The sequence below is a fragment of the Rhinopithecus roxellana genome, chromosome 12 (assembly GCF_007565055.1).
Source record: "Rhinopithecus roxellana isolate Shanxi Qingling chromosome 12, ASM756505v1, whole genome shotgun sequence".
NCBI classification, from domain to species: Eukaryota; Metazoa; Chordata; class Mammalia; order Primates; family Cercopithecidae; genus Rhinopithecus; species Rhinopithecus roxellana.
Window position 1 is genome coordinate 136,323,830 of NC_044560.1, and position 130,132 is coordinate 136,453,961.

The 130,132-nt window shown below is 39.9% G+C and overlaps 4 protein-coding genes and 1 pseudogene across 9 annotated transcripts in view; 2 read left to right on the forward strand and 3 right to left on the reverse strand.

Moving 5' to 3' along the window:
* Window positions 1-5,829, forward strand: part of ZNF233 (zinc finger protein 233) — a 10,561-nt gene extending 4,732 nt beyond the window's left edge. Inside the window, 2 exon segments of the mRNA XM_030942534.1 lie at window positions 3,408-5,150; window positions 5,153-5,829. Of these exon segments, the coding sequence (XP_030798394.1) occupies window positions 3,408-5,150; window positions 5,153-5,181 (1,772 nt within the window). The 3' untranslated portion in view covers window positions 5,182-5,829.
* An 11,765-nt stretch (window positions 5,830-17,594) lies between these two features.
* ZNF235 (zinc finger protein 235) lies at window positions 17,595-39,458 on the reverse strand. 2 transcript variants are annotated; one of them, XM_010372475.2, is made up of 5 exons: window positions 39,386-39,458; window positions 37,787-37,847; window positions 34,345-34,471; window positions 33,567-33,650; window positions 17,595-20,441 (listed from the first exon to the last, which is right to left on the reverse strand). In XM_010372475.2, the coding sequence occupies exons 2-5, from the start codon at window positions 37,799-37,801 to the stop codon at window positions 18,463-18,465; spliced, it is 2,205 nt and encodes a 734-aa protein (XP_010370777.2). In that variant the 5' UTR covers window positions 37,802-37,847; window positions 39,386-39,458; the 3' UTR covers window positions 17,595-18,462. The 2 variants fall into 2 exon arrangements, with proteins under 2 accessions (XP_010370777.2, XP_010370776.2); XM_010372474.2 differs by having other exon boundaries at window positions 33,555-33,650.
* LOC115900778 lies at window positions 28,278-28,559 on the forward strand (annotated as a pseudogene).
* Window positions 39,459-50,048: 10,590 nt separating the features above from the next.
* On the reverse strand, window positions 50,049-88,533 carry ZNF112 (zinc finger protein 112). Of its 2 annotated transcripts, XM_030913268.1 has the most exons (4): window positions 88,479-88,533; window positions 63,918-64,044; window positions 60,335-60,430; window positions 50,049-53,438 (listed from the first exon to the last, which is right to left on the reverse strand). In XM_030913268.1, the coding sequence occupies exons 2-4, from the start codon at window positions 64,039-64,041 to the stop codon at window positions 50,935-50,937; spliced, it is 2,724 nt and encodes a 907-aa protein (XP_030769128.1). In that variant the 5' UTR covers window positions 64,042-64,044; window positions 88,479-88,533; the 3' UTR covers window positions 50,049-50,934. The 2 variants fall into 2 exon arrangements, with proteins under 2 accessions (XP_030769128.1, XP_010370779.1); XM_010372477.2 differs by lacking the exon at window positions 88,479-88,533 and having other exon boundaries at window positions 63,918-64,046.
* Window positions 88,534-97,765: 9,232 nt separating this feature from the next.
* ZNF285 (zinc finger protein 285) lies at window positions 97,766-112,499 on the reverse strand. Of its 4 annotated transcripts, none has more exons than XM_010377544.2 (4): window positions 112,366-112,499; window positions 107,879-107,936; window positions 104,334-104,460; window positions 97,766-100,194 (listed from the first exon to the last, which is right to left on the reverse strand). In XM_010377544.2, exons 2-4 carry the CDS (start codon window positions 107,891-107,893, stop codon window positions 98,564-98,566), a joined length of 1,773 nt encoding a protein of 590 aa, XP_010375846.1. In that variant the 5' UTR covers window positions 107,894-107,936; window positions 112,366-112,499; the 3' UTR covers window positions 97,766-98,563. The 4 variants fall into 4 exon arrangements, with proteins under 4 accessions (XP_010375846.1, XP_010375844.1, XP_030769130.1 ...); XM_010377542.2 differs by having other exon boundaries at window positions 112,459-112,493; XM_030913270.1 differs by lacking the exon at window positions 112,366-112,499 and adding an exon at window positions 110,001-110,043 and having other exon boundaries at window positions 97,766-100,191.
* Window positions 112,500-130,132: the final 17,633 nt, after the last annotated feature.

Here is a 130,132-nt window from a genome sequence, read left to right on the forward strand (position 1 = left end):
TTGGATTTTGTAAGTAGCTGGGGTAGTAAAATCTTTCCAATCTTCTTAATCTTTTATTTTCTTGTATCTCTATGCTGCATGCAAGTTTATGCATTGCAATCAGGAATGTTGGATGCTGACTTCTTTGACTGCCTCATTTTTGTGCACAAACCTAAACTTGGGAATTATGATCCCAGTTATTGCCATTGTCCTTTTGTTTTTTTTCTTAATAGGTAGCTTCCCAACTTCTTCTTTGCCTCCTTGAGCGAATCTTTACTTTTTTTTCTTTTCTTTTTTTTTTTTGAGATGGAGTCTTGCTCTGTCGCCAGGCTAGAGTGCAGTGGCACAATCTCGGCTTACTGCAACCTCTGCCTCTCAGGTTCAAGCGATTCTCCTACCCCAACCTCCCAAGTAGTGGGGACTATAGATGCATGGCCACCACACCTAGCTAATTTTTGTATTTTTAGTAGAGATGGGGTTTCACCATGTTGGCCAGGATGGTCTCAAACTCCTGACCTCAAGTGATCTGCCTGCTTTGGCCTCCCAAAGTGCTGGGATTACAGGCATGAGCCACCATGCCCAGCCACAAATCTTTCTTTTTTTAAATTTTTGGCCAAATTTTTATTGAAATATATACAGAAAACTGTACAAATTGTAAGTGTATAGCTCCCTAAATTTTCAGAAAGTAAAATGGCTTATTTGTTTTACAGTTTTTATTGAGTTAAAATTTACATGTGCACACCTTAAGTGTGCAATTGGATGAGTTTTGACAAAAGGATATAACCATGTAACTCACAGCCCTTGGAAAACTGAACAAATCTGACAGCGTATTTTACCCTCACTGCTCTTTAAACATCAGAATTTTTCAGGGTTTCACAGTCTGCCTGTCCATCTAGGTACCCAGCTCCACCTACACAAAATATTCCTGAGGTCTATTTTCACTGGACAGAAGTACAAATTAAAGGGCATCTCCCTCAAGGATCAATAAAACAAAACCTCACAGAGAAGGGTGCTAAGTGGATCTCACTGTCTTTACTTCTCCTGGAGAAAGTTCACAGGCAGGGAATAAAGAGGTGTCATTAAAGGACTATTTCAGCACATACTCTTCTGATGTATGTTCAGCCTAGTTATAATTTTTATGACACCTATGTTATCAATTATTGTATAACAAATTACTGTAAAACTTAGCACCTTGGCCAGATGTGGTGGCTCACGCCTGTAATCCCAGCACTTTGGGAGGCTGAGGCAGGCAGATCACCTGAGGTCAGGAGTTCCAGACCAGCCTGGCCAACATGGTGAAACCCCATCTCTACTAAAAATACAAAAAAAAAAAAAAAAATTAGCCAGGTGTGGTGGCGGCTGCCTGTAATCCCAACTACTGGGGAGGCTGAGGCAGGAGAATCACTTGAACCCCGAAGGCAGAGGTTGCATTGAGCTGGTATCATACCATTGCACTCCAGCCTTGGGAACACGAGCGAAACTTCGTCTCAAAACAAAACAAAAACCTTAGCACCTTAAAACAACAAACACTGGTTTACAGTTTCTGTGGGTTAGGCATACACGAGCAGCTTAGCTGAGGGGTTCTCGCTCAGGATCTCAAAAAGCTGTTGTCAAAGAGTGATGAAGCTGCAGTCCCTGGAAGGCTTGACTGGGACTGAAGGACCTGCTTCCAAGGTGGGCTCGTTCACATGGCTGTGGCAGGAGGCCTCGCTTCCTTGCTAAGTGAGCCGTTCCCTAGGGCTGCTGAAGTGTCCTCAAAACATGGCAGCTGGTTTCTCCCAGACCCAGTGATTCAGGAGAGTGGAAGATAGAAGCCACAGTGTTTTTATGACCTAGCATCAGAAGTGACAGATCATCACTTCTGCCATATTCTATTGGTTTCACAGACCAAGCTTGATACAGTGTGGGAGGGGACTTCAAAAGGGAGTGGAATCCAACAGGGAGTGATCACTGGGGACCATCTTGTATTAGTCATTTATGTTTATCAGAAAATTCAGTCAAACCAAGTGGCAACAATTTTCAATGCCTTTACTCTCCTATAGGGTGTGTCAGCTATGGGAATACGTTTTCTAATTTTTTTTCATTTATCATGTTCACTAATTGAATATTATATACTTAGAACCTCATTGAAAAGAAGGAGAATTCTCCGAAATCTAGCTCATCAAATGTATATGTTTAAGGACTAAATTAAGGAAATAATGGTACCATCTTATGGGTTCATTCTCAAGACAGAGAAGGTATTTTTCTATATTCTCTTCACTTTTGCCAAGGATGTCCCCTCTTCCTCTGAGAGTTCTTGGCATCACTTAATAATCCACTTGTAAATGCTGAAGGAGAGATTTAGGCTTTTCTAACCATTTTGGACTTTTTATCATATACAGATGCAGGCTGTACAATGTAACCATGATTCTGAGGCTCACATATAGCCAGGATTTTGTAGATTTTATACATCCACCATGGAAAAGAGGAGAGGATTTTTAAGTGATTATTCTTATGGACAAGGAGGCAAAGTTACTCTTCTATAATGTCTTTCTAGGACATCTTTTTGTTGCTCTGTACGTGTATTTGACCACATACATAAGTCTTGGTATTGGCCAGGCATGGTGGCTCACACCTGTAATCCCAGCACTTTGGGAGGCCAAGGCAGGCAGATGACTTGAGGTCAGGAGTTCAAGACCAGCCTGGCCAACATGGTGAAACCCTGTCTCTACTAAAAATACAGAAAAATTAACGGGGTGTGGTGGCGTGCACTTGTAGTCCCAGCTCCTCCAGAGGCTGAGGCAGGAGAATCACTTGAACCCCAGAGGTGGAGGTTTCAGTAAGCCGAGATCATGCCATCACACTCCAGCCTGGGTGACAAACAAAACAAAACAGTCTTGGTATAGCTCTAAATGAGTCTCATTAACATTTTGTATATAGAAATCAGCCTTTTTTGTTCCCATAGGCATGAAAAAAACCAATGATAGGCCGGGCGCGGTGGCTTGTAATCCCAGCACTTTGGGAGGCCGAGGCGGGCAGATCATGAGGTCAGGAGATCGAGACCATCCTGGCTAACACAGTGAAACCCCATCTCTACTAAAAATACAAAAAAAAGAGCTGAGCATGGTGGCGGTTGCCTGTAGTCCCAGCCACTCGGGAGGCTGAGGCAGGAGAATGGCGTGAACCCAGGAGGCAGAGCTTGCAGTGAGCTGAGATCACACCATTGCACTCCAGCCTGGGCGACAGAGCATGACTCCGTCTCAAAAACAAACAAACAAACAAACAAAAAAAACCCAATGATAAAGTCAAGCTGAATGATAAAGTCAAGCTGAATTCTCCACTGGTTTATTAAGGTTTCCCAATGTGGTCAACCTGTGAAATGTTTTTTATTTCTGAACAAATATTCACTTGTCTTCATTTTCATTTCTGAGTTCTCTTTATCATTCCAGGACACAGGAATCAAAATGAGATAGATACCCCTCAAGAAGTAAGATTAAGATTCCTTTCATATGAAGAACTTATATGCTGGCAAATATGGCAACAATTTACAAGTAAATTAACCAGTAATCAAGACTTCATAATAAATCTTCAAGGCCAGAGGTCCAAGTTGCTAAAACAAGGTGATTCCCCCTGTCAGGTGTGGACAGGAGAATCTATTCAGGTCTCTGAAGATGAGAACTATAAAATAAAGGGGCAAGGGGAGAGTTCAAATAGCATCAAAAATCAAGAGCTTCCAATGAGGACCACCTGGGATTTCTGGAGGAAAATGTATCTGAGAGAACCACAGAATTATCAGAGTAGGTGTCAGCAAATTGATGTAAAAAATAATCTCTGTAAATGTGATCACTGTGTTAGGCAAAGGATTACTCATCAACATGATGGTCATGGAGTACACAAAAGAGAGAAAGCTTTTAACCACAATAATTGTGGAAAAGACTGTGTGAAGGAATCATCCCAGCAGAGCATAATCCAATCAGGAGAGCAAACCTCTAATGAGAATGGAAAAGGCTTCAGTGTTGGCTCTAATCTTGAACTTCACCAGCAACTACACTTAGAAGACAAGCCTCATGTAAGTGTCGAGTATGGGAAGGGCATAGGTTACAGCTCAGGGCTTCCCAGGCATCAATGTGTCCACATAGGAGAAAAATGCTATCAGAATGGTAACAGTGGTGAGGGCTTCAGTCAGGGCTCACATATGCAACCTCATCAGAGAGTCAGCACAGGAGAGAACCTCTACAGATGTCAAGTATGTGCCCAGAGCTTCAACCAGAACTCCTGTCTTCCCTCTCATGAGCTTACTCACCCAGGAGAGAAGTTGTGTACATGTGGCAGGTGTGGGAAGGGCTTCCATCATAGCTTAGATTTTGACATTCACTGTGTAGATAGTGCTGGAGAGAGAGCCTGTAAGTGTGATGTATATGATAAAGGCTTCAGTCAGACATCACAACTTCAAGCCCATCAGAGAGGTCACTCTAGAGAGAAGACATACAAATGGGAAGTAAGTGACAGGATATTTAATAGGAATTCTGGTCTTTATCAGAGAGTTTACACTGGAGAGAAACCATATAAATGTGAGGTATGTGATAAGGGCTTCAGTAAGGCCTCGAATCTTCAAGCCCATCAGAGAATCCACACTGGAGAGAAACCCTACAAATGTGATGTGTGTGATAAGAACTTCAGCCGTAATTCCCACCTTCAGGCCCATCAGAGAGTCCATACAGGAGAGAAACCCTACAAATGTGACACATGTGGGAAGGACTTCAGTCAGATCTCTCACCTGCAGGCCCATCAGAGAGTTCACACAGGAGAGAAGCCATACAAATGTGAGACATGTGGGAAGGGCTTTAGTCAGAGTTCGCATCTCCAGGACCATCAGCGAGTCCATACTAGAGAGAAACCCTACAAATGTGATGTGTGTGGGAAAGGCTTCAGTTGGAGTTCACATCTTCAAGCCCATCAGAGAGTCCACACAGGAGAGAAACCATACAAATGTGAAGAATGTGGGAAAGGCTTCATCTGGAACTCATATCTTCACGTTCATCAGAGGATCCACACGGGAGAGAAACCCTATAAATGTGGCATGTGTGGTAAGAGCTTCAGTCAGACCTCACATCTTCAAGCCCATCAGAGAGTCCATACTGGAGAGAAACCCTACAAATGTTTTGTGTGTGGTAAGGGCTTTAGTAAGAGTTCATGTCTTCAGATTCATCAGAGAGTCCATGATGGTGATAAATCCATTAATTATGATGAGTGTGATAGAGGTGCTCTTCAAGACTTAGACTTCTCATTTTCCTAGAAAATCCGCACAGCAGAGAATATTTATAAAATGTCATGTTTTAAGAATTCATGAGTGAGCTAAGTTTTTATAGTCATCTGAATTTCATTGAAGACAATCTATTTTTTGTATGAATATGACCAGTTTCAAGCAGAGCTCAAAATGTCACAGTTGTCAAGAGAACACAAAACAGAGAAACCTTATAAAGAATGATACAATACATTTCAATCAGAACCTTCACATTCAATAAGCAATATGCAGGAATGAAGACTTCAAAATGATAAGTAAGGTCAGAACTTTAGCAAAAGTATAATGAGGCACATGACAAAATCTGTGTCCACTAGAATCTAAGCTCCATGCAGGAACATTGTTTGCTGCTGTATGATCGTGACCTTGAACCAGTACCTAACAAATAGTGGCTTCCCTGGAATTGTTTAACTTGATAGGAAAAATCTATCATATATAGGACATATATTTGAACATTTTAGTGAGCTCAGCCCCAATTCGTCATTATAATTGTACTGGGAAAAGGATTCTTGCAAGAAGCCTTAAAATAAATTCAAGGAAATGACATTTAATTAAAAAACAGAAAACCATGCAGTCTACAATTTGAGTAATATTTTAGCAGTTGGCTTCTGTCCTCAGTTCAGCTTCATTTTTCAAGCAGTAACAGGCCAAAATTTCTATCTGATCATTTAAGACTTTTTCCATACAGTGTACAGCTGTGCTGTGTTTCTTTGGTGGGGCCTTTTGCTATCTTTCTTTCTGGGAGCTTTTGTGATAGAAACAGACTGAATGAAGAAAAAAATCCCAACTGGTTTTTAGTTCCATAAAGCTTCATGAGAAAGGTTTTGCAAAAAAGGGGAACATCATATGGCATGCATTTTAGATGTTAGACTAACCTGTTAAGGACACAGCATTTTGGACAACACCCCACACTTCTCAGACATCATTACACGTTATGCAGTGTGTGATGATCAAATCATACTAATTGGATGAAGGGTTTACTCAGGTGTATATTTAGTGGAGGTGGGAGAAAGTTTCCCACTGTTTTTTTTTGTCCTGAACCTTACCTTCCAGGACAATGAGTACTTAAGTTCCATCATATCTTGTTTCATGCTACCATCAGAAATACAGGGCCAATAAATGAAAAAGAAAAAATAAATAAAAAAGATAAAAACAAAAAAAGAAATACAGGGCCAATAATGCTCTGCTTTGTCACCACCAGATTACTAGAGTGGGCTGCTGGAGCTCATGGTTGTTTAAATCAAGATGTTTTCAATTGTGAGAAATAGAAAATCACACTCCAACTAGCTGGAACAAAATTTATTGGCATGCATAATTAAAAAGAAGAGGCTGGGCACGGTAGCTTATGCCTGTAATCCCAGCGCTTTGGGAGGCTGAGGCGGGTGGATCACGAGGTCAGGAGTTCGAGACCAGCCTGATCAACATGGTGAAACCCCGTCTCTACTAAAAATACAAAAATTAGTCGAGTGTGATGGCCGGTGCCTGTAATCCCAGCTACTCAAGAGTCTGAGGCAGGAGAATCGCTTGAACCCGGGAGGCGGAGGTTGCCATGAGCCGAGATGGCACCATTGCACTCCAGCCCAGGGGGCCGGTGTGAGACTCCATCTCAAACAAAACAAACATCAAAAAGAATACAGGTAGGACAGGACTAGGTCTGGTTGAAATAGGGCTCTGGGTCAATTCTTCTGTGATTCCCTCACCTCTGCCCTTCTGGTTGAGTTGATTCCCATATCTGTTCATTTCAACCTACTGAGGAAATTTACTTAAAGAATAGATGCTCAGTTAACATTCTCATATCATACTCCCTTTTCTGTGCACTTCTAAAGCAGCTATTTTATGAACCTCTTTTTGCTCTTAGTCATGTAGAGACTTTTCATTTTCCTAAATATATCATATCTAAACAAATATTCATAGAGGTACTGTGGGTTATGGTTTGCCATTTGAACCATGCATCAACCTTCTGGAGAATCTTTTAAAGTATATATATTTTTCCAGAGTGAAATTAATTTTTTTCTAAAAATAAACACTTGAAATAGTTTTTATTAATATATTAATAGTTGTATATATTTATGGGATGCATTGATATTTTGATTTGTGCACATACAATGTGTAATGATCAAATCATGGTAATTGGGATAACCATCACCTCAAACATTTATCATTTCTTTGTATTGGGAACATTCTAAATCTTCTATTTATTTTGAAATACACAATAAATTATTGTTAACTGTAGTTGCCCTACTGTGTTATTGATTAGATAGAATAAATAAGTTCTAGTGTTACTGACACTGTTCTATCTAATCATATTTTTGTACCCATTAACCAACCTCTCCATCTTTCCCTCACCCCTGTCCATCCCAACCTCTGATAACCACCATTCTAAATCACTTCCTCCTTGGGATCAATATTTTTAGTTCCCATATAGGAATGAGAATATGCAAAATGTGTCTTTCTATGCCTGGATGATTCCACTTAACATAATATCCTCTGGTTCCATCCATGTTGCTACAAATGACAGGAGAAAGAAAATGTGGTATATACACACACAATGGAATATTGTCCAGCCATTAAAATAATAGAATCCTGTCATTTGTGGCAAGAGATTGTCTGGTTTTTTTTTTTTTTTTTTTTTTTTTTTTTTTTGAGACAGGTCTCAGTTGACCAGGCTGGAGTGCAGTGGTGCAATCCTAGTTCACTATAGTCCCAACCTGCCGGACTCAACCAATCCACCTCAGCTTCCTGAGTACCAGGGACTACAGGCATGCACCAACATGCCCAGCCAATTTTTTTTGTAAAGACGGTCTCACCATGTTGCCCAGATTAGTCTGAAACTCCTGAGCTCAAGTGAGTCTCCTGCCTTGGCCTCTCAAAGTGCTGGGATTACAGGCATGAGCCACTGCGCTTGGCCTGAATAAAGAATTTTATCTATATATACTTGGTCTAAAGAGAAAAAGACCTGCAAACAAATCATGAACACTAACTAAGTTTGTTATGTGCATTCATGTTATTTGGCAACTCCAAAACTACTTGCCATGTACTGGAGAACTGAACAGATGAGTAAACATACTGATGATGCTGGGGGCCAATTTCTGACTCTTAGAGAAAGAAGTAAATTTGGAATGGGAAAATACCTTAGCAAGAATCCTGCAATACTTATTTAAAATGAGAGAGATCATTATTTTGCACAGACACACACACACACGACTATTATCCCAATAATGATTAGTATGCACAGCACCCAGATCTTGGTTTCTAAGTATCATTCCCCACTAAAAGCAATCAGAGCTCTACAGAATCTGTGGCTGGGACAGGGAATATACAAGATAAACCTAATATATTATTGTATCAGAAAACAAAGGTTCATATGGACGACAGACAGGTAGAGAGATATGGGGGTAGGGGAAGGAAAAGCTCTTCTAACAAACAGTAGGATGCCAATTCCTAAAAATAGAAGGAACGACGGAGTCAGAAAGTCATCATTTTGCAGTCATCACAGTAATAATTAATTCAGACAAGAATCATCAATGAACACTAAAACCAGTGGGTGAAAGATGAGATCTTCCACACAAATTGCTCAAAGATCTTCCTGCAAATTGCTTATCAATTTCAAAGCCAAAATAGCCATTTTTTAGTGGAAAAACCTGGGAGACACCAGTTTATACAAGTTATCAATGCTAACACCAACAAAACGCATCATGTGTTTCCTGATGTGATGCACTGAGAAGTATGCATTATTCATGCAATACTCAATCTACAAACATTTAACTTGAATCTAATGAGGACTCAAACTCAGATTTAGGGTTGTTCTACAAAATAGCTTGTTGTCTTCAAAAAGGCTCATTTCATGAAAGAAAAAATGGCTATGGAACTGATCTAGGTTAAAAACTAAAGAAACATGACAATGAAATGCAGGGCATGACACATTTTAGATTGGACCCTGAAATACAAAATGCTATAAACATTATAGGATGACTGTGGAAATTGAATAAATTCTGTAGGTTAGGAAACATTACTGTATCAACCTACAATGGTCTTAAAATATGTTTACAGATTATTTTCCTACCCCCTTGATTGTGGATAGGCTTTTCACTGTCTCAATGAACTGAGGCAGAAGTGATGTTGGAACTTCCAACGCTAGATTAGAAAAGGCCATAGTACTTGCGCTGGCTTTTATCTGGATACTAGCTTTGAGCCACCATGTAATGTCCAGTTTCTGTGAAGTCACCATGCTGAAGAGGTCACATGCCTGAGGAACCAAAGCTGTGTCGTTCTCTCAGTTCAGGCAGTAGACGTGGAAATGCACAGGTTTAACTGCAATCACATTAGAGACCCCAAGAATATGTGGGATTCTTTTGTATTATTCTTGCATCTTTTCTTAATGTTTAGAATTAATTCAAAATAAAAGTTTTAGAACATTTAAAAAACATTACAAAAATGTTAAAAATTACTACACTCGCCCCCTTAAAGTAACAAGATCATATGTATACATACATATATACACACATCACATATACATATATACACATTCATACAAAATCCTGTCTCTGCCCACTTTCCTAAACATATTCTGAGTAACTACCAATGTCAATAATTATAAATTTACCTCCTCTCATTTCACTCTATATTCCACTGAATGGATAAGTCATCAAATATTTTGTCAGTCCAACTGATAAATGCAAATTTTGCTATTATCAACAATGCAACTGTGAACATCCATTTACATACATCTGTAACCGAGTGTCTCAGTCTTCAAATGCATCTTAAAACTTTTTTCCCTTTCCTTCCTGATATGGTTTGGCTATGTGTTGTGGGAGGGACCTGGTAGGAGGTAATTGAATCAAGGGGTCAGGTCTTTCCTGTGCTGTTCTCATGATAGTGAATAAGTCTCACAAGATCTGATGGTTTTAAAAAGGGGAGTTTGGCTGGGCGCTGTGGCTCATGCCTGTAATCCCAGCACTTTGGGAGGCCATAGCAGGCGGATCACGAGTTCAGGAGTTCGAGACAAGCCTGACCAACATGGTGAAACCCTGTCTCTATTAAAAATACAAAAATTGGCCGGGCGCGGTGGCTCAAGCCTGTAATCCCAGCACTTTGGGAGGCCGAGACGGGCGGATCATGAGGTCAGGAGATCGAGACCATCCTGGCTAATACGGTGAAACCCCGTCTCTACTAAAAAATACAAAAAACTAGCTGGGCGACGAGGCGGGCGCCTGTAGTCCCAGCTACTCGGGAGGCTGAGACAGGAGAATGGCGTGAACCCGGGAGGCGGAGCTTGCAGTGAGCTGAGATCTGGCCACTGCACTCCAGCCTGGGCGGCAGAGCAAGACTCCGTCTCAAAAAAAAAAAAAAAAAAAAAAAAAAAAAAAAAAAAAAAAAAAAAAAAAAAATTAGCCAGGAGCGGTGGCACGTGCCTGTAATCCTGGCTATTCAGGAGGCTGAGGCAGGAGAATTGCTTGAACTTGGGGGGGGGGGGGGGGGTTGCAGTGAGCCGAGATCACACACTATATTCCAGCCTGGGTGACAGAGTGAGACCTCATCTCAAAAAAAAAAAAAAAAATAGGTGGGGGGTTCTGCACAAGCTCTCTCTTTGCCTGCTGCAATCCAGAGACTCCGTCTCAAAAAGAAAAAAAAGGGGGAGTATCCCTCCACAAGCTCTCTCTTTGCCTGTCATCCATGTAAGATGTGACTTGCTCCTCCTTGCCTTCCACCATGATTGTGAGGCCTCCCAGCCATGTCAAACTGTAAGCCCATTAAACCCTTTTTCCTGTATAAATTACCCAGTCTGGGGTATGTCTTTATCAGTAGCATGAAAACAAGCTAATACACTTCCCAATCTCAGAACGTAGCCTTGTACTTTAAAACTCTTTATATTTCCCTTTCCCACCAGGTAGTTCCACACACAGTGCTTGCTTATCTAATTATGTGTTTGCTTAGAAATTCCGGGGCTAATTATAAAACAGCCCAGACATAGAGACCCAGCTGCACAATCCTCTCACTTAGGGAGAGTTACAGTTAGTTCACCACTAATTGGGCCAAAATCAGGATGACACAAACTATTTCTCTGGATGGGCAATTACTCAAGATATCCATTGGAACAAGACATACAGATCTGCATTTTCCTGTATCACTCCCACACATTATGTCCCACACCAAGTTTTCCTTCTTAAACCCCCTCAGTCAACCCAAAAAGTGAGACTGGACTTTTAAGGCATGAGCTTGGCCATTCCCCAACTACTTGCATTCAATTAATAAAACTGCGTTTCTTTCACTACACCTCACTTGTGTTTTCAGCCTTTGAGTGGCAAGCACTGGATTTTAGCTGGTTACAAATTTCGTGCCCCATGTGAGGAACTGTGTGTTTTGAGCAGCTCAGCCTGTACACCTGGTTTCCAATGAATGGAGCAATTGGGCACAGCAGATGCCAGAACTTACCCATTCATGCTACCAGGCAGTACAGCAGTCACTTGCAAATGCTAGCTGCTTATGGCTAGCTGACCCTGCAGTTGGGACCTTACAGAATTCCCAACAACTGTCAATACTCTTTGTCTTGGGATTTGCCCTTCCCTCTTCTTCATGGCATCAGCTGCTATAATACTCTGTTGGAGTGAGGAAAGCCACATCTGGGGAGCTGATGGGCTTCAAGAACTGGGAAACCAGAGTGCATCCAGAAATCCTCTGTCTTTGCCATCTGGGCTTTCCAGCCATCAGGACCTAATGCAGGTCACTCTATGGTCCCATCTGGGTTTGAGACAAGATCTCAGGACTTTTCTCTAAAATACCCTGAGTACCAGTCTGGAACACTGTCTACACTGGATCCATCTGTGGTTTCTGTCTGTTTAGTGGTACCTATCCTTCTGAGGGTGCTTTGGCAGTTTCCATCCCACCAGCCAAGACCAGGTAGGTCCAACTGATTATCAGAGGGCAGCAAGATAGGCTGCTCCTCTCCTTGCTAGGGGAAAAGCAGGGTTTATCATTTTGGCCACCAATTTTGTAACTCTGAGACTTTAGAATGTTTTAGACACTTGTGTCAAGCTTTGTGGGGAGGAGAATGTGTGAGAATTCTTTTCTAGACTATCTGGGAATCCAGCTGGTTATGTATCTATGGCCGTTTTTGTACACATTTTAAATTGATGGGAAAATTACAGCAATAAAAATTCAGAGCTCAAATGGTTAACCTGCAACTATAAAGTTAAGCAGAATCTTCTAAAGCTCTCTATTTATGTCTCTCTTTTGTTTTCAGCCTGTGTTGACTCTACTGTTAGTAAGCTACTGATGTTGAGATAAAACTCACTGTTTCAAAGTAATGTAGATAATTTTTTATTCTTATACAGTTCAGCTAGTTCTGGCTAAAATATAAACATTGCAAACTCCTTTAAAACTTAATTTAAAAAAAGTAAAAGAGGTTTTTAAAAATTAAAACTGCCATAAAAACTGTTTTACCCAAAATTTTGATCCACCCTTTTTCTTGGATTACCTATCAGGGCAAACAAAGTTTAGCCATGTAAACAGATTCCATTTCATTAAAAAAAAAAAAAAATTTTTTTTGGATACAGCTATCTTTTATAAAATGGTGACTCTGTATTGCTACCTTATGGCTAGAACTCTAAGGTAAAAGCTGTTGGATCTTTGTTTGTATATATGTGTGTACATATTTAGATATGTTTATGTGATTGCATTACATGTATGTAACATGTATTGTTATGTGTTGCTCCAGCATGCCACCAAATGACCTTATAAGTAGATGAGTATTATAAATTAAGTAAGTACAAATGCTTCAAGTTCACACAGATCTTCAGTAAATAAAACTGGTTTTAAAATCATTAGTAAGATTAAAATGTCTTCAGAATTGTCAGCATACATTTTTGTTGGGGTAAATAAGTTTTATAGTTGCCTTGGCTAAATGTTTTAAGGTGTCACAGTTTGGCACAAAGTTTCTGAGACTATAAACCCAACTGAAAACAGAGTAATCTTTGTGCAATTTTTTTTTTTAAAATAAAATTTACAATTGTTAGTTTAACGAAAACAGCTAAATCTTCTGAGTTATTGGCAAAATGCCCAGTGTTTAAGGCTCTTAGTTAGATGTATATCTGATATTCAGACTTTAAAAAATGGTTAACGGGGAAATAACTTTAAATAATGACCAACTTTATGTGATATCTGTTTTCAGTAGTAATCTAGATAAGCTGTTAAAAATGAGAAAATATTGAGTACATATAAATGAGATAAATGCTTATAGACTTTTTGTGTAATTTAAAACCCTACAAATTTTAAATTAAATAATACTCATTCACCCTTTCTACTTTCCCATACATTATGGCATAGAACGGTTGAGGACAGTGTAAATCCAGGTAATGGGTCAAGATCTTTATGAATTGAAAATAAAGTGCTACTAAAATCCTAGAGAAACCAAGGGCCAGACCAACAGCTAGCCAAAAAGTAGACAGTAACTCAACCATCCATTCATCTGTCAGATTGGATGGAATCAGACCATGGATACATCACACTCAGGTGAAGGCAGCTCCTCCTCAACCTGATACCTCAGACAACCAGACTGCTTGGTCATGTAAACCAAGAGGACCTAAAGCTATTTATTAAAGAAAAATCATACAAATAAGTAACACCCTTCTGTTAACATGAATTGTTAATGAATTGTACAGTTATAAGTACATTCTTTATCTTTGCTAAAACTAACCTGTTTGCTGAATGGGCACAGCTGGTGAGTCACCTCTACAATAAAAGACTGTTGGGTCTGCGGGGTGCCACCCCTTTCTTTAATCACAGGCTTGCCATGGTGCATACAAACTGCTAACCTGAGCACTTGAGTATTTTTATACTTAGGGTAAAAATACTCACCTGTTTCCCTTCTATGATTAGAGCAGCACTTACCATGAGTTCCCCACCTCTGAGAAAACACATAAACATATTTTCCTTCTGGTTCATAAACAGGTTAATGCCACCCCCACTACAGGATATGCCATACATGATGGCATAGGATGGTTGAGGGCAGCGTAAATCCAGGTAATGGGTCAAGACTTCTATGCACTGAAAAACACAGTAACAGTACACCCTGCACTATCTCCCACGATATGGGATGATTACCTCTTCAACAATGTGGCCAAACCCTTGGACTGACTAATAACATGTGACCACGATGCACAATCAAAATAGCATCCACCTCCATAACAGAGCCTTATCCTTCCCCCTGGGGTTTGCTATGGGTCTGCAGCACTCATGGTTGGCCTTACTGTTGGGGACCAGCCTTAACACCACCGGTAGGGTACCTGAAGTCCAGTGGCGAAGTGGCGACAAAGGAATGAGAAGAGACAGGTTAAGAGTTCATAAAGGTGGGAGCCGGGGGGCCAGAGCAAATCAGAAGCTGCAAAGGTCCAGAGTTTCAGTCTCTACACTATTTATTGAGTATAATCACTTAGATCTAAGATGTTCAGGGCAAAACAGTGAAAGGGAGGCAGTGCGTTATACGCATGATCTACAGCAGTGGTGGTTTAAGTGAATCTCCTTTGTGCTCAAACAGTGTATCTTTAATTTATCGGAGAGCAGCTGGTGGGAGTGGGCTTAAATAGGAGCCTGCATATCTGTCTACACTTCAGTGCTTTAAAGGAGTGTCTTTTTTCTTGAACACAGTGTTTACAGATAAGAGAGCAGGTCTCACTCTGAGTATGGGAACATGATGGCAATTAGGAGGCTTTCTTCCTCAAAGGCCTCTTGTGGCTTTCCACAAATTATTGTCCCATATTTTTATGGCCAGTTTATGTAGGCACCCCACAAGCCCTTTTCCCAACACTTACAACTGGACTGGTAGACGCACCTGCGGGCGCCCTTCCCTACCAGGATGTATCCTTTCCCATTTAGACTCTCTCCATGCCAACTGGGAAAGTGTAAAGGCTAGACAACCCCATCAAAAATAGGCATCAAGGTGGTTGTACCCACTAGTCTTTTTCTTCCCCCCCCAGGCAGTGGCCATAGATGTAAAATTACAAATAAAAGACCTGGTTAAACATACGGCCGCTACTTTTAATAATATCCAACATGCCATTCCCTTTCTCACTGAAAGACCCTCACAAGATTAGACAAGTGGCCCTGCAGAACTATACAGCCTTAGATACCCTGACTCAGCACAAGGCAGCCCTTCTGCACTGATTAAGACTGAATGTTCTGTCCGGGAGCAACGGACCACAGTGCCTGTAATCCCAGCACTTTGGGAGGCCGAAAAGGGTGGATCACTTGAGGTCAGGAGTTTGAGACTGGCCTGGCCAATATAGTGAAACCCTCTCTACTAAAAATACAAAACTTAGCTGGGCATGGTAGTGTACACCTGTAATCCCACCTACTGGTGAGGCTGAGGCATGAGAATTGATTTTGAGAGGCAGAGGTTGCAGTGGGCCAAGATTGTGCCATGGCACTCCAGCCTGGGTGACACAGCAAGACTGTCTCAGGAAAAAAAAAAAAAAAAAAGACTAAGTATTGTGTATATATACCACATTATTCTCACAATATGACCCAAGCTATGCATGCATTGGACACCCATATTTCTGATACAGATATAGGATCCTCTCCCAGGACCCTTGAACAGTGTGGTCCAGCTGACTTCCTCATAAAAGACTTTCATATACAGTATGGTTGGTATTCTTCTCATTGTCCTCATCAGCTGCTGTGGATTTTACTACTGTTATACACTGAGGACAGACTTTCTCAAAAGTTCCTAGGTCCTTGGTCCTCCCACTGTACGGCTCCAGCAAGTTCCTGCTATAGATCTGGGAATGCGGATATATTTCCAACTCCAAGTGAATACATTCCATTCTGGTACTTCCCAAGTATGCCCCCTTTCAGCAGGAAGCAGCCAGATTAACTGTGTTGCCCACTTTCCATAAAAATAGGATGAAGTTTGACAGTGGGGAATTCTAACAGAGTATTCCAGCTTTGAAATGCATTTAAAAACTTTTCTCCCTTTCCTCCCCAATCTCAGAATGTGGCCTTATATGTTAAAACTCTTCATCTCTCCCTTTCCCACCAGGTACTTCATGCACAGTGCTCCCTTATATAATTGTGCTTGCTTAGAAATTCCAGGGACTAATTTTAAAGCAAAACAGACATAGAGACTAAACAAATCAGCCGCACAATCCTCCCACTTAGGGGCAGTTATGAACAATTCATCCACCACCCCTGGGCCAATATCAAGATGATGCAAATTGGACCTCCAGATGGGCAGATTACTCAAGAAAACCATCAGAAGACATGCAAGACCTGCACCTGACTGCACCGCTCCCACTTATTTCCCACACCAAGTTTTCCCTCTTAAACTCCCTCACTCAGCCCAAAAAGTTGGAATGGTCTTTTAAGGCATGAGCCTGGCCATTTCCCAATTGCTAACATTTGATTAGTAAAACTGCTTTCCTTTCACTACATTTTGCTTTTCATGTTTTCAGACTCTGAGTAGCAAGCAGCTGGACTCAAGCCGGTTATACATCCATAACACAGGATTACATGCCATATAATGAGATAAAGCAAACAAGATTTCGCTGTAAGGGATTATCTGTAATTTTTTGAACAGTTAAAATATCATCCCAACCTTCCATGTCACAGTAAACAATTGTTAGCATATTATTACCCTTCTATTATTTCTATGCATATAATCACATCATTAGGTGGACGGACTTCTATTAATTGGATCCATCCAAGGAAGGATCTAACCTAGTTTTCTCATGAATAATGTTTTCTCTAGTCATTATAGACCTCTGATAATCTTAATGGCTGTATATTATAAGGATTTATCAAGACTTACTCAAATATTTTACTGACATTTTCCTTTTTGAATTCAGGATAAAGATCCTTGTGTACAATCTTTCTCACTTTTGTCACAATCTCCTAAGTGAAATTTCTAGTGCTAGGACAGCCAGGTCAAAGAGTATTTATTGTCCACTAATACCAAGAGGTGTTAAGCATAGAATGCTGTGTAAACGGTAATCCATCTAAATCATTACATTGAATACAATTTCAAGGTTGGGCACAGAGGTTCACATCTGTAATCGCAACACTTTGGGAAGCCAAGGTGGGAGGAATGCTTGAGGCCAGGAGTTTGAGAACAACCTGGACAACATTGCAAGGCTCTGTTAAACAGAATAAATAAACAATAAGATAAAATTCCAATAAAGACCCAACAGGTTTCTTGCCCTGCCACTTCCTTTTAAGGGAATAAATGTGACAAATTAATGTGTTTGAAATCTGCCAAAGCTCCTTCTAAAGTGGTCTAGATGCAGGAAAGACTACACATAGAAAAGCAAGTAGACCTGAACCTGAATGAAAATAATGAAACCAATTATTAACAATTCAAGTTTACTAAGAAACTTTTTGTCATCAGTAACTACTTTTAACACTTTCAGAGTTACAGTAAAGCTTAGTGTCCAAAAATTCTAATCATGTAAATTGCAGAGTCACATTAGATAAAAACAGTATTGTTCAGTCTATAATGACGCTAAAAATCATACTGTACACGACTGATACACTGTACAAAGAACTAAGGCTGAAGGATGGGAGCCAGTCATGTCTTTTTTCCAAATCTGTATTAGTATGGATGGCAGTATTATACACTTCTCAGTACTTACTGAAACTAACGTTATTAAGGCTACTTGCAGGATTCCTTTTGAATATAAATTAATATAAATTTACGGTACAAAACAGACTAGAATTTTCAAGTATTTGTCCTAATTATAGGTATTTTCTTCACTTTCTTCAGTAATTGCTGGGCCCTATTATGAGCTAAGCACAATTCTACATGGTAGAGATACAGTGGTGAAAAACACCTCCTTACATAGAGGTTACATTTTAGTTGACATCAATTTTTTCTGTCAATCATACTTTTGTTAAAGGAAGGCCTCTCTCCTGCACAGACTCTGACAAGACTTTTCTGCTGTGTTACATCTTAAGAACTGGGACACTTGTAACTCTGATATAAACACTGATCATATTTACAGAACAAAGTTTTCTCTCATCTGTGAAATATGACGTTTGTAAAGAATTCATGTCCTGACCAAGTCTAAAACACAGCATTTGAGAGACTTCTTTCCCGTCAAGATTCTTTGAAGCTTCTAGTTTTACAAGAACTTTTCACAATCATCAGCATGGACTTCCCAACGGAGACAAAGATGTGAGCTCTAACTGAAGGCTGAACCACACCTCTCTCATTTCTACAGATTCCCTCCAGTGTGGACTCTCTGATGGTAGACGAGATGTGACCTCTGACTGAAGCCCTTACAACAGACATCACATATGTAAGGCCTCTCTCCAGTGTGGACTCTCTGGTGCGTGTGAAAATGTGAGGCCTGACTGAAGCCCTTCCCACACTGCTGACATGTATAGGGTTTCTCTCCCGTATGGACCCTCTGATGAGCACTGAGACCAGCACTCCAACTGAATTCTTTCCCACATTCCTCACATTTAAATGGTTTCTCTCCAGTGTGAATTATCTGATGGACTTGAAGATTTGACCTCTGGCTGAAGGCCTTACCACAAGTGTCACATTTATATGGTTTCTCTCCGGTGTGGACTCTCTGATGGGCTTGAAGGTGTGAGGCCTGACTGAATCGCTTCTGACATGCATCACACTTGAATGGTTTTTCCCCAGTGTGGACGCTCTGATGGGCTTGGAGATTTGAGGCCTGACTGAAACCCTTACCACACTCTTCACATTTGTAGGGTTTCTCTCCCGTGTGGACTCTCTGATGATTGTGAAGATTCAAGCTCCAATTGAAGCGCTTCCCACACACTTCACATTTGTATGGTTTTTCTCCAGTGTGGACTCTCTGATGTGCTTGAAAATACGAACTCTGACTGAAACCTTTACCACACACGTTGCATCGAAATGGTTTCTCTCCTGTATGGACCCTCTGATGGCTCTGGAAACTTGAGGCTGAACTAAAACCCTTGCCACACTCTTCACATTTATATGGTTTTTCTCCTGTGTGGACTCGTTGATGACTATGAAGATTAAAGCTCAAACTAAAGCACTTACCACACTCATCACATTTGTATGGTTTCTCTTCAGTGTGGACTCTCTGATGGGTATGAAGATTTGAGCTACAACTAAAGCGTTTACCACAATCCCCACATTTATAGGGTTTCTCTCCGGTGTGAATTCTTTCATGGGCCTGAAGATGTGATCTCTGAGTGAAGCCCTTCCCACACACCTCACATTTATAAGGTTTCTCTCCAGTGTGAACTCTGCAATGAATGTTAAGATCTGTGCTACGACTGAAGCCCTTCCCGCAACTGTCACATCTATAGGGCTTCTCTCCTGTGTGAATAGGCAAATGAGCATAAAGATGTGAGCTCTGATTAAAGCTCTTACCACACTCGTGGCATGTATAGGGTTTCTCCCCTGTGTGGACTCTCTGATGAGTTTGCAGATTTGAGCTCTGACTGAAACCTTTACCACATTCATGACACCAGTAGCGTTTTTTTCCAGTACGAACACTTTGTTGAACAGGAATACCTGGGCTATGACTGGTGTCCTTCTCGTGCGTACTATACGCTGGAGACTTCTTTCTCAAGTGTACCTGCTTATGAAATTCGAGACTGGAGCTATCATCGAAGGCTTCTTCACATTCATTACCCTGGTAGGTTTTCTGTCCTGTGTGAACACTACACCGGGTAAGAGGTGATACCTTTAGGGTATCTTTACCACAGTCACTATTGCTATGAGCTTTCTCTCTTTTGTGCAGTATCTTATCATCACGGTGGTGTGAAATGCAACTGAAAATGTCAACATATGGAGCGAATATACATAATTGGTTTTTCATCTGAGTCTGCTTACAACTTCTCTGATAATTCTGTGTCTCATTCAGATATATTTTACTCCAAGAATTCGGAACTTTCTCAGTTGGAAATTCTTGATTTTCAATGATCCTGGAGTTATCCCCTACGTGATTCACTAGACGGCTGTCATCCACAGAAGCTTGAACAGATTCTCCTGCTCCCACCTGACAGGGGGAATCATGGTGCTTGGGGAACTCAGAGCTCTTTCCTTCAATATTTATCATGGAGTCTTGACTTCTGGCTAATTTGCTCACAACATGTCTCTTGATTTGCCAGCATGAAAGCTCTCCCAGTGAAAAGCACCTTAATCCTGCTTTGTGAAGAGTCGCCATCTCATTTAGATTCCTGTCTCCTGAAAGGATAGAGAGAATAAGGAATAAAGGACCAAGAGACTGACATTAGCAAAGTAGAGAAATTAAGAAGATCTAAGCTCTCATTTTCCCCCATGGAAACGTTAAAAAAACAACTAGACTGGCTGAAATAAATTTATAGGAGCTCCGAAAAGCAGCTGCAACCAAGAGAACACTAAATTTTTTAAAAAGCCATATTTAAGAGAGATAATTTGAGATCAGCCCAGGGTGAGTGCTTAAGATTTATCTTGGGTCTTTTCTGAGTGTGTGTCTTGCTGTCTGTGTGTATTCTCCAGTATACACAACTCCAAAATGAATGCTTTGTCCAGATGTTTCCAAATTTTACACATAGTTCCTTCGGTATCGGGCTTTAGTTCGTGATGGAAATTTTCAGCTTATCTTTACCATCATGGATTTTCTTGGATTTTATTGCCTGTGGAAACACAGAACTACAGATCTAAGAATAGGACAGGAGGTAGAAACCAGTCAGCTGCAGAGCAACAAAATGATATCTCAGTAAGTACTTGGAAAGGAAAAAATTGACTTCCTTGCCTATAAGAATGGTAAATTAAAAGTCACCTCTTCTTTGGCTACAGGAACTGAATCATAAGTAGCAACTACATAAATCAGGCAAAATAACATGCCTCAATTCTAGGCTCTCATTATACAACCTGCACATTTAGAAATGTGCTCAAAATAACTGATAGACAAATCCATATTTATAGCTGGAGATTTCAATACCCCTTTCCAACAGCTAGTAAAGCAAGTAGGAAGATGCGTGGTGGCACTCATATAACCCAGTCCATGCTGTGAAAGAGACAGCTGCCCTGGCCCCTTGGGGGTCAGAAGTCACCATGCCAAGGACTGTGTGAAGGGCGCTAAGTTCCATTGGGACCCAAGCTCCAGTTCTTGAGAAGCCAAGAGGAGGAAGCACCAGACTTCCTTCCAAACAGTGGTGCTGGTAGCCTCCAAGTCTCTTCCTCCAGGCCGCCTGTGAATATGCCATCCAGAAACCAGTCCAGCCCAGCCAAGATGATGACCTGTGCCCTTGTATGCTGCTCAAAGACTACCAGAACTTTCCCAGAATTGAGAAGGTTGATGACGTTGTGAAGACACTTGTCTTTGGAGGCGGCCAACCAGTAGAAGCCAAAAATTAAGCCAGAATAGTTTTTAAAAAAGGACATGGCAAGCCCTGAGGACACCAGCTCCCCAGAGACTAGAATTATCGACTTGAACATCAAGGTCCACGGTTGTTTTTTTTTTTTCTTTTGAAATGGAGTTTTGCTCTGCCACTCAGGCTGGAGTACAGTAGCACAATTTCGGCTGACTGCAACCCCTGCCTCCTGGATTCAAGCGATCCTCCCACCTCAGCCTCCCAAAGTGCTGGGATTACAGGCATGAGCCACTGTGCCTGGCCAAGATCTGCAGTTACAAAAAACACATGCCAACACATTGAAAGGACAAAGCCCGCAAATGCTATCTGCTGATGAACATCGACCAGAGGAAAAAGATGCTCAAAACCTCCATAAGACCTATTATGACAACTCTGGGAAGACATGCAGGGAACGGGGGATTGAAGACACCTTTCCCCTCTGAATTATTAAACAGCCCACTGACCGTGGCTTTTGACTAAGAAGGCTCTGTGAATTCAGGTTTTCCAGAATGCACAAAAGCTGAAGAAACAAAAAAGGTCTTAGCTGCAGCAGCAGCAGCAGCAGCCAGAAAACAAAACAAAACAAAAACAATCAATTATGTTAAAAATAAAGCAAACACAACAGAAAACAAGTAGGTAATAAGTGAAGATACAGGCTTGAAGCAATATTATCAACCAAGTTGACTACCTGGCCTTTATAGGACACTCTATCCAATAAGAGCAGAAAATGTTATTTTCAGGTGCACATGGAACATACTCCAAGATAGACCATATTCTAGGCCATAAAACAAGTTCTAACAGAAGCAAAAGGAGTCAAGTCATACAAAGGGTATTCTAACCACAACTGATTTAAATCAGAAATTATGAATAGAAATGTCTCTGCAAAATCTTCAAATATTCAGAGAATAAATAACATACTTCTAAATAAACTGTGGATCAAAAATAATTCAAAACTTTAGAAATTAAGTGAAAATAAAAAAACCAACATATCAAAATTTCTACTTAAGGCAAAATTTATAAAGCAGAAATGTGTCAAAGAAACTAAAAACACAAGAACAAATTAAATGCAAAGTAAGCATAAACAGAAAATAAGAGAAATAAATAGCTAGTTCTTTGAAAAGAACAATAAAATTAATAAACTCTAGCATGCATGATAAAAACAGAAGATACAAATTACAAATATCAGTAATGAAAGGTGACATAATTATAGGTCCTGTATGTATTATTAAAAAGATAAGGGACTTATGAACTTTATGGCAATAAATGTAACAATGCAGATGAAATGGACAAATTTCTTTAAACACACAAATTAAGTTTACTTGAGAACATACAGATAATCTGAATAGCCCTTACCTACCAAAGAAATAGAATTCATACTTACAAACGTTTCCACAAACAAAACTTGAGGCTTATAGAGCTTCATCCATGAATTTTACAAAACATTTAAGGAAGACACAATACCAATGCTAGACAAACTCTTCCAGAAAAATGAAAAGCTGTAAATACTTCTCAACACATTTTAGGAAGCCAGCATTATTCTAACACCAAAATAAGACAAACACATTCCAAGAAAAGACAACTACAGACTAATATTCCTAATAAACATATTTATAAAATTCTTAACAAAATGTTATCAAATCAGATCTAACAATGTATAAAAAGGATAAATCATGACAAAGTAGTGATTATCTCAAGAATGCAAGGCTGATTTAACATTCTAAAATTAGACCTAAATGCTTCCCTCAGAAAATCAGAAACAACGCAAGTATATCCACTCTTGCTACCTTTATTCAACATTACTGAAAGTTCTAGTCAGTGTAGTAAGACAGGAAAAAAACAACATAAAAGAAATACAGATCATAAAGGAAAAAATGAGCCAGATAAATAATCTGAAATACTAATTTTAAGGAAGCTCAATGAGATACAAAAGAAATTTGAAAAGCAATACAAAAAATCAATTCAGGATATCAATGAGAAATTTACCAAAGAGAAAGAGATCGATATCTTTTTTAAAAAGCCGAACAAATAAAAACTTCTGGAAATGAAAAAATCATTGAAGAAATTACAAAATACAGTTGAAAGCATTTACAATAGACTAGACAAGCAGAAGAAAGAATGTCAGTACTTGAAGACAGGTCTTTTGAATTAATCCAGTCAGTCGAAAGTAAAGAAAAAAGAACAAAGAAAAAACAAAGCTTTAAAAAATATGAAACTACATAAAGCAACCAAACCTATGAATCAAAGGTATTCCTGAGGGAGAAGAAAAAGTAAAAAGTTTGGAAACCTAGTTAAGGAAATAATTGAGGAAAACTTCCTAATCTAGCAAGAGCTTTAGACATCCAGATAAAAGAGATCTAATGAACTCCAGGAAAATACATTGCAAGATGGAACTCACCACAGCATACAGTCATCAGACTAAGGTTTATATGAAGGATAAAATCCTAAAATTGGCAAGAGAAAAGTGTCTAGTCACCTGTAAAGGAAGCTCCATCAGACAATTCAACTTGTAGAAACCTTACAAGCCAGAAGAGATTGGGATTCTATTTTCAAGTTACTTCAAAGAACAAAAAAATTTTGTATCCTACTAGAATAAGCTCTATAAATGAAGGAAAAATAAGCCTTCCCCAAATAAACACTGAGGGAGTTTGTCACCACTAGACCCGCTCTACAGGGAATGCTCAAGTGAGTTCTAACCATGAAAACAAAAAGTTGATACTTGCCATCATAAAAGACACAAAAGTATAAAACTCGCAGGCCTTATAAAATAATTACACAAAGAAAGAAGATAAAGAAATCAAATGGCAACATAACTCATCTTACTGATAAAGATACAGACTGAAGGTAAAGAGGTAGAAAAAGATATTCCATGCAAATGGAAACCAGAAACGAGCAGGAGTAGCTATTTTTAGATCAGATAAAAAAAGACTTTAAATCAACAGCAGTAAAAAAAAAAGACAAAGAAAGTTATTACATAATGATAAAGGGATCAATAAACAAATAAAACAATCCTAAATATATACACACCCAACATCAGGGCACCCAAATTCATAAAACAAGTATTATTAGACCTAAAAAAATACACAGCAATACAATAACAGTGGGGGACCTCAACACCCCACAGACACCACTAGATAGATGACTGAGACAGAAAATCAATAAAGAAACACTGGACTTAAATTTTAGGTCAAATGGAGCTAACAGACATTTACAGAACATTCTACCCAACAGCAGAATATACACTTTTCTGATTAGTGCATGGAACATTCTGCAAGATAGAACATATATTAGGTCACAAAACAAGTCTCACCACATTTTTAAAAACCAAAATCATACCAAGTATCTTCTCACACCTCAGAATAAAACTAGAAATCAATTCCAAGAAGAAGTCTAGACACTATACAAATACATGAAAATTAAACATGATCCTAAACAATCTTTGGGTTAATGACAAAATTAAGACAAATTTTAAAATTTCTTGAAATGAATGCAAATGAAAATACAATATACCAAAGCAAAAGCAGTACTAAGAGGGAGGTTTATAGCGTTAAATGTCTACATTAAAAAAAAAAAAGATAAAAAATTAACAAATTAACAACCTTATGTCTCACCTCCAGGAACTAGAAAAACAAGAACAATCCAATCCTAAAGCCAGCAGAAGAAAGATGTAACAAAGACCACACAGAATGAAATAGAGAACCAAGGAACCATACAAAGGATCAATGACATGAAAAGCTTGTTTTTATCTTTGAAAAAATAAAACTGATAAACTGCCAGTAAGACTAGCCAAAAAAAGAGAAGATCCAAATAAACATAATCAGAAATGAATAAGGAGACATTACAACTAATACTATAGAAATACAAAACATGATCAGAGACTATTACGAACAATACACTTGAAAACTAGAAATTCTAGAGAAAATGAACTAATTCCTGGAAACACACAACCTTCCAAGATTGAACCAGAAAGAAACAGAAATCCTGAACAGACCAGTAATGAGCAGTGAGATTGAATCAGCAATGCAAAACCTCCCAAGAACAAAAAAGCCCAGGACTAGACAAATGTACAGTGGAATTCCACAAAAGGAACAAAGAACTAGTATCAATTCTATTAAAACTCTTCCAAAAAATCTAAGAGGAGAGAATCCTCCCTAACTCATTCTACAAAGCCAGTATCGCTCTGACACCAAAGTCAGATAAAGACAAAACAAAAAAAGAAAACTACAGAGCAATATCCCTGATGAACGTAAATGCAAAAATCCTCCAAAAATAAACACAACCCCCCCCAAAATACCCCAAACCAAATCTAATAGCACATCAAAAAGATAAGCCACCATGATCAAGTGGGTTTTATTCCCAGGATGCAAGAATGGTTCAACATACACAAACCAATAAATGTGATTCAGCCTATAAACAGAATTAAAAACAAAAATCACATGATCATCTCAACAGATATGGAAAACCATTTGACAAAATTCAGCATCCTCTCATGATAAAAGCCTTTGACAAATTAGGCACAGAAGAAACATACTTCAAAATAATAAAAGTCATATATGACAACCCATAGGTAACATGCTGAACGGGGGAAAAGCTAAAAGCATTCCGTCTAAGAACTGGAATAAAACAAGAATTGCCCACTTTCACCACTCCTATTCCACATAGCACTGGAAGTCCTAGGAAAAGTAATCAGGCAAGAGAAAGACAGAAAACTAATCTAAATTGGAAAAAAGAGTAAGTCATTTAGTATCTGTTTTCTGACAATCTGATCTTATACCTACAAATCCCTAAAGACTCCTCCAAAAGAATCCTAGATTTGATAAATGACTTCAGTAAAGTTTCACGATTAAAAAAATCAATACACAAAAGTCAGTAGCATTTCTATACAACAATAATGATCAGGTTAAAAACCAAATCAAGAACATAATCCAATTTATAATATCTACAAAAAAAATTAAAATACCTAGGAATGTATTTAACCAAGGAGGGGAAAGAGCTAACCAAGGAAAATTATGAAACAATAATGAAAGAAGTTGCAGATGACATTTAAAAAATGGAAAAATATCCCCTGCTCACGGATCAGCAGAATCGATATTGTTAAAATGACCATATTGCCCAAAGCAATCTACAAATTCAGTGCAATGGCTATCTAAATACTAATGTCATTTTTCACAGAATGAGAAAAAACAATTCTAAAATTCATATGGAAACATAAAAGAGCCTAAATAGACAAAGCAATCCTAAGTAAATAACAAAGCTGGAGGCATTACATTATTTGACTTCAAATTACACTACACAGCTATAGTAACCAAAACAGCATGGTGCTGATATAAAAATAGATACATAGATCAATGGAATAGAAAAGAGAACCCAGAAATAAGTCACATACCTACAGCCAACTGATCTTTGACAAAGTTGACAAAAACATACACTGGGGAAAGGACATCCTATTGAGTAAATGGTACTATTTAATCCATCTTGAGTTCATTATCTGAGATCTCCTGAGATCCATGACAGATTTTAGTAATAGCCATTCTGACGGGTATAAGATGATATCTCACTATTGTTTTAATTTGCATTTCTAGAAATCACTGGTGATTTCAACCACAGGAGGCAACCTGAAAAGGCTCCAAGTGGTCAAAGTAGAAACAACTTGGTAACAAAATAAACAATGCAATACTGGATTATAACACAAAGTATGCAATAAATACATATGAGCCCATACTGATTACACAATGGATATTAAGTGACAATAAGGAGTTACTGTTGTAGATAGACACTGATAAATCTATGGGTGATAAGACATTCTCCAGAAAAAAATATGACATTCTCCAGAAAAAAATAGAAGAGAATAGATAAAACAGGAACAGTGGAAAGTTGATAACTGCTAAGACAGTATGGATATACAGTTTGTGGCATTATTACTTTTCTATGTTTTTTAAGTTTTCAAAATAAAAAGTTTAAAGTCATAGAAAGGAAAACAAATAGGTCATCCGAATTATGTGTATGTTGGGGGAAGGGTGGAGAAGCAGAAATTATCCATTTAAACTATCAAATCAATTTTCATTAACAGAAAAAGATGTAAAATTAATGTTAAAACTGAACTGAATGGTGGCATTACAAATGGTATCCTACTAAGTCATTTTTATCACATATCTCCCTCAGTTTGGTGGATTATATGATATCTTAACAAAGGACATAAGCAATTTTAGAATTAATGAAAGTTCTATGTTTTATAAATTTCTGAAGTATATGGAAATATATACATGTAGACTATGATTCTACAGAACACTCCACCCAATAACAGCAGAATACACATTTTTCTGAAGTACATGCAGAACATTCTCTAGGATACTCCATATGTTAAACTACAAAAAAGCCTTAATAAATATAAAAAGATTAAAATCACACAAAGTATCTCTGCTGATCAAAATGAAATGAAACTAGCAATGAACAGCAGAATAAAACCTGAAAATTCCATAAATATGTGAAAATTAATACACAACCAACCAACAGATCAAAGAAGAAATTACACGGGAAATTACAAAATATCTTGGGATAAATGAAAACAAATCCACTGCAAAAACAGTGCTAAGGGGGAAATTTATAGCTATAAATGCTTATAAAGAAAAGGAAGAAAGGTCTCAAATCAACATCATAACCTTACACCTTAAGGTACTGAAAAAACTAACAAGCCATCGCCATTGCCGAGACCAAGATGGCTGCAAGACTTTCTGCCTTCTTCAAGAATGCCTGGGCCAAAGAGTCAGTGCTGGTTGTGTCCTTCACCATTGCAGGCCATGCTATAATTCTGCCCCCACTCAGCCCCTACACCAAATACGCCATCATGATCAACCAGGCCACACCCTACAATTACCCAATGCCTGTCTGAGATGATGGCAGTGTGCCTTACGTGTCCAGCCAACCCCAGGACTCCTAGGGCCCAAGCCTGGAGTGGCTGAATAAACTGTGAACATCTCCACTGGCGGGGAGGAGGACCCTCCCCAGTGGCTCCCAGTAAAAATGTGAAAACCAAAAAACAAAACCAAATTAAACCCAATGCTGACAGAAGAAAGGAATCTAATTTTTTTTATTTTTTTTTGAGACAGAGTTCCACTTTTGTTGCCCAGGCTGGAGTGCAATGGTGTGATCTCAGCTCACCGCAACCTCTGCCTCCCGGGTTCAAACAATTCTCCTGCCTCAGCCTCCCGAGTAGCTGAGATTACAGGCATGTGCCACCATGCCCAGCTAATTTTGTATTTTTAGTCGAGGCAGTGTTTCTCCATGTTGGTCAGGCTGGTTTCAAACTCCCAACCTCAGGTGATCTGCCTCCCTTGGCCTCCCAAAGTGCTGGGATTACAGGCATGAGCCACCGTGCCTGGCCAGGAATCTAGTCTTATGAAGATAAGAGCAAAAATAAATAAAATTGAGAATAAAGGATAGAGAAAATAAAACAAGAGTTAGTTCCTTGAAAATATCAATAAAATTGACATTTAGCTAGATTGACTATGAAAAAATAAAGACTCAAATTACTAAAATCAGAAATGAAAGTTGGTACATTACTACTGACTTTATAGAAACAAAAGGATAAGACAGTATCATGAACAAGTGTATGCCAACAAATTAGATAACCTAGATGAAATGAACAAATTCTCAGAAACCCACAACCTAACACTGAATCAGGAAGAAACAGAATATATGAATAGATCTATAACTGCAAAGGATATTGAATCAGTGATCAAAAACCTCCTAGAAAAGTCCTGGACTTTCACTAGTGATTTCTATTAGACATCTGAAGAATTATTAGCACCAATCCATTTTGCTCTTCCAAAAAACTGAAGGGGGGAATACTTCCTAGTTCATTCTATGAGACCAGGATTCCCCCAATACCAAATACAAAGATACTATAAGAAAAGGAAACTATAGACCAATGTCCCTTATGAACACTGATATAAATATCCTCAACAAAATCCTAGTAAAGAGAGTTCAGCAGCATATTAAAATAATTATACCATGACCAAATGAGATTTAGTTCTGGAATGCAAGGATGGTGTAACATATGAAAACCAATCAATGTAATATACCACACCAACAGAATGAAGAAGAAAACATATGATCATCTCGATGTAGAAAAAGCATTTTACAAAATTAAAAATCTTTTCATGATAAAAATATTTAAACCAGGAATAGAAAAAATCTAACTCAACATAATAAAGGCCATACATTAAAAACCCACAGTAAACATCATATTCAATGGTGAAAAATGGAAAGCATTTCTTCTAGTACCAGAACAAGGCAAGGTTGCCCACTTTTACCATTCCTATTCAACACAGTAGTACTGCAAGTTCTAGCCAGAGATATTATGCAAGAAAAATAAAGAAAAGGCATCTAAATTGGAAAAGATGTAAAATTATCTTTGTTCACAAAAGATGTATGTAGAAACCCTAAAGATTACAGAAAAATAAGTTACCAATTTAATATTGTTACCAATATCACCCAAAGCAATCTATAGATTTAATGCAATCCCTACTAAAATCCCAATTTCTTCTTTGCAGAAATAGAAAAACTCATCCTAAAACTCACATGTAATTGCAGGAGACCACAAATAGTCAAAACAATCTTGAAAAGAAGAAAAAATACGGAGGAATCTTTTTTCCTTTCTGATTTCAAAACTTATTATAAAGCTACATTAACCAAAACTGTTATAAAGACATATAGACCAAAGGAACAGACTAGAGAACTCAGAAATAAACTCTTGCATGTAGGGCCAAATCATTTTTGATAATGTTGCCAAAACCATTCAATGAGGAAAGGACAGTCTTTTCAACAAATGGGGCTGGGAAAACTGGATATCCACATGCAAAAGAATGAAAGTCAACCCTGACATTATACAAAGATCAACTCAAAATGCATCAAAGACCTAAATGTAAGAGTGAAAACTGGCCGGGTGCGGTGGCTCACGCCTGTAATCCTAGCACTTTGGGAGGCCGAGGTGGGTGGATCATGAGGTCAGGAGTTTGGGACCAGCCTGGTGAAGATGGTGAAACCCCATCTCTACTAAAAGTAAAAAAAAATTAGGCAGGCGTGGTGGCGGGCACCTGTAATCCAAGCTACTCAGGAGGCTGAGGCAGGAGAATGGCCTGAACCCAGGAGGCAGAGGTTGCAGTGAGCCGAGATCACGCCACTGCACTCCAGCCTGGGCGACAGAGTAAGACTCCGTCTCAAAAAAAAAGAAAAAGAAAGAAAAAAAGAACGAAAACTACACAACTTCTAGAAGAAACCATATGGCAAAAGTTTCACGATGCTGAATTTTGTAGTTTCTTGGATGTGACAACAAAAGCACAGGCAATAAAAGAAAAAACAGACAAACTAGACTTCATGAAAACTAAAAACTTATTTTTTTTTTTTGAGATGGAGTCTCACTCTGTAGCCCAGGCTGGAGTGCAGTGGCACGATCTTGGCTCACTGCAACCTCCATCTCCTGGGTTCAAGCGATTCTCCTACCTCAACCTCCCAAGTAGCTGGGATTACAGGTGTCTGCCATCATGCCTGGCTAATTTTCTTTATTTTTAGTAGAGATGGGGTTTCCCCATCTTAGCCAGGCTGGTCTTGAACTCCTGACCTCATGATCCACTCGCCTCAGCCTCCCTAAGTGCTAGGATTACAGGCATGAGCCACCGCGCCCAACCTAAACTTTTTATATCAAAAGACACTGTATCCACAGGGTAAAAAGGGCAACAAACAGAAAGGAGGAAAAGATTTTCAAGTCATACATCTGATAATGAACTAACATCCAGAATATACAGAGAACTTCCAAAACTCAGCAACAAAAAAACCTGATTCAAAAATGGACAATGGACTTGAACAGATATGTCTCCAAAGAGGATATATTAATACAAATGGCCAATAAGCATATGACGAGGTGCTCAACATCACTAATCACTGGGGAAATGCAAATCAAAACCACAATGAGATACCACTTCAAACCCATTCAGACGGATATTATTTAAAAAAAAAAAAAAAAAAAAAAAAACAGAAAATAACAAGTGTTGGTGAGGATGTGGAGAAACTAGAAACCTTGTGTACTGCTAGTAGAAATGTAAAATGGTGCTGCTGTTGTGGAAAACAGTGTTCAAGGGTCAACTGTACTATAATGAAATATTATTCAGCCATAAAAAAGAGGAAAATTCTGACACATGCTACAACACAGATGAACCTCAAAGATATTAGGCTAAGTGAAATAAGCCAGCCACAAGAGGGCAAATATATAATTCCACCTAACTGGAGTACTTGGAATGGTCAAATTCAGAGTCATAAAGTAGAACAATGGTTAACTGGTGCTGGAGGGAGAGGTCGAATGTGGAGTCATTGTTTAATGGGTACTGAGTTTCGTTATGAACAATGAAAACCCTTTGGAGATGGATCGTGGTAATGGCTACACAACAATGTAAATGTACTTAATGTCACTATATACTCAAAAGTGGTTAAAATGTTAAAGTTTTATGTTATGTATATTTTACCACAATTAAAAAATAAATATATGTGAATAAGCCTTGGTGGTACAGTGCTTACACACAAATTCAGGCAAATTAAGGACATGGAGAGTGAAGGGAAGATGGAATTTTTTTTTTTTTTTGAGACGGAGTCTCGCTCTGTTGCCCAGGCTGGAGTGCAGCAGCGTGATCTTGGCTCACTGCAATCTCTGCCTCCCGGGTTCACGCCACTCTCCTGCCTCAGCCTCCCGAGTAGCTGGGACGACAGGCACCAGCCACCACACCCAGCTAATTTTTTTTTGTAGTTTTAGTAGAGATGGGGTTTCACCATGTTAGCCAGGATGGTCTCAATCTCCTGACCTCGTGTTCTGCCCACCTTGGCCTCCCAAAGTGCTGGGATTACAGGCATGAGCCACTGCACCCGGCCAGAAGATGGTATTTTAAGAAAGCCTCTCATGAAATGACTTCTGAGCAGAGGTATGAATGAAATAAGGAAGAGGGGCTGGGTGCAGTGGCTCACGTCGATAATCCTAGCATTTTGGAGGGGCTGAAGTGGGCAGATTGCTTGAGTCCAGGAGTTCAAGAGCAGCCTGGGCAACATGGGGAAACCCTGTCTGTACAAAAAATACAAAAATTAGCAGGGTGTGGTGGTGCACACCTGTAGTTCCAGCTACTCAGAAGGTTGAGGTGGGAGGATCGCTTGAACACAGCAGGTGGAGATTACAGTGAGTGGAGACTGTGTCACTGCACTCCAGCCTGGGCAACACGGTGAGACCCTATCTCAATCAATCAATCAACCAACCAACCAGAAAGAGGACAGAGGTTTAAGAAAAAACAGCATTCCAGCCAGCGAACAGAAAGTAAAAGGCTGTGATGCAGATGTCATATTTGAGGAACAAGTGAGGATGGCAGAGACAAAGGGAGAGGGAAAAACAGAATAATAAAGCTAGGTGAGTAGGCAAACATTATACAGTCTTACAAGCTCCTTAAAAACACTAGATTTCACTCAGTGAAATGGGAAGCCAGTGGAGGGTCTGAAGCAGAGGAGTGGTATGATGTGACAGATGTTTTTATTCTTTTTTTTTCCTGAGACAGAGTCTTGCTCTGTCACCAAGGTTGCAGTGCAGTGGCAGATCTCGGCTCACTGCAACCGACGCCTCCCAGATCCAAGCAACCCACCATCTCAGCCTCCTGAGTAGCTGGGAGTACAGGCACACCCATCACATCTAGCTAATTTTTTTATATTTTGTAGAGATAGGGTTTTGCTATGTTACCCAGGCTGGTCTTGAACTACTGACCTCAAGTGATTCACCTGCCACAGCCTCCCAAAGTACTGGGATTAGAGGCTTGAGCCATTGCACCCAGCCATGACAGACGTTTTTTAAAAAAGTCTCTCGGCTGGGTGGAGAAGAAATTATCCTGAATAAAGGAAAAATAACAGCTGTTAACTATGATTCCAGCTGCACAGTTCTCACCTGAATGCTTACCTCTTTGGGTCTGAAACTCTTTCATCCAAAGCTTTTCTTCCCTCTCCAACTGGGATATCATATCCGGTTTGAAGGACTGATGTCCTATAAAAAGATAGTATTTAAGTGAAAATGTTAAAGTGTTAAAAGCAAAGAGTACTGAAAAATTCTGGTTCCAAACACATGATGTAAGTCTCCTCCCTGCCCCTCCATGCAATGTTTAGGAAACATTTTTTTTTTTATCACAACACATTACAAGAAATACATTTACTATCATTGGAAATACATTACCCTATGTAAACTATTGAAATAAAATATTAAAGGACCTGTTTCTAATCTATATCTGTTTTCATCACATCCCTTACTGCAAGCAGCAGCAGTTATTGCCACAATGTGCACCATTCTGGCTAAGGGGCTCTGATATTGTTACTCTATTTTATTACAGAAATGCTGATGCAACTTACTAATTTCCTGACCCACCAATGGATCATGACCGACAAGTTTAAAGAAATCAGGAGGAGCCAAGCTCAACTGTTCTTTTATAGTTCATTTCTAAAAGAAAATCATTTGTCTTGGAATAAAGGCCAGAAACATCTTGTCTCTATGCTCTAAAGAGACAGAAAAGCTCTAGTCTCTGAGCAGTCCCAAAGCCTTAACAAGGGGACAGAGGCCAGGGATGCCACTAAACATCCCAGAACACACAGGATAGCCTGATACAACACAGAATTATGTGGCCCAAAACATCAATGGCATGGAGGTTGAGAAACCCTGCTGAATTACAGAGGGTGCCTGTCCTTACCCACTGAAACCAGGTTCCTAAAGTTCTCCAGCATCACATCTCGGTACAGCTTCCTCTGGGCAGGGTCCAGCAGCCCCAGCTCCTCCTCAGTGAAGGCCACAGCCACATCCTTGAATGTCACTGCCTCCTAGAACATCAAGCACATGTAACCTCAATCTCGTACCCAATGGCCACTGGCACCTAAGAAACTCTTTCTGTAGAGTTACTATTCTTTCCTTTCCACAATCACACCAAAAATGCTAAGGGGAAAAATGAAAATACCTTGTACATGTAACATGGTGCCCTTTATATAGTTAAATCCCTAGAACTGTCATTGTTAAATCATAGCATACACACATTTTACCATTTGACTGATAGCGCCAAATTTTATAAGAAATTTTGAATTAATTTCTTCCCAACAGTGTTTGATGGTACCTATCTTCTCTCATTGGATAGTACCACTATTTTGTCAATCCAACAGGCGTTCATAAAGCTCTGAGACAAGTATGCAGTTCATTCTCTGGGTTCTCAGGAACATGCTATATTGGTCAATTGCAGCAGCATTTAGGGTCAAGGTTAACAGTGCAGGCTCTTGAGTTTGACTGCCTTAGTTCACATTCCAAGGGTGTATCCACTGTTAGTTTTGTGACGTTGGTCAAGTCACCTAACTTCTCAATACCTCAATTTCCACATCTGTATAAGAAGACCTATATCATAGGGTCCTTGAAGGGATTAAATGAGTGAATACTATAAGGAATTAGGATACTGTGTGACATACAGTAAGTACTCAATAAATGTTGGTCATTACTCTTATTATCATCACCATCATCTCTTTCATCCCATTCATGGCTGCATGATAGCTCACAAACATGATTTACAATATATTTAACCATTCTAAATAATGCACATTCGATCATTTTAAATTCAAAAATGACAAACAATGCCACAAAAAACATATTTTTACATAGATCTCAGCCAGCTCATATGGTTATCTTCTTAATTATAAGTTCCGGCTGGGCACAATGGCTCACTTCTGTAATCCCAGCACTTTTGAGAGGTCGAGGTGGGCGGATCACTTGAGGTCAGGAGTTCGAGACCAGCCCGACCAACATGGTGAAACCCTGTCTCTACTAAAAATACAAAAATTAGTTGGGCATAGTGGCACAAACCTGTAATCCCAGCTACTCGGGGGGCTGAGGCAGGAGAATTGCTTGAACCCGGCAGGTGGAGGTTGCAGTGAGCCAAGTTCATGTCACTGCACTCCAGCCTGAATGAGAGAGCAAGATTCTGTCTCCAAAAACAAAAACAAAAAAGATAAGTTCCAAAGTTCCAAGAAGTGGTAATTACATTGTAAAAAATATATATACCTTTGTTTTGCTGGTATAATGTTAATTTTCTCAACTAACTCTTCCTGTAAGAGATTGTAAGTACTCCCGACTCTCCGTACTCTGGCCAAAACTGGACACTATATTATTATTTTTTTAATCTTGAGCAATTTGGTGAGTGATATAAACAGCTATTTATTTAATTTTTTAAAAGATGATCTGATATTATTTTTCTTCACATATTGCCTTTGCTTCATCCTATTGGGATTTTTCATGTATCAGTAACATTACCATTAAGGATATTAAGTCATTTTCTAGAATATATAAATTCCTACCCCTGCACCTGTTTCCTACTTGTCTCATAAAGTCTGTATATGGCATTTTTCTGTATGGAAATTAACATTTTTTTATCTGAAGACACTGCTCATCCCTACATTTGTTTTGGCTGGAGTTCTGATCATCCATGTACTAAACAACTTGATGACACACCTGGCAAAGAGTCATGCACTGAGAAAGGGAATCTGGTGAAGAGTCATGTTATTTTTGGAGCTCTTCATCCACCAGGACATGCCAGGGACACATACATGTATAGCATAGCCTCAGGTCCGTGAATAGTCTCTTCTGTTTTTTTGTTTTTTGAGACAGTCTCACTCTATCGCCCAGGCTGGAGTGTAGTGGTGTGATCTCGGCTCACTACAACCTCCGCCTCCCAGGTTCAAGCAGTTTTCCTGCCTCATCTACATGAGTAGCTGGGATTACAGGCATGCGCCACCATGCCCAGCTAATTTTTGTATTTTAAGTAGAGACAGGGTTTCACCATGTTGACCACGCTGGTCTCGAACTCCTGACCTCAAGTGATCCACCCACCTCAGCCCCAAAGTGCTGGGATTACAGGTGAGCCACTGTGCCTGGCCTTCACCCAAATGAAATATCTGAAACTTCTGGTTTAGGCACTGAAAGCTTTAACTTCAGCTGGGCATTGAGTGGACTTCAGTAAGTTTAAAGCTTCACACCTGTCTATGTTTAAAATATAGGTAAGGCCATCTACATCCTTACAAAGCTGTTCCATGGAGCAAATTTCCTGGCGAATCTCCAAGTGCTATAAAACTTTTAAACTAAGTATGTACATCTTTATAATAACATGTTAATGAATAAAACAGATACTTAACTATAATACAAGGTTTTACTTAGAATTAAAGAAAGAAATCTAGCTCTTGTTTGAAACTAAAATTACTTTCTCTGAGTTTGGCATCAGTCAGATGCTACAACAACAAGCTATACTTTATTCTTTCCATAAAAATGAGGTGTCGCGTACGAGAAAATGAGTCTAAAACTTTAAAGATTAAAAAAATGGTAGAATTCTCAGAATTCTTATTTGGGAAGAGAAGTTATATGGGGAAAAACTGCTATTGTCAATGTCCTTAAAACGGCAAAATTCGTAGATTACATAAACATGGAGAATGAGGAAAAGTAAAATCAGGTAAACGATGGAAAATGACATGATAAAATATAGGTGATATAAAGTTAAATTTAAAAAATTCAAAATTGTACATAAAGTATGATTATATATATATTTGTGAGTGCAAATGAAAAGGAAGGTGGGAAATTATTTGTAAACATATTTGTAATGTGAGAGTTATTTTCCATTTAAAAAATGTATCTGTTAGGCCAAGGCAGGAGGATCGCTTGAGCCCAGCAGTTCAAGACCAGCCTGGGCAACACAGGAACATCCCCTCTCTATTAAAAATAATTAGCCGGTTGTGGCGGTGCGTGCCTGTGGTCCCAGCTACTCAAGAGGCTAAGGTGGGAGGATCCATTGAGCCCAGGAGGCCCAGACTGCAGTAAGCCACTGCACTCCAGCCTGGGAAACAAGGTGAGACTCTGTCTCTAAATATATATATTTAGAAATTTATATTTACATATATAAATATATTACACAGAAATAGATTTTAAAATATTTAAGATATATATATCTGTTAATGTTTATACTATTATTTGGAAATAAAAGGCAAGAGCCTGGCATATAACAATCTTTCAAGCACCTTTCGTTCCCTTCACTCTTCCAAATGCGAAAAATGTGTCCAATCTTTGTGCAATGAGATGTTACTTTAAGAAACAGAAAGGCAAAATAAACTTACCTGGAACTTGGTCATTTCCCCTCTTCCTTCCGGGAAAAGGCAGAGTTCTGGGGGAGTGAACCTGGGGGAGGGAAAGGCATCATGAGATAGGTTAGGGATGCCATTAGTCAACATGGCACTTTATGTGGCACTTTAGAGAAAGGTCTCCCTTTCTCTAGGCAGGCACAGTTACACACAGCTTAGTGAGGAGAACGGGAGCTGGATCCCAGCTACCACTGGTCCCCCTCACCCAGCTGCTTTTGTTCAAGAACATTTCATATTAACAGACCTAAATCAAATGCAGCTGCTTGCGTACTCCTTCTGAACCTTAGTCTCCAAGGAAATGAGACAAAGACAGGCAGGGTAATGTAATAGAGCTAAAATGCCTGGCTTCAAATTTTGGCATTTCTACTTATTTTCTACTGATCAGTATAAACAGTATAAACCTTAAGCGAATTATTAATCTCTCTGTGCCTTAATTCAGTCACCTGTAAATGGGGACAATAATGCCTGTATTCTCTATTTCCTGCAGCTTCTGACAAGCAAGTGCTATTATGCTTCATAAAACTGCCCTTTTGAGTATGCTTTCTAGAAAATGAATCTTTTAAGAAACCCAGAACTCAAAGATAATTGCTCTGTCCTGTGAGTTACCATGACCCTCAGAAAAGTCTGTAACTGTGATTGGTTGTCTAACATAATTAGTTCCCTTGGTAATGACAGTTAAACTGCTACGGATTTTTTTTTCCTCCAATAGATGTAATTACTTGCAAATGTTACTAAGCGGGAGGAGCCTCAAGAAAGTCTCTTTTTCCATATGCATGAAAGCAATGACTACTAAAAACCTAAAACTCTCTAAGAAATGGTATTACACTTCAGTTAACCACACGAGATTACTAGTTATAACCACATAATACTGAACACTTATTAGCACCTCAGGACACCTCCGGCACTCTGCAAATCTGTAATGACGATCGCTTCTCTGAGATAAAACACAGAGGACATTCCCCAGGCTCCGGCTGGAACTAATCTCCTGTCAAGAGGCTAGAAAAGTACAAGAATCCAGGAACGGCCCCACATTAGGCAAGGATTAGAGAAGGGACAGCGGCTCCGTAGCTGGATCGCCGACCCCATCCCAGGTTCAGAGGAGTTTCCAAACAACAGGCGTCTTTTTGAGTATAACAGAATTAACGGCGTTATAAAATCCAACATTTTCCTATGCACTGGTTTTAAGCTTATTTCTATAAAATCTCATTTAATTCTCACAAGAACATCACTGGGAACGCACTAACCCTTTACAGGCACAAGGAAACTGAGACAAGGAAAGATTAACTAACTTGCCCAATATTTTACAGCGAGGAACAGGCAGGACTGGCTGGTATGTGCATGAGGATGGCTAGGGCAGCAGAGAGGGCGGGAGACCCTCAACCTCGAAGCACGACGCGAGCCCGCCCCCAACGCAAGAGGTTCCGCCGAGGGGACACAAACTCCCGCAGTCTCCCAACCCCGCCCTCCAGCGCTGGCCGCGGCTTCTCTTCCCCAAGCCAAGGACCGGTTCATCGCTGGCCCCACGCCCAGGCAAAGAGGGCTCGGAGAAGTCTTGGAGACCCGGAGCTGACTCACCTCCCTGGGAGCTATCTCAGATCCGACCTCGCCTTCCTGGAGCGGAAGTGCCTGCGAGTGCCCACGGTTCGTGGACTCCACTTCCCAGAATTCCTAAGCGGAAGCGCCTCAGAGTTCTCTCACTCCTGGACTACAGTTCCCAGAATGCTCCAAGAGCCGCGCTTCCCACCAGCTGGGTTTTGTTTTGACTCAAGCTGGTTGGGTTTGAGACACTTCTCTGGCGCTACTACTGTCAGATTCCTTTTAGTTTTATTCATTTTAAAAATTCATGAGAAAATAATTGTAAAATTTTTAAAGTGATGGCATATAAAAGTGAAAAGTTCAGCCTGTATTATGAAAATAAGTTAGAAACCAAAATTTTTAGCAGAAACAAAGGGTAGGCTAAAAATGGGATGCGTAAAAGTGACTTAGGCTGAGCTCCGATGGACGCCGAACGTCAAGGAATCTCAAACTTGTGTCAAATGCCGGCTCCCCGAATATCATCAACTCAACCTGTTGATAAGACAAAAAACAGAATTTGTTGTTGATTGCAGCAATGGAGGACAACACTTCGACGGAGCGTTGGCACTTTCACAGAGCAAAGTGTCAAGGCAAGGTTGGAACCGATTCAGAACTGGATGTTTAAGGCGGGTCTTTCAATGCAAGGGATTTCATTAGTATTGCATAATGATCATGATACTACAGTCCGGGATTGGTGGATATAGCAAGGATTTTTGAAGCAAAGAATCTTAAGGTGCAATCTATTGGTACTTTCTTTGGAAGAGATTGAAAATTTGATGGGTCTCTGCGGAAGCATAATGAACAATTAAACAGTTTGCTTGGGCAGGAATCTCCTGGAATAAAGGCCTGCTGATGAAGACAGTTGAACAATCATGTTAGCGCCGAAAGTAAATTGTGATAAAACGGGAAAAGTTCGCTTGTCCCCCTCCCAGGGCATGTAATGGGGGTGTGGCTCGCTTCTTCGTGCCCAGCTGCTCAAACCTCTAGGGGGAGCATGCACACGGCAGGTTGTAGAGCTCCAACCCAACGACAGTGTCTAGGAGTGAATGTTTACAGCTCCTGAAGCCCCAGTGGGCGTGTTTTACAGGGTACTTTTTTAGTTTAGCCATCCGTAGGAGGCTTGTGTTAGCTCAATTAGACCCCTGCCTTACCGCAAGCACAAGAGGGGTCTTGTATCCCAGAGTTTCTTGCCTTGGTGTACCAGAAGAATCATATCACACATGGGCTTGGAGAAAGAGTGCAAGGTTTTACTTGCACATAAGTTTACTTATGAATGATCTATGGGGAAAGCTCTTCCCAAATACCTGAGGCTTTTCACCTTTCATGGGGATCGGGCTAGTGCACAGCTGTTCATTTGGAAGAGGGTATTACAATTAATGAACTCCAGGGCTTAATCTCCATATTTGCCTAAGTTTGGAGGATCCTGAGATTTTTATTTTCCTTTACATTCCCAATCTCCTTTAAAAATTTCCTGATTACCTAAAAGTATCTTATGACTGGTTTGTCAAATCAATATCCAGCCCATTCATTTTATTTATCTACTTAGGTGTATTTATTATTGAACACTACTGCATCATCCCTTTTTTCAGACCCTGACCTGTTGAAGGAATTAGGTCAGTTGTTATGATGTTACACATTCTGGATTTCTCCAACTTTTTTGGCCTCTGTCCCTAGTTCCTGGGAGATGGCATTTAAACTCTTAAAATATCCTGAATTATAGAAGCTCTTTGTTATTCACGGTGGGCCACTCACACTGTATCTGACAGACTGTCTCTGACAGAGACACATCATGGGCCTCTAGATAAGTTATGCTAGTGAGATTACTTCAGATAGGTGCTGGTTACACCAGACAGATCAATCATGTGATTTGAAGTTTAGGACTCTGAGCCAAATAACATCAGCCTGTGTAGAGGATGGGGGCTAGAGATTAGTTACACGTCAGTTCTTCAATCAGTCACACCTATGTAATAAAGCCCCAATAACATCTATGAACACAAGCTTGGATAGACTTCTTTGGTTGGCAACTATATCTCATACAGCTGTGTGCTGGGAGGGTAATGTGTCCTGATTCCAAGAGAAAGAACCATGGAATTTTCTATCTGGAACCCTCCCAGACCTTGCCCTATGCATTTTCTACCTTTGGTTGGTTTTGATTTGTATCCTTTTGTTATAATAAAGCTGTAATTAATAAACATAATTTTCCTGGGTTCTGTGAGTTGTTTCAGTAAATTATTAAACCTGAGAGGTTAGTGATCAGAAGTGGTCAGCTGGTCAGAAGTGAGGGAGGGTGGCATGGAAACCCTTGAACTTGCAGTTTGGAATGAAAAAAGTCTTATGAGGACTGTGCACTTAATCTGTGAAGTTTGACCTAACACTGGGTAATTAGTTTCAGAAGTAATTACACCACTTAATAATATGGGCTAATACCTTTATGAACCTCAGGGCAGAAAGTATTTTGTTTAGAGACAGGGTCTCATTCTGTTGCCTACATTGGAGTGCACTGGTGAAATCATCATAGCTCACTGTAACTTTAAACTCCTGGGCTCAAGTAATCCTCCTGCTTCAGCCTCTTGAGTAGCTAGGACTACAGGCATGTACCACCATGCCTGGATAATTTTTTAATGTAATTTTTTTGTAGAAATGGGGTCTTCCTATGTGGCAGAAGCTGGTCTCTAACTCTTAGCCTCAAGCAACCCTAATCCTTCCACCTCAGCCTTCCAAAGTGCAGAGGATTACAGGCATGACCACCTTACTTGACCAAAGTTTTCTTAATATGTGCATACCTGGGAGATATTGCAGGTTTGGGTCCAGACCACTGCAATAAAATGAATATCTCAATAAAGTGAGTCACATGATTTTTTGGTTTCTTAGTGCACATAAAAGTTATGTTTATACTATACTGTAAACATACCACTTACCTGTGTAATAGCATTTTGTCTAAAAAAAAAAGCAATGTACGGCCAAGCACGGTGGCTCACGCCTGTAATCCCAGCACTTTGGGAGGCTGAGATGGGCGGATCATGAAGTCAGGAGATCGAGACCATTCTGGCTAACACGGTGAAAGCCCGTCTCTACTAAAAGTACAAAAAAATTATCCAGGCATGGTGGCAGGCGCCTGTAGCCCCAGCTACTTGGGAGGCTGAGGCAGGAGAATGGCGTGAACTCAGGAGGCAGAGCTTGCAGTGAGCCAAGATAGCGCCACTGCACTCCAGCCTGGGCGACAGAGTGAGACTCTGTCTCAAAAAAAAAAAAAAAAAAAAAAAAAAGGAAAAAAGAAAAAAAAGCGATGTACATACCTTAATTTAAAAATACTTTGTTGATAAAAAAAAAAAAATGCTAACAATCATTTGAGCCTTCTGTGAGCTGTGTAATTTTTCTGGGAGAGGGTCTTATCTTGATGTGTATGGCTGCTGACTGATCAGGGTGGTAGTTGCTGAAAGCTGGGGTGGCTGTGGAAATTTCTTAAAATAAGACAACAATGAAGTTTGCCCTGGTGATTGACTCTTCCTTTCATGAAAGATTTCTCTGTAGCATGTGATGGTGTTTGATCACATTTTACCCACAGTAGAATATCTCTCAAAATTGGAGTCAGTCTTCTCGAACCCTGCCACCGCTTTATCGACTAGGTTTACATCATATTCTAAATCCTTTGTTGTCATGTCAACAGTGCTCACAGCATCCTCACTAAAAGTAGATTCCATTTCATGAAACCACTTTCTTTGTTCATCCTTAAGAAATAACTCCTTATTCTTTCAAGTTTTATCATGAAATTGTAGCCATTTCATCACATCTTCATGCTCCACTTCAAATTATACTTTTCTTGATATTTGTAATACATTTGCACCACCTGAGTGCTGCTGTCCATTTCAGAGTCTACTTCCCGGGGAATGCAACCTGTAACAATGCTTCTCTTTGGGCAAAAGGTTCCTTTTTCTAAAGGCTGCTAATCTTTGACACATCACCCAGTCAGTGCATATTTCTCTTGGTACCATGCTTAGTTAAGCTATACTTTTTTCATGTATTCTGGATTGAGAAATTGCATTTTCCACTTCTATCATATAACTGGGTATTTGTTAACTCGATTTCCCCTATTAGTAGTAATATTATTAGTATTAATATTTTTAAATTATAAAATGATAATCTACTATTTTCTTCTAAATTACTATAACACTAAAGATACAGCTAACATCTCCTTCGACCACCACAGCTGCCCAGTACTCTTCATTCCCTGTCTTTAAGGTAGAGACTATTATCAGTTTAGTATCTATTCTTATGGACTCTTTTTTGTTTATTTTATTTTTATTTATTTATTACTATTCTGGACTCGTTTATATGCATTTAAATGTGTAGAATGTGTATCCTTGTAAGACTTAAAGAACATCATTCACCTTATATGCTACATAATGTTTTGCAAATGTGTTTATACAGTTTATGATGAAAGACATTGAAATTGTTTTCAATTTTTCCACTATTACAAAAAAGCTGCAATAAATGTCTCACTCATGCCCTCCTATGAGGTGTGAGCATTCTCCATGGGAGGCACAGAAAAAATGCAATTGCTAGGTCATGTGGTAAGCATATTTAAACTTTTAATAGCTACTGCTAATTAATTCCTCAAAGCAACTGCACTAGTTTCCACTCCCACAAACAGTTTATGAGAGTAGCAGATTCACCACATTTTCTTGAAAAAATTTAGACAATCTGGCAGGGCGCAGTGGCTCACACCTGTAATTCCAGCACTTTGGGAGGCCGAGGTGGGCAGATCACCTGCGGTCAGGAGTTTGAGACCAGCCTGGCCAACATGGTGAAACCCCATCTCTACTAAAAATAATTTAAAAAAAAATACCCAGGTGTGGTGGTGCATGACTGTAATCCCAGCTACTTGGGAAGCTGAGACATGAGAATCACTTGTACCTGGGAGGCAGAGTTTGCAGTGAGCCGAGACCATGCCACTGCACTCCAGCCTGGGCAACAGAGTGAGACTCTGTCTCAAAAAAAAAAAAAAAAAAAAAAAAAAGAAAGAAAGAAAGGAAAAGAAAAAGAAAAAACTTTGACAACCTTAAGGGATAAAAATAGATCTGGTTGTAGTTTTGACTTCCCTAGTTACTAACATGGTTGGGTATCTTTACATATTTTCATTGTCGATTTGAACTTTTATTTAAATGACTTGCCTGTTCATTATGATTTTTTTTCTATTATATATATATATATATTTTTTTTTTGCAATATGTGTTGTTGGAGTTTCCTCTCTCTGATTTCTAATCCTTTGGTTTTGTTCACACAGTGAAATATTATTTATCTCACATATCACTGATAGGGATATTCAGCTGTGTGGGCACTTTTGTTGTTTCCAAGGAGGTAAAATCTCACCATAGCCATAGCTGCAGTATCACATAAAGGGTCTGAACACACACATGTATGGATTCTAATGTTAAGACTCTTGCTACTCTTCAGACCCTTAGATCCCTGTGTTGGGTTGGCTGTTATTAACTTGGCATCACCAACAACCCCTTCTTAACAACTTGTCCATATTGAAGAAGAAAAGCAAGCATCTACCCATTTTCCAGGATCTCCCTCCCAAGATGGTTTTACATTACAGACAACAATGGAGGAGACTGTTATATAATATTTAGCATGTGGAAGACAATGAGAAGAAAAGACCCAACTTAAAATGGGCAAAGAATTTCAATAGGTAGTCCTCCAAAGAAGTGTCCAGTACACACAAATGGCTAATGTAGAGTCCTCCAGTTACTGTCTTTTTCTGTGTCCTGATCAAAAATCACAGAGTGCTTTGACCACTCTGTGACCCAAACAGCTGCACATTTTTCCAGCAGGCTTGAACCCAAACCGGGGCCTTAAACATTCCCAGACATTGACAAAGACTTTATCTCTCCCCCATATTTGAAGGATAACTTTGCTAGATACAGTATTCTTGAACGATAGTTTTTTTTTTTTTTTTTTTTTTTTCCCAGCACTTTGAAAATGTCTCTCCACTTCCTCCTGGCCTGTGTGACTTCTGTTAAGAAGTCTTTTGCCAGATGAATTAGAGCTTTTTTATATGTTATTTGCTTGTTTTTTTTCTTGCTGCTTTTAGAATTCTTTCTCCTTGACCTATGAGAGTTTATTATATGCCTTGGGGTAGTCTTAGTTGGGTCAAATCTGTTTGCTGTTCTATTACTTCCCTATACCTGCATATTCATCTCTTTCTTAAATTTTGGAAAGTTTTCTTTTATTTTGTTGATTACACTTTCTATTCCTTGCTCTTGCTCAACTCCCTCCTGAACATCGATAATTCTTAGTTTTGGTCATTTGAGGTATTTTCTGTATCTTTCAGGAAATGTTTGCTCTTTTTCTTTCTTTCTTCTCTTCTGACTGTGTATTTACAAATAGCCTGTATTTGAGCTCACTGATTCTTTCTTCTGCTTGATACATTCTGCTACTGAGAGCTTCTAATGCATGTTTCAGTTCAGCAAACATATTTCTCAGTTCCAAGATTTCTGTTTGATCTTAAAATATTACTTTATTCTCTGTTCAGGTTCTCTGATATACTTCTGAATTGCTTTTCTGTGCTATCTTGGAGATCACTGAGTTTCCTTAAAACAGCTCTTCTGAAGTCTTGGTCAGAGAGTTCACATATTGTCCTCCTGTTAGGATCCGTCACTGGTTCCTTGCTTTGTCCATTTGTGGGACACCATGGCTCCCTGTTTGCTGTTGTTGCTTGTGAATGTGTGTCTGTCTTTGCATCGAATGATTATATATTCCAGTCTTCTCTGTCTGGCTGGTTTTGTTTTTTATTGGATATGGCTCCCTAGAGATTCTTTTTATTTTACCTGTTGATTTTCTTCTTTCCTGCTGGGTTACTGACTTATTTTTGGTACTAGATGCCATATTAACTCCAGGCTTGCCTCAGTTCTAGTAATCACAGTGCCACTCATCCCAAAAGGGGTAGGTCCCACAGAGGATATCCTAGTTGTAAGAAAGCTGGCTAGTGGTTCATGATTGGGGACCTACAGTGTAGTGATGCTGAACAGCCACACTGATTGTTGTCTCCTTTGGCTGAGTTGCAGAACAGAGTTTCCATGACGGGGGCAGTATTCCCACCTCCCTCCTTTGTCTCTGGCTGTCCTCAGGGATATTTCTCTCTTCAGTTACTCCTGATGCTCTCTGTAGGTTGAGTCAGAGACAAGTCTCCTGCCAGGGAACCCAAGATGGTGAGGAGGCTGGTTGTCCACCTTAACATTTTCCAGTGTAGAAACTGTGAGACGGGGAAAATTTTCCACAGTCTTGGTGCCAGGCAGATTAGGGGGAAGGGCATGTGGATAGGAAAGTCCAATTCTCTTACCATCTGCTCAGTTTTTTTCACTTATTTGTATCCTCAGGAACTGTCTCCTTCTATTTGAGTTCTGGGATATTGCTGGTGATAATCTTGGAGCTGTATATTTGTCTTTAGTTTTCTATTGAAAGGAGTGAAGCCAGCTTGCTTCTACATTGCTATGTTTGGAACCAGAATTTAATCTCTACTACTGACTTATGAGTTGTACTTTAAAAAATTCTTAAATGGTTACTCTAGGGCTTAAAATATATTCCAGTCTATCTTCAAATCATATTATGCCAATTAATGTATAGAGTACCAACATATACCTCTAATTTCTGCTGGTATATTTCTAATTTCTGTCTTCCCTGTTTTGCAGTGTTCTTACAAAACATCTTACTTTTATATGTCCTCTAAATTAATAAAACCTCATTCCTAATTTTGCTTTACTGAATTACATTTTGGAGTAATAAAAATTATTTTACACTTAAAATGATTGAAATAACTATTTTCATAGTTATGTCTTTTGGTAGATCCAAGTCTATTTCTGGTATGCTAAACATCTCTTACAGTGCAGGTCTGCTAACAGTGAATTCTATCAGCTTTCGTTCATCTGAAAATGTCTTTATTTTGCATACCTTCTGAAAGATTTTTTCCACCAGGCTTAGATTTTTGATTGATCATATTTTTTGTTGTTGTTTCTAAATGTTAAAGATATAACTCCATTGTCTTTTGCTTGCATGGTTTGTGATAAGTCTGATGTTTTTCTCACTCTGCTTCTTACATATAATGTGTCCCTTTCCTCTGTCTGCCATTAATATTTTCTTTGCACTGTCCATCCATTTTTAGCTACTTGGCAATAATCTAGTTTTGTTCTTTATTAAAAAAATACTGCTTTGGTATTCTGAGCTTCTTGAATCTGGGTGAAGTCTTATTATTTTTGAAAAATTCTCAGCCATTATCTCTGTAAATATCTTTTCTTCCCATTCTCTCCCCCTGCCCCTGGGTTTCCAAGTATGCAAATATCAGATTTGTATTGTTTTCTTCACCCTTTTTCTTTTTGTGTTTTAGTTTGTGTGATTTCTATTGACCTATATTCAAGTTCTGACACTTCTCTACTATGTTGAGCCTACTCATAAGTCCTTCAAAAGTGTTCTGATAAAAGTAAAAGCAGTAGCATAAAATTTCTTTTCCTAGCATTTCCCTTTTGACTATTAAATTTTACTGAAATCCCTATCAGCTCATGCATATTATCTGCCCTTTTCACTGGAGTCTTTAGTACATCAATCAGTTATGTAAAATTCTCCAATATTTCCAAAATATTGTTATCTATAAGTGTGGTTTTATTGATTGGTCTGCTATCTATTGGCAGAAGATTGTTCTCAACTTTTGATCTTGTATTTTTAAAATAAAATGCCAGAAAACATATACAGAACAGTAGAGACTGAGGAAAACATTATTTTTTGCCTAAAACTGGGCACACATGTTCTGCTAGGATGTCAGAGTGGAGTGGTGAATTAATCTTGTCAGGAATTAAGCTGGAATTGGGTTTTGTTGTTGCAATATATATCTTAGTTGTACCACTGGCTTCAAATTTCTCTAGTGTTATCTTGTGCTTAGGGTGAGAACTGGAGGGCTAAAGTTTTCTCAGTGTTCCTGTTGCCCCGTCCTCAGCTTTTGGCCATCCCTTTGCACCGGGACCACAGAAGGATTCTCCATGTTCTTCCCTTTTCTCATGGTAGCCTGCTGTTGCTTCTCACTAGGAGTAGGCTAGGGGACCAGCAGTGTCCTTGGTTGTCTTGGTTAGTCTCAGTTGTTAGTGGGAATCGGAGTGTGAGAGATTCTACGCATTTTTCATTTTAGGGAGCCAGAACCACACAGGACTAAAATGGTACAGAATATCTCTTCCTTCGGCTGTGAAGTAAGAAAGCAGGTGATGCTGCTATATTGTGAATAATGTGACGACAAGAATTCACAAGAAAAGAGAGGTCAGAGAATTAAAGGAAAGCAATATAAAATCCCCCTACCTTACCCAGACCCTAGCCTTACACTATCTGTATCTTTTCATTTATATGAACTAAGAAACAGTTTTGATTTAGGCAACTCTAAATTTTCTGTTACTTAGAACTAAAAGCATTCCAACTGATAAAACCACCATGAGCTCTCCCCTGTAAGTGATGATATCAAAGACATGCTTTAGAAGCCCTGGATTTCTGATGACACCGTGCAACTTGAACCAACACCTTGCAAGTCAAGTTATGCCAGTGCTTTGGTCACCATATTCATCCAGCAAGGGGAAATCTGATGGAAAAGCTGTGAGCGTCAATTTATAAAACTGGATTGTACGAGGACATCCTAGGCAACATGGATTTTGAGACCTAAGGAAATTTCACAGAAATATAAAGTTACTGGATACCTGATTTATCTGTATTCTCAAAAATCCAGGAAATTTAAAAAATTAACTTCAGGGGGTTTATTCTTTACTGTTGGTCATAATGTCATACAACGAAATTGAGCAATCATATCGTGAGTTCTTAAGTATAAGAGATAATATCAATAGCTGTTCACTGCTTTGGTATAATTGGTAAATGTCCATTACAAATATTTTTAAATAAAGCACAAAAAAACTAAGCCAAAAATTTTGCTTTCCAGAGAAAACTACTGTATATATAATAATGAGTAATCTTTCACACATTATCTATAAGCATATATTTGAACATACATGTAAACAGACTTAAATTAGCTGGTTATTATGAACGTACAATCCAGGTTTTTACCAAATAATATGCATGACCCATTCCTGTCATTTTAGAGCTAAATCATACTTTCTGTAGATCTACAGTATAGAACATACAGAAACTTACCCAAATTCATATTGATGGACAATTACTTTCAGCTTAAAACATTACTATCATTGTAAAATCCTTCCTTACTGCTAAAATTGCTTAATTATAAATTACTGTTCTATGATTTCCAGATCGGTATGCACATTTTACATTTTGATACATATGGGCGGCTTGATAAATATTTTGATATATATTAAATGACAAGCTTATATTTTTCACTTTCACCAACAAAATGCATCATTCTTTAAGACAGACACTAGCAAGTAAATGGCAACTGTATCCTACTAGTCAATACATTGATAAATATGCTCAGAAAAATTCAAGATTTTTCCCCTTTTTTGTGTGTCAGTGGGAGAAGTATGGGAATGGAAAACTTGACAAAATTAAAATCCTTCAAACTTGACCCTGCTTAAGGAGGTGTGGATTGGAAAAGGCCACAACATTTAGAAATCAGTCAGATCGAATGGACTTTGAGAGAAATATGGAGAATAAAAAAAAAAACAAGTATTGTAATTTTGACATTTATTAAAAAGTATTTGTCATCAGTAACCATTTTGGATACCTGCAAATATTACAGTAAAACTCTGCCTTAACTCACAGGGCAGGAGTAGAAAATCAATTATGTAAAATACAGTGTCCCATTTTTGCAATATTAACCAGAAACATTGTTTATCAGTTTGTACTGATATTTAAAGTGCACACATGTGTACATATACACACACACAAAGCTAAACTTCAACAGATGGTATAATGTATAGAGACCCAACGTTAAGAAATGCAGTACATCTCTGCTCAAGATGGAACAAAGGATAGGAACTAACCCCAATAGGGTTACAACCAAATTAATGTTATTTCAGATCATAATAATGCATATTGTTCTACATTTCAAATATTTACTTGAAATGATTTTATTAAGATTACTTGCAAGATTCCTCTTTCAAATCAATTTTAAGTGAAGTTTTAAAAAATGAGCTTAAAAATTTTCAAACATTTTACCTTTATATACTTTTACTTATTTAGCAAAAAGTACTGAGCACCTACATTGAGTTATGAAATGTCATAGTTTTGTAGACTAGCAATGAACAAAGTCCCTTCTCTCACCAAGCTTACATTCTAGAGAACATGGATTTAGGTATGCTCATCACTGTACTTTTATTAAATACCTGACCATACTCATATTTTATAAGCCTTAGCTCCTGTGCAATGACTGATGTTAAAGTTCTAACAAAATCCCTCGTGAAACCCCTCTCATTAAATGTCTCTGTTGTGCGGTCTCCTGGCTATTATGAATGTTGAAGTTGGGCAGATATATTACATTTTAATTTTTAAAAATTCTTTTTCTACTGAAAGAACTCTAGTGACTGGAAAATTTCAGCTCCCATTTGAGGACTTCAAAACAAAACAGAATCTTCATTTCTGTGTAGATTCTCTGATGAAGGGTAGTCCTTACCAAAGTCTTCGCTTCTATAGAATTTATCACTACTATGGACTCTTTGATGAATCAGAAGACCTGAGCTCCAACGGAAACCCTTACCACATGCATCACATTTGTATGGTTTCTCTCCTGTGTGGACTCTCTGATGAGCCTGAAGATTTGATCTCTGACTGAAGCCCTTTCCACATACCTCACATTTGTATGGTTTCTCCCCAGTGTGGACTCTGTGATGGGCTTGAAGACTTGAATACCCACTGAAACCCTTACCACACTGTTCACATTTATAGGGTCTCCCTTCTGCATGAACCCTTTGGTGCGCTTGAAGGCGTGAACTCTCACTGAAACCCTTTGTACACACCTCACATTTGTATGGTTTCCCTCCTGTGTGAACCCTCCGATGTGCTTCAAGGCGTGAACTCTGACTAAAGCCCTTCCCACACATCTCACACTTATACGGTTTCACTCTAGTGTGGACTCTCTGATGACCTTGAAGATATGCTCTCTGACTGAAGCCCTTTCCACATACCTCACATATATATGGTCTTTCTCCAGAATGGACACTCTGATGACTTTGAAGGTATGATCTCTGACTGAAACTCTTACCACACTCATCACATTGGTATGGCTTCTCTCCCGTGTGGACCCTCTGATGGGCCAAAAGTGTTGAGGCCTTACTGAAGCCTTTACCACATTCTTCACATTTATAGGGTTTTTCCCCTGTGTGAACCCTCTGATGAATTTGAAGATTAAAGCTCCAACTGAACCCCTTCCCACACTCCTCACATTTGAATGGTTTTTCTCCAGTGTGGACTCTCTGATGGCCTTGAAGGTGTGAACTCCGACTGAAGCCCTTCCCACACTCCTCACACTTGTATGGTTTTTCTCCAGTGTGAACTCTCTGATGGCCTTGAAGGTATGAATTTCGACTGAACCCCTTCCCACATTCCTCACATTTATAAGGTTTTTCTCCAGTGTGTACTCTCTGATGGGCTTGAAGATATGAACTCCGACTGAATCCCTTATCACATTCCTCACATTTATAAGGTTTCTCTCCTGTGTGGACTCTCTGATGAACGTTTAGAACTGATCTATGATTGAAACCTTTGCCGCATATATTGCATTTGTATGGCTTCTGTCCAGTGTGGACTCTCTGATGATCTTTAAGTTTTGAGCTCCAGTTGAAGCCATTCCCACACTCCTTGTGCGGTTTCTCTCCAATGTGAATTTTTGGATGACCTTGAAGATACAAATTATGGCTGAAGCTGTTACCACACACATAGCGTTTATATGGTTGTTCCTCAGTGTGGACTATCTGAAGGTCTCGAAAATGTGAGGCCAGACTGAAGCCATTACCACACTCCGCAGAATTGTAGGAATTCTCTTCCATATGAACCCTACGCTGAATGTCAAGATTTGAACTACAAATGAAACTCTTTCCATACTCTACATCTGTGTATAGTTTCTCTTCAGTGTGGATTTTTTGATGGACTTGAAGACATGAACTCTGATTAGAGACATTCTCATTTTCCTCATATTCATGGGGTTCATCCCTAGTATGGACCCTAAAAATACTATTAAGGTCTAAGCTATGACTGAAGGCTTTCTCATAAATGTTGCGCCTATAGGACATCTCACCTGTGTGGATAAGTTCATAGGTGTTAAGAGGGGAATAGTGACTGAAATTCCCACCATACTCACTACATTTGCATGGTTTCTCCCCTGTGTGCACTCTCTGATAGGATTTCAGATGTGAATTCTCAATATCATCTTCTCTCTGAATATTTTGATGAATGTGAAGAAGTGAACTATAACTACAGCCCTTTCCACATGAACTGTATGTATAGGGCTTCCCTTCCAAGTGGAACTGCTGATGAACTTCAGAGCTGGAGTCATTATTGAAGGCTTTTCTATACCCAGTACATGGATAGGGCTTCTCCTCTGTTTGAATTGAATCCTGATTAAATAACGACACCTTCACGATATCTTCTCCACAGTCATGGCAGCTGTAGTTTTCTTTTCTGTGTACTTCCAGTTTATCATTGTGATGTGAGACCCAACTGACGCTGTCACACTTACAGAAATTACTTTTCATAGAAATTTGCTGACATCTACACTGATAGTTACATGACTCTTTCAGATACATTTTTCTCCAAGAATGATGTGCCCTCCAAGATGGACACTCTTGACTTTTCATATAATTGGAGCCATTCCCCATGTGAGTCAATATATAGTTCTCATCTTCAGAAATCTGAACCGGTATTCCTGCCCAAACCTGGCAGAGGGAATCACCTTGTTCTTGCAACTGAGAATTCCTCCCTTGAAAAACTCTCAGGAAATCTTGACACCTGATTAACCCACCTGCACTTTCTTGCCAGGTCTGACAGGAGGAAAGCTCTTTGGGGGAAAGGTAGCTTACTGTTACTTCCTGAATACTCTCCATCTTTTGTTGATTCTTCCTTCCTATATGGATAAAGAGAATTCAGACGTGCATGAGTGAATGCTTTATTCAAGACATTTGAAGATTTTACACTTAGGTCATAACATGAAACTTGAATGAACCAGAGGAAAATTCATGCCACCATTTCTAAGAATACTTACAAAATGCCTCTTCTTTGGTTGTACCAGTTACAGGTTGAGGATTCTCAATCCAAAGATCTGGAATCTGAAATGCTCCAAAATCCAAAACTTTTTGAATGTTCTACATGATGTTCAAAGGAAATGCTCATTGAAACATTTCAGATTTCTGATTAGGGATGCTCAGATTTCTGATTAGGGATATTTGAAATACAAAACACTTCTGGTTCCAAGCATTTTGGAGAAGGAATATTCAACCTACATACAAATAGCATCTACATAGTTCAGGATATCTGTATGCCTCAAAATCAGGATGTTGCAGCACAACCTGGACAGCGAATATGATGGCTATGTTCAAAAGGCCTAGTAAAATCATAAACATGGCTGGGTACAGTGGCTCAAGCCTGTAATACCAGCACTTTGGGAGGCTGAGTCAGGTGGCTCACCTGAACTCAGGAGTTTGAGACCAGCCTGGCAAACATGGTGAAACCCCATCTCTACTAAAAATACAAAAATTAGCCAGGCATGGTGGTGCACACCTGTAGTCCCAGCTACTGGGGAGGCTGAGGCAGGAGAATCACTTGAACCCATGACGCAGAGGTTGCAGTGAGCTGAGATCATGCCACTGCACTCCAGCCTGGGCAACAGAATAAGACCCTGTTTCAAAAACACAAAATGAAACAACACAACCATAAACATGTTACCATGGATTTATCATGGGTTTCCAGGAAACCTGAGGGGAAAAGATGATGTTCTTAAACTTGAAAAAATATAGTTGCAAATGGACAAACGCCTTTTGTCCTAATAACTTTTTCTTTTTTGTCTGGCACGTGAACATGATAATGTTGTTCATTTGTAAGGGTATTGTATGCATTAAATGATATGCTGAAGAAGGTAAACACAGACCTTTACTTTATGCTTGAGGCATCACATATCCTGTCACAAATGAGCTATTTATCCTCATGAGAATAATAAGCTCTTCTAAGTCCCTGTAGGCCATTATAAATTTTAACTCTTTTCAAAATATATTTCACAATTATCAACAGCCATGGCATAGGTCAAAATGTGAAAGACTGTGACAGAATTCAACTAAAAAAATCAGAAAAAAATTATGGCACCTGTAGGTATCCTCTGAGATGCTTATGAGCCATGAACAAAAAAAACTCAATGAATACTGACTTTTGCTTGTGCCATTTTACTGGAAAATTATGTTAATGTTTAGGAAATTTGAGGCACCAGAAGGGGCTGAAGATAGGATATTTGAGTAGAAATATTTTATTATCGAGTTATTAAAGTTCAGATTATAAGCAGACAGCAGATCTTCATATACTAGCGACAAATATCCTCCCTAAGGACAACTGGTTAAACAGGGTTGAATTAATAACATGCACTCTTCTAACACTTAGAAGTAGATTAAGTCTTTATAATATCCAGAAGAAAAGCAGTAAAAGGAATGTTTTTTCATGAATATTACCCTCAAACATAATCCTGCCTTATTTCTTTGTGTTTGTCTGCCTCTCCACACTGGAATGTATTGTCCATGAAAACAAACACTGTTTTGTGCACTGCATTCCTTTCACTGCCAAGTGAACAGTAGTTGCTCAATAAACATTGATGAATAAATCATAGTTTGAGTTGCTCTCACTCATAGAATTAAAAGGGCATGTAATGTAGCTTTTTAAATGGGAAAGGAACTGGTGATGGTGACAAATTTGCTGGAAAGCTGAAAGGCTATAGGAGAGGCAGGGTGACAATTCAGAGTGATACTGCTGATGAGAAAAGCAAAGGTCACAAGAGTCTACTGTGGATGAAATAAAAATGTAAGATCAAAAATACAAACAGGCAGGGCCTGTGGATTGAGTCTTTCTCTTTTTTTTTTTTGAGACGGAGTCTCGCTCTGTCACCCAGGCTGGAGTGCAGTGGTGCGATCTCCACTCACTGCAAGCTCCGCCTCCCAGGTTCAAGCCATTCTCCTGCCTCAGCCTCCCGTGCAGCTGGGACTACAGGCGCCTGACACCACACCCGGCTAGTTTTTGTATTTTTTTAGTAGAGACAGGGTTTCACCGTGTTAGCCAGGATGGTCTCGATCTCCCGACCTCGTGATCCACCCGTCTCGGCCTCCCAAAGCGCTGGGATTACAGGCTTGAGCCACCGCGCCCGGCCGAGTCTTTCTCATTTTTAAAGTAACTTTTTAAATGGTATAACTTCGAACCAGGCATGGTGGTGCAATCCTGTAGACCCAGCTACTCAGAAAGCTGAGGCAGGAGAAATGCTTGAGCCCAGGCATCTGAGGATGCAGTGACCTATTAATATAATCACACCTGTGAACAGCCACTGCACTCCAGCCTGGGCAGCATGGCAAGACTCTGTCTCAAAAAACCCAAAATGGTGTAATTTTTCTTGAACAAAATATTCCCTGTGAGCCCTACCCTATCCCAATTTTTAAAAAAGGAAAAAAGAAAAGGCCACACTGATGACTCTGTGTCACTAGGCTCTGGGGCAGCACACGGATTGTGGGACAACACTTCAAGGTATGTCCGTAGGTATGCATCTTGGTACTTTAAAAGCACATTTACTGATGTCTTTGCCTTCTCAAAGGTGAAGCTTTCAGTTATTATAATGGTATTTTATCATATAATGATGAAATGAAGGGATATATTATAGGAGGCATATCGGATAAAGTATATAGCTTATATGTGAGAAGTTTGAGCTTCCAGCTTGGGTTAATCATAATCCTTGTAGTTTTGTTTTACTATTATAAAAAACACTCAATATACATCCATAAAGATACAGTTTAGTATGTCCTATCTTTTGGGACTGATATAGTGGCTTGAGAACATGAAAGCAGCTTGTTAGTCTAAACCCAATTTCTTACAAAGCAACTGCTTCAAAGCAAATTAGTACATAATTCATGATATAAAAATCTCTCAAATATATAAGAGATTAAAGTTTCTCTCTGACCGGTGGGTTTTGCAATGTTAAGGACATAGAGGAAGAAAAAAAACAAAAGGTCATTTCACTTTGCTTCAAATTCTTCTAAAAAGGACCACACACATAACAACATTAGTTTCCTTTAGTCAATGGTACAGACTGAAACACCTTGTTACTTTATTTAAATATCTCAACATTTAAGTTATATTTCAATATCAATGGTAGAGTAGTAATAAGAAATTATGTTAAGTTTATAAATGAACTTTATTTGATGGAGAAAATAAGCATGACAAAAGATGACAAAGACCTCATTTGAGGTAAGAAGGTTGAGAATTTATTACGTCTTCATAGCAATCCTGCTTTAGCACTTGGAGGTTGAGAAAGTCAATCACTCAAGCATCCCAAATCGATCAATTCAATAAGAAAGGTGCTATATTTGTCATAAAAACAAATAATTCCTTTGAATTTAATACTTAGCTAAAAGGAACTCACAGAAAAAAATCTTTACGTCTTCTTCTTTTTCTTCTCCTTTAACTAAAGCTAAGTGAGAACATCAGCTCAGGTAACCCAGCTGAGATCACCTTCCATTCTTACTTTGTTTTAGATAGAGAAACTAAGGCATTTTTGTGGGCACTACAAGTTATAGTGGTGACAATGTTTAGATCACAAATATTTAAGCTGGAAAAATATTTTGACTCCTTTCTTAACCACTGACATGGTTTTGCTCTGCATCCCCACCCAAATCTCATGTTGAATTGTAATTCCCAATGTTGGAGTTGAAGCCTGTGGGAGGTGATTGGATCATGGGGGTGCTTTCTAATGGTTTAGCACCATCCCCTAAGTGCTGTCTCATGAGATCTGGTTGTTTGAAAGTGTGTAGCACTCCCCACCCTCTTTCTCTTCCTCTTTCTCTGCCATGTAAAACATGCCTCCTTCCCCTTCACCATCCACCATAATTGTAAGTTTTCTGAGGCCTCTCCAGCCATGCTTCCTGTATAGCCTATGGAACCGTGAGTCAAGTAAACCTATTTTCTTTATAAATTACCCAGTCTCAGGTAGTTCTTTACAGCAATGGGAGAATGGATGAATAAAGAAAATTGGTACTAGAAAAGTGGGGCATTGCTATAAAGATACCTGAAAATGTGGAAGTCAATTTGGAAATAGGTAATGGGTAGAGGTTGTAATAATTTGGAGGGTTCAGAAGAAGATAGGAAGATGAGGGAAAGTTTGGAACCTCCTAGAGAACTGTTACATGGTTTTAAACAAAATACTGATAATGATATGGACAGTGAAGTCCAGGCTGAGGTGGTTTCAGATGGAGATGAGAAAGTTATTGGGAACTGGTACTGGTGATATATTTAGATATATTTAGGTTTGTAAATGCATTTATACATTTTCCCAACACTGGTGCTATGCTTTAGCAAAGAGACTGGCAGCATTATGCCCCTGATCCAAAGATCTGTGGAACTTTGAACTTGATAGAGATGATTTAGGCTATCTGGTGGAAGAAATTTCTAAGCAGCAAAGCATTCAAGATGTGGTCTGGCTGCTTCTAACAGCATATGTTCATATTCATGGGTAAAAAGGATTATCTGACACTGGAACTTATATTTTAAAAAGAAGCAGAGCATAAAAGTTTGGAAAATTTGCAGCCTGACCCTGTGATAGAAAAGAAAAATACATTTTCTGGGGAGAAATTCAAGGCTTCAGAAATTTGCCTAAGTAAAGAGGAGCTGAATGTTAACAGCCAAGACAATGGGGAAAATGCCTCCAGGGCATTTCAGAGCTGGTCACGGCAGTCCCTGAAGGCCTAGGAGGGAAAAATAGTTCTATGGGCTAGACCCAGGGCCCTGCTGTTTTCTACAGCTTAAGGACATGGCACCCTGCATTGTAGCTGCTCCAGTTCCAGCCATGGCTAAAAGGGGCCAAGGTATAGCTCAGGCCATTGCTTCAGAAGTTGCAAACCCCAAGCCTTGGCAGCTTCCACGTGCTGTTGGGCCTGTGGGTATGCAGAGAGCAAGAGCTGAGGCTTGGGAACCTCTGCCTAGATTTCAGAGGATTTAGAGAAACACCTGGATGTCCAGGCAGAAGTCTGCTGCAGGGGTGGAGCCCTCATGGAGAACCTCTACTAGGTCAATGGAGAGGGAAAATGTGGGGTTGGAGCCCCCAGAATCCCCACTGAGGCACTGCTTAGTAGAGCTGTGAGAAGAGGGCCACTGTCCTCCAGACCCTAGACCCACCAATAGCTTGCACCATGTGCCTGAAAAAGATGCAGGCACTCAATGCCAGCTCATGAAAATAGCCAAGTGGGCTATACGCTGCAGAGCCACAGGGGCAAGGCCTTGGGAGTTCATCCCTTGCATCAGCATGGCCTGGATGTGAGACATGGAGTCAAAGGAGATTATTTTGGAGTTTTGAGATTTAATGACTGCCCTACTGGGTTTCAGACTGGCATGGGGCCTGTAGCCCCTTTGTTTTGGCTGATTTCTCCCTTTTGGAATGGGGGCATTTACCCAGAGGCTGTACCCCCATTGTATCTTGGAAGTAACTAGCTTGTTTATTAGAATATTATGCATCCATTACAAAAACAAGTTATAATCTTAGATTGGGAGGGATTTCCCCAAGGTAATGGCAAAGAAGAAAAATTAGTATATTAAAAATAAGAATATACATATCAAATTTTTACATTACTATGAGGTATATGATCATATTAGTATAGGTAAAAAAAATTGAGGTATCTTAAACGGTGACATTATGTTCCAGCTGACAGTATCAGGAAAGTAGATTGGCATGGCGTGGCCTCAGCCTGTTTTTGTACAACCCAGGAGCCAAGAGTGCTTTCTACATTTTCAAAGTGGTGTAAGAAAAACAAAGACTATGTGACAAAGAGCACATGTAGCCAGGAAAACCTAAAGTATTTAATGCTGGGACCTTTAGAGAAAAAGTTTAACTCCTACTCTCAAGGGTCATGTAGGACCCTGAATCTTGACCAAGATGGAAACAAACAATTATAGAAGTAAGTTAATTTCTTTTGAATTTTTTGTTGACTCTTTCTTCTTACCCAGCAGCATTCTTAGCTACACAGTCGCGACAGTGGCTTTTGATGTCAGTCTTGAGGACTCAAGAAACTATCAAAATGTTTCAATTCACACAAATGTCCAACTTGAAAATTCTACTTTAAGACTGTGGCTATGTCAAGAGACTGTTTGGGGCGAGAGTATGGGACAGAATGGGAGGATAAGAAGCTGGACATATGAATACAAGGGTGTCTCACTTGAAAATGCTGCATGAGGAAGACCAGTTATAATGTTGGCACTGGTCATTTTTGATACTTACTTTAGCTGATTGGCTATTCTTATCTTTTAGGATTAATGGCTACCCATCTATGAATACCCAAGGACAGCTAAGCAGTTAGAACAGGCATCCATCAGATGACAAACAGTATTCTAGAATATCCTTCAGTTACACAGATTCATTCTACACCTAATAGCTGCCTCAAGGTGAATGAAAGAGGGCAAAGATCATGCATCTATTACCCAATTCATTCAGAGAGAAAAGTAAGTCAAGGAAACTGATACAGAAGCATAATTGAGAGGTCTGAGGGGCAATCATGGGGCAGTGCCTCTGAAACAGACTGAATGAGCAAAAACAAACAATAGTAGGTGAATATGGAAAGTGAGAGGAGGTTGAGGGGACAAAGACCTTAGGACCTAATAGGCCACTTTAAGTACTTTAAACTTACTATGTGTGAAATGGGGAACCACAGGAAAGTTTAAACAGAGAAGTGATGTGTTCTGACTCATTCTAGAAGGTGCTCCATGGCTGCTGTGTTCCTGCAGCACAGTTCTTACCTGAACACCCATCTTTTGGGGTTTCCATCTCCACCATCAAAAGCTTTTCTTCTCTCTCCAACTGGGATATTAGGTCTGGCTTGAAGGGCTGATGTGCTGTAAAGAAGGCAAGGAGAGCAAAAGTTTTTAAGTTTGATGACATTCAGTTGGTCAAAACTAGACAAAAAGGTATACACAGACAAGTGTGACTCTCCCACATCCCTTCCACCCTGTTACCTCCCACTCACTCTAAGAAACTAACTTCATGATTTTCTATTTTTGAAATAGGCTCTTACTCTTCTGCCCATGCCAGCATGCAGTGGCATGATGATGACTCACTACAACTGCAGCCTCAACCTCCTGAGCTCAAGCAATCATCCCACCTAAGCCTCCAGAGTAGCTGGGACCATGGGTGTGCATCATTATGCCCAGCTAAATTTTTTGTAGAGACAGGGTCTCCCCATGTTGCCCAGGTTGGTTTTGAACTCCTGGGTTCAAGCAATCCTCTTGCCTCAGCCTCCCAAAGTGCTGAGATTACAGGTGTGAGCCACTGTGCCCGGCCATTATTTTGGTTAAACCTTCCTTCTTGTGTTTCTTCTTATAAAAATAAGTATATATATATATATATATATGTCTGTACCCACACACTGTCTATTTACTTATTTTACCTTCTTTCTTAAATGAATTGTAGTATACTATTAATGTTCTTTTGGACATGGCTATTTTTAGGGAAAATTCCTAGAAATGGGTTGCTGGGGAAGGGGAAATACCTAGCTTTGTTAGATACTGTCAACTTGCCCTCCCTAAGGGTTGTATCATTTTGCATTCTTCCTTTCAATGCATGAGAGTTCCTCATTCCCCACAGCTTTGCCAAAAAATGTATATTGTTACGTTTTTGAATTTTTGCCAATTTCATGGGTGAGAAATGGCATTTCAGTATAACTGTAATGAACATTTCTTTTGCAATAAACTGAACATCTATTCATATGTATACATATTTATATGTGTGTATATTTGTATGTGTATATATATATACCCACACACACACACACACCCTAGCTCTATGTTCTGAGACAAAGAAACGTAGATACTACAATGACCATACCTAGCATCCAGAATTTGGCATTAAATACCATTCCCCAGTTAAAAAAATATATATAGAGATAAATAATTGCAGAGCCAAGGCAAAGTATAGATGAGCACAAAATACTGTGCTCTGCCAATAAAGTAAGAAAGTGCTCAAAAAAAAAAATTGTGGACATGTTACAAGGTCACAGAAGCCAGCTTAAAGAGGCCAAACTTGGGACAATTTTAACATCTAATAATTACAGTAATAAACTATAAATCTTTTAAAAATTTCACAAATCCCTACAAATAACAAATGAATTGATGCTTGAGAAGTGGGGGGCTCTCGTTGACTGTAAGTTTATGCCAGGTGCTGGCTGCTAAATGTGAAGGAGGTGAAGTTAGAAAAATCGTCATTTTGTAACTGTCACGGTAAGGACCAGATAAGGCAAGATCATCACCGGGTGCTAAATCTACAGGAAAATACTTGTGTTACCCTATGATTACAAATGGGGGGGGAAAAGCAGTAATTATATAGTGGGGAAACTGCATAACATCGTGACTGGGTAATCAAAGTTAACACCACCTTTGAGGGACAGATGACTTCATGTGCCTTCAGATGTGATTCCCTCAAAAGTGCACACTCTACCTATGTAGAGTTCCTGCTGCATGGATCATCTGAATCTAATTTTGTGGAATCATTAGGAATGTTCTATTAAAAATAAGGGAAGAGGTAATAATGTTCTTCAAAAATGTTACTGTCATGAAAGACAAAGAAATGCTTTGGAAATGTTCTAAATTAAAGAAGGCTAAAGAGACAGAACAACTATACTAGACTCTAGACTAGATCCTGTTCTGGAGGGAGAAAAACAAGCTTTAAAGAATAAAATTAGGCCGGGCGTGGTGGCTCATGCCTGTAATCCCAGCACTTTGGGAGGCCGAGGTGGGCAGATCACCTGAGGCCAGGAGTTTGAGACCAGCATGACCAACATGGTGAAACCTCATCTCTACTAAAAATATAAAAATTAGCTGGGCATGGTAGTAGATGCCTGTAATCTCAGCTATAGGTGGCTGAGGCACGCTTGAACCTGGGAGGCAGAGGTTTCAGTGAGCTAAGATTGCACTACTGCACTCTAGCCTGGGCAACAGAGTGAGACTCTGTCTCAAAAGAAAAAAAAAATTGATATATATATATAAAACATATATATATAATTGGCTTTATGGATAACATTACAGCATAAATGATAAGATAAAAGCATTATAATCTGTCCTGAGAATAGGTAAGAGAATATTCCTCTTTTTCTAAAACAGACTGTGCAGTAAAGGAAATAATTAATCTTGTCCAAAGAGAGATTTGGATTTAGCCTTTGGCTTCTGGAAGGTAATCTCTAAGTCCCTGGAATATTCTGCCCAATTAGAGTGTCTTTTGTTTACCTAGAAGCCTTGGGCCACACACCAGATAATTAAACAACTGATTTATAGTAGGGGCTTTGAGCCACGTGGTATTAGCTTAATCTCTGGAGAAACTGGAATCTAAGAGCAGCCACCCAGGTGGTCAATCATATCTAGGGAACTAAGCTCCAACAAAAACTCTGGACACCAAGGCTCGAATGAGCCTCTCTGGCTGCCAATGCTCCTTGTGTATTGTCACACATCGCTGCTGGGAAGAGTCAGTGCTGTCCACAACTCCACTGAAGATGACAAGTGGAAGCCGACACCTGGAACACTCATGGACTCTGCTCCCTGGGCCTCTTCCCTAGGCTGACTTTAATCTGATTCCTTTCCCTGTAATGAATCATTAACCGTAAGGACAACTGCTTTCAGTGAGTTCTGTGAGTCCTTCTAGCGAATTATTGAGCCTGAGTGTGGGGCTCAATACTCTTGGGTCTTGGGGACTCCTAATCTTGCAATTGGTATCAGAGGTAAGAGGGAACTTGGGGACTCCTGAACTCTGCATATACACTGAAGTATTTAGAGAAAAACAGCCATGGTATATTCACTACCCTCAAGTGGTTCAGAAAAAGATATTAACGACTATATATATTTTTTCATATACATACATAAGTATGTATGGAGAGAGAAAGAACATGAACATAAATGATACAGCAAATAGGGTAAAATGTTATTAGAGGTGAATCTAGGTAGAATCTCGGTGAATCTATATGGGTATTCTTGTCCTTTTGTAAGTTTTCGGTGAGTTTAAAGTTATTTACGAATACATTGTTTTTTTAAAAAAAACCCTCTAAAAAGTCAAGTTCATCAACAGTTACTGGTGCCCTGAAAAATAAACTTACTAACCTGAAACAACTTACTAAACTGTTAGATGGCAAATCAATGAAGCAGGACCATATTTACTATTCCAAGGATAGACTGGAGAGAACCGTCAGAAACATCTTGTCTGTGTTGCACAGGGATTATTAGGACTCTCAGGCACCCAATCTCAGAGAATAATTTCAGGGACTTCAGAGTTTCTAACAATTGAGCACACAAAGACATCCCAGGAGACTGCCGTTGAGTTACCAAGAGCACCTATCCTCACCTACTAAGAGCAGGTTCCTAAAGTTCTCCAGCATCACATCTCGGTACAGCTTCCTCTGGGCAGAGTCCAGCAGCCCCAGCTCCTCCTCGGTGAAGACCACAGCCACGTCCTTGAAGGTCACCATCTCCTACCATACCAAACACACTAAGTTTACAGAAGAAGGGCAGTGCTGAGAAGGTGTAAATGATGGGAAGCTGTCCTGGAGTCTGGGCAACTTGAATCAAATTTGCAGTTCTCTTCTGTTTGCCTTCTTTAATGCTAATACCATTCACCAAAAGGGCTGCAAGAAAAGAAATCCTTACACTTTAAAATTATTTCCTTTTGTTAGCACTTATAAATAAGCCTCTGGAACTCTGTTGCACCCTAGGTTACCAATATTTTAAATTGTATTAATCATGTCATTTGCTCCACAAAAGCTTTAGTTCTAACAGTGACTGATGCTGTTTCTCCTCATTTACACACACACATCACTTACTTAATTTGCCAAATTTACAGGGTATCAGTCATCCTTACTGCTCAAATATGTAGCTCATCCTCTGTGCTCATCTGGAGACTGTTGCAGTGATGGGCACAGCTCTGGAGCCTGACTGCCTGTGTCTGGATCTGGGCGCTCTGCCCAATGCTAGCTCTATGATCTTGGACAAGTTTCCTTCCTTCTCATTTGTATGGTGAAACTTATACCATAGAGTCCCAGTAATAAAATGAGTGACCACATGTAAAGCATTGAAAAGCAGTGCCTGGCACACAGTAAGTACCCAACAAATGTTAGCTACATTATTAATATTTTCATCGTATCTTCTATCCCATTTCTGGGCTGCAAAGTAATTCAGAAAACGAATGGTCTAGAATATAATGATTTGATCCAACTAATGCACACTTAGTTTGAGGTTACCTATATGAACAATGTTGCAAAAACAGTTTTTTGCATTGACGTTAGCCTTTGGAATTCTGTTGATTATCTCCTCAAAATAAATAGCAAAAAGTAAAAATGGCAATGCTGAAGAATAATGACCTTTAAAGTTCTGAAACCATAATGGCAGGTGTTTTCCCAAGACAGATTTTTGCCTTCCATCTTAGCCTTCTTCCAAGAAAGTATAAATCCTAGTCAACACTGGATATGAAAGCTTTTGAAAAAAATCTTTCATAATCTCACAAGTAAATTTGGGAAATAAAAACCAGTTATTAAAAAAATTCTCACAAACTTATTAGTAATAAAGTTCATCCTCTTTGCACACATTTGCTGTTCATCTCTATTTCTTGTTTTGTAATAATAATTCATTTGGGGGACAATGAGGTCTTTTCTTCCATGGACATTGTAAATATTTTTCATTCCACTTTGCTCTCTTATAACTTTTTGCTGTAGGATAATTTTAAATTTTTAAATGAACAACTGTTCATTCCCATATTTCTTCTGGCTGCAGTTCTGAGCATAACAACTTCAGCTCTGAATGCAGAACTCTGCTTTGATTTGCTTTGCTTTTTTGTCAGTCTTTCCACCCCAGTGATATGCCTGAAACTCTTGACCCAGAAGGCAAAGGCTTTAGAGTTGGCCAGATGCTTATCTTCCTGTATGAACACGAACCTCTTTTTTTTATTTATTTATTTATTTATTTATTTATTTATTTTATTTTACTTTAAGTTCTAGGGTACATGTGCATAACGTGCAGGTTCGTTACATATGTATATTTGTGCCATGTTGGTGTGCTGCACCCATCAACTCGTCAGCACCCATCAATTCATCATTTATATCATGTATAACTCCCCAATGCAATCCCTCCCCCCTCCCCCCTCCCCATGATAGGCCCCAGTGTGTGATGTTCCCCTTCCCGAGTCCAAGTGATCTCATTGTTCAGTTCCCACCTATGAGTGAGAACATGCGGTGTTTGGTTTTCTCTTCTTGTGATAGTTTGCTAAGAATGATGGTTTCCAGCTGCATCCATGTCCCTACAAAGGACGCAAACTTATCCTTTTTTATGGCTGCATAGTATTCCATAGTGTATATGTGCCACATTTTCTTAATCCAGTCTGTCACAGATGGACATTTGGGTTGATTCCAAGTCTTTGCTATTGTGAATAGTGCCGCAATAAACATACGTGTGCATGTGTCTTTGTAGTAGAATAATTTATAATCCTTTGGGTGTATACCCAGTAGTGGGATGGCTGGGTCATATGGTACATCTAGTTCTAGATCCTTGAGGAATTGCCATACTGTTTTCCATAATGGTTGAACTAGTTTAAAATCCCACCAACAGTGTAAAAGTGTTCCTATTTCTCCACATCCTCTCCAACAACTGTTGTTTCCTGATTTTTTAATGATTGCCATTCTAACTGGTGTGAGATGGTATCTCATTGTGGTTTTGATTTGCATTTCTCTGATGGCGAGTGATGATGAGCATTTTTTCATGTGTCTGTTGGCTGTATGAATGTCTTCTTTTGAGAAATGTCTGTTCATATCCTTTGCCCACTTTTTGATGGGGTTGTTTGTTTTTTTCTTGTATATTTGTTTGAGTTCTTTGTAGATTCTGGATATTAGCCCTTTGTCAGATGAGTAGATTGCAAAAATTTTCTCCCATTCTGTAGGTTGCCTGTTCACTCTGATGGTAGTTTCTTTTGCTGTGCAGAAGCTCTTTAGTTTAATTAGATCCCATTTGTCAATTTTGGCTTTTGCTGCCGTTGCTTTTGGTGTTTTAGACATGAAGTCCTTGCCCATGCCTATGTCCTGAATGGTACTACCTAGATTTTCTTCTAGGGTTCTTATGGTATTAGGTCTAACATTTAAGTCTCTAATCCATCTTGAATTAATCTTCGTATAAGGAGTAAGGAAAGGATCCAGTTTCAGCTTTCTACTTATGGCTAGCCAATTTTCCCAGCACCATTTATTAAATAGGGAATCCTTTCCCCATTTCTTGTTTCTCTCAGGTTTGTCAAAGATCAGATGGCTGTAGATGTGTGGTATTATTTCTGAGGACTCTGTTCTGTTCCATTGGTCTATAGCTCTGTTTTGGTACCAGTACCATGCTGTTTTGGTTACTGTAGCCTTGTAGTATAGTTTGAAGTCAGGTAGCGTGACGCCTCCAGCTTTGTCCTTTTGACTTAGGATTGTCTTGGCAATGCGGGCTCTTCTTTGGTTCCATATGAACTTTAAAGCAATTTTTTCCAATTCTGTGAAGAAACTCATTGGTAGCTTGATGGGGATGGCATTGAATCTATAAATAACCTTGGGCAGTATGGCCATTTTCACGATATTAATTCTTCCTATCCATGAGCATGGTATGTTCTTCCATTTGTTTGTGTCCTCTTTGATTTCACTGAGCAGTGGTTTGTAGTTCTCCTTGAAGAGGTCCTTTACATCCCTTGTAAGTTGGATTCCTAGGTATTTTATTCTCTTTGAAGCAATTGTGAATGGAAGATCATTCCTGATTTGGCTCTCTGCTTGTCTGTTACTGGTGTATAAGAATGCTTGTGATTTTTGCACATTAATTTTGTATCCTGAGACTTTGCTGAAGTTGCTTATCAGCTTAAGGAGATTTTGGGCTGAGACGATGGGGTTTTCTAAATATACAATCATGTCATCTGCAAACAGGGACAATTTGACTTCTTCTTTTCCTAACTGAATACCCTTGATTTCTTTCTCTTGCCTGATTGCCCTAGCCAGAACTTCCAACACTATGTTGAATAGGAGTGGTGAGAGAGGGCATCCCTGTCTTGTACCAGTTTTCAAAGGGAATTTTTCCAGTTTTTGCCCATTCAGTATGATATTGGCTGTGGGTTTGTCATAAATAGCTCTTATTATTTTGAGGTACGTTCCATCAATACTGAATTTATTGAGCGTTTTTAGCATGAAGGCTGTTGAATTTTGTCAAAAGCCTTTTCTGCATCTATTGAGATAATCATGTGGTTCTTGACTTTGGTTCTGTTTATATGCTGGATTATGTTTATTGATTTGCGAATGTTGAACCAGCCTTGCATCCCAGGGATGAAGCCCACTTGATCATGGTGGATAAGCTTTTTGATGTGCTGCTGAATCCGATTTGCCAGTATTTTATTGAGGATTTTTGCATCGATGTTCATCAGGGATATTGGTCTAAAATTCTCTTTTTTTGTTGTGTCTCTGCCAGGCTTTGGTATCAGGATGATGTTGGCCTCATAAAATGAGTTAGGGAGGATTCCCTCTTTTTCTATTGATTGGAATGGTTTCAGAAGGAATGGTACCAGCTCCTCCTTGTACCTCTGGTAGAATTCAGCTGTGAATCCATCTGGTCCTGGACTTTTTTTGGTGCATAGGCTATTAATTGTTGCCTCAATTTCAGAGCCTGCTATTGGTCTATTCAGGGATTCAACTTCTTCCTGGTTTAGTCTTGGGAGAGTGTAAGTGTCCAGGAAATTATCCATTTCTTCTAGATTTTCCAGTTGATTTGCGTAGAGGTGTTTATAGTATTCTCTGATGGTAATTTGTATTTCTGTGGGGTCGGTGGTGATATCCCCTTTATCATTTTTTATTGCATCTATTTGAGTCCTCTCTCTTTTCTTCTTTATTAGTCTTGCTAGCGGTCTGTCAATTTTGTTGATCTTTTCAAAAAACTAACTCCTGGATTCATTGATTTTTTGGAGGGTTTTTTGTGCCTCTATCTCCTTCAGTTCTGCTCTGATCTTAGTTATTTCTTGCCTTCTGCTAGCTTTTGAATGTGTTTGCTCTTGCCTCTCTAGTTCTTTTAATTGTGATGTTAGAGTGTCAATTTTAGATCTTTCCTGCTTTCTCTTGTGGGCATTTAGTGCTATAAATTTCCCTCTACACACTGCTTTAAATGTGTCCCAGAGATTCTGGTATGTTGTATCTTTGTTCTCATTGGTTTCAAAGAACATCTTTATTTCTGCCTTCATTTCGTTATGTACCCAGTAGTCATTCAGGAGCAGGTTGTTCAGTTTCCATGTAGTTGAGCGGTTTTGATTGAGTTTCTTAGTCCTGAGTTCTAGTTTGATTGCACTGTGGTCTGAGAGACAGTTTGTTATAATTTGTTCTCTTACATTTGCTGAGGAGTGCTTTACTTCCAATTATGTGGTCAATTTTGGAATAAGTGCGATGTGGTGCTGAGAAGAATGTATATTCTGTTGATTTGGGGTGGAGAGTTCTATAGATGTCTATTAGGTCCGCTTGGTGCAGAGATGAGTTCAATTCCTGGATATCCTTGTTAATTTTCTGTCTCGTTGATCTGTCTAATGTTGACAGTGGAGTGTTGAAGTCTCCCATTATTATTGTATGGGAGTCTAAGTCTCTTTGTAAGTCTCTAAGGACTTGCTTTATGAATCTAGGTGCTCCTGTATTGGGTGCATATATATTTAGGAGAGTTAGCTCTTCCTGTTGAGTTGATCCCTTTACCATTATGTAATGGCCTTCTTTATCTCTTTTGATCTTTGATGGTTTAAAGTCTGTTTTATCAGAGACTAGGATTGCAACCCCTGCTTTTTTTTGTTCTCCATTTGCTTGGTAGATCTTCCTCCATCCCTTTATTTTCAGCCTATGTATGTCTCTGCATGTGAGATGGGTCTCCTGAATACAGCAGACTGATGGGTCTTGACTCTTTATCCAGTTTGCCAGTCTGTGTCTTTTAATTGGAGCATTTAGTCCATTTACATTTAAGGTTAATATTGTTATGTGTGAACTTGATCCTGCCATTATGATATTAACTGGTTATTTTGCTCGTTAGTTGATGCAGTCTCGATGGTCTTTACATTTTGGCATGTTTTTGCAATGGCTGGTACCGGTTGTTCCTTTCCATGTTTAGGGCTTTCTTCAGGGTCTCTTGTAAGGCAGGCCTGGTGGTGACAAAATCTCTAAGCATTTGCTTATCTGTAAAGGATTTTATTTCTCCTTCACTTATGAAACTTAGTTTGGCTGGATATGAAATTCTGGGTTTAAAATTCTTTTCTTTAAGAACGTTGAATATTGGCCCCCACTCTCTTCTGGCTTGTAGAGTTTCTGCCGAGAGATCTGCTCTTAGTCTGATGGGCTTCCCTTTGTGGGTAACCCGACCTTTCTCTCTGGCTGCCCTTAAGATTTTTTCCTTCATTTCAACTTTGGTGAATCTGGCAATTATGTGTCTTGGAGTTGCTCTTCTGGAGGAGTATCTTTGTGGCGTTCTCTGTATTTCCTGAATTTGAATGTTGGCCTGCCCTACTAGGTTGGGGAAGTTCTCCTGGATGATATCCTGAAGAGTGTTTTCCAACTTGGTTCCATTTTCCCCCTCACTTTCAGGCACCCCAATCAGACGTAGATTTGGTCTTTTTACATAATCCCATACTTCTTGTAGGCTTTGTTCATTTCTTTTTCTTCTTTATTCTTTTGGTTTCTCTTCTCGCTTCATTTCATTCATTTGATCCTCAATCGCTGATACTCTTTCTTCCAGTTGATCGAGTCGGTTACAGAAGCTTGTGCGTTTGTCACGTATTTCTCGTGTCATGGTTTTCATCTCTGTCATTTCGTTTATGACCTTCTCTGCATTTAATTAGTCTAGCTGTCAATTCTTCCACTCTTTTTTCAAGATTTTTAGTTTCTTTGCGCTGGGTACGTAATTCCTCCTTTAGCTCTGAGAAGTTTGATGGACTGAAGCCTTCTTCTCTCATCTTGTCAAAGTCATTCTCTGACCAGCTTCGATCCGTTGCTGGCAATGGGCTGTGCTCCTTTGCAGGGGGAGATGCGCTCTTATTTTTTGAATTTCCAGCTTTTCTGCCCTGCTTTTTCCCCATCTTTGTGGTTTTATCTGTCTCTGGTCTTTGATGATGGTGACATACTGATGGGGTTTTGGTATAGGTGTCCTTCCTGTTTGATACTTTTCCTTCTGACAGTCAGGACCCTCAGCTATAGGTCTGCTGGAGATTGCTTGAGGTCCACTCCAGACCCTGTTTGCCTGGGTATCAGCAGCAGAGGTTGCAGAAGATAGAATATTGCTGAACAGCGAGTGTACCTGTCTGATTCTTACTTTGGAAGCTTCCTCTCAGGGGTGTACTCCACCCTGTGAGGTGTGGGGTGTCAGACTGCCCCTAGTGGGGGATGTCTCCCAGTTAGGGTACTCAGGGGTCAGTGACCCACTTGAGCAGGCAGTCTGTCCGTTCTCAGATCTCAACCTCCGTGTTGGGAGATCCACTGCTCTCTTCAAAGCTGTCAGACAGTGTCGTTCGCGTCTGCTCAGGCCTCTGCTACTTCCCCTGTTGTTTTTTTAGCTGAGCCCTGCCCCCAAAGGTGGAGTCTATAGAGACAGGCAGGTTTCCTTGAGCTGCTGTGAGCTCCACCCAGTTCGAGCTTCCCAGCGGCTTTGTTTACCTACTTAAGCCTCAGCAATGGCGGGCGCCCCTCCCCCAGCCTCGCTGCTGCCTCGCGGTTAGATCGCGGCAGACTGCTGTGTTAACAATGAGGGAGGCTCCGTGGGCATGGGACCCTCCCGTCCAGGTGAGGGATATATTCTTCTGGTGTGCCCGTTTGCTTAAAGCGCGGTATTGGGGTGGGAGTTACCCGATTTTCCAGGTGTTGTGTGTCTCAGTTCCCCTGGCTAGGAAAAGGGATTCCCTTCCCCCTTGCGCTTTCCAGGTGAGGCGATGCCTCGCCCTGCTTCAGCTCTCGCTGGTCAGGCTGCAGCAGCTGACCAGCACCAATTGTCCGGCACTCCCTAGTGAGATGACCCCAGTACCTCAGTTGAAAATGCAGAAATCACCGGTCTTCTGTGTCGCTCGCGCTGGGAGTTGGAGACTGGAGCTGTTCCTATTCGGCCATCTTGCTCCGCCCCCACGAACCTCTTATCTTCAAGGTAACAGTGCAAATGACTCTACGGTCCCCCTCTAACAGTCATCTGGGGCCATGAATAGTGTGACAGATGCAAAGTGCCTATACATCCTGTGGTATGACTAAAAACTTTAAGTACCTATATTACTCTAATAAAATTAATAACGGAACACACACAGACATACAAACATACATAGACAAACACATAGCTACAGGTACTAAGAAGAATCCAGCTCTTCTTGTACAAAAACATTTATTATTTTTCCCCCAACTTTAGCTTCAACATAATCTTGTCAGACAAAACCATATTTTATGTATTCCACCTGAGACATCACTTTCGAGAAAATATTTTTAGTTTTGAGTCCCTAGAGCATTATGGACAAATAATATCAAAATTCTCTCAGACTACTTTTTGAGTCAAGATTATTTGTAGGAAAACTGATAACTGCAATGTAAAACTGCAAGAATCCTCAGGAACTTAAAACCTTGTGAGTTGGAAATAATTTAAAGAAAAGAGCCGGGCACGGTGGCTCACGCCTGTAATCCCAGCACTTTGGGAGGCCGAGGTGTGTGGAACACGAGGTCAGGAGTTCAAGACCAGCCTGGCCAAGAAGGTGAAACCCCGTCTCTACTAAAAATACAAAAAATTAGCTGGGTGTGGTGGTGGGCGCCTGTAATCCCAGCTATTTGGGAGGTTGAGGCAGGGAACTGCTTGAATCCAGGAGATGGAGGTTGCAGTGAGCCAATATCATACTACCACATTCCAGCCTGGGTGACAGAGCGAGACTCCATCTCAACTAAAAAAAAAAAAAAAAAAAAGAAAAAGAAAGAAAAAGAAAAAGAAAAGAGGGGGAGAGGGACAACAACAGTTTACTTCAATAATATTAGATGATAAAAATTAACTGCTATTATTTTATGCAGATAAAAAGCCTAATTCAAAATTGTGATGTATTACTGCCAGAACAGTTATATTTTACAAAAATGACCATGGACACAAACAGATTTGCAAGCAGGGTAATAAGGTGTAGGATTTTAAAATTTCTATTTTTTCTTTGTACTATTATTTACGAAATAAATAATAAAACACATTTACAACTAAAAGGAAATTTTAGAAAAGCACAAAAGCAAAAGCAAGAGCCTGATACACAAATGATACTAGATGCCTGCTGTCATTCTTTACCCTTGGCAAAGAAGGGGGAAAAAATGCGTCCACTCACTGCAAAATGAGGTCACATGTAAAATGGCAGAAATGAAAACCAGCTCATCTGGAATTTGGTCATTTTTCTCTTTCTTTTTCTAGAGAAAGGCAGAGACCTGAGAAGGGAGAACAGGGTAACACGAAAGAAGCCATGATTAAAAGGGAAATGTATCTTTGTGCAAATTAGGAAAAGGTGTCCCTTCCCCCAGCAGATGTGGCCACACACCTGCGTTAAGGAGCAGGTAGCATGGGCTGGATTCCAACTACCACTTGGCCCTCCTGGCAGGGTGCCCTCATGCATGGAGCAACCTGCACAGCTGTACCCAGTAGCCTCACATGCCTTACAGCTCTCAGCTTGCTCATTCTGATCCTGGGAGAGGTGGGAAAGGAGAGGCAGTGGCATGTCATGTACTGGTTAAAAGTGGGCTCTGGGGACAAAATGTCTATGTTGAAAACCCGGTGCTACTCTATACTTTCTGAGTAACCATGGTTAAATTCATGAACCTTTCTAAGGTTTCAGTTCTGTCATCTGCAAAATCCAGACCATACAGTGCCAACAATATATGATTGTTATTAGGATTATCTGTGTGCATATAATCCCACACCAGGGATCTCTATTTCCTTGCAACTACAGAGATGCAGATAGTATTCTGTATCACAAAACTGCCCTGGCAAATGTATTTTGTAAGACATCTGGACAGCAGAGATTACTGCTCTGTCCCTGGAAAGTCACCCCTAACTTCTGGAATGTCTGTAGCTCTGGCTTCTTACTTTTATTTGTTGCCACGGTATATACTATATACATCGAGACCACCCTTATGAATAATACAGTGGCTAGTAAATATTCCTCTTGAGCTCAGGGGAAGTTCAGTGGTACACCCCTCTTCCCACAGGGTACAACAAAAGACTAATGAAACCTGTGAGACTACTACATTTCTTAAACAAAAATGTGATCCTCTGTCTAGCTATGACAAAATCTCATTGGTGATGAGAACACCTAGCCTGCAGGGTTGTTTGCGGGGCTGTGTGTGCTCCTCTGTGAAAAGCAGCTCAGTGCTTGACCCTGGGGAGGACTGGACACCAGGAGTTTAATTTCATGGTTCTTCCTCAAGGTTTGTTACTTTACTTACTGTTCTCAGGCAACTTTAAGGCTATCTGTAGAAGAGAAAGAACTGAAAAAAAAAATAAAAAAGGAATTGAACATGAACTGTGAGTAAGGCAGAGCCTTCTAGCACCACCTCAAAGAGAGGTCCACTACTCCAGTAGGCACCTGCTCCTTCCTCCTCCACCTGGCCTCTGCTGTAGAATCCACAGGATGTAAGCACAACTAACAAGGACAAGTATGAACTTGGCTGTGTAATCAGCAGTAAAAGAGCTGAGGTTTCTTTCACTTATCCAGTATTTATGGATAGCCTTCTAAAAGGGATACAATGCCCAGATAGATGCCAGGGTAGACAGTGCATGGAGTCCTTTAAGAGAGCATGGAAGGGCCCTCAAACCCATACATGATGAGGGAAGATGGATGAGAATGGAGAAAATGAGGGTTGCTCTTAGTGTTGGAAGGTGACTGACCTATATTTGCTGCTCAAAGAGAAAGGAGTCATCAGACTATTGAAACAGAATGAGAGTTAGTGGGTATCTAGGGCAGGAGAGGAGGCAGAAAATGTGGTGAGAAGACCAACTCATATGCTTTAGAGGAACTCCCTCAGTTAATCCCACAACCACCCAAGAAGTAACTCCTTTGACAGTTGAGAATACTGAGGCATCAATATTTTAAGCGGCTTTGTCATTTTAGCTAGCAGAACAGCCAGGACTATTAGCCCAGGGTCTGTGTTCTCAATTACTAGGACAGTGGATCTTAAGCTGCCAGCTAACCGGTATCAATGGGGAGGTTTAAAAAAGAATACCAACGCCCAGACCCAAGTCCAGGATCCATAAATGAGGATCTGTGGAAGAAGAGTTTTTATGAAATTCCCCAGATGACTACAGTGTGTAGAGAGGATTGCAAACCACAGACCAGGACACAAATAGAGGCAGTCTGCAGGATAAGCCCATGCAATTAACCACTAGGCCATTTGGCCTCTCAAGAAAATTGTCAGAGAACACTCAAGCCAGGAACAGAGAAGGGCCTGGGAGCCAGGCCTCTTGATTCCCAGATCCCCATTTCTCTCTTTTAAAAGATACTCTTGGAGCTGTCACTAAGAGGAAGGAGCAGTAACATGCGCTGTAGATGTCTGCAGGCACGCACTCCGTGTGAAGATAGCCTTCCAGTTTAGACCTCTCTGATCACCTTTATCAAGCAAGGGGTCACTAATCAGCCAAGGGACTTTGAGAATTCAAAAGAAAAGGGAATTCTTGTTAAATATGAAGTCACACAGTGGCCATCCTATAGACTATTGTTGCCTCTTCATGTTTGATAGAATTAAAGCCTGATTATGTTCCTTTCTTGGTTAAAACATGTGCATAGCTGCCTTTGGGATAAAGTCTAGATTCTTAGCAAGCCACACAGGAATCTTTCATGTCTGTCTGCTCACATTCTCTGCAAATCTTCTCTCCCCTTTGATCTCCAGTCATGTAAATCACTTGATCTCATAAAAACGTCTCCAGGCCCTTCCATGTGCCATCCCTCCTGTACTCCTTCTCTTTTCACTTAGAGCAGGGGTTGGAAAGCTTTCGTAAAATGGACAGATAGTGAATATTTCAGGCTTTGTGGGTCACATGCTGTCTCTGCGCAATATTGTTCCTTCTTTTCACAACCCTTCAAATGTAAAAACCATTCTTAGCTGAAGAGGAGACATACAAAAATAAGTCACAGGCAATTTGCCCACCTGCATCACAGATCCTCTTAGCTTTTAACACTGAGCTTGTATGTGCTCTGCTCTATGATACCTTTAAGAAGATTTTGCTGCAGGCTTATTAGCTCCTAAAGCCCATTTTGCCAGCCTAATGAAAGCAGAATGCTTTGGCCAAGAGCCCAGGCTACAGAATCAAGCTGCTAAGCTTCAATCCTGACTCTACCACTTACTGGCAGCATAAACTGACACACATTAGTTAACCTCTCAATGCCTCTGTTCTTCATCTGTAAAATGGAGATAAAAGTTGGGTTGTTATGTGAGATAAATGAGTTTAATACATCATAATATTAGAAAGTCAGTGTGAGTGGTGATAAAATCTGATCAACGTTAGCCATTGTTACTACCATCCTCATTGTTATCACTATGAAATAAATCTACAAGTTGCTCATTAGCTCTGGTTTGTTTCAAAGCATGTTTATGTTAGGTCAGTAATTAACAATAGGTGTACATCACCCTTCGACATTCTGAAAAATCTATTGGCTTCAGCATCCCACCAAAACTGATCAGAGATAAGGGACAGGGAATATTCACATCTTTTATTTCTCCTACATCTATTTTCAGAAAATTTGAATACACGCTCACTGAGTTGAAGGTCCCTATTTCCTGTTGCCTGCTGGAAAGCTGCACCAACCACAGACAGGTACCAAATAATTCCTCTCTGCCAATCCCTATGTTTGGTAATAAGCAAATGGAGAATTTGACACAGTTCCCCACTACACAGAAATCTGTAGCCAAGCGGGAAAGACAGATCAGAAATAAGCCGCAGAAGCATCGGCGAGCTCAAAGACAGGTCAGCAGAAACAATCAAACCTGAAGCACGTGAAAACAGTGTGCATTCTGTTGGTGATAGAGTGCTCTACAAATGTCAATGAGGTCAAGATGTTAATAGCATTATTCAGGTCTTTTGAACCCTTCCTGGTTTTCAGTCTTCTTGTTCTGATTATTGGTAAAAGAGTGTTGAGATTTCTACATAGAACTGTGGGTTTCTCTATTTTTTCTTTTAATTCTGTCAGTTTTTCTTCATGTCACTGTTGTTTTGGGGGTACACATTTAGGATTGTTATGTCTACTTGGGGAACTGACCCCTTGGCATAGTGTCCCTCAGCATCCCTGGCCTTGATCTGAAGTCTGCTTTGATATTAATATAGCCACTCCGTAGTATAGCTCCTTTTCTCTTTTTAACTTTCAAACTATTTATGCCCTTGTATTTAAATGGAGTTCTTCCGGACCGCATATACTTGGTTCTTGCTTTTTATCCAATCTTACAATCTCTTTTAATTGATGTATTCAGGCTATTAGCATTTCCCATAATTATTGATATAGCTGGATTTCTGTATACCATTTTATTTTTTTTTTTCCTGTTTGTCTTTCCTGATTTTGTCCCTCTATTACCTCTTTTTCTGCCTTCTTTTGGGTATTTGATTTTTTTTTTTTTTTTTTTTTTTTTTTTTTTTTACTATTCCATTCATTTTATCTATTAGCTTTTGGCTACATGTCCTTTTTTTTTTTTTCCAGTGGTTGCTCTAGGGTTGTAATATACATATCTAATCTTTCACAGTGTATTTAGCATTACTGTTTTACTACTTTTTGTAAAATGCAGATGCCTTACCAACAAATAGTTCCCTTTACCTCCCCACTTTGTTTCATTTGTATATACTACTCTATATACACAAAAACCTCTAGCCAAGAAAGTTATAATTTTTATTTAAACAGTCATGCATATTTTAAAGAATAGAAAAACAGTATTTTATATTTGCCAAAAAACTTACTATTTCTGGTGCTCTTTCATCATTTCTGAAGTTCCTAGTTTCCATTTAGTATTTCTATTCAGCCTAAAGAACTTCCTTTAGTGCGCCTTTTAGCACAGGTGTGGCATTTTTTCCCTTCATTCCTGAAGGACATTTTCATTGGATATAGAATTTTGTACCGACAACTCCTTTAAGAATCTTAAAGATGTTGTTCCAATATTTTCTGGCCTCCATGGCTTCCCATGAGAAATCTACATATATCTGAATCATTGTTCTACCAGATATATAATGTGTCATTTTCTCTAGCTGTATTCAAGAATTTTTGTTTATTTTTAATTTTCAGAAGTTTGATTATGATGTATCCAGAAGTGATTTTCTCTGAGTTTATTGTATTTGGTATTCAATGAGTTTCTGGAATCTGTAAATTTATGTCTCTCACCAAATTTGGGCAATTTTCAGCTAGTACTTCCAAATAAACATTTCTCTCCTCTCCTCCTGAGACTCCAAAGACAGGAGTATTAGACTTCTGATATCATCCCACAGGTTCCAAAGGCTCTGCTCGTGTTTTTTTTTTTTTTTTCAATTTTTTTCTCTCTGTTGCTTAAATCGCATTTTTATACTAATCTGTCTTCAAGTTCACTGATTCTTTCTTCTGTCATCTCCAGCCTGCTACTGAGCCCATTGAATAATTTTTTTTTACCTCAGATGTTATCTTTTTCATAAAACAAATCTTAATTTCCTAATAATTCAAATCAGACAAAGTGTTTTCTCTAACTATAATAGATTTAAAGTAGAAATGAACAAGAAAAGGATATCTGGACAATCTCCAAATGTTTGGAAATTAAGCAGCATACTTCTAAGCAACCAATGAAATTAGTTACAAAAGAAATTAGATGCAGTGAAGTGGAAATACTTTTTAGAAAATAAATTAGAGCATATTTTAAATGGAATCAAGACTTAAATGCAACATATCAAAATGTAAGAGACGCAGCTAAAGCAGATATTATAAAGAAATGTATAGCAATGATGCATATATTAGAAAAGAGGTCTTAAAGCCAAACAGAAAAAAGAATATAATAAACCTAAGACAGAAATCAATGAAATTGAAAACACAAAAACACTAGACAAAATCAAGCCTAGCAAAATATGGCTGGGCCAAATCCAGCCCACTGCTTGTTTTTGTACAGGATGTAAGCTAAGAATGATTTTTACTTTTTAACGGTTGAAAAAAATCCTAAAAAGATTATTTTGTGATGTGACAATTACATGAAACTCAAATTTCAGTGTCCATAAAGTTTTACTGTAACACAGCCATGCTCATTTGTTTACGTACAGCCTATGACTGCTTTTGCATTACAGCAGCAGGGCTATGTAGTTATAACAGAGTCCATAGGTGGCACTCTCATTTCTTCATATTGTTGCTAAGCATAATTTAAACCACAGTGACTCAGCATTAGGTTAACTCAATTGGGTTAAATGCCATTAATTGAACAGCATTTCAAGTACCATATGTATTGCTGTACCACTACATTTTAATTTCTGTATTACTAGTACACACTTATCAAGCCAAACACAAGGAAAAAACAAAAAGCAAAAACAAAAAAAAAAAAACAGAAAAACAGACTTTGTTACACTTTGAAGGCACAATGGAGGTGAAATATTTTGTTAATGAATTAGATGACAAAGCTTATCATGCTTATTGTGCTTCCTATGCAGTGACAACATATCTATGCTAAAATAATCAAACATATGTCAACACTGTCACACTAAGCACTCATCACAATAGTCTCAATTCACAATAAATGGTCAGAAAAATTAGAAAATTTTAAATAAAATGTCTCATCAGAGCAGAATTTTTTCACAAAAAAATAATGAAAATGAGGTAGCAACTACAGTACATTTCGATATTCAGATATTCAGCTTCTTTTTTTTTCTTTTTTCCTGTTTCAATTAACCACAATCCCAAACTATGTAAGCAACTACAGTACATTTCGATATTCAGATATTCAGCTTCTTTTTTTTTCTTTTTTCCTGTTTTAATTAACCACAATCCCAAACTATGTAAGATATTTTCTAATGAGCCAGTACAGAAAATGGTATCAAGAGTGCAACACGTTTAAGGCAGATTTGAAAGTCTTTCCATTTCTAATGCAGATCTGCTCAATATGTTTCACATGTAAGTAAACCGAGTGGCTTTTATTTTCATTTTGATTGCTAGCACTGGCCATTTTAAAAGACAAACTATTTTTGGATAAAACCAATTTTTCAGACACTAAAATAAATTACACTGAAGCATGCAACCTTTTGAAATCTATTTTTTCATTGTCAATATGGCGTATCCCATTATTTCAGATCTTAAACATAATGAAATGTCAGAAAATGTCAGTGAGTTATCTTTCAGTAATGATTTGCTAATTATTCCACTTGGGTACTTTAAAAATCTTTAGATACTACAGTCTTTTGTTTTAAGATCTTCAAGTTCGGTAAGTTTAATCAATATTCAGCTTCTATTTCTGCCCCAAGCAAGGAAAGTAATTTACCAGTGATGAGTTAATTAAATCATGTTTGATTGTAGAAGGAAAAAAAATGTGTCCAGATAAAATAAATTTGTTTACGATTATTAGACTTTGGGCAAGACCAACTGCTCTAAGAGTTGAGGACAATGGGAACAACATTATGGACCATTAAAATACAAGGGAAATGATTCTGATAAATTTTATTTGGCTCCTGATGATTTCACAGATATTACTAATGTTGCTCAGATGTTGTGTATTTAAGGAATCAATGCCAAGTTTGAAGGGTTGAATAATTAGCCTCTAGGAACAGTCTATATGGAATAACCACAGGTGAAAATATTACCGAAGAAGGTGCAAATATTAATTCAGTAAACCTGAGGCAGTTTTAAATGATGTGTTAAAATTGATAGTGGTAAAAGATATGTTGGAGCAGAAAAAGGCAGAGGTTGGATTTATAAAAACGTGTATTTAAAGCCTATGGTTACTCATTGTATTATTCATCAGCAGGTACTCTGCAGAGAATATTTTAATCTATCATGTGCTATTGAACCAGTAATGGCAACAGTGAACTTCATTCAAACTCAAAGATTTAACCATCATCAGTTTCATGAATTTCATGAGAAGTAGAAAAATCCTGACTTGCCCTACCACATGAGAGTTCAACGTCTGAGCAGCAATAAAGTTTTATTGTGATTTTTTTTAAATCTCAAGGCTGAGACTGAAATATTTCTGAGTAAGAACTTCCCTCAAGTGTGAATGACATTGGAAATTAGCTTTAGCTGCAGACTTGATAATGTTTCTTAATGAATTCAACCTAAAATTAGAAGGCAAAACAGTACTTATTTGTGAAGCTTATAGTGTAGGAGAATTATTTCAAAGACAATTAATGTCTGAATCACAGGTAATGCTAAGCTACTTCACAAATTTCCAGTGCTGTCCAAAGTTGTTATCTCAATTCTCACATAAATTTGTAGCATATATATTATCTGAGCCCAAACTTCAGAATTGTAACAGTGTTTTCAGACCTTGATGCAAGTGCAAAGGACCTTTCCACATTTCAAAGTCCATTTCATTGTACACTGCATAATTCTCCTAACCTTCCATTGGAAGTGATTATTCTGAAATGTAGTGACATACTAAAAGGTAAATATCAAGAGTCTACATGAATTCTTTAAATGTCTTCTGTATTAGTTTCTATTGCTGCTATAATAAATTACCACAAACTTGGTGACTTCAAATAATGCAATTTATTCTTTATTAGTTATGGAGATCAGAAGTCTAAAATCAGTTTCCTTGGGTTAAAGTCAAGGTGTCAGCAGGACCGGTTGCTTCTCACCAGAATCCATTTCCTTGCCTTTTCTAATTTCTAGAGGCTGCTGGAATTCCTCGGCTTATGGCTGCAGCACTCCAATTTCTGCTTCTGTTAATCATGTCACTTTCTTCTAACTGTGATCCTTCTGCTTTTCTCTTATACGAATCCTTGTAATTATACTGAGCCCAACCAGATAACCCGGGATAACTTACGCATCTTAAAATCCATAAGTTTAATCACACCAGTAAATCTCTCATACCATGTGAAGTAACATTCACAAGCTCTGGAAATTAGGATATGAATATATTTAGGGAGTCATTCAGTTTACCACATCTTTCAACTCATTAATATTCACAATTAAAATCATTTGCTTGTGGATTAGTATCAGTACCTGGTAGGACCTATTTGTTTAAAAAAGTTCTTTTCAAAGATAAAATACATAAAATCTCATTACAAATCAGCATTAACAGATGAACATTTACAGTCAATTTTGATGACAGGGAATAGCAACCTTGAACTTCAATTAAGTTGTACTCAATCATTATATCTTACATTTTGTCAATTAAAGTTTCCTCTCATTATATAAATACCTAAATAATAGTACTGATATTTCTAGTTAACTGGAAAAACTGAAATATTTACAGTCTGGGCCTAAAAAAAACAGGTTTGCCGGCTCCTGGACAAAATTAATTCAACCCACAGGGGGTTCTTTGCAAAGACTAGTAAAAATTAAATTCCAGATGAAGAACAAAAAAGACACAAATTACCAAAATCGAGAATGAAAGAAGAGATATCACTACAGACTTAACAGGCATTAGAAATATAAATGAATTCACATTAATGAATTCAAAGTGATAGATGAAATAGTTTAATTCCTTGAAAGACACAAACACAAAATACTGATGAGAGAAATCAAAGAGAAAAATGAAAAAAATCACTCAAAATTCTACATACTGCATTGATTCGTTCATGTGATGTTATGGAAAAGGCAATGGGGTTGGGGAGTAAACCAGGGGTTTCCTAGGGTTAAGAGTTGGGGAAGAGTTTGACTACAAAAAGGTACCACAAGGGCATGTTTCTGGGCAATGGAACTCTAGTGAATCTTGATTGTGGTGGTGAACTCTATATGACAATGCAATTGTCAAAACTCAGAAATGTACACCAAAAAGAAGAAATTCTACCATAAGTAGATAAGCTAAACAATAAATGTTAAAAAATTAAATAAGGCTGTTCTACAGGTACTTGTCAAACTTTTAAGTGCACAACAATCACCAGCTCCAGTAAAAGTGAAGCAGAACAAGCATTTGACAAAATACAACATCCACTCATGACAGAACTTTCGCAGACTAAAAATATAATGGAACTTATAAAAATGTTTTCCCCTATGATCAGGAACAAGGCAGAGATGTGTACTCTTGACATACCTATTCAACGCTGTACTGAAAATCAGCCAGTGTAGTGAGGCAAGGAAAAGATTAGATTAGAAAGGAATACAGATTAGAAAGGAAGAAGTAAAACTGACCCTATTAATAATATGCAACATGTGTCTCTATGGAAAATCCCAAGAATCTACCAAAAAACAAAAATTTCTAGTGAGTATAACGCCAGAGAATACAAGGTCAATGCACAAAAATCAGGTGTATTTCTATACACTAACAATGTACAACTGGAAACCAAAATTTTTATTTTTTTACTATTATTATTTTTTATGAGATGGAGTCTTGCTCTGTTGCCCAGGCTGGAGTGCAGTGGCCCGATCTCGGCTCACTGCAAGCTCCACCTCCTGGGTTCACGCCATTCTCCTGCCTCAGCCTCCCGAGTAGCTGGGACTACAGGCGACCATCACCACTACCGGCTAATTTTTTTGTACTTTTTAGGGAGACAGGGTTTCACCATGTTAGCCAGGATAGTCTCGATCTCCTGACCCCGTGATCCACCTGCCTCAGCCTCCCAAAGTGCTGGGATTACAGGCGTGAGCCACTGCGCTCAGCTGGAAACCAAAATTTTAAAACAATATGATTAAAAATAGCTCTAGAAGAATAAATTATATATTATGTAATGTAACATATGTCTAAACAAAACATGTATAGATCTGTATTCAGAAAATCATGAAACACTAATGCAAGAAATTAAAGAACACTTAAATGAAGGGACATGTTATATTCGTGAACTGGAAAACTCAATGTGATAAAGACAGACCTACTGATTTAACACAATGTCAATGAAAATCCCAGCTAAATATTTGGTAGATGTAAATAAGCCAATTCTAAAATGCATATGGAAAGGCAAAGGAACCAGAATAGCTAAAAACAATTTTGGAAAAAAAGAATAAATTGGGAGGAATCAAACTATCCAGTCTTAAGATTTACTGTCAAGCTATAGTAAATATGATATCTTGTTACTGGTGAAGAGATATACGCATAGATCAATTTAGCAGAACATGGTACAGAAATAAACCCAAACAAGTGGTGTTGGGATGGTTGGTCATTCGTATGTAAAGAAATATACCCCAACTTAACCATCACATATTATAAAAAACTTAACTCAAAATGGATCACAGATTTCAGTGTAAAACCATAAAACTTCTAGAACAAGAGAAAATCTTCATGACCTGGGGCTAGGCAGACTTCTTAGAGATGACATCAAAAGCACAATCCAAAAACGATAACATTGATAAATCAGATATCATTAAAATTAGAAACTTCTGTAAAGACGCTATTAAGAGAATAAAAAGACAAGCTACAGGCTGAGAAGAAATATTTGCAAATCACACATCCAACAAAGGACTTATATCCAGAATATATAAATAGCTCTCAAAAATCAACAATAGGAAAAATATAACCCAATGTAAAACTGGGCAAAGCATGCATACAGACACTACAGCAAAGAAGATATAAGGATGGCAAAGAAACAACAACAACAAAAAGAAATATCTGCTGAACACCATTAGCCATTAGGGAAAAGTAAATTAAAGTCACAATGCTTAGAACGGCTAAAATTAAAAAAAAAAAAAATAAGAAAAATACTAAGTGCTGATGAAGATGTAAATAAAGTGGAACTTTCTACATCATTAGTGGGAATGCAAAATGGTACAGATACTACAGTTTGGCAGTTTCTTAAACATACATTTCCCATATGACTCAGTAACCCCACTCCTGGTTTCATACCCTACAGAAATAAGCACAAAAAACTGTACATGAATGTTTACATCAGCTCTCTTCATAAATGCCAAAAAGTGGGGGGAAAAGTCTATCAACCAGTGAATAGATAAACTGTGATATATGCATAAAGTGGATACTTCTGTTAAACAGAAGTAAACAGAAACGAAGTATTGATACATACAACAACTTGGATGAATGTCAAGCGCAATTTGCTAAGTAAAAGAATCCAGTCTCAAATTTTACATACAGCATCAGTTCATTTACATGACATTCTCAAAAAGACAAAACTATAGAGTTTTAGTGGTGATGGTAGTTGCCAGTGGTTACAGGTATGGTGAGGGGTGATTATGAGGGAAGACATGAGGGGAGTTTTTGGGGTGATGGAACTGTTCTTTTTCTAACTATGGTAGTTGTTATACAAACTATACCTGTGTTGTAATAGAATTGTACACCAAAAATAACAAAAGAGTCAATTTTACTGTAGAAACATTTTTTAAAAACCTGTTTTAAAAACCTGTTTTAAAAACCTGGAAACACGACCTCAGTTATAAGGCATGGTCTATAAATGTTATCATTTCTAACAATTGGTTTCCTAGGAATTTTTTTTAGATTATCAAAACATAACCAATCATTGTTCTTCAACTCTTCAATACTCTGAAATAGTTGGTGGATTCTATAACCTACCAATATTCAGTGAGATTAAGGAATATCTCCAGGGATTATTCCTATTTTATTTTGATACCTAATTCCAATTCTACACGACAAATCCTTGATGCCAGCTGTCTGTTGAGTAGCTACTCTAACCATAAACCTTTAACAACCTTGTACAGTGTGCTGGGCACACAGAGAAAAATATTACATGGTCCTAGAAATAGAAGAACTTTCAGTGTATGGATATACATACAGAGAAATAAGAAACAAAGAGCTACAAGACTTAGGCAAGGCAAACTCTATACTTGAACACAAAATTTATCACCATCCTTCTCCAAGGTACAACTCCCTTGCATCCCCTAGCTTTCCCAAGTAAGGACCATTCTGTAAGCTGCAACGAATGAAAACCTTAGAGTAGCTGCTGGCATTTCCCTTTCACAGTCTTGGATATAAGCAATTTATGATCATCAAGGTTTGACAGTTATGACAATCAATCAAACAATATTATACTAAGTCGATATTAGAGATTTGCTTTAAAATACTGAAACAAAAAAATAGGGGCGGTGGCGCAGGCCATGCAGGAGAGGGACGACCCAGACCCTGATCGCATAAGGCTGCTCTCGAGCAAGGCTCAGAGCCCTCTGGATGTTGGCAAGGCCACTTCCAAGGCCTGTGCAGCAGGTGGCGCTGGTGGGCTCTTCTGTATCGCTGGAATAATCTATGCTATTTTGCTTTGCATTTGGTTGATCATATATATGCAGATAACTATTGGAGGGGATTCACGGTGAGGTCTGGGGAGTGTTACTCATTCGGTAATAGTATTGCCCACCCCCACTCCAGATCTTGGAAAATGGGGCAATACCCATGAGCTGGAAAGATAGAAGAAAAATCTTACCACATTACCCTCGGAAAATTTGGCCCTGGGCCTGTCCCTGCAATATGGGTTAATGGCCAGTGGGGGTATGTGATGGGAACACATAAGGGAAAAAAGGAAATATGGTATTTCCCTAAAGGCAAAAATTCTATGCAAAATTTGTCATGGTTAAGTTCCTAACTTATTTCATATTCTGGGGATTATATAAATGGTGAAAAAATGGTGTGGATAGATGGGAGGTTAATTCTATGAAAAGATTTAAGTTTGTGGGACACAGTAAGACGACAAGGATATTAAATTTGGTGCCCTAAACAAAAATAAAAGTAAAATACTAAACTTAGAAAAAAGAAAAATTGTTGTACATAGTTATATAATCAATGTTAAAGTATAACCTTGCACTTAATAGAGACTGCTGTGCCAGTTCTAAGCCTATAACCAATTGTGCTGCTATAATTTGTCCCTATGACCATTTCCTCAAAGACCACACAATAGTCCCTTCTAGCACCTGTAACCGCAAGAGCCACCAAGTCTAATATAAGACTTTGTTATGTTAACCATTAAGCTTGCTTATTCCCCAAAAGGGTAACCAAGGAAAGAAGAACAAACTGACCATCTATGAAGAGAACTGTTCTTGATGTACTTCTGAGACTATCCTAATAATCTATATATAATTATGTAATCACCTGATGCTCTGCTGATTGACAATTGTTCTATAATTATGTAATCGCCTGATGCTCTACTAATTGACAATTGTTCTATAAGATACTATATAAGCTTGTAGTAAAAATCATTCGGGGCTGTCAGCCCTTTGCTGGGCTGCAGTCTTGTCTGTGTCTTCTTGTATGTTGTGTCTGGTGTCTTTATTGTCTCTCACCACCTTGCCTCTCCCCTTTGGGATACCTTGGACACGCTAGGGCTGGACCCCGGCAGGGCGGGGAGTTGATACAAGACTGGCAAATGTTAACAAAGGTTGAAGCTGAGTGATGTTTCCACAGAATTATTTTAGTCATATTACATTTGGCTATGCTTATAAATTTCCGTAGTAAAAACTTAAGGGAAAATTAAACCTATGAAGCCTATTTGGTTAAACATGGGTAAAAATTCAAAAAGAAGTCTACGGAAGAGGAAAATATTGAAATATTAATATTGTTATTGTTATAGCCTGTAGTTAGCATAATTAGTTTTTTCTTTTACACTTTCTATACTTTCTTAATCTTTTACAATATGCAATTATTTATAGAATTAGAATGTGAACCATAAATATTTCAAGTAAAATTAAATTACAGATAACTAAAACAACATGAAAAATTCAAAGCTCATTAACCTCGCTTTCAGGGTCCTCTAGAAAAATCCAAACATGTCTTCTGAAGCTGATACTAAACACATCAACAACTAAAGCAATGGATGGAAACTATTTGAATTAAAATCCCAACTCAGGCTCTTACCACCTGGGTGACCTAAACCAGCCTATGCTCTGTGTCTGTTTGCTTATCTTTGAGATGAAAATGGTAGTACCCAACCCAGCCTCAAAGGGCTCTTGTGAGGATTAAATACGTTAATTCATATCAAACTCTTAGAATAATCAGCACTAAATGTTTAAATACTATCTTTATTACTCATACCCAAGTACTCCCTCATCCGTTTCTGCATTTATTGAACAAATATCAGGGCATCTTCGAGCAGAATTTCCCAAGGAATGAAGGAAATATCGTCTCCCCTGGAAAGAAAGGATGATAAGTACTACTCAGGTGAGACTCCACTGCCAAGTGCCAAAGGGTCATTCCCTCCTTCTCCCTGCAGCCTTTTTCAAGAAGTCAAGGCTAAAGAAGGAAAGGAGGATGGGAGAAATCAGAACTCCTGCATGAATTACAGCAGACTACCCAGACAGCCGGGAGTGATCCTCTCCTAAAGAAAAATCTCTCAGTGATCAGAAAAGGGCCAGGGATACTCTGCAGCTGGAGCTCTGACCCCATCCTGGGTTCACAGACGCTTTCAGGGAACTGGGTGCTTCTCAGAAAATGAAAAAGTGCTAATAACAAGAGACCCATCTTTTATCATCTGTCAGGCTCTGTTCTAACTCTTTTTATTTAACTCTCAAAAGAACTCCATCAGATAGATATTAGTACCATTTATAAGAAAAAGAAACATAGGCAGAGAGATTAAGATACGCGCCTGTTATTACACTGCTATTAAGTGGCAGAGCTGGCTGATGGTCAAGGGAAAGGGCTGGGGGAGTACAGAACCCAGGAGATCCCCAGTCCCTGCGATGTAGGATCCTGGACTCCCAGCGCTAAGTGGGGATGCGCCAGCCGCCCCACACTGGAGAAGGCTCATTCAAAGAAAACACAAATCCCGCCCTTCGCCGCAAGTGGATTCTCATCCCCTAGAGCGACTGCCCCGTTGCTACGGGCCCCCAGCAAAAGGAACATCAGTATGGACAGAAGAAGCAGGACGCAGGGCGGGGAGGGCTCACCTTTCTGGGAGGAACGAAGGCCGCGGCCTAGCGTACCTGGGGCGGAAGTGGCTCTGCCTGCAGAGACCTCCTGGACTACGCTTCCCAGAATTCCCAACGGGATCAGGGAGCCGGCCTCAGCCTCCTAGAGCGGAAGTTACCCGACTACACGGGGCTCCCAAACTACACTTCCCAGAATTCCTAGAATAACGCTCTGCCTCTCTGCCTGCCTGGGACGCAAGTGCAGGCTGCCATGCTGACAGTCTGGATCGTATGTCACATGTGCGGGTCCCAAAGGAATTCCTTAACGCCCCCTTCCCGGAACCGAAATGCTGCCAAAGACAGAGAGCTCGTATATATGTTTCTCTATTTTCCCCAGCGGACCGTGCATGAAAGGCGCCTTTCCTGGCGCGTGTCTCTGACCCTGTGGATCTTATGGACAATTCCCGGAATTTTTTGCGGGGCAGCACTTCCCCCTAAGTCGTCTCTTTCTCGTTTGGATAGTCAGTATTTGTATAGTCACTATTCTCTTTTGGTTAGCTGTTTAATTTTCTACTGCTAGTCCAGCTCTACTGCCTTCCCTCTAGAGTTTGAATTTATTTTTTCTTCAAACGCGACACAAACCCAAATAAACTCAACCAAATCGGACTTTATGTACCTACCCATCTACCAACCAAGAAAATATCCCATAAAGGAGAGAACGGAGAAGCTTGCAATACAGGAAGAAAAAAAAAAAAGAATTACAGAATGGAAGGGATGTGTGCGCTAAAAATGCAGGTACTGAAAGGAAATTGGGCTGACTTGTACTGGACACCGAATTTAAGGAATACAGGATCTCAACCTTTCTTTGGATTACTTTTTTATTCCATTTTGGTGTGGACGCGTCTGAAACCGATAGTGCTATTGCTACCTACCATAATGTGTTTGTTGATCCACAAGAACGTGGATGCCAAGAATCCACAAAAAACAGATGCAGCCGTTGATGAGGCCGTAAGCAGAAACAGCAAATGGTTCCCACGTTTCCTCTGCTTTAACTACTGATGATGAAATGCGAGTCATAAGGCAAATGGAAAGGCTGTAGTGATACAGATAAAATGTTATTATTATGGGAAGGGATAAGTCCCTTGCAAAATCTTGAAATTTTTTTCTTCTTTGAGAAAAATCTATCACCTGTTTTCACCCTGCCCTTGACATAGCAAATACTGTAAGTTGTCTCATGGAGGACAGGATGATTTAGGGAGGACCGTAAAGGGGTTGACTCAATCAAGAAAACGAAGGTGAAAATAAAAAGACGTAACAACTAATCTGTTAAAATGCTCAGTGGCTTAAAAGACAGTATTAAGAGATGAGACTATTTGATTCTTAACAACTCCTTTCCAAGGAAATGTTTTTGAAAATACATATGGTTTACCTATTAAAGAGGATCAATCTGATAATAGGTGAGGTTTTTTTTTTGATAAAATGAGAGGAAAATTAAAAAATACAAGGGACAGAATAATACTTTGTGTACTTCCACTTCCAGTAATAATAAAACTAGTGATTTGGAACAAACATCTGGCAGATGAAAAGTTAGCAAACTTTTTAAATGTCAAAAGGCATCAAAAGACAAGATAATGGAGAAATGGTGGGTCAAAATTCAGAAACAGTTGGGACAATCATGCATTTGGGGCTACTTTTCTCCTGGGGATGATGGTCTAGTCTAGGATCTGAAATGCCTAGAAGCTCTGCAGCACTTTTGACACCTATATGAAGCTGGGGGAACAAAAGATTCTAGCAAAAACTAAAATGCACATCTTTTCAAGCGCACATAAGATTTGTAGAAATGAGTAAAATGATAAGGGATTTCAAAATACTGAAATACTAAATATGTTTTTGAATACAATGAAATTTGGCTAGAAATCAATAAAAATACAACTAAATGATTCATGTGTGCATTTAATAAATATTGTCTCATCTCCAAACCCACCATTTTTTCACTCTGCTTTATGGGGCTGGAATGGCGGAATCTGCAGCCAATCTTTCCCGACCTCCACACCCCCAATCTGGTTCCGTGTTCGGCAACTATTAGCAGAAGAGTATAGGAGTGGTGGGGGCAGGGAGATATACTATATCCTGTGCCTGCCAGTCAACAGTACTTTTTCTTGTAGCAGCTGCCTAATTTGCAGTTTTTCTAACACTTGAATAACCAATTTCATCATGGCTCCTTGTAAACATTATTAAACAACTTCCCAAAGACTGATCCTTCGTTGTCTAAGTCCTGAAACCACAGGGCCCTGCTTCTGAGCTCAGAGACAGCAGAACCAGCCGAACACTGGCCTCTCTTCAGAGGTCTGAGTTTCAGAAGAGCATGACCGTCCTCCAGACTTCTAAGTTTTAGTAATTCCTGTCTCTTCACTTTGTTTCCGCAGACCTCAGGTGGTTGATGCTTGCTGCAGGTGCTACTTCCAGCAGTTGCTACTTCTATCATATATTAGAGTTCTTTTTCTGCTCTTTCAGAAATCTAGCTACCAACTCTGTAATATGTGAATTTTTCTTTTCAAATAATTGGTAAGATTTCTATCTCCTCAGTGGATCCTAAATTATAAACTGTGTTTGGAAATTAAAGCACTTTTAAGTAAGCCACAGATAAAAGAGTATGGCATTGAAATCTGGTGTCATGGCCGGGCGCGGTGGCTCAAGCCTGTAATCCCAGCACTTTGGGAGGCCGAGACGGGCGGATCACAAGGTCAGGAGATCGAGACCATCTTGGCTAACATGGTGAAACCCCGTCTCTACTAAAAATACAAAAAATTAGCCGGGCGTGGTGGCGGGCGCCTGTAGTCCCAGCTACTCGGAGGCTGAGGCGGGAGAATGGCATGAACCCGGGAGGCGGAGCTTGCAGTGAGCCGAGATCACGCCACTGCACTCCAGCCTGGGCAACACAGCCAGACTCCGTCTAAAAAAAAAAAAAAAAAAAAAAAAAAAAGAAATCTGGTGTCATCAGTGAATTCTACCAAATATTTAAAGAAGAAATCATGTTCATCTTAAAATTATTCCTGAGAATAACAAAATAGGAAACACTTTCCAACTAACTTTATGAGGCCACTATAATAACACTGACACAATTTGTGAGAGGCTTCATTAGAATAGAAAATGACAGGTCTGGCTGTGCACAGTGACTCATGCCTATAACCCCAGCACTTTGGGAGACTGAGGCAGGTGGATCACGAGGTCAGATCAAGACCATCCTGGCTAATACAGTGAAACCCCGTCTCTACTAAAAATGCAAAAAAAAAAAAAAAGCCGGGCGTGGTGGCACGCACCTGTAGTCCCAGCTACTCAGGAGGCTGAGGCAGGAGAATCACTTGAACCCGGGAGGTGGAGATTGCTGTGAGCTGAAATGGTGCCACTGCACTCTAGCACTCTAGCCTGGGTGACAGAGCGAGACTCCATCTCAAAAAAAAAAAAAAAAAAAAAAAAAAAGAGATAAAAAGAAAATGACAGGTCTATCTCATCATAAATACTAACTTGCAAAAATCCTGAACAAAATGTCGCCAACAATATATAAAAGGGTAACACATCATGACCTAAGTATCAAAAACTGAAAAAAAGAGTTTGATTAAATTCATCACCCATTCATCATGAGAAAATTTAGGCAACTAAGCAATAGTAAAGATCTACAAAAATGGCAACAAATATCAAAAGGAACAGTGAAATATTGAAAACATTTCCTCTACGATGGGGAACAAAATAATGATGCTCACCCCAACCATTTCTACTAAATACCACATTTGCTTCTTTATCCTTCAATCTTGTCAACTAATCTAATTAATTTTAATAATTTATGTGTAGATCTTTTGAATTTTACATGCACTGTCATGTTGACTTCAGAATTGCAACAAATGTGGCACTGCAGCGCAATGGGAACAGGGCAAATATTCAATACATGTTGCTGTTAAATTGAGTATTGTGAAATAAAACTGAAATTGACCTATACCTCCGACTATATGCAACAATCTAAGGCTGATGGATTGTAGAGCCCGATTTGAAAAGCATTTCTTATGACACTTTAAATCTACTCAGTGTATAAACTCATAAGAAATATGTACCAAAATACACATATAAGAATGTTCATACAGCATCATTCATCACAATGATTTGCTGAGAATACTCCAGATGTCTATCGATCATAGTATGGGTAAATATTTTTGTTATTTACACAAGGTAAGAGCAAGGACATTGAACAAACTTTAGCTGTACATGCAACACCATGATTACTCCCATAAATATGTTGAGCAAAATAACTAGACAAACCCAGTAGATGCAGTGTGATTCCATTGGTACAAAGTTCATTAGACATGCAAAATTCATCTGTAGGATGATTTTGGACAGTTAAATAGTAAAAATATAAAGAAAAGCAAGGGAATCTTAAAACTTAGGGTAGTGGTTTCTTTTCATGGGGAAGAAAGCATCATGATGCTGTGAGAGTGGGGTTTTTGTAATTCTACCATGCTTCATTTTTTGTTGTGGGTGGTGATTATACAGCTTTGTTCATTTTATGTTCATGCTTTCACATGTATATTTATGATTTTAGACACTTTTCTGAATGTGAGTGATATTTAAATCTGTAAAAAAAAAAAGATATATGACCAACAAACTGTGGTACATCAATACAATCAAGTATTATTCAGCCATAAAAAGAAATCAGATATGAAGTTATAAAAACACATGGAATAACCTTAAATGCATATTGTTAATGGAAAGAAGCTAGTCTGTCAAAGCTACATACTATAATTCAATTATATGATAATCTGGAAAAGGCAAAACTAAAGGTCAGTAAAGTTATCAGTGGTTGTTAGAGGTTCATGGTGGGAGATTAATTGGTAGAGCACAAGGTATTTTTAAGCAGTGACACTATTCTGTATGATATGGTATGCTGGATAAAGGACATTATGCTTTTCAAAACCCAGGGAATGTACAACACAGAGTAAGCCCTAATGTAAACCACAGACTTTAGTTAGTAATAATGTATCGATATTGGTTCATTAGTTGTAACAAATATGTGACACACATGCAAGATGCAAATAATAGAAGAAACAGGGCAGGGGAAAGGAGAGTATATGGGAAATATTAATACTTTCTGTGCCATTTCTCTGTAAACCTAAAACTGCTCTTAAAATAAAGTCTATTTCAAAAAATCAATGATATGCTTCAAAGGAAACTGAATACATGGCATAGAACTTTTTTCAGAACTTAGAGGGAAGGGCTAAAAATAATGAGAAACTCTATAATGAATATGAACATATTGATCAGGTGTATCTTATAAACTAATGAGAAAAAATAAGGATTAGAGAAGGAAGCAGATGGTAACAAATAAATCATTAAGAGAGAATAAACAATTATCCTCATGGGCAAAATCACATATCGGAAGGAGGAGAAGAAGCTGGAGGAGAAGGGGGAGGAAGGCGAGGGTGTGTAAGAGGAGGAGAAGTAGGAGGAGGAAGAGTAAGAGTAAAAGGAGGAAGAGACTTGTAGAGATGCACTTGTAGACATTGACAAATTTTTTAACGGCAAGGCTGAAGAATAAAGAATTGAGTCAATTTCAAAGGAATGAAAAAATAAGCTTTGCATTTTAATTATTGTCTGCAACATTAAAAGTAGTAATAAAATATAAAAATAATCTATGGAATTTTGAGATGAAAAGATTGATCCACGGTCAGAGAATGTTTTGTTCATGTGCTGTATTCTTGGCATACAAGATTCAATTGTGAATCACTTCTAAATTATTTCTGGAAAATATTCTTCAAAAAATATTACAAGCCTTTGGCAACAACACAGATAAAGCTTCCACAGACTGTCTTCCTAGTTTGTTTACATAGAACTGCTGAATAAAATGTGAACATAAAAATATTTATTTGAATAGGAGAATGTTTGAGGGCATACATATTAAAAATAAAGGCCGGACACGGTGGCTCACGCCTGTAATCCCAGCACTGTGGGAGGCCGAGGTGGGCTGATCACGAGTTCAGGAGATCGAGACCATCCTGTCTAACATGGTGAAACCCGGTCTTTACTAAAAATACAAAAAAATTAGCCGGGCATTGTGGCGGGCGCCTGTAGTCCCAGCTACTCAGGAGGCTGAGGCAGGAGAATGGCGTAAACCCGGGACGCAGAGTTTGCAGTGAGCTGAGATGGCACCACTGCACTCCAGCCTGGGCGATAGAGCGAGACTCCGTCTCAAAATAAATAAATAAATAATACATAAAAGAAAAAAAAACCATATCATTTATTTATTCCATTATATCCCCCACTACCCACTCTCATTTTCTTCCCTGCTGCATCAGTAGCCAGGCGGATCTGTTTAACGTGTGTCTGTTGCTGGTATGTCCTTTTGGCAAAATGTGTGGAATTTTGGAGATACATATATAGTGTTATAAAACTCTTTTAAAATTTTTCACTCAAAATTATGTTTTTCTCAATAGTTTACTACAAAATAATTTTTTTTGAGACAGGGTCTCAGCTTGTCATCTAGGCTAGAGTGCAGTGGCATGATCACAGTTCACTGTGGCCTTGACCACCTGGGCTCAAGCCATCTTCCCATCTCAGCTTCCAAAGTAGCTGGGAGTATAGGTGTGCCCAACCACACCTGGCTAATTTTTTTTTTTGCAAAGATGGGGTCCCACTATGTTGCCCAGGCTGGTCTCAAGCTCCTGGCCTCAAGTGATCCTCCCACCTTGGCCTCCCAAAGTGCTGGCATTACAGGCAGAAGCCACTGTGCCTAGCCCTGAAATTGTATAACATAAAGAAGAGTTGGAAGAATTATACAGTAGTCACCCATATATTCTCAGCTTAGATTCTAAAATTGGCAACATTTATGTCTTAACCATCCATCTAGCTATTTTACTTATCACTTATCCATCAGAGCATTAACATTACTGCACAAATTCCCTCATGACACTTCCCAGTCGTTCTCTAACCCCTTCCCCAGTGGCAACCACCGTTCTACTTTTCCACCATAAATTTTACTATTTTTAGAATATGAAATATATGGAACCATATGGTAAGTACTCTTCTGCATTACAATTCTTTGAGCATAGTGTTTTTCAGATCCATCCATGTTGATGCACATATCAGTCATTTGATCCTTTTTATTACTGAGTTATGTTCTATTGCATGAATATATGTCTTTGGAAACTTACTTACATTTTAATTGTTTAAATATTTTTATGAATAAAGATCCTGCAGCATACTTATAAAAGTCTTTTTGCGGGCATATGCTTTCTTTTCTCTGGAATAAATATCTATGATTAGAATTGCTTGATGTGTTTAACTGCTTAAGAAACCACCAGATCATCTCCCAAAAGATTAATTTTACACTGCCTCCCAAAATATATGCACTTTCTGATTGTTTTGAATCCTAACAAGCATTTGCTGTTATCTGTAAATTTTTTTTTTTTTTTTTTTTTTTGAGACGGAGTTTCACTCTTGTCATGCAGGCTGGAGTGCAGTGGCATGATCTTGGCTCACTGCAACCTCTGCCTCCTGGGTTCAAGTGATGCCTCAGCGTCCCGAGTAGCTGGGATTACAGGCACCTGCCACCATGCCTAGCTAATTTTTGTATTTTTAGTAGAGACGGGGTTTCTCCATGTTGGCCAGGCTGGTCTTGAACTCCTGACCTTGGATGATCTGCCCACCTCGGCCTCCCAACGTGCTGTGATTACAGGTGTGAGCCACTGCACCTGGCCTGTTATCAGTATTTTTAGTATCTGCCATTCTGGTGGTTATGTAGTTGTATCTCTCTGCAGTTTTCATTTGCTTTTTCCTGATGATCAATAATGTTACACTTCTTCACAGGCTATATTAACAATCTGTATGTCTTCCTTTGTAAAGTAATTGTTCAAGCCCATTATAATTGAGATGTTGGGCTCTTTAATATTGTATTGTACAAGTCTTTATATATTCTGGGTGTCAGTCAGTCTGAAATTTGGGCCGAGTTTAATGTAGAATAAGGGGCAGTTCTTTGCTTGACATCTTTTTTCCTGGATTTCTTCCCTCACTTTCCAGGTCTTGTGGTCACCTCAATCTCTGTCATCAAGATCTTCAAGCCAGTGGAGACTACAGAATCATCCACAGATTCAATGAAACAGGGATCAAAAATATTAAGAAAAAAAACCAATAAAAATTAGCAACACAACAATAAAAATAACACAAATAAAAAACCCAATATAGTATAACAACTATTTACATGGCATTTTTATTGTATAGGGATAGAAATAATTTGAAGTATACAGGATGATATGAAAAGGTTACATGAGAATACTATGGCCATTTTACATAACAGACTTGAGAATCCATGGATTTTGATATCCATAACGGTCCCTGAACCAATTCCCCACCGATACAAAGGGACTACTGTATTCAGGATTTTTCACCTAGTTCATGAAGGATATTCATCTGCAGTTTTCTTTCCTTATAATTTCTTTGTCTGGTTTGGTATTGTCAGATTAATGCTGGCCTCATGAAACAAGCTGGGGGTGGGTGGGTGTTCCCTTCTCTTTTCATTTCTGGGTTTATTTACAATTCACATCTTTACTGTTTACTAGAATCCACCAATGAATTAATCTCAATATTGGCTTTTCTTTTTTTTTTTTTTGAGATGGAGTCTTGCTCTGTCGCCCAGGCTGGAGTGCAGTGGCACGATCTCCGCTCACGGCAAGCTCCGCCTCCTGGGTTCACACCATTCTCCTGCCTCAGCCTCCCAAGTAGCTGGGACTACAGGCGCCTGCCGCCATGCTCGGCTAATTTTTTGCATTTTTAGTAGAGACGGGGTTTCACCGTGTTAGCCAGGATGGTCTCGATCTCCTGACCTCATGATCCACCCGCCTCGGCCTCCCAAAGTGCTGGGATTACAGGTGTGAGCCACCGCACCCGGCCTTCTAGTTAATTTTTAATCACATTTAAAGTGTGAGCTGACAAACTTATTCAGCATCCCACATTATAGAGTTTCTCTATTGTATGAGATTTCTTACGACTGTGGGTTGTACTTTTCCGTAAAGTTTTACCACAGCTATATCATCTGGAACATTTCTCTTTGGTGTACATACCAACGAATGACGTTATCACTGAAGAAGTCGCATCCATACCATTTTAGATGGTTGCACTGCCACATCAAGCCTTAAAGATTTGAAAGTTTTGAACTCTGAATTATATTGTTACTTCTGTATATGGACTCCAATGACAATGAAACATATTGCTATAAAATCCCTCCATGCTAGTCAAGACAGCCTAGGAAATGCTGCAGTAACAAAATAAACCACCAAAAATCTCAGTGGTGAGACACAATGAATTTTTATTTCTTACTCTAAAAAGAAATCCAACACAGATCAGATAGCAACCTTCTATCAACCCAGTCTGGAATAAGCAGCCTCCAAGGTCACCTTGGCAGGGATAGAGAAGCCTGAGGATGTGTGTAAAGGCTCGACCAGAAAGTGGCTTCTGTCACTTTTGCTCACACTCCATTGGCTAGAACTCAATCACATGGGCACATTCTTAACTGTAAGGGTTACTGGGAAACAGAGCCTTATTTGCAAGGAAATGATAAACACAGCACTGCCTCTGCCATATCCTTCAAATACCACTTCTTTAGAGCTTCTCACCTGTGTACAGAATCTCATGGAAAACCTGCGTACTAATGTTCTTTCATAGTAAAAGCATAGGTTTCATTTCTGAGCACACTTTTGAATGTTCTTCATACAGAGAGTATTTTTCTAGTGGGGACTAAAAAAAATCTAAAGACTTTGGCTGAACTGAAGACCTTATCATAATCATCCCAATTAGAATTTCCTTCCTGGATACACCCTTTAAAGGAAATTTGACCTTTAACTACAACCACTACCAAAAACCACCCATTTGTCGAGAGTCACCTACTTTGCCATTGCAGCATACAGCAGTCGATGGGAACTTCACAGAAGTTCTTGAAATCCACACTCCAGTGCTGCAGGCTGACATCATCGATGGCAGTGCTGCTGTCTTTTGCTCCCCCAGCCCTCCCACAGGCTGAGTAAGCCTCTATCATCTGGAATACAGTGTGGCTTCTGTTTTCCTAATTTAACCCTGACTTACTACATTTATAATGTTTCTCTCTGCTCACGTAGTCTTTGATGAGTCAGAAGGTCCTTGCCACGCTCACAATGTGTGTACTGTGTCTCATCTATATGCACTCTCTGATGGGCAAGGAGGTACGAATTACGACTGAAGCCCTTACCACATGCCTTACACTTATAGGGCCTCTCTCCTGTGTGGACTCTGAGATGAACATGAAGATCTGAATTCCGACTGAAGCCTTTACCACACTCATCACATTTATATGGTTTCTCTCTGTTGTGATCTCTTTGATGTAAGTGAAAATATGAGCTGTAGCTAAAGCACTTTCCACACACTTCGCATTTATATGGTTTTTCTCCAGTGTGAACTCTCTGATGAGTGTGAAGAACAGAGCTATATGCAAAATCCTTTCCACACACATTGCATTTGTATGGTTTCTCCCCTGTGTGGACTCTCTGGTGAATGTGAAGGTGTGTACTTTGGCTGAAGCCCTTTCCACACTCACCACACCTATAAGGTTTCTCCCCTGAGTGAAACCTCCAGTGGACTTGAAGAACGGAGCTTGAACTAAAGCACTTGCCACACTCGCTGCATTTGTAGGGCTTCTCTCCAGTGTGGACTCGCTGATGGACAAGAAGGTTCGAGCTCTGATCAAAGCCCTTCCCACACTCACCACATTTATAGGGCTTTTTCCCTGTGTGTACTCCCTGATGAATACAAAGAAGTGACCTAAATCCAAACCCTTTCCCACATATGTCGCATTTGTAGGGCATGTCTCCTGTGTGGACTCGATGATGGTTGTGAAGGGAGGAGTTACGCCTGAAGCCCTTGCCACATTCTTTACATTTGTAGGGTTTGTCTCCCGGGGGGACTTTCTGATATCTGGGAAGGTCTGAGCTCTGTTTGCAGCCCATAGGCCATTCGTGGAACTCATAGGGAGTCTCGCTTGAGTGAGTTTTACAATGAACAATAAGATCTTGGCTCTGAATAAAGTTCTTTCCATACTGGTCACATTTATAAGATTTTTCTCCTAGGTGAGCGCTGTGATGGACACGAGGATCTGTATCATCTGCAAAGGCCACCCCACAGTTATTACATGTGAAAGGCTGTGGTAATACATGGGCCGCATTATGTTGTTCAACTGTTGATTTCATATCCAAGTTTTTCCCACAGTCGGGGTGTCTACCAGGGTCCTCTCCTTTACATTCTTGGGACTCATGATGATCACGTGCGGTCCAATTGAGGCTGCCATCATGCCGAGCACGTCTGTACCATTTCTCTTCCGTGTAAATTCCCTTATATCTTCCCTGAGAGTTCTGGGGCTCGGTCATTATGTTGGCTTTCCTCCATGATTCTGGGGTAAGAACCTGTGTCAGGCCTTGCCATGCTGTGATATCTTGATTTTTGATAATGGCATTTACTACATAGTTTTCATTTTTAGAAATCTGAAGAGACATGCCTGCCCACTCTTCACAGAGGGAAACATCTTCTAAATGTGGGGAACACTCTTCTTGAAGGTTCATGATATAATCCTGATTCACAGTTAAATCCCAGATCCTTTGTTTCCAAATCTGCCAGCAATGAAGCACTTCTTGCGAAAGGTAACTTAACCCCTTTTCCTGAAGATTCAAAATGTTGTTTTTAATCCCATCTCCTATGAGAAGAAAGAGAATGTGGCTGAGAGAACAAGTCAATCATCTGTACAGAGGTTTTGAGAAAATGAAATATGGAGTGGGAAGTTGTCCCTGGCTTCTATGGCATGTGAAACAATTAGAGCCATGGTAATTCTAACCTGTGAGCTGCCAATTAGAAATCAAGTGTTGTAGGGAAATTAAGAGAAATCTTGGCCAGGTGCAGAGGCTCATGCCTGTAATAGCAACACTTTGAGAGGCTGAGGTGGGAGAATCACTCAAGCCCAGGAGATCAAGACCAGGCTGGGCAATATGGTGAGATCCCATCTCTACAAAAAAATTAAAAATTGGGTCAGTTTTGCCTATGATCCCAGCCACTTGGAAATCTGAGGTTGGAGGATTGTTTAATCCTGGGAGGCAGAGGCTGCAGTGAGCCAAGATTGTGCCACTGCACTCCAGCCTGGGTGACAGAGCAAGACCTTTCCACCCCTATGCCGCAAAAAAAGAAAAAAAAGGAAGTCTTAGGAAAAATTTATGAAGGAGGAAATTCACCTCCCTGCTATAAGAGTAGTCGATAAAAAGCTTTTAATAATCTTGCTACAAAAGGTATGGGAAAGGCTCCCATTTTATGTAGTATATGTGTGTATATAAATAATACATATTGATAGAGTGTTTTCTATATGTTGGGCAGAGTAAGGGACATAAAGGGTCACAAGAGGTTTCAGAAACAAGCAATAAGTCCTGTCTCCTGATAGCTTCCCTTCCTTCACATCACTGTCATATGGAGGACTATCATGTATGTTTGTGTACAACCTGCACAACTGTACATGGTAAGCCTAAAGGGGATGGGGATGAAAAGGCAATGGGGATTGAAATGGGGATAAACATTGTGAAATACGGTCCTGGCATTGTGCAGGGATGCATACGTAAACCTCTGAGACGAGCTTTAAGAGACATCCTTTTTATTTTCCCCAAGGTTCTTTGTCTTCATGAAAAGATAAAGACCACTCAGATCCTACAATCCATTCCCTTAAGTTCTACCCTTTTAAGTTACTGCAGAATCTCAAACAGCCATGACTATGAGAATGGGGAACAGATACTGTGGCACTGTCAATGGCCTGGCACCCAGGGAAGCAAGACTGTGGTATATAACAAACAGGGGCCTGAGGCAGAAGACTATGATCATATTCTTGGGACCCTAAGATGGGTTTCAAAATGGCATGAATATCATAGCCAAGTCCCACTGGATACCGCTTCTGGTTCAAGCTCCTTTCTGGGTTAATTGAAAGTGACTTTAAGTTTATAAGATAGTATCAGGGAAAGGGAGACCATGAGCTGCCCCAAATGGGCTTAAGCAGTGGTTTCCCAATTGTTTTGATTGTAACCCACAGTAAAATTGGCATTGTGACTCAGTAGGAATAGGCACAAGCATCAACAGAGACTGGTCACTAAAACAGAAGTTTTATTAGCTGATGCTTACATACTATGTGCAATGCACTTTGATAAATTCTTTTGTTTTCTGTTCTATTAATCTACTTTGCTTTTTAAAAATTGCTAGTTATGACACGGTAATTTGATTTCAGGACTCACCAAGAGGGTTTTATCCTGCAGTTTGAGAAACAACTGCAAGGATATGCAGATTTATGCAAAAGGCCCTGTGTCTACAGTTTACACTTTGGTTTCATGAGGTTATTTATTAAAAACATAGGACCTAGGGCCAGATTAGGAGGGCTCAAATCCTAGTTCTTCTTACAAGCAGTTGTGATCGTGGGCAAGTTATTAATTCTGTGACTCAGTTGTTTCATTCATTGATATGGTTTGGCTGTGTCCCCACCCAAATCTCTTCTTAAATTGTAACCCCCATAACTCTCACGTGTCGTGTTCCATAATTCCCACATGTCAGAGCCCCCACACAGAGTCCTTACCAGGGCACTGCCTAGTGCAGCTGTGAGAAGAGGGCCACTGTCCTTCAGACCCCAGAATGCTAGATGCACTGACAGCTTGCACCGTGTGCCTGGAAAAGCCACAAACACACAACACCAGCCCATGAAAGCAGCCAGAAGGGAGACTATACTCTGCAGAGCCACAGGAGCAGAGCTGCCCAAGACCATGGAAACCCACCTTTTACATCAGTGTGACCAGGATGCAAGACATAGAGTCAAAGGAGATCACATTTGAGCTTTAAGATTTGACAGCCCTGTTGGATTTCAGACTTGCATGGGGCCTGTAGCCCCTTTGATTTGGCCAATTTCTCCCATTTGGAACAGCTGTATTTACACAATGCCTGTACCTGCACTGTACCTAGGAAGTAAATAACTTGTTTTTGATTTTACAGGCTCATAGATGGAATAGACTTGGCTTATCTCAGATGAGACACTGGACTGTGGACTTTTGAGTTAATGCTGAAATGAGTTAAGACTTTGGGGGACTGTTGGGAGGCATGATTGGTTTTCAAATGTAAGGACATAAGATTTGGGAGGGGCCAGGGGTGGGATAATATGGTTCAGCTGTGTCCCCACCCAAATCTCATCTTGAATTGTAACTCCCACAATTCCCATGTGTCATGGGAGGAACCCAGTGGGAGGTGATTGAATTATGGGGGCGGGTTTTTCCTGTGTTGTTCTCATGATAGTGAATGAGTCTCATGAGATCTGATGGCTTTAAAGAGGGAGTTTCCAGCTGGATGTGGTGCCTCATGCCTGTAATCCCAGCACTTTGGGACACCAAGGCGGGCGAATCTCGAGGTCAAGAGATTGAGACCATCCTGGCCAACATGGTGAAACTCCGTCTCTACTAAAAATACAAAAATTAGCTGGGCATGGTGGCACATGCCTGTAGTCCCAGCTACCCAGGCGACTGAGGCAGGAGAATTGCTTGAACCCGGGAGGTGGAGGTTGCAGTGAGCCAAGATAGCACCACTGCACTCCAGCCTGGCTACAGAGCCAGACTCTGTCAAAAAAAAAAAAAAAAAAAAAAGGGTGGGGGGCAGTTCCCTGAAGAAGCGCTCTTCTCTTGTCTGCCACCATGTGAGACGTGCCTTTCACCTTCCACCATGATCGTGAGGCCTCCCTAGGCACGTGGAACTGTAAGTCCAATACACCTCTATCTTTTGTAAATTGCCCAGTCTCGGGTATGTCTTTATCAGCAGTGTGAAAACAGAGTAATACATCATAAAAGGGGGATAATAACGTAACTATCTGTATTAGTCCATTCTCATGTTGTTAATAAAGACATACCCCAAACTGGGTAGTTTATAAAGGAAAGAGGTTTAATTGACTCATAGTTCCATATGGCTGGGGTGGCCTCACAATCATGGCAGAAGGTGAAGGAAGAGCAAACGGACGTCCTATATGGCGGCAGGCAAAGAGAAAGCCTGTGCAGGAGAACACCCATTTATAAAACCATCAGCTCTCATGAGACTTATTCACTCTCATGAGAACAGCATGAGAAAGACCCCTGCCCCATGATTCGGTTACCTCCTACCAGGTCCCTCCCACAACATGTGGGAATTATGGGAGCTACAATTCAAGATGAGACTTGGGTAGGGACATAGCCAAACCATATCTCTATCTCATAAGCTAAACTTAGGTAACACATAACTGTATATGAACCTCTGAGAAATAAAAATGAGGTTAGATATTTATCAAAAAGTAATCAAATAAACCAACACTTAGATTACACTTACTACATACCAGTAAGTGTTGGCTATTGTAACTGCCAACCAAACCAAAGTTCTCCCTTGGTTCCTTTAACACTGGTTTATCCAAAACATTGGATAAACATTGATTTTTCTCCAGAAGCAACCAACAGATCAAGGCCCTTGGTGATGTGTGAATTTTATCAGTCCCATTCTGAGAAATATGCGGAAAGAATGAGAGCCTAAATGTGTGAGTAGGGAGGGAGGGGTTACTACCTGCACTGAATGCCCACAGGCCAGGGGTATGAGATTTGGGGAGAGCTCCCTCACATCACAAGGGGCCACATCCTCACATTGATCTGTAAAAGCTCATTAACTGCAGGGTTCTAACCTGCACATGCATCTCTTAGGATTTTTCTTTCCAGTGGCCAATGCTTCTCTTTGTGATCTAACTGGAATATTCTATCTGGTTTGAAATGATGATTTGAGGAAACAGGTTCAGTGGTCTGATGCTCAGTTACTCACCCACTGAGATAAGGTTCCTGAAGTTTTCCAGCATCACATCTTGGTACAGGTTTATCTGGGCTTTATCCAATAGTGCCAGCTCTTCCTTGGTGAAGACAACAGCCACATCCTTGAATGTCACCCTTTCCTAAAACATCAACCACATGCCACATCAATCATCCACACAAATGACTGGTCTTAGTCTGTTTGGGCTGCCTTAATAAAATACCACAGTCTGATTAGATTAAACAAAATAAACTTATTTCTTCCTGTTCTGGAGGTTGGAAAGTCTAAGATCAAGTACCACCAAGATAGGTTTCATTCAGGTTTCTTCTCTTGCCTTGTAGACAGCTGTCCTCTCACTGTGTCCTTACGTGGCATAGGGAGAATGAGAGCAAGATGTGTTGAGTCTCCTCATAAGGACACTAATCCTGTTGGATCAGGGATTCCCAAAGGACAATATTAATCAAATTATAAAATATGGCCCAGGAAACAGGCGCAGATAAATCTACACTAAGGTGTTGTGCCAATACACAAGTCTAGTAGTGTTCCATGAGTTTATTTCTCATCACACACCAAGATTTGGTATTTTCACTTTTTCATGGCAGATTAATCTATTTTTATCATGTTAAAAGGAACTAAGAAGACAGGGTAACTAAAAGCATTGGCCCCTAGATTCAAAAAACACAAAAGAGAAAAGGGAGATTAGGATAAACAAGAACACTTCGATATCAACTAGGTATTAAAAAATAGTGGTATCAATGTGAAATTTCTTGAGTATGTTAGTAGTAATGTGGAAATGTAGGAGAATGCTCTTATTCTTAAGAGCTATAAGCTGAAATATTTAGGGATGAATTATAATGATGCCTGCAATTTATCCCCAAGTGGGTCATCAAAATAAAATATAGATGTGTGTGTATATACGTATATTATGCATATGTTGGTGGGTGATTCTGAACAATTGGTGAATCTAGGTGAAGATTACACATTATGCTATTCTTTCATTTTCCTGATAAATTGAAATTTCTCAAAATGAAAGGATGTGGGGAATAAGCTGATATTAATAACCATCTCCTAATCAAGAAACCAATTTTTACATAAAATATTTCTCTCGCTGCATATATCACACTGCTCAGAGTTAAGTATTTACAGATATGTTCTCTCAATAGACTCTGCATCTCTAACTAAGGCAGAGCTTTCAAACAAAAGTTGTAAGCAGTTACAAAGGACTTCACAAGGAATATGTTACTAACAATTGTCCAATTACCAAAATCTGACAATGATTAAAACCAAAATCTAGGGAAGTCAGCACTATTGTCCTAATAGCACCACTCTCTCAGTAGCACTACTGTTAGAGGCAACAAAATTGAATTGGAGTTAATCATTCAGGAAATACAGATAGCCTGAAGCCTGCTTCGGGTGTTCCAATGTAGGGAGAAGGGGTTAGGAATAGAGGTTCACCCAGCATACTCCCCATTCTCCATTCTCTGCCTCAACTATAGAGCCTGGGAAAATAAAACACTCATTTCTCCACCACCCTTGTAGCTGGATGGATCCCTTGTAGGAATCCTAGGCAGCGATTGTCACAGGATACAGGTACAAGGACAACTCCAAAATATTAAGAAACCAAATTTATAAACTAATAAACACATGCAAAAATCTTCAAATCTTTCCCTCTATGAAGTATTCTTGTAAAACCATCTATGAAGTATTCTTGTAAAACCTTGAACCTGAATCTATTCAAGTATCTGGTGCTTCCACTTACAAGAAATACTGTGGATAGAATAACACATTGAAAGACACCAAAAGGAAGTAAACAAATGCATTCCAAATGTAGGAAAGAACACAGGACAACTTGGTTTCTACAACAAGTCAATAGCAGGAGAGAATAAAGTAGAGGGGCAGATTTCTCTGGATTAAAAGAGATTATGAGATGTAACAACCAACTACATGATAGTATAGACCTTGTTAAGATCCCATTTGAACAAACCAACTGTTAAAAAAAATTTTTTTTAGATAATCAGGGAAATTTGATTATTGTCTGGGTATTAGATAATACCAAATAATGATTGATTATCTCATTAGTCCATTTTTAAGGAAATATATACTGAAATACATAGAGTGTGGTAAATTAGATTGCCGTTTAGAAATATCCTCTTCCACGCTCTCCAGTCCCACTAAAGGACCAGAGTGTGTTTCCTTACCCCTTTAGTTTGGACTTGGCAATGTAACTTGCTCTGGCTACCAAAATGAAGCAGAAGTGATAATGTGCCAGTTCTAAACCTGGGCCTTAAGAGATCTCACGTGTCCACTTGCTCTCTTGTCCCTCTGTCTTCACTATGAGGACACACCCAAGCTAACCAAAACCAGCAGAGTGCTACTAAATATTCATGGCATTGGCTTTTGGTCCAGGAGATAACAATTGAGGACACTGTTATAGGAGGCTGGAAAAATGGTGACCTGGGTGATGTAGTGGTGAACATTTGGTAAACTGTAAGTTAGAAGATAGAAAATGGACATAATGAATCTTGGACTTGGGCAAGATGGTTTCTAGGCAGAAGGATAAAAGTGTGAGCTCATTCATTTTAGTTGCATATATAATAAGGTACTACACAAAAGTGATGTACTCAGAGAAAAACCAATACAGTGTGAAATAACATGCCTCTTTAAAATACTTTGGGAAAGAAAAAACTGAAAAAGAGATTAAGCAAATCTCTTTGGCAAAAAGTTAATTGTTGAAACTGCATGATGGGTACTGCAAATGGAGGATCATAATACCATTTGCTCTTTTTGTGTATTTTCATAATTAATTTTTTTCATGATTAAAAGAAAATCCTTCCTCCACACTGTGATGGTCTTTTTAATGTGTCAACTTGGCTAAGCTACAGTCCTCAGTTATTGAATCAAACACTAATCCAGGTATTACTGTGAAGATAATTTGTAGATGTGATTAAAGTCCATAATCAGTTGACTTTAAGGGAGATTATTCTAACTAATCTGAGTATGTCTGATTCAATAAACTGAAAGGTCTTATGAGCAGAACTGAGGCTTCCCTGAGAGGGGGAGAAATTTCCCCCACAGCTTCAGTCTTACTGATTCTGCTCTTACTGGTTCTGCCTTGCTGGTTGAACTCTGACCAATATATACCCATTCAAATCTTGCTACTTATTGAACTAGACCAGTGACACTTAGAGTATGGTCATGTATATGCTGCCCATGCACTTGGATGCTGTGGCAACACCAAATTGCTATAAAAGTTTCTGAACTTACTCTTCATTCTTTTTCCCTCATGGGGCAGTAACAAGCAGTTCATGGACTGGTACTGGTACCAGTCCATGAACCACACTTAGAGTAGCACCAAAGTAGACATCTTGAAATCTGTGAGTTGGTTTCTTCACTTCTATAAAGGGAGTCAAACCGCCTGCCTCACAAAGTCATTAAGAGCAAGATAAAGTACCTAATACATAGTAGTCACTCAAAAAATGCCGACCTCCTTTCAGAAAACAGAAGTGTCTGGTTCCTCAGAATGAACAGTATATTTAAAGAGAAAGAAACCCTTAACTTACCTGAAACTTAATCATACCATCTTCCTTTTGGAAAGGGCAGGATTCTGGAAAAGCAGAACTGCAAAGAAGAAAGAATCCATGAGATCATGGATTCAACAAGTTGTGAAAGAACATTGGTCCCTTCCTTATCTGTAAAAGTTTCTCACAATTTCTCCACTCCCTAGATATCATCTCTTCTCACTCTGAACAGACTGAACTCCCACCTCCTCAAGACTTCCCTCGATTTGGCCCCAGTCCCTCAATCTCAAACCACTGTGTAACTCCTATCTCTCTCCTCAAGGTTTTGGGTCAAAACCTGCACATTCTTTTCCTTTGCTCAGACTTGTGAACGAACTGACATAATCTACATCTGAATTTCGCAGGAAAAGAGGCCCCAGAATTGCTGATTAAGGGAGCAATCTCAGGGCTGGGCACAGTGGCTCACGCCTGAAATCCTAGCACTTTAGGAACCCAAGATGGATGGATCGCTCGAGGCCAGGAGTTCGAGACCAGCCTGGCTAACATGGTGAAACCCTGTCTCTACTAAAAATACAAAATTAGCTGCACGTGGTGGCGGGCGCCTATAATCCCAGCTACTCAGGAGGCTGAGGCAGGACAATCACTTGAACCTGTGAGGCGGAGGCTTCAGTAAGCCGTGATTGCACCACTGCACTCCAGTCTGCGCAACAGAGACAGACTTGTCTCAAAAAAAGAAGAGAGAGAGAGAGTAATCTCAGGATGACAGGAACCTTCTGCTATTTTCACTTTCACATGCAAGACTTGATCTTGTATGGCTAGGCCTGTGGTCTAAAAAACTTGAGGTTAGCCAAGATATACAAATTAAATCCCAATTTTTATTATTATATTAATCAATAATACAAATTTTTAAACATCTACACCTTGACTCTTGGCTTCCTAAACTCTCTCTCCAGCACCGATTCTATCCCCTGCTTTTGCAAATATCGATGACACACCTATGACATATAAGACACATCCTTTGCTCTGGAAATGCTCACAGTATACTGAACTATAAATGTTCTCAGACTGCAGGTAGACCAAAGTAGGTAGACAGAGACCTTCTAAGCTTGCCACTTCATATACACTAAAGCCCCTTCCTGTTCTGCTTTTATCAGTGGATTCCCTTGCCAATTAGCTTCCAGTTGGGTTCAGCCAATGGGGAAAGCCAGCAAGAGATCCAGGGAAGGGACAAGAGTGAAATTGGGATATTTATCCTCCCAGGTAAGCTGTGGAATGGCTATGTTCCATATCCATTTACCAAAAGTCGTGGCCTCCATCAGGCAGCTGTCATCCCATAAATCTTTCTTCAGGTTTTAATGACTGCCTCCTCACTTAGCCCTTCAGTCCTAAAGGCAGTAAGTTATCCTGCCTCAGAGCTATCACTAGCTCTGAAATATTGCAATATCCTTTGTTGATTACCACAGCCTGCCTACAACTTTATAGATGTCCCTTTATTAAGCTCTTCTCAAATTACCCAATTTGAGTGTTCTGTTTATTTTTTATTGGGATTCCATCTGATAAACCCTGTAAACACAACTGTCTCTGGCCTTTGTGGAGAAACTTACTGTATAAAATTGCCACTTTAGGCACTGTGGAAACTGCAAAGATTAAAAAATAAAAGCCCAAAACCATGTTTCTGCCTTCTCACATAGTGTTTTTCAGACTATCTGTGATAAAGAACGAGTTTTAAAATTATTATTACTGTTACTTTCAGTCTGTCACAGACTGATATTTTGGTAAGATGCAGGAAAAAGAAATTATTGGAAAAAGAAAATTAAGAAGGTATGCAATTTAAAGCCCAGTTGTTATTATTATGTTAATCAGTAAGACAAAATTTTAAACATCTACACTCAAGTTCTCAAATTATCTGGTCACAGACCAACATCATTTATTGGCACTGGTCTGTTGGCTACCCTTTGAATTGCAGCTCACAGGGTTATAGAATCAGGTTAAAAGACTATGAAATGTCTTTTTGGTAAATCCCTGGACTCCTTTTCTCCTTTCCTACCTTTAAGAGACATCATTAATCACATCTTATTTTGGGTTCCAACAAAGGGCAAAATAAGGAGTATTCAACTCATTAGTATGGCATGAATTACATCATTTTACAATAATTAAAACCTACCAAGAAAACACTCCTCCTTTCCCCTGTCAAAAAACTACAAATCCGGCCGGGCGCGGTGGCTCAAGCCTGTAATCCCAGCACTTTGGGAGGCCGAGACGGGCGGATCACGAGGTCAGGAGATCGAGACCATCCTGGCTAACACGGTGAAACCCCGTCTCTACTAAAAAATACAAAAAAAAAAAAAACTAGCCGGGCGACGTGGCGGGCGCCTGTAGTCCCAGCTACTCGGGAGGCTGAGGCAGGAGAATGGCGTAAACCCAGGAGGCGGAGCTTGCAGTGAGCTGAGATCCGGCCACTGCACTCCAGCCTGGGCGGCAGAGCGAGACTCCGTCTCAAAAAAAAAAAAAAAACTACAAATCCTAAAAACAAAAATAACCAAGCTGTGGTATTTTATCCACTGTACTTGGTAAGGATCTTATCATTTAACAAGCACTCAATCAATGTTTCTCGATATTAACAAATGCAGAAATAGAATTGACTTGGATATTATACATTAGATGCATGTGCAAAGACATAAACTCACCCTCTACCTCCAGTACCTGTTCTCACTTAAGAGCCAAAAATGGGACAGGTTTATTTTCAAGCACACATCTACACACATGCACTCACACATATATGGTTGGGGGTTTGGTTTCCTGAACTTCCGGCTTCAGACACTACCTGCCTGTATCAAGTCAGGGTCGTGGCAGGAACCAGAATGGCATATTCAAATTTGAAGGGAATTTAATAAACAGACGGCTTACAATGGTGTTTTCTGGGGGTAAGGAAATCACAGTGGATAAGACTATCCTGGGAAGTGACAGGGAGGTGCCATTATAATACCTGCGCCTTAAGAGGTAAGGGGAGGGAGCAGTCCCTGGAGCCGGGAACTGAGAGGACTGTGTGGCCAGGGCCACCCAAACCATGATCTGTTGTTAGAAGGGCAGCTAATCTGTGACAATCCTGCAGAGAGAGAACTGAGGGACAAGATACTCCAAATCACAATTCTTCCTCTCTCCAAACTTTTCTGTTGAGACTTCCCATTGGCCAAAGACAAGCAAGGCCAGAAGGCAATTGTGGCCTTTCAGGGCAGACAGCAGGGGAAAAGGTAGGGAAGCCAAAGACATGGGGCACATGTCACCTCAAGACTCTTGTTTTTTCCCTACCTGCCAAAGTCCACACAGCTCTTGCACACAAATGCCTTTCTCATCCTTCAACCTGACAACTACTCTGATCTGAGGAATGCATCAGGAATGAGACCAGAAGCCAATATCAACCTCTTCAGGGAATGAGGACCTAGAAGAAAAGTGCAGCTGAATCTGGAGCTGCAATTGCCCAGAAACACAATCAGAAATGTAATAAATGCTGCTATTACACCTAAAATAATTAACACAAATTCTCTAACTTGTTATATCAAATATACAGAGAGCGTTCAAACTTCAAATTTGTTGAGTGCAATTTAACAACTTACATTTGCTCATCTGCTTTATAATCCTCAAAGTCCCTACTCCCTGGCTCACAGCATGTGAGGTGAGAATGGAGTTAATAATTTGGGGCAGTTCTTTTCTTTTTTTTTGGCGCGATCTCGGCTAACTGCGAGCTCCGTCTTCCGGGTTCACGCCATTCTCCTGCCTCAGCCTCCCGAGTAGCTGGGACTACAGGCGCCTGCCACCATGCCCGGCTAATTTTTTGTATTTTTTTTAGTAGAGACTGGGCTTCACCGTGTTAGCCAGGATAGTCTCGATCTCCTGACCTCGTGATCCGCCCACCTCAGCCTCCCAAAGTGCTGGGATTACAGGTGTGAGCCATCGCACCCGGCCTGGGGCAGTTCTTTTCAAAATAAATTCGGTGACATTAAACTCACAGTCTGAGTTGTTTCTTTATTGCCAGAAGCCAGAACCTCTGCCCCAAAGTTAGAAATGCCCCGCTGGAGTCAGAGTTGCCAAAATCCAGAGTTCAGACCCAAGACAACTCCCCCTCCAAGAATCTAGGGGTGCTGAGCCAGAATCGCCCCCACCAAACTGAGCGAGAACAGCCCAAGCCATCCTCTATACCCAGAGATACGCTGATTAGGCAAATCCCTCATCCCATTCAGGGACGCACAGCCCCAGCCATTACTCCTAAACACTGAGCCAGCGCTCCCCTGCCCTCATCTAGAGATGCACGTCCCAAGACTGACACTAAGCTTCGACCCGAGGACGCACAGCGCAAGTCGCTGTCACGAAACGTGAAGATGCACTGTTTTCTCAAACCCAAGGCTGCTACCCAAACCGAGCCCAAGCTCTCCCCATTCCATCCCAGGTAGGTCGCGCCGCTGAACTTCCCCAGCCTACCCCACCCACGAGGACTTATCATTGGTCACCAGTCCCCCTTCCACTTCTCCTACTTCAGTCCACAGGGACGGGTCACAGCTGCACATCCTACACCCCTACTCCTGGCTCTATGCCTCCAAGAGAGGCGCGGTCCAGGCGGGACTCACCCCATCATTCCAAAAAATGTCGCCTGCAGCGTGCGTCCGGTACCACGGCGCATGCGCTAGGAGGCCTACGGACTACAATCCCCAGAAAGCCCCGCGCGCCGCAGTGACAATTCGCAAGGCACGGAGGTGAAGTCAGGGGTTGGCCGGAAGTCCTTTAACTTCCGTACATTCGTCTAAAATAATGACAATCATAATAACGATAAAATAATGAAATGTTAAATAAATCACTAATGAAATGTTAAATAAATCACTATCAACGATGAAAAGAAAAAGTTTCAATATTTTACTACTTGGAAATGAACACTTTACCATTTTAGTGAAGACTTTTATAGGTTCTTATTTTATAGGCATGTCCTTCAATGTTATAACCACGAAACTTTTCAATTAAAATTCATTTAAATATTTTCCCTCCCCGCCCCTCACCATGTTTTGTTTCTGTTGATGAAGACTCTGGATAATCTACACTTGCGATATAACATAGCCCTGTAATTTGTTTTCTAGACTCAGGAGAAGCAGAAAGAATTAACAACCACTGTCTGAATCCTTAACAGCGGAATTGCAGGAATACTGAGAGCCTCCTAGAAGAGACATAACACAGCATAACAAGAAAACGGGAAGTTTTCAGATTCTTTTTGAAAATTTCCCCTTGTTTGGCCTTAGGCTTTATTTTACTGTATGTTATTGCATTTAAGATTTAAGATTTCTATTAAAGAAAAATTTGGGTACCCTAATGGGGTAAGAAAATTGAATAAGAATTCCATTAGAGGCCCACAGTTTTAGCCTAGAGGAAAGCCCAAATAACGGGTGAGAACAATCTCTCCTAGGTATGGTCACCTGGTTCTGCTGGCAGAGGCTCTGCATGGAATATCTGGCTGGCATTCTCTTTTCCATGCACCCTCAAGCTGTAGGGGTTGTGAGGCAGTTCCAGTCCTGGACTAGACAGGTAAGTGAAGACCCACACCTCTAGGCAATGGGAGGAAATGGTTGAATAATATCCAACTATAGCTTGACATTGCAACTTAGGGCACATAAAGGGACGGTGAAATTCTTATGGCTTATCTCTGTCTTTTGATATTTACATGTTTGATGTTCTTATACGTTGCTCTAAGTTGAAGGATTACTTGATTTAATTTGACATACTTGAATTTTAACGAGTTCAGGAATATTTTTATTTTTGGCCTAATACAAGGTTAATTTTTCTGACATATGTGTCTATTGGAAAACCATGTGTGTCCTCTATCAGATGGCTATGCATACATTAATGTTTTCACCAAACTTGCTAACTGTGCTATTTAAATTTGCTACATGCTTATTTGTGTGCATACTTAGATTTTTTCATTATGCATCTGTCAATTATTGAAAAGTGCATGTCAAAAAGGCTCCCAGGCTGGGGGTGGTGGTTCACGCCTGTAATCCCAGCACTTTGGGAGGCTTCTTAACTTACTACATTAGTAGCACAAATCCTAGTATAATCTTGATAACCAAATTATACCATAAGAGAACAATAACAACAACAAAAGCCAGAAAACTAAAGAAAAATGTCTCAATGAACAGAACTGCAAAATTTTATGAAAAGCAGCAAACAAAATTCATCAATATATTAAATTTATTACAGTACAACAGTAATACATGGAAATTCATCATGATAACTTTCAGCAATATAATTCATCTTATTAAGAAATATCACTTTCTAAAACATATCACCATGAAAATAAATGTCAATCAACAGGTTGAAAGTAATTGTCTTGTTAATGCATATAACAGAAGATAAAACATCAAAACCTATAAAAATACACAAAAAGAGTTCATAAATAAGAGGAATACCTAAACAGAAAGAAACAAGGAGTAATAGCAAGGGAAATACAAAAGAATATGCTTATAAGAGGATGAAGAGGCAGGGAGGGGTGGCTCACACCTGTAATCCCAGCACTTTGGAAGGCCAAGGCAGGAGCATCGCTTGAGACCAGGAGTTTGAGACAAGCCTGGGCGACATAGTGAGACCTCGACTGTACAAAAAAATTTAAAAGGAAATTAACCAGGTGCAGTGGTGCACACCTGTAGTTTCAGCTACTCAAGAGGCTGAGGATCGCTTGAGGCTCTGATCCCACCATTGCACTAAAGCCTGGGTGACAGGGTGAGATCCTGTCTCAAAAAAAAAACCAGGATGGCCAATATCTTCTACCTGGAAAAATTCACAGTAATATAATGCCATAATTGTTCACCTGATGGAAAAAAATTAAAAATTAAAAGGATTAATAAGAGCCAGTTTTTGTGGGTTTTTTCGAGCTGGAGTCTTGCTCTGTCACCAAGTCTGGAGTAAAGTGGCATGTGATCTTGGCTCACTGCAACCTCCGCCTCCCAGGTTCAGGTGATTATCCTGCCTCAGTCTCCCAAGTAGCTGGGATTACAGGCGTCTGCCACCATGCTCCACTAATTGTTGTATTTTTAGTAGAGACAGGGTTTTACCATGTTGGCCAGGCCGGTCTTGAACTCCTGACCTCAAGTGATCTTCCTGCCTTGCCTCCCAAAGTAACAGCCAGTTTTATTGTGTGCTTGAGGAGATGAACATCTCATCTACTCTGGTTAGAGTATAAGTTGGTTCAGCCTTTTAAAAGAAAATTCCTAAACCAGGCACAGTGGCTCATGCCTGTAATCCCAGCGTTCGGGAGGCCGAGGCAGGTGAATCACCCAAGGTCAGGAGTTCGAGACCACCCTAACCAACATGGAGAAACCCCATCTCTACTAAAAATACAAAATTAGCCAGGTGTGGTGGCGCATGCCTGTAATCCCAGCTACTCAGGAGGCTGAGGCAGGAGAATTGCTTGAACCTGGGAGGCAGAGGTTGCAGTGAGCCAAGATCGTGCCACTGCACACCAGCTGGGGCAACAAGAGTGAAACTCTGTCTCAAATAATAATAATAATAATAATAATAAATAAATTGTAAAAAGTAAAAATAAAAAATGAAAGAAAATTCCTTTTTAATTATTAAATTTACGATTTCTAGGGAACGATCCTACAGAAATATACATTTATAGGAATATGTAAAAAAGCAGTTCACTGCAGAATTATTAAGAGAAAAAAGTAGATGTTCACCAATAGCAGTTTATTAACCTAAGATACCCATTGTATGAAATGCTATGCACAGTGAAAAATATTAAGGTAATTTACATATATGAACATGGAAAGCTCTCCAAGGCAATGTAAAAAACCAAACCAAAACAAGATGCAGAATAGATAGTCAATATGACAGCACTTAAGTAAAAACAAACACACAAACCCCAAATTCTGTTCCTAACTATACACAAATATGGGTATAAATATTTAGAAACCGATCTGAAACAACTAAGGTGAAATCGTTAATAATGGTAATCTGGGGAGACAAATGAAAGTAACAAGAGAGAGGAGGTTGATATAGCAATGGGACTTTCATTTTAACTTAAAAAAATTAAAACATAAGGAAACATCTTAAACATACATGTAATTTGCAATAGCAAAAAGAGAAATGAAGTCCTAGAAATATGCAGACATTTAAAAAAACACTAGTGATGTGAAGTCATTATCCTCAGCAGACTAACCCAGGAACAGAAAACCAAACACCACACATTCTCACTCATAGTGGGAGCTGAAAAATGAGAACACATGGACACAGGAAGGGGAACAACACACATTGGGGCCTGTCATGGGGTGGGGTTGTGGGAGGGAGAGCATTAAGAAAAATAGCTAATGCATCCTGGGCTTAATACCTAGGTGATGGGTTGGTAGGTGCAGCAAACCTCCATGGCACACGTTAACCTATGTAACAAATCTGTACATATACCCCAGAACTTAAAAACAAAACAAACAAACAACAAAAAAACCCAAAAATGAAACACTAGTGGCAAAATAAACAAAGTCTCAAATTGAAAAAGGGACAGACCAATTTCTGGTTCAAATTCTGGTTCTCAACCCAGGTGCCATAAAGTAAAGACAAATAATTTGATTACATATTGCAATTAAGACCTACAGCAAATAACTAGAAAAGTTATTCTCAACACAAATGACTGTTACTAGCTAATTTCATGAAGAGGAAGTGGTCACAATACAATGAAGTGGGGGGAAATGAACACTTGAAAAATGGGTGAACAGCTAAGCCTGGTGCTGTGTGCCTGTGCTCCCAGCTACTCAAGAGGCTGATGCAGGGGAATTGTTTGAGCCCAGGGATTGGAGATTGCAGTGAGCTATGATTGGGCCACTACAGTTCAGCCTGGGTGACACAGCAAGACCTTGTCTCTACACTTTTTTTTTTTTTTTTGAGATGGAGTCTAGCTCTGTAATCAGGCTGGAGTGCAATGGCGCCATCACGGCTCACTGCAACCTCTGCCTCCTGGCTTCAAGCAATTCTTTGGCCTCAGCCTCCTGAATTACTAGGATTATGAGGCACGTGCCACCACGCCTGGCTAAATTTTATATTTTTAGTAGAAACAGGGTTTCACCATATTGGCCAGGATGGTCTCGATCTCCTGACCTCATGATCTGCCAGCTTTGGCCTCCCAAAGTGCTGTGATTACAGGCGTGAGACACTGCACTCGGCCTAAAATTTTTTTTTAATTAAAAATTAAATAATTAAAAATGGGTGAAAGGCTTGACAAGTCAGTGAAATGAAAAATGACAAAAAGACATCAACTATGACCACCTTGATTGTTAGCAATGAGATGAAAACCAACATCCTTTTTATATATCAAGTTGACAAAGATTCAACATGTTTATTATAAATCACGTGAACCTCAATAGTGTGAGAAAATAGATAGTTTTACATTTTAGGTTCAGTGAACAAAGAAAAACGGTTTTTCAACCGCTCTCACATCACACGAATCAACACAGAAGATTTCTGTGACGACATGTATGGGGATTTCTCCCAGTCAGTCAAGCACACAATCCATTCTGCTATGGACACCAGCTGGGTATATTCTAATTCATTTATGACACTATGTACCTGGACATAGCATTAGATTACACAGGGCTCAGTTCCGCAAGACCGGCCTCCCACTCTCATAACAATGGCAAACCCTACGTTGTTTACCTGTGCTTCTGACCGACTGGCTACCAATCAGGTTTCCACCACTCCCTGTTTGCTAGAACAGCTCACAGCACGCAGGGAAACACTTACGTTTACCATTTTACTATAAAGGATATTGCAAAAAATTCAGAAAAACGATTCATGGGGCTCCGCATGGGTGGAGGGGCACAGTACGTTCCAGGAAGTTTTATCCAGAAGGTCTCTAAACCCAGTCCTTTTGGGTTTTTATGGAGGCTTCATTACTTAGGCATGATGGGTTAAACCATAGGCTATTGGTGATCAGCTCAACCTCAGGCTCTCAACCCTCCCTGGAAATTGGGATTGGGGCATTGCCATTCTCAGTCTGAGTGATAGGATTTACACAAACGGAATTTTAAAACAGATTAGCGTAACTGAAAACTTAATTAGATGATTGAATTATCTGGAACCACACCTTGATATTCCTAACTCAATCACCTTCATCCATGAATGCTCCACCCAACTGGCCCTGAAGTCTCTAGATGGTTCCAGAGCAGAAGAATGTTTATACAACGCATATATCCACTTTTTCTTAAAAGTCTTTTCGCTTACACGGGTAATTCTTAAATTGCCATGCATCATGGTCGGGGGGAGGGCTTGTTACAACACAGATCTGTGGATCTCCGGGGTTTGAGGGTTGCAAGGATGCTGCTGGTCTCAAAACCACAGTGTCAGAACCACAGCACTAGATGGTTTTCAGTGTTTAAGTGCATGTAATTCATAGTATATTTGGCCAATAAAACTTGAAGTTCTTAGATGGTCTCAAATACGTGACATGACATCAAATCAGGAGAGCAATTTCCTACGAGGTGGAGCCTGGGAAAGTTGGGGGAGACTCATGGAAAGGAGGAGTGAAGCTCCGCCCTTTCCGCTGACAGGCTGCGCCCAAGGCTACTTAAACCCGCCCTGGCGGGCCTGTGCTCAGATCTTCGCAGAGGAGAGCAGCCAGCGGAGCGTTTTGCTGTCTCTGCGTGGACTTGGAGCTTACAGCGTCTTGCGACTTGGAAGCGGATTCAGACGACAGGACAGAACACTTGGGTAAGTGAATCTCTGTCTATCTCACTGGTTTGTTTATTTCCATTTTCTTAACGAGCACATACCTCATACCACACACACACACACACACACACACACACCCTCTCTCTCTCTCTCCTTTATTCTGGGGGTCAGAAAATTGGTAGGGGGCCCTGGGAGCTGCAGGTTTCCTAATCATGTCTGCGTCTAAGAACACTGGGGTCTTTTCTGGCTCTTCCTATGAGCGGTCCCCCAGCCCGGACTCCCCAAGATCCATGCTAGCCTCATCCAGCTTGTCCCTCTCCCCTCCCAGAAACTCAGACTTAAGAGAAAGCTCCTCACCAGGGATCTGGAGCTACCATTCACCATCCTCTAGGGCTTCACCACACTCACCTCCGTCATCACCAGAAACCCACAAGCTCCCATTTCCCTTTCCTAACCGTGATGGGCAATCAGTGAAGCCACTGGGCTCTCCCGTGTCCTCCTCTGGGGATTCTTTAGCTTCACCACGTTCATCAATAATATACCACATGTTCTTACTGCCATCACCCAGCAGCTCACCCCCAGCTCTAGGGGAGTCTCCTGTGTCTCCCAGCTACTCTCCAAACAACCCCAGATTTCAGCTGGAGTCAGCCCCCCACACCCAGGAATCACATACAGACTCAGAAGCCTCACGGCGCTCCTCCCCTATGTCTTTCATCTCTTCACCCCCAGCCCTCAGGGACTCTCCTGTGTCTCCCAGTTACTCTCCAACCATCCCCAGGTTTCTGCGGGAGTCAACCCCATGCAGCCCGGAATCCCCCAGAAACTCACAGGTCTCAGGAGATTATGAGCGGTCCCCCAGCTCTGACTCCTCAAGATTCATGCCTGCCTCTCCCAGCTTCTCCCTCTCCCCTCCCAGAAACTCAGACCCAAGGAGCAGCTCCTCACCAGGGATGTGGAAGTACCCTTCATCATCCCTCAGGACTTCACCACACTCACATCCATCATCAGCGGAATTTCACAACTTTACATTTCCCCTGGCTAACCAAGCAGGACAATCACTGATGTCATTGTGCTCTCCCGTGTCCTCCTCTGGAGATTCTTCACAGTCACACCGTTCCTCAATAATATACCATATGTTCTTACTGCCATCATCCAGCAGCTCACCCCCAGCCATCAGTGACTCTCCTGTCTGTTCCAGCTCCTCTCCAACTACGCCCAGATTTCAGGGGGAGTCAGCCTCGCACACCCCAGAATCACCTACAAACTCACACAGCTCAGTGAGATCCTCCTCAGTCTCTCTCATGTCTTCACCCACAGCGCTCAGGCACTCTTCTGTCTCTGTCAGCTACTCTCCAACCCTCTCTAGATTTCAGCTGGAGGCAGTTCCAGGCACTCAGGCCTCACCACCAAATTCACCAGTTTCACTGAATTACTCCACAGTCTCTCTCATGTCTTTATCCCCAGGCCACAGGGACTCTTCTGTCTCTCTCAGCTGCTCTCCAGCCACGCCCAGATTTCAGCTGGAGTCAGTTCCAGGCAGCCAGGGATCACCTACAAACCCACCAATTTCACTCAGTTACTCCACAATCTCTCTCACGTCTTTATCCCCAGGCCACAGGGACTCTTCTGTCTCTCTCAGCTACTCTCCAACCACGCCAAGATTTCAGCAAGAGTCAGTGCCAGACAGCCAGGAATCACCTACAAACTCACACACCTCACTGAGATATTCCCCGGTCTCGCTCATGTCTTCACCCCCAGCCCACAGGGACTCTCTTATCTGTCCCAGCAGCTCTCCAACCATGCCCAGATTTCAGCTAGAGTCAGTTCCAGGTACCCAGGAATCACCTACAAACTCACCAATTTCATTGAGTTACTCCCCAGTCTCTCTCATGTCTTTATCCCCAGACCACAGGGACTCTCCTGTCTCTCTCAGCTACTCTCCAACCACACCCAGATTTCAGCTGAAGTCAGTTCCAGGCACCCAGGAAACACCTACAAACTCACACACCTCACTGAGATATTCCCCAGTCTCTCTCAGGTCTTCACCCCCAGCCCATAGGGACTCTCCTGTCTGTCCCAGCAGCTCTCCAACCACGCCCAGATTTCATCTGGAGTCAGTGCCAGACAGCCAGGAATCACCTACAAACTCACACACCTCACTGAGATATTCCCCAGTCTCTCTCATGTCTTCACCCCCAGCCCTCTCGGACTCTCCCGTCTGTCCCAGCTACTCTCCAACCATACCCAGATTTCAGCAGGAGGCAGTCTCCTACCCCCAGGAATCACCTACAGACTCACAGACCTCACTGAGATCCTCCCCCAATTCTTTCACCTCTTCACCCCCAGGCTTCAGGGACTCTCTGGTGTCTCCCAGCTTCTCTCCCGCCTTCCCCAGATTTCTGCAGCAGTCAGCCCCAGGCACCCAGGTGAACCCGAGAAACTCACAGGCCTCACGAGATTATTTCCCTATGACCTGTGTCTATACAGGGATGGCTCCCACGTATCCCTCAGTGACCCCGAACCCACCTCCATTTACACTCAGACACTCCCAGGGCCTGACAGCTACTCCCTGTTATTGTCCTTCAGTTCGAAGGCCTGGCCAATCTACTAGCCAACATGACGCAGTTACCTGGTCATTTCTCCACATTTCTGGTGAGGGCCCCACACCCAGCCACAGAAGAGCCCCTCCTGCATTCCGTCCTCACACACAGGCCTGTCCATCTACTTGCTACTGTCACACTCTTGCCAGCAGAAGAGGCTCCTCTAACGGCCGATATCACCACCCAGACTATCATCGCCCCACAGCTGTGCAGCGGGACCCTCCTGCTTGCCGACGTGGCTGCCAGCGTCCATACTGACACCAACCTCTAGCACGTCAGCGTCCCTGCGGGAGACAATACCGCTGACATGGCTAGCATGACTGTGCTACATGGCAGTGACATTGTTGATGTAAGCCTCCCACATAGCTGGGACCACAGGTGCTTACCTCCACAATGGGCTATTTTTTTTTTTTTTTTTTTAATTTTAGAGTTGGGGTTTCACCATGTCACCCAGGCTGGTCTAAATCTGCTGGGTTCAAGTGATCTTCCTGCCTCAACCTCCCAGGGTGCTGAGATGACTGGCATAAGCCTCCATAAGCCTTTTATTCTTTTTGATGCTATTGTTAGTAGAATTATTTGCTACATTTCATTTTCAAATTGTTCATTGTGATTGTATGGAAATTTAATGGATTTTCGAATATTAAGCTTGTATCCTGAAACCTGGCTGGACTCATGTATTAGTTCTAATAGATCATTTAATGCATTCCTTAAGTTTTTCTATATTCAGGATAATGTCTTTGAGAAACAGAATCTTTTTGTTTACTTAATCCTTTGTTATCTGGATGATTTTTATTGCCTAATTTTCCTGGTTAGAAATTCTGGTAAAATCTTGACTAAATATGGCAAGAGTAGACATCTTTGTCTTTTTTTAAAACTAATTGTTCATAATTGTCATTTATCCTAGAGACTGGCTCTCTTTTGTTGCTTCGGCTGGTCTCAACCTGCTCGGCTCAAGCGATTCTCCCAAGTAGTGGGATTATGGGCATGAGCCACTGCACCCGGCCCTTTGGCTTGTTTGTGATGTCAGGTGGAAAGCATTTAATATTTTGCCATTAAACATGACGTTTGCTGTGGGGTTCTGGTGGATGTTCTTTACCGGGTTAAAGACGTTTTCTTAGTTTCCAGAATCTTTCTATCATGAATGATGTTGGATTTTGTCAAATGCTCTTTTGTGTCTATTGAAATTATCATGTGGTTTTTGTGTTGTAATAATCTAGTATATGTATTTTACATTCGGGTCTCAAAAACTCTCTTTCAGGATTCATATTTTTAGTCATGATGGAAATGTTTGTGTTTTTACTCTTTACAGATATTCTTTTTATTTGACCTTGCAGTCCACACATATTTGAAACATGCAAACATTTAGTTTTCCTTCTATTTCAAATATTTCAATGTGAGAAACCATTTTTTTGTTTCAGTAACACCAGTTTTCCCCTTCCCCTTCCTTCCTTCTCTCCTTTCTTCCTTCTTTCCTTCCTTCCTTGCTTCTTTCCTTTCTTCCTTCCTTCCTTCCTTCTATTTCTCTCTTGCTGCTTCTGCCCTCTCTCTTTTATATTCATTGTGTGCATCCTACTAATATTGTAAGGTTTTCTTCCTGTGTTTTGTTCAAAAATCCTCGACAGTTGCAGGAAAATTGTGTTATTGTTTTTATTTACTGGTATCTCTCTTTCATGGTTCTCCGATTGTAAACATCTGTTGGTTTCTCTGAAGTCACTAAGTATTTATTACTTCGGTACACGTGTTTTTCTTTTTACAGCTATTTCTGGAGTATAGGGTTACATACTGATAAACCTAGTGTACTTGAAAATCTATTTAATATCCAAAAAAACCCATCATAAAGTTTAATCATAAATCAAACCATCATAAGTCATGGTTTGTCCATGGATATGGGTTTCATCAATTCCATTGTATTCAATAATGCTGTACACCTTTAACAATGGCAAACTGATATGATTTATAGCATTTAAAAAATCAGTTATTAGAGGGATCCCACATAATATTTTGTCATTTATATGAGGGAGGATGAGGGCTGAAAGTTCATCTTGCGTCTTTGAACAGATTCATGGGCCCACATTTTATAGGGATTGGTCCTCAGTTCTCCATGATTCCATGGAGAAAGTGATATTCAAGTTGGGTCATGAATTCTGAGTAATAGTTCAAAAACAAAGGAGAGGATAGACAGAAGAACAATAGCGGCAAAGTCAGAGACTTGTAAAAATGGGAGACGGCTGGAAACTAGGACAGTTCATATCCAAGCAAAAAGAGGTAGGTTTGTAACCAAATGCCTGGAGGCTTTGGATGCCGTGGAGCCCTTGACAGTTTTTGAGAATGTATCAAAACAATTAAATAGTCTATTTGGGAGAGAGTCCTGGAACTTCTACGATGTAAGTTTTGAACAATAATGAGAATGGAGAAATAAGGAAATGTGTTATCACTCTACTTGAAACCTCTTGTCATGGCACAGAAAAAGACATGTCTATCTTTAGACATGTCTGTTCTATCTTGGAAACAGAATTGTATCCCAGAATATATCTAATTATGTAGAATAATGTGGTAAGTGATCAAAATAGTATTTCATTCTACAGGGACAGAATACAGTTTTCAGGATATAATGTTGACAAAACTCGACAAACATTTGGAGAATTAGAAAACATGATCTTCCTTTCATACTACACACAGGGATTAAAAACAATAGATGCCTTAGAAGTGAATATAGACATGTGTTTATTGGGAGTCAGGGTAAGGAAAGTCTTTATGATCCTACAGGAATATACAGAATCTAGAATAAAAAGATAAAAATTTGGACAAATCAAGGTGTTTTTAATTTAAATTTCTTTAAAGTTCTTTACAAAGGATAGAAAAGGAAAATTCACCACCATTGATATATCGACGCCTGTTCAACATTTCCATGATCAAGGAAATGCAGTCAATAATTAGTCAGCATGTTTAGTTTATCACGTAGTGATAAAATTAAGAAAATGATTATTTCTGGTTTACACTGAAATTGGAAGTATAAGTTTCCTGGAGGATAAGGTAGTATGGAATCTAAAAACTAAATGATCCTAGGCAACCATTACAAATGATTTCAGTATGCAGTGAAAAACCATCTACAATATATGATCTGTGAATGAAAAAAATGGTTACAAGCTCTTATGGGCCATTTGGGAAAGGGGATTTAAAAAGAAAATGTATATAGACTCACAAACATCAGAAAATAAATAAGCCAAGATTTTAATAGTGTGTTCACGTGTGCTAGGATTACAGAAGTCTTTAAATTCGTTAGAATTTTCTTCTTTCTTTATATTGAATGTGCATACCTTTTGAAATAAACCTTTAAAAATAATTTACACCAAAACAACCAGTAATACTGCATATCCAATGGTGATGGATATGGATTTTTTGAGAATATTGTAAGGTTTTCTTCAACACGAATACCTCAGGAGTAAGGAAAGACGTTCTAAAAACAGAAGAAATTAGCCGGGTGCCTGTAATCCCAGCTACTTGGGAGGCCAAGGCAGGAGAGTCGCTTGAACCCAGGAGGCAGAGGTTGCAGTGAGCCGAGATCGTGCCACTGCACTGTAGTCTGGGCGACAGAGCGAGGCTGCGTCTGAAAAAAAAAAAAAAAAGAAAGAAAGAAAGAAAAAAAAAGAAGAAAGAAAGGTGGGGTGGTGCAGAAACCCGACCATAGGACACCATGCAGGGACAGCTCTCCTTGCTGGGCAGTGGGCGGAACTCGAGGGGGCGTGCATTTATGGCCCTATCTTGACCCTAATTCAGACCGCGCGCCCCCCTCCCTGGCCCCCGCCACTGAGGGTTCTGGGAAATGTCCGACAGTCTGGAGTCATTCACTTCCGCTTCCGTTGGGCATCCCACTGAGCTCCTCTCAGACAACGGTTAGGTGTATGAGGAGGTGGGTCTCGGTGGGGGTCTTCTCTCTGTTCTCAATTATGATTGATTATCTAGGACTTGCAGGAAGGGGTGGCCTGTGGTGCAGAATCAGAGCCAGGGAATTTCCAGAAGCTTGGCCTGGCCAAGAAGGGGTTTCAGGAGGCCAAGGCACTGAGCATCCTGGCCTGGGGCATTGGGCCAGGCCCGGTTGGGCAGCTGTGGCTTTGAGATGCCATCTCTCAGCATGGGAGACTCCAGTCACGGCAGTCTCAGATCCATGATCAATTCTCTCAGGGTAGTTGCCCACCCATATCTGTACTAATTTAAGAGTTTTGGGACCGTGAAGTCATTTTTGTAAAGAGCTACAGAAGTTGATTCCTTGTGTTCTCTTTTTATTCTTTTGAAATTTACTAAGCATTGTGTTAAGTTGTGAGGGATGGTTTTTTTTTTGAGACGGAGTCTCGCTCTGTCGCCCAGGCTGGAATGCAGTGGCCGGATCTCAGCTCACTGCAAGCTCCGCCTCCCGGGTTCACGCCATTCTCCTGCCTCAGCCTCCCGAGGTGCCCACCACCTCGCCCGGCTAATTTTTTTATTTTTTAGTAGAGACGGGGTTTCACCGAGTTAGCCAGGATGGTCTCGATCTCCTGACCTCGTGATCCGCCCGTCTCGGCCTCCCAAAGTGCTGGGATTACAGGCTTGAGCCACCGCGCCCGGCCGGTTTTCTTTTTTTAATTTCTTTCTTTCTTTTTTTTTTTCTCAGACAGAGTCTCACTCTTGCCCAGACTGGAGTGCAGTGGTGTGATCTCGGGTCACTGCAACATTCCACCTCCTGGGTTCAAGCAATTCTCCTGCCTCAGCCTCTTGAGTACCTGGGATTACAAGCATGCGCCACCACGTCCAGCTAATTTTTTGTATATATATATATATTTTTTTTTTGTATATTTTGTATAGTTAGTATACAACTATACTGGTTTCACCATACTGGTCAGGCTGGTCTGGAACTCCTGACCTTGTGATCCACCCACCTCGGCCTCCCAAAGTGCTGAGATTACAGGTATGAGCCACTGCCCCCCGCCGAGAGATGGTTTTCTGTATTGTTGCTGGCTCTGCTTTTGTAGCCATCTAGGCACACACAGGCAGAATTCCACTCTTAAGGGCCACACAGCGTAAGAGAGTCACGGCTCTGAGTTCACGTTTTGAGTTTGTGGGTTAATTCTCATTGTCGCCTGAAAGGTGTTGCATTGGACAGCAACAATGGTGTGGCCCTTTGTCCCTGAGTCCTGTAGGGAGGGAGGTCACTTTCCTTTTTGATGGGCTTGTTATTTCTTGTAAGTTTAACTTCCTTGAAGATTCTGGATATTAGACCCTTGTGAGACGGGTAGCTTGCAACAATTTTCTCCCATTCTGTAGGTTGCCTGATCACTCTGTTGATGGTTTCTTCTGCTGTGCAGAAGCTCTTTGATTTGATTTGATCCCATTTGTCAGTTTTGGCTTTTGTTGCAATTGCTATTGGTGTTTTAGTCATGAAGTCTTTGCCCATGCCCGTGTCCTGAATAGTATTGCCTAGGTTTATTTCTAGGGTTTTTATGGTTTGGGGTTTTACATTGAAGTCTTTAACCAATCTTGAGTTAATTTTTGTATAAGGTGTAAGGAAGGGTTTCAGTTTCTATTTTCTGCACATGGCTAGCCAGTTTTCCCAGCATCATTTATGAAATTGGGATCTTTTCCCCATTGCTTTTGTCAGGTTTGTCGAAGGTCAGATGGTTGTAGATGTGTGGTGTTATTTTTGAGGTCTCTGTTCTGTCCCATTGGTCTATATATCTGTTTTGGTGTCAATACCATGCTGTTTTGGTTACTGTAGCCTTATAGTAGTATAGTTTGAAGTCAGGTAGTGTGATGCCTCCTCTAGCTTTGTTCTTTTTGCTTAGGATTGTCTTGGCTCTACGGGCTCTTTTTTGGTTCCATATGAAATTTAAAGTAGTTTTTTCTAATTCTGCGAAGAAAGTCACTGGTAGCTTGATGGGGATAGCACTGAATCTATCAATTACTTTGGGCAGGATGGTGGTGGCCATTTTCATATTGATTCTTCCTATCCATGAGCATGGAGTGTTCTTCCATTTGTTTGTGTCCTCTCTTATTTCCTCGGGCAGTTGTTTGTAGTGCTCCTTGAAGTGGTCCTTCACATCCCTTGTGAGTGGTATTCCTAGGTATTTTATTCTCTTTGTAGCAACTGTGAATGGGAATTCACTCATGGTTTGACTCTCTGCTTGTCTATTGTTGGTTTATAGGAATACTTGTGAATTTTGCACATTGATTTTTTATCAGCTTAAGGAGTTTTTGGGCTGAGATGATGGAGTTTCCTAAATACACAGTTATGCTGTATGCAAACAGAAACAATTTGCTTCCTCTCTTCCTATTTGAATATGCTTTGTTTGTTTCTCTTGCCTGATTGCCCCAGCCAGAACTTCCAATACTATATTGAATAGGAGTGGTGAGAGAGGGCATCCTTGTCTTGTGCTGGTTTTCAGAAGGAATTCTTCCAGCTTTTCTCATTTCATGTGATATTGGCTATGGGTTTGTCATTAATATATCTTATTATTTTGAGATGTGTTCCATCCATATCTATTTTATTGAGAGTCTTTTTTAGCATGAAGGGATATTGAATTTTATCAAAGGCCTTTCTGCATCTATTGAGATAATCCTGTGGTTTTTGTCATTGGTTCTGTTTATGTGATGGATTATGTTTATTGATTTGCGTATGTTGAACCAGACTTGCATCCCAGGGATAAATCCGACTTGATTGTGGTTGATAAGCTTTTCGATATGCTGCTGAATTTAGTTTGCCAATATTTTATGGAGGATGTCCGCATTGATGTTCATCAGCGATACTGGCCTGAAATTTTCTTTTCTTGTTGTATCTCTGCCAGATTTTGCTATGAGGATGATGCTGGCCTCATAATATGAGTTACGGAGGAATCCCTCCTTTTCTATTGTTTGGAATAGTTTAAGCAGCAATGGTACCAGCTTCTCTTTGTAGAATTCAGTAGAATTCGGCTGTGAATACATCTGGTCCTGGGCTTTTTTGGTTGGTATAGTATTAATTACTGCCTTAATTTCAAAAATTGTTATTGGTCTACTCAGAGATTTGACTTCTTCCTGGTTTATTCTTGGGAGGGTGTATGCGTCCAGGAATTTATCCATTTCTTCTAGATTTTCTAGTTTACTTGTGTAGAGGTATTTGTAGTATCCCCTGATGGTAGTTTGCATTTCTGTGGGATTAGTGGTGATACCCTGTTTATAAATTTTTTATTGTGTCTATTTGATTCTTCTTTCTTTTCTTCTTCATTATTCTAGCTAGTGGTCCATGTAATTTTGTTAATCTTTTCCAAACACCAGGTTCTGGATTCACTGATTTTTTTAAAAGGGTGTTTCATCTCAGTATCTACTTCAGTTCTGCTCTGATCTTAGTTATTTCTTGCCTTCTGCTAGCTTTTGAATTTGTTTGCTCTTCTCTGGTTCTTTTAATTGTGATGTTAAGGTGTTGATTTTAGATCTTTTGTGCTTTCTGTTGTGGGCATTTAGTGCTATAAATTTCCCTCTTAACACTGCTTTAGCTGTGTTCCAGAGATTCTGGTATGTTATCTCATCATTCTCATTGGTTTCAAAGAAGTACTTTATTTTTGCCTCAACTTCTCCTACTCCAGTCGACCAGGCAGGGTCACAGCTGCATTCCCTCCACCCCTAGTACTTTTATATATATGACTTCATTTGCCAATGGGATCTTTGCAGATGTAATCGAGTTAAAAGGAGATCACACTGGATTAAGGTAGGTGCTAATCCAATGATTTGTATCCTGAAAAGTGGAAAGTGTGGACACAGACACACTCAGATGGCCATGTGAAGATGCAGGCAGAAATTGGAGCAGTGCAAGTCAAAAAAACGCCAAAGATTGCTGTCAGCCAAGGCTAGGAAGAAGCAATGAAGGATTCTTCTCTAGAGCTTTAAGACAAAACATGGCCTTGCTGACAATTGATTTCAGACTTCTGTCCTCCAGAACTGTGAGAGAGAGAACCTCTGTTGTTTGAAGCCACCTAGTTTCTGGTAGTTTATTACAGCAGCTCAAGAAAATGAACACGGTTTTCAAACACACATTAAAAAGCTGGGAGAAACTAAAATGAACAAAATAGAGACCACACCTGAGAGCTCAAGAATCTTCTTCTGTGGGATATGGCAAAAGTGACCAATTATTCGCTCCTGACAATGTGACATTGTAACCCCTTATTTCTTCAAGAAGTGAAATCTATTCCCCCTTCCTTGAACTTATGCTGGCCTTGTGACTTGTTTTATCCAACAGAATGCACACCTCTGCTCAGCCTCTTGCTCCATGGTGACTGCTATGACCTTGTGAGCTTGTGGTCTGCCAGAAGATGAGACAATTTGGAGCAGACATCCCAGCGGAGGCAACCACCCCACCCCAAGACAACCATGCCCCTGCTGATGCAGTTGACCAGGGATACATGAGTTGACTTATATGCAGAGTCAACTTACAAGTGGACTCAGATGCATGAATGAGGCTTGCTGAGCCCCTGCAAAACTGCTGATTCATGATCATGAGTTCGACACATGATAGTTCTTAAAGGTAATAGAAAACATATCCAACAACAGCGACAATATAGGTCACATTCATTGACCATATGCAATCAAATTAACAAAATAAACAGACAAACAAAAAAAGTGCTTCCGTAAATTATTTATCAACCTGAAGACTGAAAGGAACCACAGGACACCTTTTAAATGCAGGCTTGGATTAAGTAGGAAATCAAAGGAATAGGTGTATTTATTTGAAAAGAAACAGAGGTAGTACATACCCAGGACAGTAGGAGGCAGTTGAAAGTCATACTCAAAGGAAGACTTGTAACTTTAGTTGATTTCATGAAAACAAGAGTGAAAATAAATTCACGTATCTCCCACTACAAGAAACTGGTAATAACAAGGGTAACTAACATGCACTGAGAGTTTGTATGTTCTCAGTGTTTCAGCTATTTCACTTATGCCATCCTACAATACAGGCATTATTGTCATTTTACTGATGAGGACACTGAGGCATAGTATC

Bases quoted from the DNA above. Each gene is read 5' to 3' on its own strand.
- ZNF235 (XM_010372474.2), bottom strand. The intron at 33,651-34,344 runs GTAAGGACAGGC...ATCTTTTTATAG, and splicing joins TAGGAACCTGGTTTCAGTGG to GACATCAGTCCTTCAAACCG. The intron at 20,442-33,554 runs GTGAGAACTGTG...CTATCCTTTCAG, and splicing joins CCAAAGAGGTAAGCATTCAG to GAGACAGGAATCTAAATGAG.
- ZNF112 (XM_030913268.1), bottom strand. From the start codon at position 64,041: ATGGTGACCTTCAAGGACGTGGCTGTGGTCTTCACCGAGGAGGAGCTG. The intron at 60,431-63,917 runs GTGAGGATAGGT...CCTTCTTTACAG, and splicing joins TAGGAACCTGCTCTTAGTAG to CACATCAGCCCTTCAAGCCA. The intron at 53,439-60,334 runs GTAAGAACTGTG...TTATCCATATAG, and splicing joins CCCAAAAGATGGGTGTTCAG to GAAGGAAGAATCAACAAAAG.
- ZNF285 (XM_010377542.2), bottom strand. The intron at 104,461-107,878 runs GTAAGTTAAGGG...TTGATGTTTTAG, and splicing joins ATGGTATGATTAAGTTTCAG to GAAAGGGTGACATTCAAGGA. The intron at 100,195-104,333 runs GTGAGTAACTGA...TTCTTCTCATAG, and splicing joins CAGGAACCTTATCTCAGTGG to GAGATGGGATTAAAAACAAC.